The sequence below is a fragment of the Aristolochia californica genome, unplaced genomic scaffold (genome assembly GCF_029961685.1).
Source record: "Aristolochia californica isolate CCGP_79_NKW_82.1479 unplaced genomic scaffold, dmAriCali1.0.hap1 SCAF_6, whole genome shotgun sequence".
Taxonomy (NCBI): Eukaryota; Viridiplantae; Streptophyta; class Magnoliopsida; order Piperales; family Aristolochiaceae; genus Aristolochia; species Aristolochia californica.
Window position 1 is genome coordinate 37,670,475 of NW_027182257.1, and position 144,179 is coordinate 37,814,653.

General features: G+C 37.3%; 8 protein-coding genes across 12 annotated transcripts; 3 read left to right on the forward strand and 5 right to left on the reverse strand.

Moving 5' to 3' along the window:
* Positions 1-6,553: 6,553 nt before the first annotated feature.
* Positions 6,554-37,843, forward strand: LOC137934144 (uncharacterized). Of its 2 annotated transcripts, none has more exons than XM_068778389.1 (16): positions 6,554-6,656; positions 6,737-6,827; positions 6,954-7,128; positions 7,215-7,320; positions 7,444-7,520; positions 7,894-7,920; positions 8,046-8,217; positions 18,278-18,374; positions 18,558-18,638; positions 25,057-25,121; positions 27,858-27,914; positions 28,314-28,385; positions 28,538-28,786; positions 28,901-29,016; positions 37,022-37,114; positions 37,455-37,843. In XM_068778389.1, the coding sequence occupies exons 1-16, from the start codon at positions 6,606-6,608 to the stop codon at positions 37,603-37,605; spliced, it is 1,680 nt and encodes a 559-aa protein (XP_068634490.1). In that variant the 5' UTR covers positions 6,554-6,605; the 3' UTR covers positions 37,606-37,843. The 2 variants fall into 2 exon arrangements, with proteins under 2 accessions (XP_068634490.1, XP_068634491.1); XM_068778390.1 differs by having other exon boundaries at positions 8,046-8,115.
* A 5,763-nt stretch (positions 37,844-43,606) lies between these two features.
* LOC137934823 (uncharacterized) lies at positions 43,607-44,611 on the forward strand. Its single transcript, XM_068779359.1, has 2 exons — positions 43,607-44,137; positions 44,250-44,611. The coding sequence occupies exons 1-2, from the start codon at positions 43,667-43,669 to the stop codon at positions 44,520-44,522; spliced, it is 744 nt and encodes a 247-aa protein (XP_068635460.1). The 5' UTR covers positions 43,607-43,666; the 3' UTR covers positions 44,523-44,611.
* Positions 44,611-53,580, reverse strand: LOC137934822 (uncharacterized). Of its 2 annotated transcripts, none has more exons than XM_068779357.1 (9): positions 53,379-53,580; positions 53,057-53,199; positions 52,876-52,963; positions 52,126-52,357; positions 50,928-50,969; positions 50,318-50,415; positions 48,140-48,262; positions 45,320-45,409; positions 44,611-45,119 (listed from the first exon to the last, which is right to left on the reverse strand). In XM_068779357.1, exons 1-9 carry the CDS (start codon positions 53,424-53,426, stop codon positions 44,982-44,984), a joined length of 1,002 nt encoding a protein of 333 aa, XP_068635458.1. In that variant the 5' UTR covers positions 53,427-53,580; the 3' UTR covers positions 44,611-44,981. The 2 variants fall into 2 exon arrangements, with proteins under 2 accessions (XP_068635458.1, XP_068635459.1); XM_068779358.1 differs by lacking the exon at positions 44,611-45,119 and adding an exon at positions 47,834-47,874 and having other exon boundaries at positions 45,355-45,409.
* Positions 53,581-54,222: 642 nt separating this feature from the next.
* On the reverse strand, positions 54,223-59,963 carry LOC137934088 (ABC transporter B family member 28). The gene is made up of 17 exons (XM_068778308.1): positions 59,898-59,963; positions 59,253-59,755; positions 58,901-59,088; positions 58,475-58,498; positions 58,144-58,245; positions 57,822-57,912; positions 57,321-57,421; positions 57,108-57,158; positions 56,907-57,035; positions 56,758-56,820; positions 56,390-56,669; positions 56,152-56,300; positions 55,935-56,024; positions 55,627-55,761; positions 55,097-55,153; positions 54,969-55,025; positions 54,223-54,862 (listed from the first exon to the last, which is right to left on the reverse strand). Exons 2-17 carry the CDS (start codon positions 59,644-59,646, stop codon positions 54,626-54,628), a joined length of 2,148 nt encoding a protein of 715 aa, XP_068634409.1. The 5' UTR covers positions 59,647-59,755; positions 59,898-59,963; the 3' UTR covers positions 54,223-54,625.
* Positions 59,964-60,557: 594 nt separating this feature from the next.
* Positions 60,558-64,883, reverse strand: LOC137935091 (glycosylinositol phosphorylceramide mannosyl transferase 1-like). 2 transcript variants are annotated; one of them, XM_068779748.1, is made up of 5 exons: positions 64,534-64,883; positions 63,267-63,663; positions 62,074-62,234; positions 61,447-61,517; positions 60,558-61,082 (listed from the first exon to the last, which is right to left on the reverse strand). In XM_068779748.1, the coding sequence occupies exons 1-5, from the start codon at positions 64,809-64,811 to the stop codon at positions 60,922-60,924; spliced, it is 1,068 nt and encodes a 355-aa protein (XP_068635849.1). In that variant the 5' UTR covers positions 64,812-64,883; the 3' UTR covers positions 60,558-60,921. The 2 variants fall into 2 exon arrangements, with proteins under 2 accessions (XP_068635849.1, XP_068635848.1); XM_068779747.1 differs by having other exon boundaries at positions 62,074-62,237.
* Positions 64,884-77,275: 12,392 nt separating this feature from the next.
* On the forward strand, positions 77,276-80,009 carry LOC137935153 (uncharacterized). 2 transcript variants are annotated; one of them, XM_068779825.1, is made up of 5 exons: positions 77,590-77,639; positions 77,733-77,784; positions 77,885-77,976; positions 78,086-79,048; positions 79,128-80,009. In XM_068779825.1, exons 3-5 carry the CDS (start codon positions 77,950-77,952, stop codon positions 79,776-79,778), a joined length of 1,641 nt encoding a protein of 546 aa, XP_068635926.1. In that variant the 5' UTR covers positions 77,590-77,639; positions 77,733-77,784; positions 77,885-77,949; the 3' UTR covers positions 79,779-80,009. The 2 variants fall into 2 exon arrangements, with proteins under 2 accessions (XP_068635925.1, XP_068635926.1); XM_068779824.1 differs by lacking the exon at positions 77,733-77,784 and having other exon boundaries at positions 77,276-77,669.
* Positions 80,010-98,937: 18,928 nt separating this feature from the next.
* LOC137967192 (hydroxymethylglutaryl-CoA synthase-like) lies at positions 98,938-104,348 on the reverse strand. The gene is made up of 12 exons (XM_068813672.1): positions 104,057-104,348; positions 102,691-102,797; positions 102,450-102,582; positions 101,979-102,122; positions 101,553-101,711; positions 100,506-100,579; positions 100,339-100,414; positions 100,187-100,242; positions 99,851-99,938; positions 99,594-99,734; positions 99,359-99,508; positions 98,938-99,274 (listed from the first exon to the last, which is right to left on the reverse strand). Exons 1-12 carry the CDS (start codon positions 104,126-104,128, stop codon positions 99,068-99,070), a joined length of 1,407 nt encoding a protein of 468 aa, XP_068669773.1. The 5' UTR covers positions 104,129-104,348; the 3' UTR covers positions 98,938-99,067.
* A 14,601-nt stretch (positions 104,349-118,949) lies between these two features.
* On the reverse strand, positions 118,950-121,791 carry LOC137935127 (sesquiterpene synthase 2-like). The gene is made up of 7 exons (XM_068779790.1): positions 121,699-121,791; positions 121,324-121,594; positions 120,835-121,207; positions 120,532-120,750; positions 119,742-119,880; positions 119,386-119,634; positions 118,950-119,243 (listed from the first exon to the last, which is right to left on the reverse strand). The coding sequence occupies exons 2-7, from the start codon at positions 121,541-121,543 to the stop codon at positions 118,950-118,952; spliced, it is 1,494 nt and encodes a 497-aa protein (XP_068635891.1). The 5' UTR covers positions 121,544-121,594; positions 121,699-121,791.
* Between the last annotated feature and the right edge of the window lie 22,388 nt (positions 121,792-144,179).

Genomic DNA, 144,179 nt, shown 5'->3' on the forward strand with positions numbered 1-144,179 from the left:
AAGCCTAAGAATGAGCTATGAAGGTTTTGTCGGTGAGAGAGAGAGAAGAGAGTGGTTAGGGTTAGGTAAGAGCTGGATATGGTGGTAGGAAGAGAGCTGAGAGTTGAAAGAAAGAAATTGAGAAAAGCATAGGAGTATTGAAATACAAAAAGGAGAGTGCATACGATAGCTCTCTCGTACTTTATTTATAATAGAGTTTCTTAATTACACTTTGTTGGCCTGAGTGGTTTCTCAAGAGGGAGGAAGGGGAATTAAGTTTTTATAAATTAAATTTAAGTGTGTTAAAATTAAAATAAATAATGCAAATAATAAGAAATCAATCACACACCAAAATAACACCTGATTTTTTGTTATTTATGTTCCCTATTGGTATTCACTGCGCAATAACCCATGTTTGGCAAATTTCATTGATATAAACTCTATTAGCTTGGAATTACTCAAAATATATTTTTACTCTCTTTTAAGTCCCATGTATACTCAAATACACAATTATATGTAATCTCCCTTGGGATTGAGCTAGAATCCACTCTAATAAGCTCTTCAATCTAGATTCAAAAAGTTATAGATGAACTTATCAAGAAAAGAATGAAAATTTGAAAGTAAAGAAAAGCTTACGCCCTTTACAAACCTTGGAGAGATGACTTTTTCCCTTGAAATGTCCAAGTCCCCAACTTTAATGCACAATGTAAAAGATTTTGAAGTTTGACTAAGTGAATGCAAGGAGTAGGTTTTGGAAGAGTGGTAGCAATTTGCAAATAATGTTTTTTCTCTAAAAAATAAACTTAGGAGTGGATTTGAAATATTGAAAACTTTGAATGTTATATATATGTCAATAAATATTCATTAACTTTTCAAAAGAATATTTGTTGGGGTATTTATAAGTTCCCTCGGCCATTATTTGCCCGTTTGCAAAAATGTGACTCTCATTGATCGATCGATCAAGTGTAACGGCTATTTTTCTTTCAGGAAATGGCTTATTGATCAATGGTATGATAAATCAATATCCTTATGTTGGGTCTAATTGTTAAGTTGTAGAGCCTAATTAACGCCTTACGATGAGTCAGTGCGCAAATTGACTTTCGCAGTAAGGTCGTCATGGGGGTTGGAAGGGGGGCGGAGCCCCGCCAGATCCACGATATATTGACTATTATTTCATTAAGGATAGTTTGGGGATTTTACACTTGTAATTCGGTTGCCCTAATTTTCTCTTTATATTTTGGGGCATCACTATTAGGGTTTGATCACCCGAAGTAAAATCATTAGTTGCAACTGAGACAGGTTAGAGAAAAACATTTTCGAGTGTGTAATTTCTCTTGTAAACTATTTCATCTTCATAATGGATTACTGCAGCGGCGGAAGACAAGACGTAATCTCACCTTGAGGTGAACTTGTATAAATCTTATTGTTTTGTGCTTATTTTTCCTTCTCCTGCGATTATTATTATTGTTCTGGCTAGTTTTGAGTTAAGGTGTCTAATTCCTAACACTAACAAGTTAAAGTAGATCAATCAATCAGAATTCATATTGGTTGGCATTACAAGTATGATCAATCAATGGTGTTCCTATGATCGATCATGTTTTATGTCTCTAGTTGGCAAACTTCTATATGATCAATCAATGTCAAGTGGTTGTTAGATCATTCTTCATAATTTTACATTGCCACAAAAACATTGATCGATCAGTCCACAGGTAATGATCGATCATACTTTATAATTAAGTTTGGTCATGTTCTGGTTGATCAATCAATCACCTTTGACTGATCATGTTTTATAATTTTTAGCCTATGCATAATTTAGTTGATCAATCATGTTTTATAATTTTTAGCCTATGCATAATTTGGTTGATCGATCATTGACAAATGTTGGTCGATCGAATCCAGTGCCAGATCTCTTAAAGTATTTTCAAAAAGCATGATTAAATTTGATCCTAAGTGATTTTAACATATTTAAAACATATGTATGCATGGTAAAAATATGTTATGCAATTTTGTCCTAAGGTTCCAATAACTCTCATCATACCTCAAGTTTGAAGTTTTGGGGTTTTCACTTAAATAGACTGAGTTTTTATGATTTTTCAAGATTTCCTAAACTCTAGTCTTCAATTCTTTGTTTCTTCTTTTATGAGGGTACTTCTTCACAATGACTTTGACATGGTAATGAGGCTCAAGGTCTTTGAGAAACTTTTGTCAATTTTTTGTGTAAGCCTTAACTTTTGTGTCTCTTGAAAGAATTGCATCAGAAATGCTAAAATTATCAATCTTAGATTAATTAAGTTTTATTATCATCAAAATCAAGATAAGAGTCAACACTAGGTCAACAATTTTCCCCTTTTTGATGATGACAAAACCTAATTGAGAAAAACTAAAATGAAAAATGTCCCTATAAGTAGGAGCATATAAAGATTATCAAATTAAATAAATAGTTCCCCCTTAATTTATTGTCAGATTTTACAGGGATTTGAATGGAATAAGATAAAAAGGGAAGGATATTTGGTAATTACATAAAAAGTAAACGAAGAGATAAGAAGGGAAGAGGAATTTCGAGAGTGTAGAGGAAAAGAGAGTGAGACAAAGCAATGAAAAGGGAAAGCGACTAAGAGAAAGAGAAAGGCAAAAGGAAGGGATAACGAAGAAGAGAAGAGGAGAAGTTGAGATTGTAGGGAAGAAAGAAGAAGAGAAAAGGAGGTAAGTCTGAAACTTTGTCATCCCCCTTTCCCTCCTCTTCAATCCCTTCTAATTTTGTACTCCCCTTTTTTATTTTTAGAATGAGAAGCCTTAACTTTCCATTAGGTAGACGATACTTGTTATTTTGTTGGATTTCAAGTTTAAAATTTTTGTTTCTCGTAAATTCGAAACCAAGTTGCCTTTCTCATTTCTCCATCTCTCTCCTTGACTTTCCGAATTTTGGATTTGAGTTTTAGCTTGAAACAAAGTATTCTAAGTTTAGAATTTAAACTGATCGGGTTCTAAAATGGTGTTTCTTTCGGTTTGAGGGTGTTCATTGGTGTGTCAAGTTTTGGTTTAAACTTAACAAAGGCACGACGAGCAACAAAACATGCGATTGATTGAAAAATTGCACTAGGACGTAGAAGAAAACGTACTAGATTGTGACGACTTACCTGAATACTAGTGGCCTTGAGTGGAATCCAACAACGCAAAAAGTCTGCTAGTAATGTAGTGTTGCAAAAATACATCAAGGTTAGTAATGTAATATAGGAATATAAGTTTCTTGCATTACTAATTAGGATTCCAAGTATTCTGAAAGATATATTTTTTCTTGTAGGAATGCATAGATGCTAATAAATATAGGCAAGAAGGGTGCCCACTATATGTCAAGTTGACTTTTGTTGTTGGAAACTCCATAGCCATATGGACAACCAGTCAAACATATATCAAACTCGATGAACACCTCCCTCATGTAGTTGAAGGAGCTTTGATTAAGGAGATAGACGAAGATGATGTGATTAGGGTAATCCTTGAGCCAAACCCTAGCGGTATTGATTATGCAAATGAGGAACGACGAAGAGGCAAAGCACTATCAAGATCCAACTTTGGAGGATCTTTTACTTGTTGTAGAATTGATCCCAACAATCTCATGACAATACTAGGTTCATTGATGTGATTAATAATACGACATCATCCTTTGTGCTATTTTAAAACCTAAAGATGTAAACGCAAAACTTCCATGGTACGAGACTTTTCTAAAAATCTTTGACTTGTTAAGAGAAGTGTGATATCATGCAACCCCAATGGCTAGATGTCGTAAATAAGAAGAATATGTTCGTTTAGGTGATACTAGAATAGCGGTGTGATTGGCTTATGTTTAACTACAAGGCAATGTAATCAACTGACACATGATTGTTGAAAATGTTAACATTGATTTTGAGACATTATATCTTATTTTGATTGATTTTGTTTTTATTATCAATGTTATTATAACACGTATGTCTGATTGTGAATGAATGTGTCTTTGTAACTAAAACATGAATGTCGTTGCGGTAAAGACATGGATGTGTTTGTGGTCAAGACAATGATGCGTTTGTGGTTAGAATGTGGTTGTGGTAAAGACATGGATGTGTTTGTGGTTAAGACATGGATCCGTTTGTGGTTAAAATATAGATGCGTTTAGGTTTAATACATGGAGTTTGAGAGTTGTTTGATGATATATGCTATAGTTTTGTGTTTAAGACAAGGATATTGAGACTTATTTGATGATATAATTTGTGTTTTTGTGTTAAAGACATGAATGCTGAGATTTATTTGATGATACAAGTTATGTTTTTGTGGTTCAGACATGGATGCTCGTTTGTATTTGAGTATTTATTTTTATTATTGAATGTGTAATGTTGTTGATACTCATAGACAATCTTTCAGACAAATAAAAGATTGGCATTATGATTGCATTTTACACAGTTGTACTTGCTCTAGCAATATATTATTTACATCATCATAATGAGAACATACACTGTTCTTATGGTATAAGTGATCTATTATACTTGAAAAAATTATTAGAAAGATCACCTGTTAAATTTTTAATAAAACATTTTTCTCAAATTGGTTGGGATATTAAAGAGTAGAGGAGTCTTATATGATACAAGGACTATCTATGTGGAAGAATAACTTGCATATTTATGTTCTACTATTGGTCAGCAACAATCATGCAATGTTACCTCGAAGATGTTTGATAGATTAAATTGGACCATCAATAAATATTTTAATAGAGTGTTAGATACTATTGTCAAATTATATTATGATTACATTAAACGAACTTCAAGATGTACTCATTCGAAGATTTTGAACAATAACATATTTTATCCTTACTTCAAGGTAAGTATAAAGTCATTTGATGAATAATTTTGGTTAATATCAAATATACGTTTGTATTAATTAAATTTGTGTCATTAGGATTGTATTGGTGCTATTGATGGTACTCATATTAAATCACATATCTTGTTTGATCAACAAATAAAATATTTGAACAATAAGGGTTTCATATCACAAAATGTAATGGCAGCACGTACATTTGATATGTAATTCACTTATGTATTTGCTGGATGGGATGGATCAATAGGTAATTCACGTGTATTAAAGTCAACATTAACAAGACGAGATAAACTCTGGGTACCAAAAGGTAAATAATATTTTTAATTATTATACTTTATCTATTATTATTTTTAATTATTTCATGTAGAATATTTATTTATCGAAGGTAAATATTATTTAGTAAGTGATGGATATGCAAATATTTTAGGGTTGTTGGTTCCCTATAAAGGGACTCATTATCATTTGTAAGAATTTTGAGATAATGCTCCTACAAATGAGAAATAATTGTTCAATTGAAGGTTCTAAGAACTGCTATTGAGCGTAGTTTTGGGGTTCTAAAAGCTCATTAAAATATTAAAAAAATGTTCCTCTATTTGATTTTGATACTAGAGTAAAAATTATAATTACTTATTGTATATTACATAATTATATACACAAGGAGGATTATATGGATTTATTTGAAAATGATGATGATGATTCAAGTGATGTGTTTGGTTGAGAAGATTGTCAAGGTGATGCCGTAAGTGAAGATGAAGATAATGACATTGGTGATGATTTTGTAGATGACAAAGACCAACAAAAAATGCTCAAAGAGAGTGTGTAGTACAATCCGCAAGAGCATCATATTTTTGAGATTTATTAGCAACTCAGACGTGGCAAAGTTATTAATTATTGTATTATAATGAAAATAAACATTTAGGTTATATTTCACATGTACTAACTTGATTTTTAATATTAAATATTTAAATAAGTTGTACATTTGTTATTTTTTTATTATGCCATTTAGAATACATATTGGACACTGATTTTAATATAATGATAAAACTTTTTACAAGTTCTGTCCACACTCAAATAAGTGAAATTGAATTATGTTATGCTCACAAGATAAATAATCCATATATAAGTATTGGTAATAAATATATTTTGAACAAAATTTATATTATGCACTTTTACAAATAAGTTGTTTCTTATTTTTAAATTATATTTTAGAATAACTAAAATATAATATATAGTAAATATACTATATTTATTTTTATAATTTAAAATATAAGATAAATAATCATTTATTTAAGCCTTTATTTTTTAAATATTTAATTTAATTATTTATTAATTTAGACAAGTTAAAATCTATCGTATTTTATTAATATAAAATTTAAATAAAAATATCTTATTAAAATTAAATCTATCACGATAATTTTATATAATAAAATACCCTTTTTATATAAAATCATATTTTAATATATATCTAATTATTAATTTAAGAGAGAATTTAAATATTGTAAAAGTAACAATTTGATTAAGCATTTGAATACTATAAAAGCAAGCATTTGTTTAAGTACTTTATTTGTATATATTCAATCAATATATATATATTTATTATATTTTTAATTATTTATTAAATAAAACAAGTTAAAATCTATTTTATTTTATTAATAGAAAGAAATAAAAATATCTTATAAAAATTATATCTATTAGAACTAGTTTGTCACTGAACTTGCGGGACTCAGAACTAAAGAACTTTGGCACGCTTTTACTGACTATTTTCGGAAGAAAAACGATATTGCATGGAAGAAGAACAGGAAGCCAAAATCTCTCGCTTTCTTTCATGGTTGCAGGTTTCAATTCCTTTTCGCTATTATCTTAATGGGTCAGATTACGTATCGACTTCTTGGGTCTGTAAGTTGTACTTTTGCAGGTGAATGGAGTTGAACTTCGCGACTGCAGTATTCGTTACGGTGGTCCCAATAAAGGTTTTGGCATTTTTTCTGCCAACAACAGCGTTAATGGTATTTTTGAGTGGATTTCATTCTGTTTCAACTTAAATTGGGGGGGAGTCCAGTTTATATTTACTGACGGGGTTGAGTCTGTTTTTTTTTTTTTTTTTTTTTTTTTTTAAACCTAGTACATTTCAGGCATTCTTTTGGTTGTTCCGCTCGATTTGGCGATCACTCCAATGCGAGTACTTCAGGATCCTTATTTGGGTCCAAAATGTCGTGCAATGTTCGAAGAAGGAGATGTTGACGATCGGTTTTTGATGATTCTCTTTCTGACAGTGGAGCGTCTGCGTAAACAATCCACGTGGAAGCCGTAAGTGTTTGGGGAGTTTACTCTGTTAAATTGGATACACATTTTTATTAGTTGTATGATTTGACGGAGTTCGTGGAGAACGGCAGATATCTTGACATGCTTCCCAGTACGTTCGGAAGCTCGATTTGGTTCAGGGAAGATGCACTGTCAGAGCTGAAAGGGACCACATTGTACCGGGCAACCAAACTGCAAGTATGCAATCATACATTATATAATTATCGTTTTATTGTATGGGCATATATTTGGAGAAACAAAAGTAAACTATATTGCATGCTGAGTTTTGTCATTACATTTGTAAGTTTTCTGCTGTTGTAGAAGGAAAAGCTGCAGGCTCTGTTCGAGCATAAGGTGAAGGCTCTAGTTGAGGAGCTTCTTAAGGAGGAGCTGGAGAAGTATGTTATCTGTGTTTTATTGTCTTTATTCTTTTTCTCTTTCAAACTAACTGAAAGATGCAAATTTGAAAAATCTGTATATCTTAGGTTCTGCATCATCTTTTTTTCTAGAAAAAGTACCAACTGGATATGTAGAATAATTTGCCCTATTATTTTCTGAGCTTGCTGGAGATTTCTGCAATGCCTTCATTGATTAAATTACTTTTTAGGTTTAGAATTCATTCTTAACTGAAAGCAGTCACCCAAACTCATGTAATAGTCTGGTGTGACGCTGTTCAATGAATTTGGTATGTAATAATTTGTTGACTATTGCTTTATCATGGTTTTACTGGTTTTTAGTTACTAATGATTGTTATTGGGGTAATTTTTCCAGTGAGGTGCAGTTTGAAGACTTCATCTGGTATTATTCTTTCAGAATCTTGTTTGATAGAACTGTTGCATATGCTTCTTTGAGCTGGATATTGATATGTTGGTGTCTCTGAGTTGAAGTAAATTTACTCTTTTATATTTTCTGCATCATCACAGGGCAAACTCCGTCTTTTGGACCAGGGCTCTGAACCTTCCATTACCTCGCACTTTTGTGTTTCCTGAAGTTGTAAGTGAGCAAGAAGATGGTTTATCCTGTCCCTGCTATCATTTGAGAGGCTCCATGGCCCAAATTTCTGGTGAAATGTTAAGTCATGGAAAGGATAAAAATGTGAGGTTCTGTGTGTGTGTTTATCTTTCTCTCTCTCATCTCTCTGTCTCTCTTTCTCTTTGTTTCCTTTTGATAGTTGATTATTCAAACAAATTTCCATATAGGCATTGATTCTTGCAATGAATGTTTTGTTGAAATACTCGAGTAAGGGTAGTTTGGTTATTTTACCATCTTATGTGGTGTCTAATGGTTCCAGCATGTTAGGCTACTTCTTATTCTATTATGTTTCATGTTTCATACAATTCGGTAATGTATTGAGTTAGTTATAAGACTTTCTGTATATAGGGGCATCTTTGTCCTTTTAATGTAACTCATTTAGGTGCATCAATAAAGGGGAAAGGCTCGATCTTTGGAGCCTCAATTCAGACACATCACATTGCTGCCCCTTTTCAAAACTCTTCTCTCTCAATTTCCTCTCTTTCCTCTATTTAATCCTCCCAAGGTATTTTTTCATATTTTTTTCTTTAAATGATTAACTCTTTTTTTTTTTTTGAAAATGAAAAATGATTAACTCTTTAATTGCCATATTCAGTGTCCTTGGGGTTCCTTTATGTGAGTCCAGTTTCAAGTTAAATCCAGTGTTTGTTTTGAGAATCAGATTCAGTGGTTGTTGGTACCTATTAATTGAACTAAGCACAAAAGGATTGATTACACTCAACCTTCTTAGAAATTGCAAAATCACCCTTGCCTGCTTACGATTATCAATAATGACATTCACTTTTGAGGTTCATGATTTTGATATTATTAAAGAAGTAGGCCTCTCTCTCAAGATGAGTTCGGCCCTTGTGTCTGATACTCTTAAGGAGCTGTAATCCATTGTTCACTGTGATTGTATCCTTTGGATTCAAAGGGTAAGGACAAGTGGCTGAAACAAGGGGATGACCCTCTAGATTTTCCGTTGCATTACGTCAGCAAGAAGACAATCAAATTGAATTAGCAGATTTTGAACTCTCTGATTCTACCATACTAGTTGAATTCCAAAAAGGAAAAAGGTCATGTACTTCTTGTCTAGTATCTAAATATGTATTCTGAAGCGAAAGAGAAAATGATAATTATATCTTGGAATGTCCGTGGAGTTGGCTTCTGGAGAAAATGAGCCATTGTTCGATTGATTCTTGCAAGGCCTCCTTTGTCATTCTCCAAGAGACTAAGGCCCAGAACATGACTGATTAGATTGCCCATGACCTCTGGAACTGTTCCAACCTCACTTGGATTGCTTTCAACGCTATTGGGCATTTTGGAGGGATCCTCATTCTCTGGAATGTGAGCTTTCTTGACATTCTTGATGAGGAAATTGGCACCTACTCAATTGGAGTGAAGCTTCGTGACACAAGTACGAGCAACGCTTGGGGTTTGGACGGAATGTACACACCCACTGGATATCAGGAGCACAACAGTTTTTGGGATGAATTTTCCAATGTTTCCCAACTCTGGTAGATACCGTGGGTAATGGCTGGTGATTTTATGCGCTCTAGTTTGGCAATGAAAAGTCCACCCCCAATCGAATCACTTCAACAATGTGTGGATTTGTTGACTTCATTGGTAGCTGTGAGCTTGAGGAGATTAGCCTATTTGCTAAGGCATTTACTTGGTCAAACAGACAACAACAACCAATCCTATCAAAACTTGATCGTTTCTTTGCAAATGGTGATTGACTACATCTATATCAGCAAGCTACTGGGTGAGCTCTTAATTAGGTCAGCTCTGATCACTGGCCTATACTTCTGGACACCAAAATTGGACAATGGGGACCTAAACCCTTCAAATTTGAGAATTCCTAGCTGCTTAAGAGGAACTTCAACAGCTTAATCTTCAACTAGTGGCCAAATATTAGCACCACTGGTTCTGCTGGATGTTGCCTCTTGCAGAGACTAGAAAACCTAAAGACCCAATTCAAAACTTGGTCATCTGCAAACCGCAACACTGTCACAATGGAGAAAGAGTCACTTTTGGCCCAGATTGCCTCCATTGATGATAACGAGGAACAAAGGGCCCTTTCCGCTATTGAGTTTCATAGCCGAATCTCACTACAGCATAAATTCCAAACTATTTCTCAGAGTGAAAGAATTCATTGGAAGTAGCATATCCGATTCAAGTGGCTAGCAAAGGGCTACTGCAACACCAAGGATTTTCTATGCGATTGCTTTGACAAGGAGTACCAACTGGAATGCTTCATTATGTCTCAGTGACAAAGTAGTCTCAAATAGGTCTTCAATTACTAACGCCCTCATTATTTTTTTAATAGATTTATACTCGGAGTAGTGTTTTGAGCAATCCATGCTGTAGTGCCTACAACTATCTAAAATTACTTCCACTATTGCTTCCTAGCTGGAACTCTCTTTCTTTGCCAAGAAAATTGAGTTGGCTACTTTGGGTATATCAAATGATCGTGCTCCTGGACCTGATGGTTTCAACAGGGAAATTCTATCAAAGACAATGTCCTATGTTCCACTCCTATCAACATGGCATAACCTACCGAAGTATTGGTGGGTCCTTTATTGCTTTGGTTCCCAAGAAAGATATGGTGGAACATTCCCGTGACTTTCGACCTATAAGTCTTATCTCTAGTTCCTACTGCATGCTCATAGGCTTAGGACTGCCTTACCCATGATAATCCACAAAGGATAATGTGTCTTCATTAAGGGGCGAACTATCCCAGACTTTGCCATGGCTGCCCATGAGGTCCTATATCATTTAAAGAGATTGAAGAAATTGAGGATTGCATTTAAGCTAGATCTTGAGAAAGTTGTTGATCATGTCTATTGGAAACTGCTTGATAGCCTGCTCGAGAATGGGATTTGGTGACCGATGGAGATTCTGGATTTGGAGTTGCATATCTTTAGCATCTTACTCCCTCCTCTTGAATGATACATTTTGGCAGTTCTCGTGGGATCAAACAAGGAGACCCCCTCCCACCCCTACTATTTAACATTATTGAGTAACTATCCTCTCTGATCAATTTAGCAAAGGATATTGGGTGACTCAAACTTGTTGCATTTCAGTTGGAATTTGACATCCCCCTTCTCCTATTTGTAGATGACACACTCCTCTTCGGGGAAGGTACTTTTGATTAGGTCAAGAAAATTAAGGCTCTTTTTGGGTTATTTGAGTTATCTTTCGAGCAGAAAATCAATTGGTAGAAGACAACTTTGATGGTGTATCACATTGATGTTGGAGTACTCACCACTATGGCTTGTTACTTAGGTTTTACACTGGCCTCTCCACCCACCATGTACTTGGGTTTCCCTCTTTTTTACTGCAGGCCACGAATCAACTTTGGACACCAATGATAGAAAAACTTGACAGACGCCTTGCTACATGAAGGGGACATCTTCTCTCAAAGGCCAGCCAACTTGTCCTTCTCAAATCGTGCATTGCTGGAATGCCCAACTACTTCCTCTCCTTTATACCTTGCCCTGCAGCTATTTGTCATCGAATTGAAGTGTTAAGGAGAAGATTCCTTTGGAGGGGCTCGAGTGGAGATTTCAGATATCTCCTAGTCGGATGGAATGATGTCTATAAACCTAATCTCTAGGGCGGCTAGGGATCAAGCTTACAAAAAATATGAATCAAACCCCCAATGCTCAAATAGATGTGGAAATTCAATTCCTCTCCAATGACAATTTGGAGACCTATGATCGTTGCTAAACTTGGATGGATGAAACCTTGGTGGACTGTTGGGAGTCACCATTAGAATCTCTCGCATCTTTGGAGATCCTCTACCCCCTTCTCTCAACCTTTGAGAAAGGAATTCGGTTCTATGTAGGTGAAAGAACTAGACTACAATTTTGGAAGGGCTGGTGGAATGGAAATAATCCACTATGTGACAGCTATGATGCCTTGATGAGAATAAGCATATCTCCAACCACTACTGTGGTTGAAGCTTGGGGAACCAGTCTCCACATGGGTTAAATGATGCTGATACTCAGATGGCATCCAGTCTCATTTTTTTTTTTATGAAGATATATTTTTATTAAAAGAAAAAGAAAAAGAAAAATTACAAAGGCAGAGGGAGCAAATCCCTTACAACGAGAGATTGCAGGAAAGCTCCTTCCTTGGCAAGCACATCTGCTGCCGAATTTGCAGATCTTGGAATGTGAGACTAAATACATGAAAAAGAAGATACAATATCCAAAATCTTCTGGAGTACATCCCAGTGCCTCCATGGGGGAGAAGTATTGCGCTGGCACCAACCAATCACCACCTTAGAATCCCCTTCAATGTGAATAGGCCCACTACATTTGTCTTTGAACACCTGCAACCCATTAAGAAGGCCATGTAACTCAGCCGACGTTGAATCGGATATGCCTAAAGGACCAGCATAAGAAAAACATTGATTCCTAGATGAGTTTGAAATGACGCCCCCAAATCCCACGATCCCGGGATTGCCAAGAGAAGATCCATCAAAGTTCAATTTTAGGTAGCTAGTTTCCGGGGGGGGGGTCCATTCCTGCATAACTGGGATTTTGGCTCTAATGTGGATCCTCGCCAAATTGCTCCAGTTGTCTCGAATGCCGGTGCCTTTGAAAGAGGAGAGGGTTTTTTTTGTCAATAGCCAGGTTGATATTTGCCCTGTCACTCTGTCAACAACTCTAGCCTCAGATTCGCTTTTAGCATCAAACCGCCTTCTATTCCGTTTGTTCCAAAGCCCCCATGGAAAGAAACTAGCACAAGCTGAGATAATCAATTTGCCGAGGCCAGGAAGGAGATATCCCAAGATTGACTTGCAAAAGCTTATCAGGTGTTGAACAATACAAAATTGAATCTCCAATTTGCTTAAAACAGAGGTCCACACATTCCACGAGAACTGGCACTGAAGAAGAGTATGACTGGCGGATTCATCTTCATTGTGGCAAAAAGGGCATAGTGGATCTATAGATGGGTGATCTCTTCTTCTGAGTACATCAGCCATGAGAATTTTACTTTGACAAGCACTCCACATGAAATTTTTTACCTTAGGGGGGCTCATAGTTTCCAGACGAAGTTGATGTCATGCTCCCTTTGCGTCAGATCCCAACCGTTGATGTATCCATATGCAGAAGCAACTGAGAATTTTCCACTTTTGTCAGGCCACCAAATGAGCTTGTCTTCATTGGAAGGCCAAATTCTGACATGATTCAAAGCATCTAAAAGGTTGCTGGCTTCCATGGCTTCCGTGTTTGATAAACCCCTTCGGGGGTGTAGGTTCACATTCCCTCCCTCAAAAGCATCTGCAACTGTAATTTCCTTGTGAGTGGAGAGAAGGAAAAGAGTGCTGAAAGAGTTCCGTAAAGGTGCCTGTCCTGTCCACCAGTCATCCTAGAATTTAAGAGATCTGCCATTACCCACAAAGAATCTACAGGCTGATGAGAAATTCTGAAGAAGCAAAAAAATAGATCTCCATATTGAGGATAGTCCTCTCCGATTTCCTCCAGCCATCCCCCATGGCATATTCCAGCCCAACTTGACTTGAACCATATCCTTCCAAAGATTGGAGGAATTTGTGTTGTACTTCCAAATCCATTTAAGAAGTAAGGCTTTGTTCATTTCTTTTGATTTCCGAATCCCTAATCCTCCCAATCTTTTAGGTAAGCAGACTTCATTCCATTTGACCAAATGATATTTGAAAGAGTCACTTGATCCTCTCCATAGGAATCTTCTTTTCATTTTATCTATGGCTTTGCAAACTGAGGATGGGCAAGGCATAAAAGATAGAGCATAGTTAGGAATGCCAGCAATACAAGATTTAAGGAGAATTAGTCTGCCTGCCTTACTAAGTAAACGCCCCTTCCCACTAGCTAACCTGGATTCAATCTTTTCAGCCACTGGGATCCACAGACTTTGGGAAATACGCCCATGAAACAGAGGAAGACCATGATACTTTGCTGGAAGCGTAGCCGAATAGCATCCAAATAAATTTGCCATCTCTTCAAGGTCTTCTGGGCTCACATTAAAACCTAGGAGAGAGGTCTTCCTCCAATTAACTTTCTGACCTGATGCAATTTCAAAGAGCCCTAATACTGCTTTTATCCTCCTAGCAGTATCCATATCATCGGTGCCAAATATTATGGTATCATCCGCATATTGCAAAATCGGTATATTGAAAGCTTGCTGAGAGCTGGTTGGGGAGAGCCATCCAAGGTCAACCGCCGAATAGAACATAGCTGAGAGAAATTCTGCTACTACGTTAAATAAAAGTGGGGATAGAGGTCACCTTGTCTTATCCCCCTCGTACCTTTAAAATAACCGAATACCGAACCGTTGAGGATCAGGGAGTAGGTTGCTGAGCCCACACAACTTCTTATCCAAAAATGCCATTTTTCTCCAAATCCCATTTTTTCCATTGTTTCATCATGCAGGGTCCAGTTAACGCGTCAAAGGCTCGATCTTGAGGGCAATTCTCGGCTTCTGGTTACGCTTGAAGTGATCCATAAGCTCGTGCGCAGCCATTATGGAGTCTAAAATTTCTCTCCCCTTGAGGAAAGCGTCTTGCCCTTTGTGGATGACGAGAGGAAGCAAAATCTTCAAACGGTGCGCTAGGAGTCTTGCAATAATTTTGTATGCACTTGAAACCAAACTGATAGGGCGGAAATCTTCTGGTTTTTCCACAGTTGTTTTCTTTGGGACCAGAGTGATAAAAAATGCACCAATGTTGCAGAATGTTATGCCATTTCTGTAAAAACCTCCGATCATGGCATTGATATCTTCCTTAATCTTGGGCCAAAACTTTTTCAAAAAATCTCCATTAAATCCATCAGGACCCCGGGCTTTGTCGCTTTCCATGCCCAATACTGCCTGCTCAATTTCTTCAGACGAGAAAGGGGATTCAAGAAGTGAGGTGGCTGCTGTGGAGATACGGGAGAAATTGATGTGCTGAAACCTCGGCCTGTTGGTACACTCCTCCGAATATAAACCTGTAAAAAACTGAACCAACTCGTTAGTAATTGAGGTCCGACATGATGTTACCTCATTGTTGATGCATAATGAGGTAATTCGGTTGGATCTCCTTTTTGCTGAGGCAATGACATGAAAAAACTTTGTATTTGCATCTCCCTCCTTTAACCATCTAAACCTGGCGCGTTGCTTCCACCAGATCTTCTCTTGGCATCCAGTCTCATTGCTAATCTCCAATCGACCAAAATTCTAGAGCATGCCCATGACAAAATAGTTTGGAAGTCTGATGATAGTTGCAGATTTCAGTTTCGTCAACCTATAACTTCATCAGTGGCTCTGAAACCCACAGCACAGCCACGACTTGGCATCTTTCTGGACCATTAAAAGTCCGATTTTTCATCTGATATGCATTTCTCAACAAGATACTTATGGTGGACAATCTGTGGAGAAGAAGTAATACCGGCCCTTGCATACTTTGTCCTCTCTGCCATGGTGCTGATGAAACAGTCCCTCATCTTCTTCTCCACTGCCACTATACTTGAGAAGTGTGGACTCTCCTACTCGGCCAAATTGGGCTTCAATTTTGCCTTCTCAAAGACCTTGGAGCTTGTCAGATGATTCTTTTTTGAAATAATTGTCAGATGATTCTTGGTACTTGCATTCCGAAGTTAGGGAAAATCGTACTTTAGGCCTGCTTGGCTCATATTCCTTGGGGTCTAGAAGGAGAGAAACAACCGTTGTTCCAGCTGCAAATTCAGAAGTGCGGAGGAGGTATCCAGCAGCATCATTGGGTGCATTTCATCCTGGTTCCATACTGAGTTTGCCAGTTTGAGGAACTCCCTTTTCTGCGTCAATTGGTAGGCTATGGCTTACATGTCTATCTTCGCTTGAGACCCTATTGTTGAAGCATGGACATCACCAAATCCGGGCATGCTCAAGGTCAATTTTGATGGCAGTGTGCGTGTATTCCGGTTGTTGCTGGTATTGGAGGAGTTATTTGGGATTTTGATGGTACTCTGGCCCTTTGGGGATCTTTGATTCCACTTCAGCTGAGTTGTTTGCCCTCCTTCAAGGGCTCATTGTATCCTGAGATCATCTGAACAACCCTCTTGTTATTGAATGCGATTCTAAAGTAGTTATTGGATGGTGCTTGACCCTTGCTGAACCACCATGGTGACATTGGATTGTATTCCAAGTAAATTGTTGATAGTGTATCCTACTTTTCTTGTGAGTGGTCTCATATTCTGGGATCAACAAATGCTTTTAGTGACTCTCTTGCCAAGCAAGGAGTCGCCTTACAATCCCTTGTTGTTAAGGGAATGCTCCTTTAGCTAGGCTACTTGTAATTGTTGTTTGCTGAAATAAAAGTTACTTCTCTCAAAAAAGAAAAAGTTAAACTTCCCAACCAAGAGAGCGATGGTGATGAATTGTGATAATCAATCAACCATTTTCATTGCCAGGAATCCAGTATTTCATGAATAGGCAAAGTATGTTAAGGTAGATTATCTTTTATTTGTGATGATGTAACAAGTGTGCTGTGGTTACTCCATATGTCAAATCTATAGCCTATCTTGGTGATATCTTCACTAATGCCTTATGCAAGCGAGAATTTAAGAATTTTTGTAATAAGTTGGGCTCTTTAATATATATGTTCTTGTTAGAGGGAGAGTGTTGACATACATATCAAAGGGTATTTTAGTCTTTTGTTCTTGTCGTATTGTCCCTCTTAGGATAACGGTAAGCTTGTCTTCATATAAAAGTTATGTGGTTCAATTTTTATTTAATTTTGAGATGTATTTAGGAAGTAATAAGAGTTGATTTATGTAACTTCGTATCTTTTTCACTTAAGTGAATATATAGAGGAAAAGGTGGTCGATTTCTGACCCCAATGATTGCAGCATCTATCGCATCCTTTCTATATTCTCTCATACTCTTTTCTCTCTCTCTCTCTCTTCTCAATTTTCAGTTTCTACAAATTGAAGAAATGCTTCAGTTGATAGAACGTTGTACCTTTTACCAACTGATAAAAAGGGTTTCTTCAATAACTGAAGGCTTGGGAAATGGCAAATATACCTAGATTCTACTAAATGTTTCCCAAATTGCACCTTCCAACATGTACATCTCTTGTTGTGGAGGAAAGCCTTTCTAGCTAAAAAAGGTTTTTGTGTCCTCTCTCTTCTTAGTAATACATTTACACATTTTTCTCAAAAAAAAAACATGTACATCTCTTCCAATACATAAAATACTGAGGCAGTTTAGACCCTGTCAAAAGGCACTTGAAATAAAATTCCTCATGGCAGATTCACCAAAAAACTGACGACTCACAGGTCTAGAAGGATATTCTTTAGGCATGGGTCTGCTCTCGAGTTAGTAAACAACACTCTTAGGGTCACAAACACGTAGGATCATTGTCTAAGCAGCACTTAAAGCCATCAATCACTTGGTTAGGACATGGAAGAAAGGAAACATCGAATATTTAATCCTTTTCAGCCCTAAAACCCTTATTTTGTGCTTCTTGGAGTTGACATAAGCCTAGTAGAGGAGAAGAAACTAAGAAAACTTCTAGCTTATTGATTATTATTGCGTTGATGCCAAGTGAAAATTGGGAAACAATAGAGTGTGAAAAAGAGAAGAGGAAGAAGAAAGAGAACAGAGGTAGAACTGCTGTTAGAGAGTATTGGTTAGAGGCTCAAAGTCAACCTTTAACCCTATTTGATTATCACTTAAGCTTGCTTGTACATCAATAAAAAGGCTATTCTAGGTACACTGACCATAGTATAATGTAATCTACCTAACATATACCTACTTGGAAGAGGGAATACTACCATTACGTATTGAAATTGTGAGATTTCCCCTCATTTTTTCTAAAAGGTTGATTGTTCATAAAGAATTGACTCACGAAACATTTCTGCATATATTATTGTGAACCAAAGGACCTCTTCTGTCTTTTTCTAGAGTCGTTCCTAATTTTATTGTTGTGGATGTAGGTGAAAGATCAAGCTTAAAACTTTTAATCTTGTTTGCTTTGATTTTATTATAAAGTTTCTTATTTATTTTATTCTACTTATTATTTGATTTTACTTTTCCCTGAGAAACTTCTTCAGAGGGATGAAAGCTGGCTTCCTAGTTGTGCAATAAAAGTTTGATAATGTGCCAAAATGATATGATATTATATATTTTGATTTAGACAGCTATAGAAGGTGCAGAAGCAATGCCGACTGCAGAAAAATCTGAGACTATTTGGGTTGAGGGTCTTGTTCCTGGAATCGATTTCTGTAATCATGGTATTTCTCCATATTCCCCAGTAAAATATTTTCGTTTTTCTGGCATAGAATTGTGTCTAATTTCACTGAACTAGTATGGTATCATTTGCATTAGTGTATTAAGGTTTACGTTTAACTACTTTGAGCTAAAGAGGATATAGAGACCGCTGCATGACTCTAATGAATAACATTATTCATTTGCAGCTGTAAGGGCTGCTGCAACATGGGAAGTTGATGGTACTGGATCAACAACTGGCTTTCCTTGTTCAATGTATCTCCTTTCTGGTAAATAAATTTCAGGGCAGATTCGTTTCTGTTTTATTTTTTAAAACATCTTTATGCTAAGTAGTTTAAGAAATTTATGTTGCAGATTTTACATGGTCAAGTCAGATGTAAAATTCATTTGTGCACGTCTTGTTACTCATATTCTTTATTTTCATGTTTGGGATTACCCTATGTCATGTGCACATAAGATTATGGTTCGAACAAGTTGCATTGATATTTCTGAAGAAACTTATTTTTGTAATGCAGAAGTGGAATCTGAAGATCATATTTTTGTTGTTTGCCTGTTTACCAGGTCCACTTGGAGTACTTTTTGTTCAAATTTGATTACCACGTTTGTTTGCTGTCACTTTTCCGGAACTTATGTGTTAGTCTGTGAAAAGATCTTTATCATATCAAGGAGAAATTTTGTGGCTGTTATCTTTTGAAGATTGTTATTTGCCGTCCGTCATCAACCATGGACAAAGTGCATTCCTCAAGGGGCAGAACATCTTGGATTCTGCTATGGCGGCTCACGAGCTTATTGACTTCTTCATGCGCTTGGGCTGGGCCACCATCATGCTCAAAATTAACCTTGAGAAGGCCTTTGATAGGGTCAATTGGAACCTGCTGGACCACCTCCTTGGCTGTGCTGGTTTTTGCACCGGGTGGCGCTTTTGGATCCGAAGTTGCATTACTTTGGCGTCCTACTCCGTTCTCATTAGCGGCACGATTCACATATTCTTTCCCGGCTCTCATGGCACCAGACAAGGAGACCCCATGTCCCACTATCTCTTCAATTTCATTGCTGAGTATCTATCTTCAATGTTGCACTTGGCGAAGGATCTTGGCTGGCTCTTTCTAGTGGCACACTTGCCTAAATTCGACGTCCCTCGTCTTCAATATGCGGATGACACCCTCTGGTTTTGTGAGGGATTTCTAGAGCAGATTGGGTGCATCAAGGCACCGATAGGGCTCTTTGAAATCACGTTTGGCCAGAAAGTCAATTGAGCTAAATCCACCATTATTGGGTTCCACCTGTCGCCCGAGACTCACCACTCTATAGCGGACTGTTGATTTCTAGGGACAAGATATAAACACAAGAGATCTCAAGGGAAGTAGAGAAGAGAGAAATTCTAGTTGTTGGAAGAGAGGAGAAAAGAAACCAAATGAGAGAAAGAAGAGGAAAAGAGAGAGAGGTGTATGGACGAATTTGAGCCAAGAGGAAAAAACTTGAATACTCTACCCCATGCCTTGAGGCTGTATTTATAGTTGTGTAAAGGTGTTTACAACAACTACAATGCCCTTAGCGGTACATGCTTCAAAAGGAAAAAAAGACATAAGAGGACATATACCAGCTTACATAATTACAATTTTATGCTATCTCTATGAAAATTCTCCTTATTTACTATCCATGCCACCCCTACACTTGGGTGTCTTTTAACACTCCCTCTCAAGCTGGTGTTTGTAACTTCACTTTTGCAAATAATCTTGGTCAAGAAACTTGTATGTTTGAAAATAAACTTTGATATTTTATGTCTTGAAAAAGAAATTTTGATTGCCTTGTTTTGATTTTTCTTCTTCTTGTTTACATCTTGCTTGTAGTCTTCATCTTATTCTCATCTCGTTTCCCCCTTATTTGGATATTCTAGCCACATAAAACTTGATTACCACGACATGTAGAATTCTTTATTATTGGTTACCTCTGTCTTGTACTTCTCCCCCTCAAGTTGGAGATCTCTTTGTTCTTTACCAAGAGACCAGCTTGCACAACATAATGATGAGAGAAGAAAAATCACTTCTAGCCATATGACAATGCTCCATACACCAGTCAAAATGGTCATAATCTAAAATACACTCCGCTTCAATGGCGGAAAAACAACCCAATTATAAGGCACAACAAAGAGACTACTCACTTTTTAAGGGTAGCTCAAACACAAATCACCTCTTGGGTGAAAAATAAAAGACTTGCTGCCAGCCAAGTTCAAATTGGATATTGGGCACACTCCTATACTTTTAGATAGTGGGTCTATAGGCATTGCTCTGAAGTGATTTTAACAAATACAAATTGAAGGAAGTATTTTGAGGAATTAAGGGTGTGAATATAAAGATGGCAGTTCTCATACTTCAAAAGGAAGCAGGTGCACAATGCTGCTCTTCATACTTACAAGGAAGAGGGATGCACTTTTAGACCAATGGATAAAAACTGACTAGGTTTTACTCAAGAGGGAGGTAAAAAAGCAATTCTTCCATGAACATGAGGAAACTCAAAAAAAGTTCTTCAATAAGAAAATTTTGAGATGAAACATCATAATAGAAACTTTCTAAACATAGACTTCTCATATAAGGCAATTACTTTTTAACATAACTTGACCAATTTGGAAACAAAATATTCAAGAGATAAATTCTGGATTAAGGGGGATTTATGACACTAATATTTGGAGTCTAGAATTAGGAAACCAAACTTTCTAATTCCAAAATTTTAGACTTTGTCAAAAAGGAAACTAAACTCATAAAGGGAAAAACTTCTATTAAGGAAACTAGTGTGATGTGAGATCAAACAAAAGAAACTATTAAGGAAGGAAAGATACTCACGTTGATAAAATTTTGACTAGATTTTGAAAACAAATAGGAAACTCAACCAACATTAGCAACTGAAAAAGTGAAGCAAAAAATCGGCTTAAATTTGAATATTCACATGCAATTGGATACGAACATGACCTTTGATTCTTCCATTGTGGATATCTATCTCTGGAAAGATCAGATTGAGAAACGGTTTATTAGGATAGAAGTAGACTCACATAGCTTTATTTTGAAATATGATTCTCAATATAAATCCTTAGTAATGTTGGTACAAACCGTTCAGGAACTTGAGGTTTTTTGCTACTACAAGAAATTTTTTTGTTGTTTGACTTTTGCTGCTTCAGATGTCGATTTCTCTTTCTAGAAAAATCTGATTGCAACGATTCCTTTTTGATTTGGAAACTAGACTCAAATATTTTTCCAATTGTATATAATTTCCTATAGGAAACATATGGTAAGAGAGTGAAATATCCAATAAAAAATAGAAATTGGGAAAGAAGACTAAAGGAAAAACGAGAAACTCCTCTTTTTTTTTTTTTCTTCTTTTCTTCTTCTTCCTCTATTTCTTCTCCATCTTCTTCTCCTTTTCCATTTTAAATCTTTGCCTACTCTCATACCATGTTGATTTCTAAAGACATGATATAAGCACAAGAGATCTCAAGGGAAAGAGAAAAGAAACCAAGGAAGAGGAAAAAAGAGAGAGGTGTATGGATAAATTTGAGCCTGGAGGGAGAGGCTTGAATACTCTACCCCATGACTTGAGGTTGTATTTATAGTTGTGTGAAGGTGTTTACAATGACTACAATACCCTTAGCGCTACATGCTTCAAAAGGAAAAAGACATAAGCGGACATACACCAACTTATATAACTACAATTCTATGCCATCTCTATGGAAGTTCTCCTTAATACAATCCATGCTGCCTCTACACACATGGGTGTCTTTTAACATGGACCTTCTTGGTTGCTCAATTGGCTTCCTCCATGGATCCTATCTGGAACTTCCTCTATTTGAATGCCGAACTCACAAGGATCTTTAGATTCCCATGGTTGAAAGAATTGAGCGTTGCATTGCAACCTGGAAAAGACACCTCCTATCCAAGGCCGATCGCCTTACTCTGCTCAATTCCGTCATCTCTGGATTGTTGATTTACTATTTCTCATTCATCCCCTACCTGGGAGCCATTTCTCAGCACATTGAGTGTTTGAAACGTTGCTTCCTATGGCGAGGGTCCAATGAAGGCTTCAAATACCACATTGTTGGATGGAATGACATATGCAAACTGATGCTCCATGGCGGCCTTGGCATCCGACCGATTCGGGAAATGAGCGCCAACCTCCTCCTCAAGTGGATATGGAGGTTTAACTCCCCCACCCCCACTATTTGGGAAGGCATGATTGCATCCAAACTTTGGCTTTCTTCGCCTTGGTGGACCTCGGGTGGGCCCCGTCACCAGCTCTCCCCCATTTGGCGGAACCTATTCACACTCCTCCCCTCCTTCCAGTCGGTTGTTTGCTTCTCGACTGGCAATGGGTTAAGCATTGCTTTCTGGGTTGATAGGTGGGCTGGCCCTTGCCCCCTTCAGGAGGCCTTCCCATCCCTCTTCAAAATTAGCAGCCGTCCTATTGCCTCAGTTGCTAAATGTTGGAGCTTAGACCTCTGTTGGAATCTCCATGCTCGTCGTGATCTGATCGACCAGGAGTCCTTTGATGCTTGGGCTCCTTAACTCCCTCAAGAACGTCAAGCTTTGCCTCCACATCGATGACAAGATGATTTGGAGAGTCGATGACAGTGGAACCTTCTTTGTCACTTTGGCCTTCATGCATATCTATGGTTTCTCCAATTGGGATGTTCACCCTTTTACTGTGGCTTGGAAGCTATCCGGGCCTCCTAAGATCAGATTCTTTGATTGGAGTGCCATCCACAACAAGATCCTCACGATGGATAACCTTTGGAGGCGGGGCAATTTGGGTCTCTCTTCTCTGTCCTTTTTGTGGAATTGTTGACGAGAGCATCTCCCACATTCTCATCCACTACCTTTTGCCTGGGAAGTTTGGAACCGCATCCTAAGCATGATTGGCATCCGCGTCTGCTTCCCCCGTGATCTCCTCAATATGTGTTATATGCTCCTCGGAACTCATATTCTGAAGATGGGAAAGATCCTCCTCCGCGCTCTCCTTGCTTTTGTCCCCTGGGGCCTATGGATTGAGAAGAACAATCGGTGGTTCTAAAGCAGATTTTCTAATATGGCTGGCGTCCCTTCCCGCATCTTCGGATCTATCCCCACTTGGCTCCACTCGTGGAAGGAGTTCTGCTCGCTGGTGTCCCCCCTTCCGCCACTTCTAGAAGGCATTTGCCCAGATTTTTGGGCCCTCTCGTTCTCCCACCATGCGGACTTGGGAGCCTACTGCCTTTGGCATCCAGAAGCTCCATTTTGACAGTAACTCTCTTGGCAATCCCGAGCCAACTGGATTTGGGGGAGCTATTCGATCTGCATACGGTTCCACCTTGATCACCTACTCCGGTCCGTTTGGCATCTCTGACTTTACCTCTGCTGAGCTTATGGGTCTTCTTCAAGGCATCATACTATTTCGTGATCACTTCTCTAGGCCTCTGATCATTGAGGGCAATTCTTCTGTGGTCATCTCTTGATGTTCTTCTACCTATATTAATCCTCCCTGGTAGCATTGCTCTACATTTTGGGAGATTCAATACTTATTTCTTTCTTTACTTATTTTTGGACTCATGTTTCGAGATCAGTCAACTCCTTGGCTGACTCCCTTGCTAGAAATGGGGCCTCCTTACAATCCCTTACTGCATCTCGAGCTCCCATGTAATTTTGTTGTTTTTCTTGCTTTTTAATAAAGCTCATCTTCTTAAAAAAAAAATTGAGTCTAGAGAGGCATTTAAGTTATTGTACTAAGTTATTGTCTAGAGGGGCATAAAGAGAGAGGTCAAATTCTGACCTTTGAGAAGAGTGCTGCACACTGTAGCACTTCTGAAATCTGTTCTTCCTCTTCTCTTTTTCCTCTTTTTTCTCTATTCTATCTCTTTCACTCAATTTTACATCTTCTTTATTTTTTTGTAATTTTTCTGTTTCTCTATTGGTTGCTTGTAATTTTTAACTTATTCTGGCTTTTCTCTTCAACTACTTTTTTTATTGTATCCCTTTCTCCTTGAATGTAGTTTCTCACCATTCTCAAAAAACAAAACATGATATTTTTGTGCAAGACATACATCACTCCTCAAAAAGATGGTTTTAAACCATTTGCTAGTTGTATTTTGTGAAATATTTAAGAGAAGAGAGTTGAGAGTGAGAGGGGATGAGTAGAAGAGGAAGACTGACTTTTGGAGAAGATCCTACAGCTCTGGATTAGGGGAAAAGGTCGAACCCCTAATCCTCTTATTAACCTAAGTGAGTTGAGAGGAAAAGACCTCTCTACCCCTCATACAAGTACACTTTATATCTCCATATATTAAGTCAAAAAATCATGAAAGCTTGAACATAGACACTTACACACTTCCTGAAACTATCGGTATTCTCCTTGATATAACCAGACTATGTGAAATGACCAAACTACCTTTTTAAAGTATATTTAACATATTTTCTTTGTGACGAGTTGTATTTTTTTTTTTTTTTTTTGGTGCATATGTTTTGAGTTTTCCTTGTTTCCCTTGTAATATGACATGAAATGTTTTCATTGAGTCTTTTGTGTTGATAAAGTACAAATGTTCTCCTCTTAATAAAATTGTTCTCACTGTTTTCAAAAGAAAAAATATATGTATAAATATGATGTTTGTTCTTGTTTGATTTAATTTATTTATCTTTAGAATCTTACTCTTATTTATTCATTTTAAAGCTGAACAGAGTGTCTTTCAAGAGGAGAATGAGATAACCATTAGTTATGGTAACAAAGGAAATGAGGTATTGTTTCTCATTGCGAACATTCATGCTAAATGACATTGCCTTGATTACATCCTTGACTCTAATACTTTGTTGAATATAATTATTAATACTTAAATTACTTTCTAGATTACTTGGTTCTATTATGTGATGATGAATTGATCTTCAGTTGATTGTACCTTGCTATTTAAAGCGTAAAGATTGAACCCGGTTCCATCCTAAAATGATTAACTATTTAGGAAACCTATTGCTCAAATTTATAAACCAACTTTTCTGAACATTTATGTATGTGATTATTCTCTCTAATACTCCCCCTCATGTCCAGGCTGACACATAAGGATCATGGGTTTAGGATGTGAACAACACAGACGGCGTACAGACTCAATGGGTGTAAACTAGGTCTAACAGGCAGATATCCAACTTTGATACCATGTTGAGATTGAGCCCAATTCTACCCCAAAATTACTAGGCATTTAGGAGGCCTATTTCTCAACCTTATAAATCAACCATTTTTCTTAACACTTACAAATGTGGGACTATTCCCACTAACATAGAAGTATTTAACACAAACTGGGAGGACAAGTGGTTGAAGTGTTGCCAAACTGAACATTGATTCTTCAAGAAAGCTCTGCCAGAGTTTGCTGCACTCAAAGATCTGTTTCATTTGCAGTAAATGGCTGAAATATCTTAATTTTCTGTAAAATCCTCTGTACCTCACCAAAGTAATCTATCATGGATCTATCTCCCTTTTTTAAGGCAAATAGCTGAGTATATAGTTGATATACTCTCTATAGGTTTCTCTCTTGAGTGTAGAGTGACTCAAGAACAGTCTACATATGCTTGGAAGTCTCACAATTCATGATCTATCTTTGAATCTTATTTCCATATTATTGAGTGGCCAGTTATAACCTGTTTGGCCATAAGCTTCCCAATCATCTGTAAGTGGCTGTGGAGGGTCATCCATCAAATATTTTGCTTTCTTCTTGGCCTTCAAGTAGATTTCTACAGATCAGACCCAGCTCAAGTAATTTGAACCACTCAACTTTTCTATAGTTATAATAATTGCATCGTTTTCTTCTGAATGCACAATATCTTTTATAGAGGTAAAAATTTCTCCCAAATCAGACATAACTACTTCTCGAAACACGTCAAACAATCTGAGAAAACTGCAATCCGGCAACAAACTTCAACAATAATCAGACAAACACACCAAAGATCCTGCATATATGATGTGGGCCCCACACAGGATGGAGAAATTTAAGGTGTAACTCTTTAACAATTAGAACATCATAATATAGAGTATAATAGCATGAAATCACCTCAGATGACACAATTCCATGCAAATCAAGAAATAACGTAGACCCAAATACTGATCATGGAGTTTGCACAGACATAAGAACAAGGAGACATCTAATAACAACTCTCTTGGGGGACAAAAAATCATAGATAACTGCTCCATAGGCAGCACAAGTCATCAATCCTATGGTTATGATACAAAATGGGTAAGAAAGATTAACCAATCAGTAGAGAATTGGAGAAACTCCCTTCTTAGAGATGAGGGGCAGACTCAGAAGGGGAAGAGAGATCGATTAGAATGTCACCTGAGATGGGTCTTTTGCTATGATACTATGTAACAATGAAAGAAAGAGAAGTAAGAGACTTAAGATGTGCTGCAGTGTGCGGCACAATTCATAAGGTCAGAATTCGACTTCTCTCTTTATTAGATAGGCCACTCAAATGAAAAGGCTGTAGAATGTCATAAATGCCCCTCTAGCCTAAACTACTTATATCTCCTAGTTCATGAAGCATATAAACCTGAAATTTGAACAAAAAAGTAATGGGTAGCTGAAAAACAAACCTTCTGAAATCTCTCAAAAGTAAAAAAAAGTGAGAAGACGTCAATTATTCAATGAGGCTTGAATTTAGGGGAAGTTTTTGAAGCATCTTGTGCTTAGCTTTTTAAATATGTTTGTCATCATAAAAAGGGGGAGCATGTTGGGTGGAGAATGTTTCAAGATCCTCATTCCAACTAATTTTGATGATAACAAACATGATGCAACTACATTAGATGTTTCTCGGGAGTGGGATTCTTTTCCTTTTGATGTACACTGAAAATTTTGCTTTGCTCATTGTTTGTATTTTTGCTTCTGTGCTAGAGATCCCCTGCACTCTTCTTTTTCTATGTAAATTCTTTTCCATCTTTCTTTGTGAAATTCTCATTATTCTTAAAAAAACATAAAGGAACTAATGATGTGGTTTAAGTAAGTTTGAACAGGTTGAAATAGATACTTATGCCTCAACAAGTCAGAACATTCTAATGATACTAAGTCATTCGAATGACAAAAACCAAAACAGACGGCTGAAAGGAGCAGAAGAAAATCATTTGAATGAAGGAGGATCATTCGAATGATTTCCAGATAGAACTCAGACAATGCGTTCATTTAATTCTCATTAATTAGGGCAGAAATCAAACCTTCTCCTGCTCAAGTACGAGTCAAATGCTAGAAGGCATACAAGCTCCTGTACATATGAAAAAAAAATAAAAAGACTTTTAAGTTGATCTTACTAAACTATCCTTGACTAATTGCATATAAGAAAGAAACCCATAAAAAAATTACAAGTCTGCCCCTTACACTCTTGTCATTCAACACCTGCAACCCCCCCAATTCTCGTGTTCCTTGACTTAGTCTGTTTATTTATTTGCACCCTTTTTTTTTCTTTTAAGCCAATAGCTTTTTATCTTTCTATATCTTGCAGGAACTGCTCTACTTATATGGATTCGTACTGGAGAATAATCCCGATGACTATCTCATGGTAAAAGCTGTCTTTTCTTTTTTTGAAATATTGAAAAGATCATGTTATTCAAATAACAGAAGATTGTATGAGTCAGAGATAATTACACAACTAATCGAAAGATAAATGAGAAGGGTTGCTCTCCTAGGTCAAGGAGGGGTTGCCTTCCAATCCTTTGTCATAAGGCCCCGCCGCCCCCCTAAAAGAAATTGCGCTTTCTTAAAAAAAAAAAAAAAAGAATGAGATGGCTTGTCTTTTTTGATAGTCAATCTGGAATCTTCAAGTGATAGCCTTTTTTTTTTTTTTTTTTCTCTTTTTTAAATAAGAAGTGGCAGACTTCTTTCTCTATAAGTGGTAATTGCATATTTATAAGATTGTCATAATCTCTTTAAGATACTATGTTTTCTGTTGATTTTACAGGTCCATTATCCCATAGAAGCCCTTCAACATGAAGCGCTTGCTGATTTTAAAGGACAGCTTCTTGAAATACAGGTAAAAAGGCTCTTAGAATCATTCCATGGCTTTAATTTGTTTGGCTTTACTTCTGGGTTGTTGCAGCAATTAATTTTAGTTTGTTGATACTAAAAGTTGTTTAATATGTCCAATGAGGTTACCTTCTCTCTGTTTGATGGCTGCATGCGCAGGGGCTTGAGATGAGATGCTTATTACCTAGAAGGTTGCTAGAAAATGGTTTTTTCCAAGGGTCCCCTTGCAAAAATGAAAGGAATAAAAAGGATTCAGTGATTCAGAGTTGCAGTTATAGTTGGGGGGGTCAGAGAAAGGTCCCATCTTATTTGACTAAGCTAGTTGTCCCTGAAGATTTTTTGGCTGCATTACGAACTGTGGCTATGAAAGAGAAGGAACTCCTTCAGGTTTCAACTTTCCTGGAAGAGGTGCTGGTTTTCAGCTTTTACTCCTTACAGTTGTTTCAATTTAGTAGTTTGGGATGAATTGTTAGTTTTATCTTCTAAATAATTCTGTCATGTCGTTCTCTACTTTCTTATTAGCTTGTTGAATCAAGAGAGGAGAAGCAACCTTCTGGTACTGAAGTTCGGGCAGCAGTGTGGGAGGCTTGTGGTGATTCTGGAGCTTTGCAATTGCTTATTAATCTCCTTCAAGCAAAGTAGTATTTTTACTGGATTTTGTATATTTTCCTTCTAGTTAATTTCCTATTTCCTCAGTTTAAATTTATAAATATTATACAATGGACTGGGTTGTTTTTTGTTTTGAATGATACTGTCAAGTTCTTGGGTTCGATAAGTTGATAATCAAGAATAGAAAATCAGAAAAAAGAGAGAGAAATGATGGAAGAGTAGAGAGAGGGCATCTAATGAGAGGAGAAGAAAGAGAAGATGTGCATGTGAGACAAAAAGAGGGATCAAGTCTGAATGTCAGATCAGTCCCCTAATGTCTTATTTATAATAAAACCTGATTAGAGAAGACATACTTACCCTTTATACAATCACTTAAAGTGAGGGTACAAAAGTACTAGAGATAAATTACAAAAACAACAGAAAATAGTAAGTTAAGTAGCCTTCTAATACTCCCCCTCAAGCTGGCGCATACACATTACAGATGCCTAGCTTCAATCTTGCATCATTTAAGGGCCTTGCTCCCATTGTCTTGGTGAAATATCTACAACCTGGTTCTTGGAGGAGTATATTTTGTAGTGATAGCTCTGTTCAAATTCTTTTTTGATAAGGGCTCATGAAATACTGAATTTGATCTAATATATCAGCCACTTGTTTGTCACATTGTAAAAGCATAGGCATTGTCCTTGGCAAGTCAAACTCCTCTAGCAATGATTTTAGCCATAACATCTCACGCACGACATGAGCCATAGCTTGATACTTTGCCTCTGCACTAGACCTTACTACCATATTTCGTTTTTTCCTTTGCCAAGTTACTAGATTACCTCCAACAAAAGTACAATACCTTGAGTTGACTTCCATTCATTTGGGGAAACAGCCCAATCAACATCTAGGTAGCCTTCTATATGAACATGTTCATGATACTAGTAAAGCAGACCTTTTCTAGGAAAGTTCTTCAAATACCACAAAATTCTTTCCAAGGCCGGCCAATGTGACACTCGAGGACAATGCATCTATTAACTTATCACACTCTCTAGAAAAGAGATATTTAGTCTAGTCACAGTAAGGTAAATAACTTACCAATTTATCTTCTAAATCTTTTAGGATCTTCAAACTTGGTATATCTCCATTGGAACTCCTTGTTACCTTTACATTTGGGTCCAAAGGATTCTTCAGTGGTTATGCCCAAACATTCTTGTCTCTTTCAGTAAGTCTAGTCAATATTTTCTTTGTGAAAGAATGTTCCTACAATGAGATTGCAACACCTCAATCCCATGGAAATATCTCAACAACCCAAGATATTTGGTTTGAAAGTGCATATTCAAACTTTGCTTCACCTTTTGTATCTTGTTTCTAGCATTGCTATGATAATAATATCATCCACATATACTGCGATAAGCACCATGCATTCACTTGTCTTTTTCACAAACACAAAATGATCCTTGGAGAAGAGCATAAAACTCTTGCAGATGTAGAATCAGAAATCCCCAATGGGCCTGAATAGATAATAAGAGGGGTCCCATCAGAATCCCGAAATACTCAGCAAAGCCAATTTTTCAAGGATTACCAAGGGCGTTACCATCAAATTTGAGCTTTAGGGCATCTGAATGAGGTGCTTGCCATACTTCTAGTGTAGGGAACTTAGGAAGAGTGGACATTTGAGCCACAATGAGCCAATTGGTGCGGAGGAAGACATCCTTTAAGCAGTCAAATTCGCTTCTTGTATGTAGCCAAGAAGATACTTGGCCAATAATACAGCTAGAAATCTTCTCTACACTACCAAATTTGCAATTAAATCGCTGATTATTTCTTTCCTTCTAAAGGCACTAAGGGATATGTGCAAGACATGCAAGGAGGAGTATTTTTCCCAACTTAGGGATATTAGTCCCTAAAATCATTTGACTAGTGACAATGAGATCCTTTGGTAGGCAAAGCTGTAGGTCAATGTGGTTAAGTAAGGAGGACCATACCTGCCAAGCGAATGGGTAATGAAGGAGAAGGTAATTGACATTTTCCACCTTGGCATTGTAAAGAGGGTAGAGGATGCTTGGATTGGGATTGCCATGCCTCCGAAGATTGTCTACCATGAGGATCTTGTTGAGGTAGGCGCGCCAAAGAAAGAACTTGATTTATAAGGGGTTGAAAGGCTCTTTTCGTCTCAAATGTTGGGAGAAGGAGAAAAAGAGATCTCCAAAGCGGGGGTAAGCTGTGGCGCCTCCCACCATTAGTCCACCAAGCATCCTCCCAACTAAGTTTAGCAGCTACCATAGGTCTCCACATGCTTGTAAAGGAGTTAAATTTCCACAGCCATTTGGGCAAAGAGAGTTCGGTTCATATCTCTAGGTGAGATGGATTAGGCTTAAAAACTTCTTTCCAGCCCACAAGGTGATACTTAAACTCACTTTCACTATGCCGCCAAAGGAAACATTTTTTAATGCCTTAAATGTGGTGGTAGACGGAACCAGAACACAACATGAATAACAAGAAGTAATTTGGAAGTCCAGCAATGCATGAGTTAAGGAGAACAAACTGACTTGCTTTAGAAAGTAACATCTCCCCCAAAGTTGTAAGACACCTCTCAAAATTCTCAATCATTGGGGTCTGTAGATTCTTTTGATGCTCGCAGTTGAACAAAGGGAGGCCAAATAGGTGGTGGGACAGGAAGCCAAAGAGCATCCCAAGTAATCAGCCATAGAGCAAAGTTCATCCATATCAATATGATATCCCAACAATGTGGTCTTATGCCAGTTGATCTTCTGCTCGGATATAAGCTCAAATAATCCAAGGAGAGCCTTGATCTTCTTAATTTGCTTAAAAGTGCCTTCCTCAAAATAGATCATATCATCGACAAATTGAAGTAGAGGAACTTCAAATTCAGCCACCTAGCATCTTTCGCTAAGTATACCATGGAGGACATGTATTCAACTATAATGTTAATCTGATTTGTAGGTCTAATTTCTTACCTATCCAACCTATTCTCAATCTGAGTTTTCTAGAGGGAGATATTGATCTCGGAAGAGTCAATGGTCATGTTGGCCAAAGAAGAAAGAGTAATATGTTCGGCCAGATTAAAGAGTCCGAAATATATCAAATTATTTCTCTCAAAAGAAATATATTTTATGAAGAAAATTTATACTTGGATGAAAGGTATCAAAGTCTAATTTTAGAAGGAAAAAATTTCATGTTAATCTGATCTACATTTAAGGAGATATTCGCATTGGAGTCTGCAAGGGTCAAGCTATAGAAGGAAGAAATTCAAAAGGTCATAAAAGATTCAAGAACGAAGCTTTTTACGTCAAATTAGGTATCAACTTAAAGATCATTGAGTCTAGTTTCTTGAACAACAAACTGTTTGTGATTTTGAGCTATATTTTTGGAGATATCGATATCAGAAGTACCAAAGGTGTTCTACCAAAAATCTCTCATTTTTCTTATTCTCTCCTATTATCTCTCCTTGCATTGACGTGAATTGAGTTTCCTTTTCTCCTAAAATTCAAGTTTTTTAGCTAATTTTCTCTTCTAGTTAGAGAGTTTTGGTCAGACTTAATCATTCCATGAGTGCTCATGCAAGATATGCAATATCTTGCTTCATTGTTGCTTTCAAGTTTTGTGTTTTTGTTACTAGGTTGCATATCTTCCGCGTAGTTAACTCTGAAAAATTGCGGTCACCCTAAAAACGTTATACTTGATCAAATTTATTAAGTTCCACCATTAGTCTCTTGTAGTTTTCAAAATAAAAAAGGTCACTTTGAAAGTATGAGTCTTGCATAGTCACTTCCTTCAGGTTAAAGTTTATTTTCCTCTTGTATTTTTTCAGTTTATCATCTTGTGTTTTTATCACTTTAGTGCAATGCCTAGACCCACTATCTAAAAAGTATAGGAGTGTGCCCAACATCCAGTTTGAGTAAAGTCTTTTGTTCTTTACCCAAGAGGTGATTTGTGTGTGAGCTACCCTTAAAAAGTGAGTAGTCTCTTTGTTGTGCCCTAAGTTGGGCTATTTTTCTGTCTTTAAAATTGAGTGAAAAGTGTCTTATACTATGATTATTTTAACTGGTATTTAGAGCTTTGTTGTATGGCTAGGAATAATTTTCTTCTCCCACATTATGTTTTGTCCAAGGTGGGTCTCTATGTCCTTTTTATCCCCAGCTTGAGGGGGAGAAGAAGAAGAAGAAGTATAAGAATGAGGTATTTTATTCCACATGTTGTGGTAATTTTTATGTGACAAAAGTATTCAATAAAGGGTGACGACAACGAATGATGAAGATTTAACTTATATGAAAAAGTTTTAGCAATGAAGGTTGAAGACCAAGAATCCTTTTCATTGCTAGTTGAAGTAATAAACTCCAGCTTCAGAGGGAGTGTTGAAGAACAGATATGGAAGTTTTACATGACTCTCACAGTAAGAACTCTCATAGAGGTATAATTAATATGGTGGAGTCTTACAAGAGTTTCACAGGAGGAGGTCTCACAGAAGAGTCTCAATTAATGGTGTTTTTGTTATGTTAGTCTTCTATTCATGTTTAGTTGTTCAATTGTTGTAGGATTTATCTTTAGTGTTTAACTTTGGGTGTAACTGGGATAAGGGTAGTTTAATTGTAATCAGATTTTACTTGTTTCCTCTATTATAAATAGAGGCTCATTGTATTCAAATTACAACAAGTTAATGAAGTATCTCTTTTCTAGAAATTCAACAAAGTCAAAGTTGTTTGTTTCAGGAGGAAAACTTTGTGAGTCACGTGGTCTACAGGATGGACTGAGGCTAGGGGATAGTATCGTGAGTCATGCCTGGTTGGTGTCAGGTTTGTCAGATTAGCAGGCAGGGGTAGGTGAGGGTTCAGGGGATTGAAGTTTGAATTTTAAATGGATTGGATGGGGGAAGGGACGTGGATGAGTCGCTGATCTTGATGACCAAGTTAGGGAGTGGGTTGGGTTGTGGATGAGGGGTGATTCGGTTATGATTGGACAAGTTGCCGGTAGGCAGCCGAGGGTTTACAGTCAGGTTTCTCTCATCCCAGAAATCATTAAAGGTGATTTTGGTTCGGAAGAAGGTTTCATCAGCAGTGGTTTCAAGGAAAGTGTGCCCTATCCAATGTAGTGTCGGGATGATGAATATTCTTGCATAATCAAGCTTGATCCTCTGAGCAATGATATCAATTTGTTTCTCCATTCTTCTGAAGACTTTGGCACTACAATCAAGTACTTGATTGTGCCAAAACTCAGTTGGTACTCCCCAAATATATATCCATTGACCATATGAGTTCACAGTGGTAGATGGTGCTCATTCTTTGATCTTGGATAAACCAAAATCATAGTTGGGGGATACTCTGATGGTTGATGGCTAATAGTCAACTGAGCAAAAGTGGAGAAGCCAGTCTCGGGATCTCAAGTAAGAGCACTGTAGTGCATAGTCTAGGTGCAGGTGTTCAGAGAACCATGTGGTGATAGTAGAGCCATCACAAATAGGGCTATCAAAGTGGCGATTAAGGCTAGGGATAGCTTTTCTCGTCCATACCATAGGGACTGAGGTGGCAAAGTGATGGCAATGTGGTTTGTTGTGATTTTGGTATGTTGGGTGTTTTGGGTGAGGCTAACAGTTTGGAGAGATGAATGAGATGGTGGTCAGTATGACTGGATGGTATTTTTTGGTTTTTTTTTTTTTTTTTTTGTACCAGGGAGAGGGGGAAACTAAGTGGTGGCCTTGGTTTGGTGCTTCCTCAGTGAGCCCAGTGGTGAGAAACTACTTGGACTGTCTTTGAAGACTCTCCACCCGAAAGTAGAGTTGGTGCATGTTGGGATGTAGATTTGGGCTCTTATAGTACCTTCAGGACTCTGTATAATTTTACACTCCCAGGTGTCCATGTACCTGAATACCGAGAAGTAGAATACTGTGTCACTTTTGACCACACTGTGGCAACCGAACAAAGGAACTCTAGATAGGGAAACTTTTTTTTTTCTTCTAAAACAAAGAAGTTTCCCGATCTAGAGTTCCTTTGTTCGGTTGCCACAGTGATGGTCAGAAGTGACACAATCAAATTGCTTGATGAAAGATGCACATGCTACATCTTGGATGGAGATGAACGAGCATTTATCTCCATTTTTTACAATGATTTGTCCTATCTTACTAGTACGTTTACGAGCTCTGTAATGGATAAGGGTGTGTCACCATATGTGAACCAAAATCCAGTTAGGTGACAATCTTGTCAATCGACGCACTGCTTCAGGCGGGTTGCTTTACTCTGAATGAACTTCCAACCATTATCATCCTCCTCTTGTCGGATGGTCCTCGGATTGCCACTCTAAAGGTGGATTTGATGATGCCTCGTCTTTCTCTCAGCATTGCTTCATTGAATAATGCTTGCAAAACAAAGTCGCCATGTGGCCGTGGATCTTCAATTTGTTCTTCCTCATTTTGCTCGCTTAGCAAGGGAATCAACTAAAGCATTAGCTGCCTGAGGAACTTGAATCCCAGGGGAACATAAAGATTTTAACCAAAGGTATTGAAGACAAGGAAGTTTAAATACTTATTGAAGATTCAAGAACAAGGGGAAATTTTTTCTTTGCAAGCTTGAGTTACAAACTCCAGCTTGAGGGTAATGTTAAAGTAGCTGATTTTGTGGAGCCTAAAGCGAGTTTCATCGAGGAGGTCTCACATTCAAAGACAAAGTTGGATAAATAGGATATTTCTTGGTTGTGTTCTATGTCTCTTTATGTTTGATTTAGTAAGTAATGTTTGGGTGTGATTGGGACGTGTAGTTTTACTTTATAAGTGTAAGAGATTATATAAAGACATTGTGTAAGAGAGTCAGTAACTCTACTTTTTCTCAAGAAGCATACATTCTCTCTCAGCACTTTTTTCTCTATTCAATGTGGCCTATTTTTCTCTTTTCTCTCTTGTTCTCCTTTTTTTTTATTTTTTATGTGTTCATCTTCTGAAATGTAACAAGTATTATGGTCATTTTACCTTTTATCAGAATATCTTTGTACAGTAGGGAAGTCTTTGCTTCATATGGTAAATTATGTGGTTCAATTTTGCGTCTTTTATGACATTCTAGGAGAGAGTAATAGAGAGTTTAGTTTAGAGGAGAATTTCTGCTCTTGTACTCTATTTTTAACCTGAGTAATTATTTAAGAGGGTTGGAGGTCGATTTCAGACCTTCAATGAGTGCTGCAAACTAAAACAGCTCTCTCTCTCTCTTTCATGCCTTTTTCTTTTCCTCCAATCTCCCTCTTCTCATTTAATCACATGAATTATACCAGGACAGCAAGTAAACAAAACTTTAAGAACATAGAACTATGTGACGGCCAAATATGGTCTTAAAACCAGTTTCTCAACCCAATTGGGCCCACAAACATAACTAATCCTCTACAAACCACATTAAACAATCAGCTTAGAGGCTGTGGCACAAGCATAGCAAAAGAAACTAACCTGAAAGTCCTCTCCGAAGACAAAGACAGAATCTTTTGCTAACTGGGAGGTTGCCGTAGGTGAAGATTAGAATAAACAAGTATCTAGAAGTTGCTCATGATCTCTTCTGCTGCTCTATTACCATGTAAAATTTGTAAATCTAGAGAGAGAGGAACAGAGAAAGAGAAACCGGAGTACTTGCTACATTTTGCTCTCAAAATCAGAAACCGGACACAATTAGGGGTCAAAAGTTGACCCATAATTCTCTTGTTAACTCACTCAAGTTACAATTACAAAAAGACAGAATTAACCCTGAAAAATACATTTTCAATATAATTCTTTGCCTTCTTTCTCTTATTGAAATTATCTCCATTCTCAAAAAAAATATGAAGCTCTCATATCCAAGCAGTGGCTAGATCTGGTTTATTTCAACCAACTAGGCCACTAGTTCAATGCTTTTTTTACTTAGTTTACAATATGGTGCCTATCATTTCCATTTTTGAGTAGATCTTTATATGTTTCTCAATAGATTGTGGTTTATTTAGAACAAGTGTATCTTATGTATCTAAACAAACAATCCAATGTTTCTTATAATTGATTTTCTTATGCCTGTCAAATTTTTAATGTTGAAGGATGATGGAACTTGAAGAAGGTACTGGCACAGAATTTTCTGACAGTGAACTCCTAAAAAATGCTTCTTTGTTGGAGTCCGAAGACTATGTCAGGTATGCTGTTCCTAATGCTTCAGTTTGAGTCAAGTCAATGTCAGGCTGTGTAGATCTGACCTGCCACTCTGGTGCATAAAAACCACTAGGATATCTTTACCCATCTCCTCCGAAGACAACCAACCTTATTTGAACTTCATTGCATATGCTAAGGTAGCTAGAGGGATTGAACTCCAAGCTAAGGAAACGTAGCTGGACAATGATTGAACAATGACATGTTATGATTTATGATTATAATGACGACGCTTGTATTCAGATTCGTAAACATACATTCATGTGTGGTTTACATGTGACTATCTGCTTTTTATTTTTAACCAGACATTTATTTTTTGGCTTACAGGGATGGGGTAGATAATCCAAACAAAGAGAAGGTCATGAGCAGAAATAGATGGTCAGCAATAGTGTACAGACGAGGGCAGAAACAGCTTACTCACCTATTTCTAAGGGAAGCAGAGCATGCATTGGAATTGTGCCTAAATGAACTGGAATAAAAATTATTGTCTACTTCATAGGCATTTTGCAACTGGATACGAATTCTTCTGAAAGGTTAAGCCTGGTTTGATTGTTATTCTACAATTATCATCTCTTAAAAGCCATTTGGTGGTGAAGATAGTGATTTCATATGTTCTTTCCCCCCTTCTCCTTTGTTGTTCAAATAGAATTGAAAGCAGCTGCAAGTTGGTAAACTGAAATATGGATCTCTCTCATTGAAAAAACCCAGAAACTAAGAAAGTGTAATAAAAGAAATTTTCGTCGATTATATTTTGAGTTCTTTTTATTTTAGGATTAAAATGCCCTTTTTTGCTTCAACTCAAACTAACTAATATAACACAATCCAAACCTCAATTCAAATATTAAACTGGGATAGACGCTTGTCTCTAACCTTACTCAATTGACACTGGGTTAAAGATTAATACTACCATTTGATAAAAAACTAACATAACACTATATTGGTCATAGACGTGGAATGTTCATTACATACACTGAATTGAAACCTAACATGGCATTTTGTTGTTGAAGACTAATATTATTTTCAATCAAAGAAATTTATTAGGATAAAAAATTAATTTCTAATGATAAATATACTTCCCCATTAAAAACTATTTATATTGATATTTATCAATTTTTACCATGAATTTTATTTAAAAAAAATTAAATTTTAGTGTTAAAAAGGAGTGGTGCTTACTTAATCTCTATTTACTTGTTGTCTAATATTAAGGCCTAAAGGCAGGACTATTATTATTATGTAATATTAAAGCAATAAGAAGTTGTTCCTTTGCCCTAAGGTGGTCATTTCTCTCTTTCATCTTTCATTCTTACACGTCCAACTTTCTCTTTCTCTAAGCCAAACTAGACCCTTCTTTTCCTTCTTCTCTTCTCTTCCTAATCTGAGTTCATTATATGTTAAGACCCTATAATTTAACATAGTATCAAAACAAGGGTTCTAGGGCCTGGTTTTTACTGTTTGAGTTTCAATTTTTAGAGGCATGGGAAGATACTATATGAGTTGCAATGGGTGAAGAACTCGATTAGTTGAAGTTACCACAAGAGTTGAAGTCTTCCTCCTTTAAGATAAATTTTAAAATGTTTTTTTTATGCCGAGTAGTGTTTTACCTTCTTATTCCATGCATGCTCAAATCCGGTCCCATGCATGTATAGAAGCCTCCATGATGTTTCGTTTTTCTTATTTACCATAAAATCTGTCACATTGTTTGGTTGTTACATTGCCATTAAAAATTCAAAAATTCCTCTCAAATCTCAGGCCTTGCCTGTGAGTGTTTTGGTCGTTCTATTGATTTTTTTTCTTGAATTAAAACCATAATTAGAGTTTGAAGATCTTTCCTTCCAAATATTCGTGACATGGGAAGTTCAGTTTTTATGTCTAGTAAGTTGCTAGACAATAGGTTAATTTGGGTTGTTTTTCTCTTTGCCTTTAGAGATTACAATCTATTGCATGGTATTTTTTTTCCCTCCTAGTTCCTACAACCATCATAGACGTTCAAAAGCTATTTCTTATTCATTTTTTGGTTATATGTTTTTACGATTTTGAGAGTTTTCCTTCCCCTCTTAAACCCATAAGTAACATCTATTGTCCCAGATGGCTTCTCAAGAGGAGGATGAATTGAGAAAGAATAAAATAAAATTGAAGTACTAAATGTGCAAAATAAAATTGATGTTCCCCTAGTTGTAGTCACCCCCAAGAATCCTTCCCAGGATATCCCAAAGAGATTCAAATGCAACTAGATTCTAGCTCTAGTAGGCAATTCATTCTAACTTAAAGGTTTAAAAAACCTCTTAAATAAATTTTAGAGATAAAAAAAAAATACCCTTCTTGGAGAGAGTCACTCCTAAAGTGTGTCCAAACTTCCAACACTTCAGGCACGAATGAAAATTTATTTGGAGCTTTGGAGGAACTAAGAATGCTAAGAAGAATGTAAGAGGATTGAAAGATTTGTTGAAAAACTAATATTGGAAATATGCATAGGTTTTCCAGTAAATGCTCAATAATGGCTTAAGGGTCCCTATTTATGGATTTATTGATAAAATATGCAAAAAATTTCTCTAAAGCATTGTTCAATCATGTTTTCTATTTCTCAATTAATCGACCCACAACAACTATAGTTTTAGGCTTATGATAGATCATAACTGTTGAAACTTAGGGTTCCATGATGTATAATCAAAGTAGAAGAGGATTAAGGGGCAAGAAGAAGAATAAGAAGAGTTGTGGAGAGAAAGTTTTAGGTAGAGAAGAGGAAGAGTGAAGATTTTGGAGAAAAAAAGGAGGAAGAATAGGGTAATGGGCTTGTCCAAACCCTCACCCTAAGCTGTATTTGTAGATATCAAAAGTATTAATATTACACGAATACCTTCACCCTAGTAAGAGTGAATAAGAGACATAAATCATAAATTAATTACATCAGTGCTACCGTAATTATGTCATATCTTTCAACACTCCCCCTCAAGCTAGGAGGTAATGGCAATGATCTCCACTTGAACTAAATAACATAGATGTAGTAAACACCCAACTTGCTGTAAATGGCATATACGATCTTCCTGTATAAAATGGTAGTCCATCATATCCTCCAACAATAACATAGATCGAAGTTTTATCATTCCATAACATGTTAATCAATCAAGCTTTATATGGGTTAGGTTAATTGGTCAATCTCTATACATTAGCTGGGCTGGATTCTGATTGATAAATCATCCATACATGGGTTGATTGATCATGCTTTACGTTGAAAGTCATAGACAAACTTATATCTTATGTTCTTTGTCTTTTCTTCATTTTTTCTAGAATGAAGGACTTACTTGTAATTTATATACTTTTGACATCTATAAATAAATGTTAAGGAGGAAGGTTATATCTGTCAAGAGGCTCGCCAATGCAACCTAAAAGGCTAGTCGTTTAAGTGCGGAAAGCCAACCTACTCAAGGGAGGTGGACCGGAACCACCTCTGATACCCATCCCGTCCTTCCCGCTCCCTGCGGGATTCGAAAGCGGAACGTGGCGTGCCTAGCTCTAATACCATGTCAAGAGGCAGGCCAATGCAACCTAAAAGATTAGTCGTTTAAGTGCGGAAAACTAACCTACTCAAGAGAGGTGGATTGGAACCACCTCTGACAATATCATCCACAACCCTTATTCTCCCCTTTCATCTCTCCTCTATGTGTCCATCTCTCTCTCTCTCTCTCTCTCATACATATGTTCTTACCTCTTTTCATTCACCTCACTTCACTCCTTATCCTCTCCTCCTTTCCTCTTCTCTCCTACACTCTATGTTGAAAACCTTAATATTATGGAATCTTGAAATCAACTTGGTATTTGAACAATGATTTCAGGATTCTAGTTTGCTTTATTGCTGCTCAGATTATGAGACATTAAGATGATGATTTATGCTGAAGATTTCATGGGCATTCAGATTGAAGAAGACTGCCTATGTTGATTCTGAAAAGATAAGTTCTTTTCCTCTTTTCTATGAAACAATAGATTTTTCATGCTGGTCTCTTGCACCGATTTCATGCATGTCATGCTGCCTCTCATTGATCTGCATTCATGCCAAAAATGTGGACCATGAGCATGTTTGGAAACTTGGGGACCACCATTAGTTGACACAATTGTACACTGATATCCATTTTACTAAAAGGATCATCATAGGCTTATGGGCGTGTTATCTGCTTCTTTGATTGAATTTTGGTGCTTATATTGCCTTGGAGAGACCAAAATTTCTGGTTTCTGATGATACGCCTACTAAGCGGCAATGGAGCCTAAACTCTCATGTAATCTTTTTTGCTGGGTACGACAACAAGGTGGTTGAAGCAACTCCAAAGTTTGGTCTGGCATTGGCTCTCAAGCCATGATTGCACTCTATTGACCCTTACTCTTACTTTGTTGATAAACTCTCAAGCCATGATCGCACTCTATTGATCCTTACTCTGTAGGTGACCATAGTGGTCGGCCTGATGGTATTCGGCTTGAAATCCCTTACAAGCAAGGTTTGGACCGATAGATCAATCTGAAGGGATGATAGATCACTGCTTGTAAATTCTACTTGCATGGACAACTATAGTCAATCAATTGATGAAGGATGATTGATCATGCATGATAGCATGAAATGGCTTTCTCCAGGATGATCGACCATGCTTTATATCTCTGGCCTACACAATTTTGGATGATCGATTAGTCAATGACTGATCGATCATTCCAATGCCATATTAAAAAGTATATATTTATAAAGCATGAGAATTTATCTCAAAATGCTTTAACATATTTTTAAGTGATATGTATGATGATTCTAAACATGTTTATATGCAAAATTATATCCTAAAGCTCCGATCTCACAAGTACTTAAAGGAATAGGAGTTAGAATGCTCTCTCATACATAAATTGACTGAGTTTAAATGTATTTTTCTCATTGTCTTCTTACTTGTGGGTGCTTCTTCAGAGATGTTCTTCAATTGTGCTTGAGGTCTTCAATTTGACTTTAATGCTTTAGACATTGAGATGCTCTTGTAAGTTATTAGCTCAATTAAGTTTAATTATCATCAAAAGCAATGTGAGAGTCAACCTACGGTCAACAGTTTCAATGGTATTCAATGTAATTATGAGAATGGGTGGCATAAGCTATTATTAGTGGTTAGTTTAAGTATTTTTTTTACTCCTATGTATTAGGATGTCCATGCCCCAACTATATAAATAAGAAAGAGAGGGGGATGAAGTCATACTCGTGCTCTCTCTTAACCCCTAAAGTTTCTCTCCTCAACTCGTGCTCTTGCCTTCTCCCTCTCATCTTTTCTTCTCTCCTTCCTTATTTTTTTTCTTTCTTCTTCTTCTTCTCAAACTAAGTTATCCATGGATTAAACCCTAGAATTCAACAAGGGCCAACACAAAAACACAAGAGATCTCAGGGGAAGGAGAGAAGAGGGAAATTTTTGCTCTTATGACAGAGGAGAGAAGAAACCAAGGGAGAAAAAGAAGATGAATAGAGAGAGAGGTGTAAAGACGAATTTGAGCTAATAAGAAGATGTTTGAATGTTTTATCCCATGTCTTGAAGTTGTATTTATAGTTGTAGGAATGTGCTTACAATAACTACAATATTGTTAGGACTACATGCTTCAAAAGAAAATGACATAAGAGGATATGTACCAGCTTGCATAATTATAATTTTATGTCATCTCTATGAAAGTTCTCCTTATTTACTAGTCATGACACTCCTATACACATGGGCGTCTTTTAACATTTTTTATTGCTTAGCTTCTTTTGTTTTAGGTTGGATTGATTTAGTTTGCTTTGAGTTGGATCTGATTCGATTCAAGTCAAGTTTGATCAAATTGAGGTGGTGTTGAGCCGAAATGAGCATCTTGAAAGATAGCTTGAGCTTGGGATATTCCAAGCTTTACTTGGGACCATTTTGCACTTCTTTTTGCCTATTCCTTATTCAAAGTGATCAAAACACCCAGGTATCTAGACATTATACACTCAACTATGAAGCAATATTCACTTTTTAGGCTATTGGGATGGTTGGTTTACATAATTTCTTAATTTTTTTTACCAAAATTATCAAAATGCATAGGGGAAAAATTACAAAAATGTCCCTATGGTGTGCAAGTTTATGTGTTAACCTAAAAAACTTTAGATGGTTGGTCTACATAATTTCTTAAATTTTTACTAAAATTATCAAAATACCTTTAGAGAGCTAAGATTACAAAAATATCCCTTTCGATGTATAAATTTTGTAAAATTATAAAAATATCCCTTTTGATGTATACCTTTAGAGAGGTAAGGTTACAAAAATATCCCCTTCGATGTTTCAAAACTGAGTGAAGACTCTAGCGGTCACTAGCCTTTTTTGTGGAGATAAGGCCATAAATATAAAATAAAAGAGACGAGCAATTTTCCCTACCTCTGATTTATATATTGCACTTACAGAAAAACCTGACAGAATCAAACGTAGAATGGTGAAGTCGTCTTCGCGATTGGCTAATCTTCCTAAAGAACCGAGAAGCTGAATCCTCATCTCTTCCAGCAGAGAAACAGTCCCCGAAACGAAATGGACTGTGGAATGAACCTATCAAATTCCTGTGTCCTCTTCAAGCTTTTTGCAAGACCAGCCACCAACCCTTCGTTCTCATTCAATCAAAAGGATAAGAAAAGCCGGTTGATGTCTGCCCACAGCCGGAAGACTTCACAAGAACCCTCCACCGTCTGTACTCAAACCCAGATGCAGGAACCAGGTCCATATAGTGTGGAATTCCAAACGATGAGAACCTGCAAACTTGGAATTTCCAGATACCCAAACTTCGCCTATAACGCGGAAGGAGGAAGAGGAAGGGGGATTGGTACGAAGAATTACAGAGATAAACCAGACTGCATTGCAGTCTCTTTCGATTTGCAGACTCTTTACATTCCACCATTAACTAGTGCAACGACGAGGTTTTTGGGTTTACCGCTGCCGCCATTTCTTAGGATTGATATTGTCCCGGAGTTATTCCAAGGAACAATTGATGAAAAAACGGGACAGGTAGTTCACTTTGATAGCTCAGCTATTTCATCTCTTCAAGCAAAAAAAAAAAAAAAAAGTTCCAGGCTTAACATCATGATGGAGAGCTCACCGATGGGTTTTGTTGTTGTAGGTCGATTTAGAATTCAAAGCTAAATTCTTGTTTTCAATTGGGACAATTTACAGAGCTCCGCCTCTAATTGTGAAGACAGTTTTGACGTCAGAAGAATCCAAAGGGAAGATAAAAAGAGGAAAAGGGAAAAGACTAGACAAAGAAGGGAACTGCGGTCTAATTGGGGTGGCCACTCTAGACACAATAGATGATACATTCATGAATTCTTTCCTCAACCTACCAACGGAGTGCCTGGCCGCCATTAATGCAAAGATCACTGTTGTTGCAGGCTGAAATCTCTCGGTTACAGATTTTTTTCTTTTTTCTTTTTTGAAGAACGAAGAACTACAATAACTTACTGGTCTGTGTTCAGCCTCGCATGTTTTAACAGAGAAACATTCCATATCAACGAAGGTTCTTTCCTTGGTGAACCAAAAAAACAAAAAACTATTATGAAGATTTGAGTGGCTTGAAGAATGCATCAAAGCATTAACTTCAAACACTCAAAAAGTTCAATGGGGAGAGGACAGATTTTATCACAGGGTTTGTTACACTGAAGAGAGACTCTGGCACTGATCTAGTTAATGTTACACAGCTCCAGAAATGGAGATGTAACCAGCTTAAATAACACGGGATTCCCTCCCACTCTAGCAACTACTTTCGGTCACACCAGTTCCTTTCAAGAGACAAAAATTGCCAGGCATTTGTTGAGGCATGGCTGTTATCACCCTACATGTTTCTCTAACAATGTTATCAAGGAGCTGGCGCATATTCTCTAATTACCTGGGCTAGCTTATTAGTATCCTCCACTGTTTTCAACTTTAGCAAGTAGGTTCTAGCCTTAGCGACAGCATCTTGTCCTGCTTCATTTCCGTTAGAACTTCCGATGCCCTGCAACACCCAGGCAGAACCTCAAATGGATCAATTTCATGCATCAACAATGCTAATACCCAGGGGAGATTGCTTGTAAGCAAATGGCATCTTTAGAAAAATGAAAACCTATTCCGACGTCACTTGTGTATTGTAAACAGTTTATTTGAACAAAGAAAAAGAAATAACAGGTGAGCAGAATATTGATTCTGATAGATTACCAAAGTATGAAATATTGTGGTGATAGTATTTTTCTGTACATTCATTTTGATTCCAGGATATAGCAATGCATTAAGCGACACCCTTCCAACCTGCATTTCAAAAGAAAATAGCGAGGTTGAGAAGTAAAGAATCATCAAAAAGCTACAAAAAACAGACATTAATACCAAAGATTTTGTAACTAAAAAAGAAGATAATAACCAAAAACGTCAAAAGTTTCACTCATGAAAAAGAAGACCAGAATCAAGTCCAGACAACCTTGGTTGCACAGAGGTGTAGCTACCTTGGTGGCTTAGGGGCACATGGCCCCCCCAACTTACATGTAACCAATATTTTCGATGTAGAGAGGTAAACACTAAGATAGAAAAAGTCTAAAAAAAGATTTAAGAATAAGGTAACTAATGAGTTAAAGACATTAAAAAAGGATATGTAGGAGAGAAATAAGTGATATCCATTGATTAATTTTACTAAATTCCTCACAGAAGTTAGTCATTACCCATCATGAATAATTGAAGAAGCAACCGCACACAGAATGATTTTAGAAAAAATATCTTAATAAAATATCTTATAGTAATCTTGGATTTATAGTTTTGTGCCAAACTAATCTGATTTTGGATGAGGTGTAAGAGTCTGATTTCATTAAGTTTTTCTTATTGAAATTAGTAAAAATAATCTATGGTTCTAAATTTTGGTGTAGTTTTTATTTGTATACATCTGGTGAGAAGACAATTAGAATAAACTGGTATATTTTGCACCTTGATAATTTCTTTTTACTATTTGACACAATTTTTAACTAGGTTTTATAATATCACATAATAACTGAAAAATAATATGAAAGTTTTATAGTGCAAGTTAGCTTTGGCCCACTAACACTAAAATTTAAGCTACACCTTGCACCTAACTTTTTCTTTCTTAGAAAAGTCACATGATTTACAAGAGTGACATTTAGGCCAAAATGTGTTTCGTAGGAAAACTAGAAATGTTTTTTCAGATCATACGTTTCCAAGAAATCTCTTATTTACAACATTATTAGTGCCCCATAAGGTAATTACATAGAAATTTAATAAGATTTCCCTCATAGTTATAGTATAATTTTCAAGCAAATGAAATGATTTTGTGTATCACTGGATCAATTTGGATTTGGACTTCATTCAAATAATATAATATAAAAATACAAATTCAGAAATAAATATAACAAGTTACATTACAATATATATACAAGTATCTGCACATAATTTTATATTAGCACTGAAAAACCATTATTATTTAAGAGTTATACTAATGAAAATACTTATTAAGAGTTAGACATTAGATATAAGAATAATTTTTAGAATATTACACAATAAAAAAATGATAAATAGAATAAATGTCGTATAATATCTCTCGCTCTCGCTCTCTCTCTCTTCCCATCTTTCCAATGGAGGCAAGAAGGGAGGCAAGTGTGGTGTTGTCTTCTCCTCCATCTTCCTACTTCAACAAAGGAAGGTACCAACTGGCAAGAGGATTGTCATGCTTGGGGTGGGGAGTAAGTTACTCACGAATGCATGGGATAATAAATAGATGTAAAATAAGAAATGAGGTTTCAATTCATTCAATTCTAATTTGAAGATTAAATAAAAAATTTGGTGCAACTAACTTAGATCCGTTCTCCTTTTTCCCATTTTCCTCTCACATCATCCATCAACTTCTCACTTAAAAAAATCTTATTTAAACAAAAAAGTATAATAAATGAAATCTCAATCCACCCAAACAGTTGACCATTAAGAATTTTACTGAGACATAACTGTTTTCTTCAAGGTAGGTATGCAGAGTTAGACTTTTAATGATAAAAGGGGTGGGTTTCCTTCAAGGTAGGATTTGTAAATCCCATGATTTCTTAGATGAAAAAACAAAGGGAACTGAAGTTATGGAATCCCCCATTAACTAGAAATTGTCGTTTTCACTAGCAAAGCCAAGGGAATTTTTTCTTCACTTCAAATATGATTCCCAAAATTAAACATGGATCACAACACTATGGCTGGCATAACTTGCAAAATGCCTGTTTTTCCATGAGAGATTTTACATATTCTGAAGGCCCATGTAAAACTTGTCAAGATCTAAAAAGGAGTATTTCTGGTGGTCATTTCATTTTAACTGAAAATTCTAATCAAACACTATGTATCAGAAACCTTTCATTTTTGGTTTCAGCAATTCCAATAAATACTCAGTGCAGACTAAAGTATTTTAATCCTCTTTTTCTAATTTTGATTATACATGCATGCAACCACCCACCCATGTGACAATTGAGCCAAAGGCCCAAGCCACAGTGCCTTACTCCTTCAAACATAAATGCATCGCAAGTCCAAATGCAACTCAAGACTCATTGTGTGATCCAGCAAGGATTTGGGGAACTTTACAATGTCTAGGTGGAATTATAATTTTTTAAAAAAATAGTGAAGATTTTATTCAAGAGAGTGGTTGGAAATATAATTTACTAGTCATATTTCATCAGATGAGAAAAAGTTTAGAATATTTACAGAGGAATTTTCAGGCAACAATTCAGAGGAAATTTTCACTCCTGTCCACATGGAAATCCAATCAAGTTATGATCATATAACACAGAAAAATAAATTAGGATGAACTAAGTTAACATTATAAAAGGAAAACAGAAATTTGCACTCGCCAGATATGCTATACTGTTGTATGTATTATGGTTCCTATGCAATCCTATCTCATGGCACAAGAACATGGTTACCAGAATGAGTATAATATAAAAACATCAAAACACTTAGCAGTAGCAATACTTAAAGAAAATATTGGGAAAAGATAATTAAACTACTTACATCATTACGAACAACTATTGACGGTTTGGATTCATTGGTAGCTTTACTGGCACCTTCCTTACATTTAATTGAAAGCTGCCCCGCACCCATATCTTTCCAACCCTTTTCTGCAGGATTATCTGGCTGGATGTCCAAATTGAAAAGAAAGTAGCATCACATTTAACTCCCGATCTATACACTATCATTCAGAAAGACTATTGAACAAGTAAGTGAAAAATCCACAAGATATTCAACAAGAGAGATTCTCATATCAGTTCCCTATAGTCAGGAAGCATATCTGATTGAATTTTTGCCACAAATCTCATTTTTCTGCTGGTACATAAGAGATCACTAAGATGATATAGATATTGTGACTGGGATGTACAACTTGGGCAAAGATGAACATTCTAGATTTTCATACCTACAGGATGATTTGAAACATTTAATAACAGATAGATAAACATAAGCCATCAGATACTGTCTCTGTGAATGAAAAGTAGGAAAGTGTACTTGATTCTAAAAAATTTCTATTAAGCTTAGGCTAACAGCAGAAAAGTTAGTTGCAACCAGTCTCAAAATGATCCATTTTCAGAGCAAGGAATAGGTCCATGAGTGTTAAGTATTCCGTTCAAAGAAGCATCAACCAATTATATTGAACATGTGAGAATCATATATTGCAAGGTAAATGTCGGACAGATCAACAGCTTCAATTGCCAACAATTCCTTTTGACAACTCAGTTGGTTTATCCAGTGAATAATAGACCCAAAACCTGTTGATTATAAATGCAAGATTTATATGACAGTAATTTCAGTACAAAAAAATTTAATCAAAATGTGGATTAGGCTTTCTAAATGACCACATGGGAAGGTTTCTTGATGTGAACTTAAGGGTTCGTATCATTTCTACTCTAAGGTCTTGTGTTTAAGCCTCACCAACATAAAGGCTCAACATTTAAATAAAAATCAAATAAAACAACTAATCATAACTGACCCAGAGATCATTTACAATAAGATGAAAACACTGAATGAACCAAGCGTGGGCACGTATGCATATTCTGGAGAAGTAGAGGAATCTACTAATCAGATTCTACTTCATCGCTCTTACAGCTGGAAAGTTGAAGTTTCCACTTGCTTCACAAGATCAGCAGAACTGTTAATTTCCCAACACATTCATGCCCCATTTTCAAAAGAAATTAAGAAGTTCTGGCATCTTTCTGTAGCTGCTCTTTTATGGTGTCTACAAAACAGAAAAGAACCCAAGGACCCTTAGGACCATTCAGCATTTGGTGGGAGTGGTGATTGAGAAATCAATTCACTCAACTCTCTCATGAGTTCACTCTTTTTGGGGTACTCCCTTTTTACCCAAAGTCCAGTCACTTGAAGTAACTGGTTTAACTTTGTCAGATTTTGGTCATTTTCTTCTCCATTTTTAGTTAAATGGAAGCCTCCTCATGTTCAAGACACCACATTAAACTTTGATGGCAGTTCTTTAGGTAATCTTAGACCTGCTGGCATAGGTGGGGCAGTTAGGGATCATACTGGAGTAATTAAACTTGCTTCTTATGGTCCAATTGGCAGGTTTGTTGCACTTGAAGCTGAAATCAGAATTGTTAATAAAACAAAATACAAGTTCAAGTTCAATTTTTTTCCAGCGCACTCATAGTTGAAGACAGTGCTTTTGTACATTCTTGATTGGCAGTCATCTCTTGGCTTTCTGGTTCTTCAATTCCTGCTTGGCCTCTTCGGCATTATTATGATAAGATGGTGCATTTGTACTCAGATAATACTGTTTCCTAGAGTCAAATTTTAAGATCAGCAAACCATGTTGAAGATGGTTCAGCCAAACCTGATGTATCAACTTCTTGTCTTTCAGTTGGAGATTCTTACTCAACAGGGACTTCAGGGTGTCTCTCATCCCCTTTTGTTGCATCGTTGATCGTATTAATGAATCACCGTTTCAGAAATAATAATAATAAAAACTTTTGACCAAGCAATGGATTCTTAGGTTTCAACAAGCAAAATATACAGATGCCGAGTCTTCAACATACAATTTCCTGAAACCTCTGAAGTTTCTCCACTCATGCATGCCATGAATCAGCAGTCTTTTTTCCTTATCTTTTACAAAGACATCTCTTATCTGTTCATTAACCTCAGTATTATGAATTTTTAACAAACCAATAAAACATGATACTAACATACCTTAATGTAAAGCTTGCATTTGGCTTCATGTACAACAACAACACCTTTTTCTGCTGCCTTTGTTAAAGAAGGACTACTAGGCTGCTGCACATCATCCTCTAGCCATGCATAAAAATAGTTCAACAAATAAGAAAATAAAAAATAAAAAATAAAAAAGAAAGTTCATGATACAAGTAAATTCCATGTTTAATTGAAGTTTTTTCCTCAAAGATCTATATGCTCTACTATTTTCCCTAACATTTATTCAATAGTAAACCCAAATAAAAGAACAAGGGTCACTTTCTTGCAAGAAAAAGACACAGAACATTAAATAAGAATATTCATAAAAAGGTTCTCCAATATCTTACAAAGGAGCTAAATGAGCACTTAAAAATCAAAAGCATGGTGATGGAGTACATAAATCATGATGTTTTCAGGTACAAACTTCATAAAATCAAAGCAAGAAATGTAGATTGGATTTGATACAATGGCCATATCATGAGGTTTTTCTTTTTTCTTTTTTGAACAACGCATGGCATTGATTTCAGGTCTCACACATGTCAGGGTTTCTTGAACACAGTGTAACCAACTTCCAAAAAAATTAAAGAAAGAGGCACATTTTGAATCTCACCACCATCAGCATCTTGCTTCTCAAGAAAAGAACTCTGAGTACCTGGAGGAGGAAAAGGTCCCAAAGGAATGAGTATTCATTGCCTTACAAGCCTCTAAACCAAGTTAATATTATCTGCAACCATGAATCTGAATCAGACAACAACACCATCAGACACCGAGTTTCAGATAGCTCACATAGATTATCTCAGTCGTCAAGTTAAGGTCAACAAATTACAAAAGAAAAAAAAAAAGACCATGAGGTTTTTTAATAGTACCATGAGATCAATGGTAAAATGTCATTCGATAAAGAACATGACCCATTTCTTATGAGAGCTCATCAGACTCATAGATGGTTTTATAACTGTCAAAGTTGCATGGAATTACCATCAAATCACTAATAAGTGGTTCATTTATTTCATGTTAGAAGAGTATTTTAATCTTTATGTAGAAGTCCCTTAAGTAACTACCAAAAGAGATGAGAGAATGAGAGCTTTCCTTTGTAAGACATTTCTCCAAAAAGGGATTGGCCACATATTTTTCCTTCTTTCCTCTTTTTCTATGTTACTCTTTTTCCAAATTATTATTCAATGATTTCAAATCTAACATGGCATTAAAACAAATCCAAACCCTGGTTTGTTTCTGCTAAGTGACCCATGTGTATATTCTCTATGGTCAATCTGTCCACGATGGCTTGTCTGAGTCTATACCGCATGCTAGGGCCCAATTGCAGGTTTACGCTAGGACATCAAGCAGAATTGTGGTGGGTAAGAAAAAATGACACCATCATATTGCCGTATGTCTGTCCACATATCAGGCTAGATGTCAAAGAGTGTGAGAACGTATTATGAAATAAGAATCTCACCTCGGCTTGGCCTCGCAGATCTTATGTTTATTATTGAGAAGAGACTTACAAAATTTGACTAGACATGGGAGCAATGGACCAATATATATCAGTGACAATTCACCATCCAAAGACAACTAACAGGACCTAGTCTCTTCCTGAACATAAGAGATAACAGAGAAAGCCTCCTTCATAACTGTCCATATTGCAGAATTTTTTAAGATAAAACTCCATAAATATCAATTATATATTCAGCAACATTGTAGAATTTTTGCCTCAAATGTTTGTGAATAATAACAAAAACTGTCTCTAGTTACAAACAAATGTACTTATGCATAAAAAATCCAGTCCTCACATTACACAAGAAGAAACTTACAAGGTAAGATGGATGTTTGATTCTTAGGCACAAGACTGAAGCTCCATGGACTCGTGATAGAGGTGGTTGCATCGCCAAAAGTAGGAAACCCACTTTTGCCATTGTTAACTGGGAAGCTTACATCACTGGGCTTGGCTGCAGATACCAAAGTTTTCTCCAAACTTGTTGATGCCGCATTTTCTGCTTTTTCAGCATTCACTTTGAGCTGTTCGACTACATCCCTGAATTTCTCCTAAAAAGATAGTAAATCAGAAACAGAAAAAAGATAGAGAAACATTTTCTCATGAAAATTGAGGAGAAAAAGCTAGCAAGCATCGAAAGGTCACGAAGTGACCTCTATAATGATGGTTTCAAGCATTTCTAGACACTTTGAAGCAGCCTAATTAGGAGGTGACATATGCACTAATTAGATTCACCATGTAGAAAATCAGCTCGAAATATCTCACAGTACGTACACTTTAAATGAATGCCAAATAATGCAGTGACTGTAGTGAACCCAATCTAATTAAAACACATCTGTAACTGTGGTGCAGAAGCAACGAGAACTTTGCTGTACCCACAACACAATGAGACACCAGCGGTACAGTGCAAGTCCCTTCAGAAAACACCAATTTGCATATTTATCTGATCAAAGCAGAAAACATTTAACATATTTCTCCTCCAGACTAAGCTGCCATTATGCAGAAGCAAATGAAAATAAATAAATAAATAAATGGCTTTCTAAAGAGAAGAAGATGACAGAAGCACTACCATAATTTGCGAGGCATGAGATAAGTAATCATGGACTCCATCTTGCCAAAGCTCATCAGGGTGATTTTGTAGCTGTGATTGTACCCAGCTGCTCGTATGGGACCAAAAAAATTAAATTAATAGAAAGTATAGTACCGGAATAACAACTTTGCAGAAGCTTCACAATGGCAAAATAGGAAACCTTGCGAACTGGGAGTTGAGAGCTCTAACATGCTGGTGAGCGGATTCTGCCCGCCGGAAGTCAGGCAGCGGGGCCGCCATTCCAGACGACTCCGCTCTCTGTACGCCAAATGACGTTGTACCCATTATTCTTTTACTCCTAGACTGCAAATAATCAAGTAATGAAATAATTTCAGTAATGATGACAGAAAGGAACAACTTCCAAGGAAGCTATTACTGCGGAGCGAAAAATCAAGCACGCGGCAGCAAAAGAACCGAGGAAATTTGAATTTGAGAAGAAAACAAGAAAAAAGTTAGGGCTCGCAGAATGAGAAAAGGCATACGGCGAAGTCGTCGGAGTCGGAGTGTCCGAGCCGTTTGATTCCTTTCATGCGTCGGTTGCTTTGTGTACTGTTGCAATTTGTTCTAATTTCAAATCTCGCAAAGAAGAAGCCAGCAAACCAGAGGACGCAGGAGCAGCTCTACTTCGAAAACAGGTACTTTGGGGCACGATTGTTTCCGCAAAGGAGTCTAGGGGTGCGTGCGTGGGTGCCAGACTGCGAGCGATCAAATTGAACGAACTGTGTCGGTTGAAATTTGGCAGCTATAGCTTTATTTTCCTATAAAAAATAGTTTTTGATGCTTTCATAAACCGTATTCAAATGAGAGGAAAAGTTGAAGAAAACCCTAATTCGAATTATGTATCAATCCCATAAAAAATAATTAATCCAGGAAACATGTTAATAGAAACATACGATATTTAAATTTTATAAGAAACCATTGGGAATTTTTAGAGAAGTTTTTTGGCCACATTTTCAGAAACTCTTTCAAACTTTTATGGGAAATCAAGGGAAAGAGATTTTAAATTTTAAATAACATCCTTGAGGGAGAGTGTCGAAGAACAAGTATGAGAAATGTTACATGACTCTCACAATAAGAAGTATCACGGAACCAAAATTAATATGATAGAATCTTATAGGATCTCATAAGAAAGAGGTATCACAAAAGAGGTTCAGTTTAAAAGTATTTTAGTTATATTAATTTTTTTATTTATGTTCAATTATTTAATTATTATAAAGCTTATCTTATAATATTTGATTTTGAATGTTATTGGGACATAGACAAAACTTGTAATCTAATTCTACTTGTTTCCTAAAAATTCAACAAAAAAATATACAAGTAGGCAGAGGTCTGAGTTTGGTATTCCTTTTATCACAAACCCTTGTTTTCAAGTGCTCCGATTTCATCCATGCTTCAATTTTTGCAGTTTTAAAATTGTAACCACACAAATGCCACAAAATTCATAAAAATTATCAAACAAGCAGCTCGACTGCTGCATGCTCCATTCCTGTTTGGTGTCTTCTGTTCAAACTGATATGGAAATCCAAAGACAACAGAGAGAATAGAAATTCCCAGAACTTAAACAAAGCAGAAAACAGCAATATCAAGAACCAATGATTTCCACTCTTCTTAGGTGACTTCCAAAAATATAGTATGAAATTGACCTTCTAAGCAATGAAGAGATTATGCATGAAGCGCCACCTTATCTGTCCACCAATTGCATTTCAACTAAGTATTGCAATTTTTGCAGTCATTCAAATGCAAGCCTCTGCGTTCCAACCAAAGATGCATACTGGCCCTTGTAAGCTAACAACTCAGAGTGGGTACCCAACTCTGCAATTCTTCCACCCGAACACACAGCAATTTGATTTGCATTCTGCACTGTGCTTAACCTGTGAGCAATGACTAATGTGGTTCTACCCTTCATTAGGAGGTAAAGCGCCTCCTGGACCAGCTGTTCACTCACAGCATCTAAAGCACTTGTAGCCTTAATCAGAAAGAATGAGAAAATGTTAGAAAAAGATAGATGGAAGATGCAGAGACATGAGAACAACCTCTCATCATTCCTACCCAATTTAGCACTAAATGCCTACCTCATCAAGTATAAGAATTGGAGAATTCTTGAGCAGAGCTCTGGCAATAGCAATTCTCTGCAGAAAGAAGAGATAAGTAACATGGAATTTCTTGTACTAAGATTCTTCATTTCACATGTTTGTCTTACCTGCCTCTGTCCTCCACTCAGCAACCCTCCACGTTCACCAACTAGAGTGTCATAACCCTGTTTTGAAGGAAAGCAATTCTAAGCAAACGAAAAAAAAAAAAGAAAAACCTTGTTCGGAAAAAAACAATTGTCAACAAGAATAATGCCACTCTTTAACTAGTATGCAGGAAGAATATGAATGTCCTCAAGCAAATTGACTAAAATAAAAATAAAAATGTTGTTCTATATAATGTTTCTAACCCAGTAAGAAGTACCGCTAGCTACGCGATTCACCATTCCGGTATTGGGTACCCTATAGAGTGTATGTTGTAGCAGGTGCAGCCACTACTAGAATGAGCACAACAAGTACACTCAGTGACAGTACCCTCATGAGTCCAATACTTAGCACCTGATATGCAGTATGTCACAAGTATGGCAAACCGTGGTTACAAGTGACAAACAGAGCATCTAATTTTTTACATGATTAAAGCTCTTTTAATTCGTTTATACCCACATTTTTGGCATTTTGGCATTTTAGCTGAAAAGCAAACCTGGGGAAGAGAAATTATGAAGTCATGGGCATTTGCAGCTTTTGCTGCCTTCACTACATCTTCTTTGGAGACAGTATCATCTGGCAACCCATAAGCTATATTTTCTCCAACGGACACAGAGAAAAGGACAGGCTCCTGAATCACACCAGAGGGGTTAACATTGTCATGGTGTAATAGATTTTTATAAAGTGAATACAATGATCATCAAAAGGCATGCTCTCACATTATTTATATATATATATATACACATACACACATATACATATACATATATATTAATATATTATGTGATTGATTCAAGGAACTACCTGATTCACAATGGACACAAGCCGTGCCCATTCTCTCTTATTGAACATTCGTACATCTTCCCCTCCCACAGTTATGCGGCCCCTAGTAGGCTGCAATATAAGAAATATATGTGAGTCCTGGCTTTGCAGACCACCAAGAATAACAAGAGTTCTAAATGTTTCTGTCTTTGGTGGGTAAAGAGTACATGTATATTAGAAAACAACTGCAAAACTATACCTCATAAAAGCGAGCCAGAAGTTGCACAATTGTGCTTTTCCCAGAACCACTGGAGCCCACAAGAGCTGTTACTGTCCCACACTTCAATGTAAGATTGAGACCACTTAATACTTCAACATCAGGACGTAATGGATAAGAGAAGTAGACATCTGACGATCAAAACAAAGACGATGTTTAGGCAGTGGAAATTGAAAAATTAACAGGAACAACACCTGATGAAGGATCATATGGACAGTACCCTCAAGACAAATATCACCGCACCAAGCAAGATTACTCCCATTACTAAATGATTCTAGTGGAGATAAAGGATGTTCATTTGGAGTGTCAGTGTCCATAACATTCACATCCTTGTATAGCAACTCAAACTTATTATCACCCTGTTCTTTTTTATGAATTTCTCTTTCCAAACCATAAGCAAGTGACTCATCAATATCGGAACCAGATAAAACTGAATTAATTCGTTCAACAGCAGCGAGGGTCCCACGAAGATCCCCTAGTGTGTTAACAACCCCTTGAACCTGAAAAATATAAATGTAAAATTTAAAAGAAAAAGAATTAACCTCACCGGAAAGAAAAAATGGATATATATGAGAATGAAAAACTCACAGCAAAAGTTAGAGTGAAGGTGTAACCAACAAAAGAAGCCATAGTTCCAATAGTGATTTCCCCCTGAAATACTTACATTTCAGTGCTTAAGAAATTTGTGGCTCAGAAAATAAATCTATCTCAAGATGACATATCATGCAAGTGCTTACAGATTTTACTTTGCTTCCACCAAGACAATATAAAGCTAGGAGAGAAATGTAAACCATTGCTCGAGTTAGCGTTTCATTTGCTGATTTCAAAGTGCCAAGCTTGATTCCACTGGCTTGGCATGCAAAAACCTGCCAAGTTTCATTGAAGTTAGGAATGAAGAGTATTTTAGCAGGTAGGAAAGAGATGCCTGAAAGCTATACCAGATTATTGAACATTGAGAGTTGCCGCTTTTCCCCACCAAAGGATCTCACCTATGAGGACAGGGAAATAATTTCATTTTTTTATTCTTATAATAACCCCATCCAATCGATCAAAGATTGATGAGAAGTAAGACAACAAAATTTCTCTAGAAAAAGAGAACATTCAATAAGCCAAAAAAAATTAAAAAAATACAAGTAGATTCAGAGATGTACAGTGCGAATTGCTGAAAGTGTTTCATTCACGCAATCAGATAGACTTGCTTGGGCCAATCCATGAGACTTGAAAACCGGTACAGTTGACTTTCTGTATATAGCTAGTGAGCAAAATATTATATATTTAGTTTAGTACCGTAGAACTAAAAAAACAACAGAAAAATAATGTTTAAAAGCACAGAAGTGTTTAGTACATAGAGACTCAATTGAAAGACATTAACCATGTGACAGAACCCTTTGAAAAGAGTAGTGGTCACAAATATTGGAGGCTAGGATTAAAAGTTAAGTACTTATACGTATTAAAATTCCATTTTCATAGGCTCCAAATACATATAACTTACTGATCATTTAAAATAATGGCTATAGTTGCTATAGGTTCGTTCTGTGAAAAGTTGTGCTTTAAGTTTGATTTGAAAAACCTATATTATAAATGGTGTCTCTCAGATGAACGAAAATGATGTGTCATCTATTCTAACACAAGCTACAAAATGAAAATTATACCTACTAAAAGAGATATAAAAAGCATCAGTGGCCCAAGAACTGGAGCAAGTTGGGAAGACAATGTGAACAATATGCATATAGTTCCCACAATCTACAATGACAAGAATTAGTCAAATGAACAAGCACAAAACCAATGGATTCTAGATATATTAAAATGAGAAAAGAGATACAGAAAGAAACAAGCAGGACAAGCCAATGACCAGGCCAGCATGTACACCTAATTCAAACTGAAGATGAGTTGGTCCATTAAGAATACAGAAAAAGAAGTTTGCCAAAATTTTGACAACATTAACCTCACTTTTCTCTAGTGGTAGTAGCTTGCCTCAGAGAATGCCCGAAGTCCACGGTCCCTTGAAATGTTTTCGCTGACGATACCTTTTAGAGAGCCAAGATCAGATGTTACTAAGCCCGTTAGTTGACCAACCTGCACCAACTCACAAGTATTTAAAAGGATAACTATGTAACCAAGGTGGAGAATTAGGCAATGAAAATGAATTAAGCCAACTTACCATTAAGGCAAACTCCCTGAATCATGCCTAAGAAGATTACGGGAGCAGATTTCTCTAAATATACTTTTTATACTTGAGATTAAATTACATAATACAAGTGATCAAAAGGAAAGCAACGAGTAAAATGAGATCTTGGAAGCCCACCTTATATCGGTCAAAAAACTCCACCTGCAAGAGTGGAAAAGCCCCAAATCAATTTCTGGCCATATGGAATTACCGAACTTTCATGTTCCAGAATTAGACAGAATTTTGGGACATGGAAGGCTGTAAGTTACGAGGAACTATAAGTAGATATCAGAGACAAATGACAAGTAAAATGAAGACTATGAAATTTAATGGAGAAATTTAGTTTCCAATGGTATGATTGAAGTAATTCTTGCCACTATTTGCGAATCCAACTTAAGATACGATGACAAATCGATCCCTTGAACAGCCAGGGAACGAGTTTTATCATCACAATTGGCAGGACGCAAAGTTCGGACTGATTTGCGTCTATTATAACAAGGTGTCAGACAAATATTTCATAACTGACTAAGATCTGAGGATTAAAAAGGTGTAGAGAGACAATACCTTTTGAATCAAAATCCTTCTAAAAACCTGTGCTCTCATGCTTGCCATCACTTTCTCCCAAACAGTGTTCATGTTGGTAACGAAAATAATAGTGAAAATGGGCTCAAATACGTACAAGCATCCCACCTGGGTCAGCAATTGCCATAAAGGGTCTGGTCTTGCCCCTATGAGTACCTCAAAAAATCTGCCTGTGACAATTCTATTGCTTTGATTAGAGAAAGTAATATGAACTCAAAGCTCAGTTTCCAAGCCCAAGCAACAGAGACTAAAATCAAACACCAAGGAAACAAATCACAAACCAAAGTCGCAACTAGGTACTAAGAAGAGAAATTGTGGACCAAGAAAGTCGAACCGGAAAAAATAGGCATTGAGAGAGTGCATGCTGTGCATCCGAAAAGAGATAAAACCGAAGCCGCAATCCTTAATTTATGCAGCATCAAGAGACGACAAATCTTCCCCGCACTAATCAGAGTCGAAGAATCAACTGCAGGCGTGGGAGAAGCCAACTCGGACGCATGGACACCTTCCAAATTTGGGTCGGACGCGGGAGCAGTAACATATGCAGCTCGAATAGCAGTGTGTCTTCTATTCCGCAACCGACTTGACGGAATACGAGGGAAGAAAAACTTCAAGTCGAAGCGGCAAATGGTCGAATTTGGAGCCGAAAGCTGAGAATTTGAACTTTTGAGGAGGGAGCTGTTGGGAGGCCCGGCATGAGATGACATAGGGAGAACTGCAATCGCCATAGATGCCTTCAGGCTCTTCAGCAATCACGACTTCGATCTTACCAAAGAGAAAAACGAAAAAAACACAACTCCGGCGCCAAGAGCTCTTGCTTGCTCGAATCGTAAGGCACTGATAGGAGGAGTTTCAAAAAGTTGGAGATTATTTTTAAGATAAAAAAAAAAGTACTTTAAAAAATAATTTCACATAACAATTAGAAAACGGAAATCAAGAAATAGTGGGCTCATTCTTATCTTCTTTTATTGTCTTGTACCTTTTTTTCATCAGTTTCTTCACTTATTTTCCTGAACTCCTCTACTGTCCTTTTCTTTTCTTCTAGCAACCTTCCTATTAAAACGATCGATTCCTCCTCATCTCTATGTTATCTCACACGATTGAGAAAGCAACTTATTAGTGTTCAGCAGCATGACACCCCTCCTATCCATTCTGATCATTGCCGTAAGTAACACTGCTATACTTCTCCATCCAATAAGCCAAACCTTTCTATTCTTGTGAAAATTCTGTAATTTAAATTAGGATCCATTATTTGTTTTTTGTTTCTAACGTGTTGAAGTATGTCCCACCGTGATGTTTATGAATGTGGCCAAAAAATTAGGATTCTAAGAGAAAAAAAAAACTCAATTCACAATAATGTACGAAGAGAGAATAGGGAAAAAAAAAAAAAATCGGTAAAACTTACCTTTAATACTTCTGATATCAATACCTCCCATAATATAGAAAAAAGGGGATCCCCAGCCTTGGGCCAAGATGAGAGGGAGACAACAGCCCTCTCACCCTTTCTTGCCCCCTCTATCCCAACAAAGTGAGAAGAGGGGGACCAGAATCTCTCTTCCTTCTTCCTACTCAAGAAGGGGCTAACTTGAATAGAAAGAAGAGGGAGAGATGCAAGTATTTTGTTATGACCTTTTACAATAATATCATAATAATGCTGCATAGCTTTTACAAATAGCTGAATCCATATCTTCGAAATCGCAAAGAAAAAATGAGAAAACATAAGAGGATGTCAGCTCTTTTACACTCATAAACCCAAAGTATACAAGTCACAACAGTGTCAGAACAAATTGTCCTCAGATAAGAGAATGTCAATTAGCACGATTTCCACTTTATTTTTGTGACAATTCAGCACGCTATATCCCAGTAAATCATCTTCTCCTGTGTCAGCGGCTTTCACTACTCCCACTTGAAAGTAAAAAAACCTCAATCATCAGCAGGGACTAAATGGCAGCCAATGCTCAAAGACACATCAACTATCAGAGTTGAATGAACCCCAATCCAGCCTACCAGAACCATTCATGCCGTGCGTCTACAGCTTTCACATTTGTAGATATTAAGGGCACCGAGCCATAAAGGGATATGAAGTCCTTAAGGCATTTATTCCTTCGCTTGCTATGCCCTTTCAAGCTGCTTATGCCGGATTCTCCAATTTCATATATCTTTCCTGCACAAAAGTTAAATATTGCATACAGTGAGCATGTTGTCATGGCTATAGTTTATCAAGTTAGAACGAGGTTCAGCTCCTTAATAAAAACCCATAACATAGAGCAAATTGCAAACAATGCTACCTACAGAAAACGAAGTAATAGAAACCCTGCAATTATCACTAAAACAAGCTAACCATTGATTGGTCTCAGCCCTTGTTCAAAAACAAAAATATGTTTCTGAGAAATACATGGAAAATATTTTCACATCATTTTCAGAAAAAAATACATAGAAATTAACTTCTTATTTCAATACAAATACTCAAAAAAATAGCAGATGCAACTTTCTAAGGATCTCACAACCTCAATCTCCCATTCCTTTACCTTTAACCCAAATAGGAGGAGCACCAGTGGCGTTAGCAACAAGTAGTGACATTGCAATGTCTTCACAGTTTCTGTTCAACAGGAAACCGGAACATAAGAAAAGGTAGGTTTGAATATGACAATGAATAAGTTCTTAAATGCAATACAAAAGTTACTCATTGAAAATTTAGTTTATCTCCGCTCAAACAACTTCACATCTTCTTCTCCCCACCAAATTTTCCTAAGGGCACAGACTGTGTCAGTAATGGGTATTTGGGGGGGGGGGGGGGGGGGGGGGGGGGAATGGGTCATAAAATTAAGTTGGTTGAACATCACACTCTTCATCCATCATGTACAGGTGTTCAAAGTGCTCCTGCGTAACCACCAATTTACTCACCCTTATTCTTCAGCAGAAATAGTTCACTCAGCCGGGATCTCAAACAGCCCATGTTAGATAAACATGAATGTTAAGGAAGTCTGAGCAGGGAATATAGATAGTTTTTGTATAGAACAAATATAAAAGGATTACAGAGATCTAGTATACCTCTCTCTGGTTGCATACAATCATGTATAGATGAAAACCCCTTGTAGGTGACAAATTCAAGTACAAATAAAAAAATATACTAGGATAGCAGAAAACAAACGTACCTTTCTCTGGTTACATAATCATGTATAGATGAAGGCATTTTATAGGTGTACAAGTCCAAGTACTTCCGATGGAAAAATGCTGCTTTTGAGAGAACCATACTGTAAGTGCCCATCCACCAAACTGACCACCATCCTCCATAGCTGTAATATGTGACACCATCCTTCTAAATGAAACAAATAAACCAAGTAAAAATGACGATTTCCAGGCACTAACGACCAATTGCTTCCTCTTTGGAAACCATAGTTCAGTACACCACCTACGCTAGATATTACTAAAGTTGTTTTGGAAAGTATACTCATCCTTCCTACCTTTGCCTTATTCAGCCATTTGTAGTGAAATACATTAAAACTTCTAGAGTCTTTGGGCTATCTATTTGAATGTTTATGTTTTTCCTTCTCATTACCTACTAGTAAAAAGATTTAGAGAACATTTTAATTTTATGAAAAGCTGTAATAACAAAGGATGAATAAACTGACTTTGTTTCCATGGTTCATTTAACTTCAAAGGTCCCAGACCCCAAATATTCTAGTAGTAATTTGTATTAATTAAATGCTAAAAAGGGTTAAAATGAAACACCCCACGTATGTAGACAACAACATTGCATTTGACATTATTTAATGATTATCAAAAGAAAGTGCCAATCCTCTTTGATTTCAAAAAGTGACAAGGCCTGAGCATTGTGTCACACCTCACCCATGTGAATATATACTATGAAGCAGATTTCAGCAAACTGCAAAACTAAGTAAACCATAAGTGATCCTTTGCTTAATTGAGGATTAAAAATATGACAAAAATTCCATGGAAATATACTACAACTCATGCCTTTGATGACACAAACACTACACACCATGCCCTTGGTGAGACAGTGGTGAGACAAACACTACACACCATGCCCTTGGTGAGACAGTGGTGAGACAAACACTACACACCATGCCCTTGGTGAGACAGTGATGAGATAAACACTACACACCATGCCCTTGGCAAGAGACACTATACACCATGCCCTTGGTGAAACTTAAACACAAGACCTCGAACAAGAAACCTTCTCATGTAACCAATGAACAAGATGCCTAAGCCAAATTCTACACTCTTCTGAAGATAAGGTAAGTCCAATTAAAACTTAGTCATCACATCTGACAATAACAAAACATATAAATACCAACATAAGAGTAGGACCACGGAAATAACCTACCTCATCATCTAACCAGTGCATCCGAGGAACAAATCCAACCATTGTGTCAGAAGCACTTTGCCACACAGTGAATGCAAAATCTAAAGTAGGGCAAGGAACAACCACATCATCATCAACTGAGAAGATTGCATCTGTCCTCAGGTCTTCAATTGGTTTGAACCGGTTGTTGAGATTATCTTCCTCATTCAGGTCGAATCTGAAGTTGGGTTTGTGAGCACTTTGAGATTTTGAAAGCACAATCTTCCTAAGATAGGCTTTTAGACTGTCTGATGGGGGATCATTTTCACTCCAAACCACATGGATAGCATCTGTCCCACTACAAGAAGCATAGTGAGCAACAGCTTGTTTGAGAAGGGAATTGCGCTTCCAAGTATTAATAAGCACAGTGTAGCCGCCCCTGTAACAGGAAACACAAAAATCCTCAGACAAGCTTTCTTGTTATTCTAATCCCAGCAACCAATATACTCAGTAAAGATTCACATTCAAATAGCATTTTTCTCATATCACCAGAAACGATTCTCAACATTGTCGAGAACCAGTTTAGATTGTCGTGCCAAATAACATCCACCAACAATAGGAACAAGAAGAAAAGCTAGATCCAGTGCCATATCACATAGCAAGGGATTCAGACAAAAGATTTTTGCTCCTTCAAGGACTAAACGAGCCAGACACTCGAACTGCGACATCTCCATCATTTTTCTATGGAAATAAAAGGAATCCATTCAAGAACAATGGAAATATACATAATTTCAGAATAGAAGTTGTTAACTGAAAAAATAAATTTCCAATAAGTTGATCACGATACCCACTTCAACAAAATAAATAAAACGGAATTAAGATTATTGGACCCATCTCTACAAGAAAGCAGTCATTTCACTTCACCGGGAGCAATTGGTGTAGTGGAGGTGCAAGTTTTAGGAATGATTTTTTACTCAGATTTTAGAAGGTGCTAGCGCTTGCACATGAGGAAGGAATAGTTGTATAAAGATGTTCTTTGTGTGAAAGAAGCAGATGTGCGTCTTTCCCTCTTCAAATTCAAAATGCCTGTTCCCACCGTCCTGCAGGACATCTTCCTGTCTAGTTCCGTCGATGCAGTCAGTGTTTAGATCAGGCAGATTAAAACTAAATTGCATAAGGTTGAAAAGGGTATAGAGAGAAAACAAAAGCAAGTAAATGCAAATCCCAACAGAAAATCTAAGTAGATATTTTAACATTGATTCAGTTAAAAAACAAAAAAAAAAAAAAAACAAGTCAAGAGAAAATTAACCTGGAGGGAGAAAAGACAGAAGAAGGGGAGTGAGGGTTCCATCCCATGAGAGAACCGGCTCTGGCAATAATAAGCATAACAGCGATCACCACACATGCCCCTAGCAATATCCTGACCTTGGCAGCAGCACCGACGAATACCCTAACGCGGCGCAGCAGCGGCGTAGTCCTACTACAGTACACCCCCCTGTTAGCAGCCTTCTCCTTAGCCGGTGAGTACGGTGCGTTGGCGCCGCTTGGCGCTGAAGGGCCATCCCTGATTCCGATCATGGTGGCCATCCCCCACCTCCAATTCCATCAATAGCCGGACAAATCGACCGACTCACATTTCACGGACGCAACACGGAGATATCTGCCGTACTCTCGGTCTTCTTAAAGAATCCGGAACATGGAACAAAAGATGTATGGAATTCCGGTAATATCCTTGGAAAAGCTCCCAATGGCTGCTGTGGTTCGTATTTTACTGTTTTTATTTTTTTTGGTTTTTCTGTACATACTGTATATAGGGCGATAAAGCTGATATCTAGGATAGAACAAAGAGGCCCCATTGAGTTTGGGTTGTCCAATAACAATACAGGAAATCGCCTCTAAGGCTAAGTAGAATGCTTCCAACAAGAAACTTATGCCATTCGGACAAATACACCGTCCTTAAACGCTTAGTCAATATTACCCAAAAGACCAATCTATTAGATAATAGAAAACACATCACTTATCCAAAGATCAGCGATGGACAGAACCACCGCCAACTCTAAAACCCTCAAATATATTTAGATGTCAATGATCTTGCATTGCCAAAGGCATGACCAAATGAGTAAGAGTTCACTTCGTTACACTTTAATAGCAGATTTTATAATTCAAGTACAAAGCAAGATAGACACATTAATTTTAAATACTTATATAATGTAATATGTTGATTTTCAGGACTTCATGGATTAACTCATGGACAAAAGGAGAGACGACATATTGGGAGAAAACCGGAGAAAAAAAGGGTGATGGACTTGTGTCCTAACTCTCCTCCTGAAACTCAATTTATAGATGAATAAAATTATAATATTACAATAATACCCTTAAAATTTAAACTAATCACATTAATACCATATTTATGAGATGACTCTTTATTTCCATCATGCCACCATATGTTGGTTTTTTCCTTGGTATGTGGGTTTGAGCCCATCTTCCACCTCTTTTGGATGTGTGGGTTTTCCTTTATCTTATGGGCTTGAGCCCATCTTTTAATGCACTTGGATGTATGGGTCTTCCTTTGTTGTATGGGCTTGGGCCCATCTTTCAATACTCCCCTTCAAGTTGGGGATCTCTTTGTTCTTTTCCAAGAGACCTAACTAGCATAATAATGGAGTGAGAAAAATCACTCATTGCCGTAAGATAAAGCGCTATACTCCAGTCAAATGGTTATAGTAAAAAATATTCTCCACTTAATTTCAAAGGCCTATTATAGGGCAAAAAGATTTACCCACTTTCTCAAGGTAGCTAAAAAAAACACGTCATGGGTGAATAATAGACTTGACTCATGTTGGATATTGGGTACATTCATATCCTCTATAGATAATGGGTCTATAGGCATTGCTCAGAAGTATAGTAATAAACTCTTCCATCACGGTATTTGAACATCGGGTACCGACTCTCAAATGGTACGAGTTGTCAAATAAGGGGGTAAAGGGTAATAACCGAAAGATAATATTCTAAGGCTACCATGTACTTTCTTCTTAATTAAAATAACCAATACTGACAACAATTAATAATCGAGAAGTCCTTCAATAATTATATCTCAGATAGAGAGATGTAATCGCAGTAGCTGAAATGGGTCTGGGCCTAAATAATAAAAATCCTTAAAAAGGACCCATAAAATAATTTGTTACGAGTCCATCAGAAGGATGTGCACCAAATAATACACTGGATCCGAGTAATAAGCAACCAATAATCTAAGGTAATAATCCAGTCGGAGCCAAGGGACCGAGTCAGACTAAGGCAAGTGACCGAGTCGAGTCGAGTCATGTATCAAATCAATCTAGCTGAGTCACGGGATAAATCGGAATAGAAGTCGGGACCCGCACCAGTATAACAGAGTCAATAAGTAACTTGGCTGAGTCAGTAGACCCGGACCGAGTTGACCTGAGTTAACTCGACTGAACAAAACAATGCTTGGGTTGCTTGTTCGCTGGGTTGACTCGGTTGATTAAATTCTCCCTCACAGAACCCTGGTGATAACAAAGCACCTTTCTTGGCTCCCAGCGAGCAGAAACAGAAACTCGGCAATGAAACCGAACCAATGTCTGCGTCCTCTCGAAGCAGCGCAAAGCTAGTGCTCGGGAAAAACAGCAAACAGAGGAGAATGCCGACGAATCACCTCGATGAATCAGGAACTCCCAGAAATAGAATAAGCGAGAAAAAAACGATATTGCTGTCGTGACGAGCTATCGGAGTAGTTTTTGGCATATTTGGAGATATTGTCTGGCAGCAGCAACGAAGCTATCAGGAAACACGAAAAATCTACTGCTAATGATTCGGACCAGAGAAGCGGTACAATCTGAAATGAATTGGGAATCCATCCTGAAATAGCAGCGATGAGATAATATCAATGTCCCAATCCAAAGTTTGATAATTCGGAATGATTGGAGCCAAAAACTGTCAACCAGGCTGGATCAAACAGAGCATAATTCAAGCTTGCAATCAGAGCTTTAATCCGGACAGAGAGTCGTTGTCGTAGAGGGAGGATATGCAATCCTTCCGAGTTGGTTTCAGGCTTTGGATGGAAACCAAAAACATTACCAGCTGGCTCCCCAAGCCTTACTAGTGATTACCAAAGAGATTTGAGAGACTACCAGGTAATAGCTGAGAGATTACCAGTAACGTTTCAAAATTCAATCAGGGAAGTAGACGAAAATATTCTGCTGCTAAACGAGATATGGTCTAGATGGATAGTAGCTCCACAGGTCATTCACCAAATTTCAAAATATAAGCACGATAAACATGGATCGGTATTTCAAGTATAAGAGACATTTAAAGCATCTGTACCAAGCTCTACCAAGATCTTCTATCTAGAATAAAAGGTTCTAAATCAACCTATGAATTGAAAGATAAAAATACAAAAGATGAAAAACTTATACCCTAGAAATTGATGGAGAGACAACCTCTCCTTTATAATTTCTAACTGTCCAACTTTGAAGCATGAATGAAGATATATTTGGAGCTTGATGTAAAGTGATGCTAAGAGAAATTTGAGAGAAGTAGGATTTAGGAAGGTTTCTAAGTTTTTTTACTCTTAAAATGATTTTGAAGTAGATTTCATGTAAAGATTACTTTGAATGTGGCAGGTTTGAAAATAAATGCTCAATAATTTTACTAAGGCAGGTTTGGTAAGGAATTTATAACTTTCCCAAACTAAACTAGTCGTTATTGGTAGTCCGTAAAAAAACTAATAATTTATTTAGGAATTAAACGCTCTAATTCAAAACTAGAGAGAGAAATAATAATAATCGCGGAAGAAGAAAAAACAAACACGAAAAATTCAACAAGATTTATACAGGTTTGCCTCATGGTGAGACTACGTTATGTCTTCCGCCGCTGCAATAATCCACTATGAAGATGAAATATTTTACAAGAGAAATCGCACACACTCATAGGTGTTTTTTTTTAAACCTCTCTCGGCCGCAACTGATGATCCTGCTCTAGGTTATAAAACCCTAACGACGACGCTCCCAAATATAAAGAGAAAATTAGGGCAACCAAATTATAAGTGTGAAATCCCCTAATTACCTTTAATGAAATAGTAGTCCATATATCGTGGAAGCTCCCCGCTCCCCTTCCAACCCCCATGACGACCTTACCGCAAAGGTCGACCCATGTACCGACTCAACGTAAAGTGTTGATTAGGCTCCACAACATAACAAACTCAATAATTGATCAATTGTGTGTAATGATAATATGTTTATCAATTTTTAGGCTTATTAATCGATTAGTTGATCGATGAATGCATGTTTGATAGATTAAAAAGTTTAAGTTGATCGATTAATCCACCCTGACTAATCGATCATGCATTGATCTTTTGGCTATGCAAAGTTAAATATGATTGATCATGTTTTGGTCTCTCATTGGTGTACTTCTGTATGACCAATCAATATTATAGGTATGATTTATCATGCTTTATATTTTTTTAATGCCTAGACAAAGATGATCGATCAATACTATAGGTATGATCAATCATGCTTTATAATTTTTTAATACTTGGACAAGGATGATCGATTAATCCAGTGAGAAAAATCAATCATGCTTTATAGCTCATTTTGACCAAGTTTTGTCTGATCGATCAATCACCTTGATTGATTATCATACTTTATATTTATAGCCAAGTTTCACTCTGGATGATCGATCATGTCAAAGCCAGTTTTCTAATCTAGGTTTCGAAGTAAAATAAAAATTTAGCCTTTAAAGTAAGATAAAAATTATCCTTTAAAGTGATTCTATAGATTTCAGACTTCTTTAATTCGGCCGAATTGAGTACTCTTTCTTCTTTGGCTAGCATGACCATTGACTCTACAAAACTTATATTGAGAATTGGTTGAGAAAATAGATTTACATATATTTTTTATATATAATTATTCATATAAAGTCTCATTCTCGATGGCATAAAATGGCTCGAAAGTTGAAGCTCTCTACTGCTACTCAAACATCTCTTACAGTCTGACTTTTGCTTCTTCAAATATCGATTACTCTTTGTAGAAAACTCTGATTTCCAAAATTTGTTTTGCATTGGAAAGTAGACTCGAAGATCTTACCTTAAATATATAATTTTAAATATGAAAAACTTAATATGGAGGTAAGAATTCCAAGAAAACAACAGGTGTTAAGACTAGAAAGAGAAAAAAAAGATAGAATATGAACCTAAACAACTAGAGATGATACATCAGAAAAGGATCACATTATCTTAGTGGGTTGACCAAGTCAACTAACAAAACTTGCTTTGATACCATGTTGAGAAAAACTTCGCTAACTTAATGTATTCTGAGTGCATGAGGCCCAATGTATAATAGAAGAAAGTAGTATAGTCCAATTACAATTAAACTACATTTGTCCCAATTACACCCAAAGTCTAACACTTAAAGATAAGTTATAGCATAATTACACAACTCAACATAAATAGAAGACTAACATAACTATTGATTTTCAGGACTTCCTGGATTTATCTCATGGAGAAAAAAGAAAGAGAGACCCATTGGGAGAAAACTAGAGGAAGAAGAGGGTATGGACTTTATGTCCCAACCCTCCCCCTAAAGCTCTATTTATAGATTAATGAAACTACTATATTATAATAATACCCCTGAATTTAGGGTTTAGGGTTTAGGGTTTTAACCTTGAAACTTTAACCTAATTGCATCTATGTCATCTCTATGAGATGACTCTTTAGTTACCATCTGCCATAATTGTATGTGGGCCTATGGGCCTTAAGCATGTCTTCTATATCTCTTGGATGTATGGGCCTTCCTTGGTCTTATGGGCTTGAACCCATCTTCCAACACACTTGGATATGAGGGTCTTCCTTGGTTGTGTGGGCTTGGGCCCTATCTTCCAACACTCCCCCTCAAGCAAGGAGTGAGAGAACAGCATGAACTCTCATTTTGCTACAAATGATGTATAAAATCTTTGTTGTATAAAATGGCAGTCCTTCCATCTACCAACACTCCCCATCACACTGGTGCTCTCTTCCATGAGGCCCAACTAGCCAATTTAGGGGGTATAACATAGATGTAATAATAGGTGTCCCAACCATCGATATTTGATATTTTAGATGAATTCCAACCATTGACATTTGATATTTTCGACGAGGGTATTAAGTTCTTCCGCCATGGAATCCTAACCATTGACATTTGATATTTTTGACGGGGGTATTAAGTTCCTCCGTCATGCAATCCCAACCATTGACATTTTATAGTTTTTGATAGGACATTAAGTTCCTCCATCATGAAATCGCAACCGTTGACATTTTGATATTTTTGACAGGGACAAATAAATGATGGTATGAGGCCACCTCTTCTACAATAATAATGTCTCATCCAAAGACACAATAGCAGCAATTGAAATGGGCTTGGGCCCATATAATATGAACCAAAAATCCTTGTAAAATTGACCCTTGAAATAATCTAATGCAAATATTTGTTCCAAATAATATGTTGACCAAGGAATTATTTGTCAATTCTTCAAAATAATAATCCAACCAGAGAAAATTTTTACCGAGTCGCGCCAAAATATGTATAAAACTTGGGTACAAATACCAAGGTAGAAAATAAGTGGGTCGAGTCAGATTGACCCGGACTGAGTTGACTCGGTCTGAGTTGGTCAAGGTTGACTCGATAAAAGAAGAACAAGAGATCCTCGGGTCTGCAAAACTGTCGCTGGGTGAACTCAGCCTGATTCGAGTTGACTTGACTCAAGCGTTGATTAAATCAAGTTCCTAACTTAGGAAACTTTAATAAAGGAACAATACCTCCTTCTACCTCGATGCCGAAGGACTCTCGGCGGAAACAGAGCTCAGAAGGCAACTTTCCAAATAGAGCAAATATAAATCTCGGAGAAGCAGCTAACAGAAGAAAACTTTCCTCAAATTAATTGAGAAGCAAAAATGGCAGGAACGCTCGGTGACTTCCTCGTCGTGAGAAGTTGTCATCTTCGGTGCCGAACAAAGCGTTGGTGTTGTTGTCGAAGCAATGTCCAAATATGGCAGTGCAGAGGAAGGAAACTTTTCGAGAGTGTACCAAGGATATCCAACAGCTTAATCAAAATAATTTCAGCAAGATTGAAGACGATGCCAACGCAGAACTGATCTCAGATGATCTTCTGAAAAAAACTTCCGTTAGAGATGGCTGACAACAAATCAGTAGAGGAACTTTCTGAACAACAACACAATCTCGAATTATTTTCCAAACGAGATTTTTGGACGAATAACACGAACTGGATGATAGTAGGGCAATCGTGAAAGAGACTTGCCAGTGTGAGAACCCCACGCCACCTCTCGCGACGATCAACGTTTTTCGATGATCGGGAATGCCGAGGTAATTCATGAAACACCCTTGAAAGATAAAGACAAAATGAAGACTAAAGTTTAGGACTTACTGAGATATGTCAAAACTTTGTCTATGTAAAATATTGTCCAACTCCAATTTGAGGTACAATGCAAACTTATAGTTTTAGGAAATACTTTGCATTCATACATGTTTTAAAACCATCATATATACACTTCAAACATATTAGAAGCACTTAGGATCATTCATTCCCATTCTTTCAAAATCAAATTAGTTGAATTGGCACTGGAATGATCGATCAATATCTGCCAATGATCGATCATTCAAAAGTTCTCATGCCACGATTATAAAGCATGATCGATCAACCTAAGTCGATTGATTGATCATCCAGAACATGGCTAAACCGTGCCATAAAGCTTGATCAATCATCCCATTTGGACTTATTGATCAATATTGTCCAAGCAAGTGAATTTTAGGCTAGCTGATTGATCAAGCCACATGACTGATTGATCATACAAAACTTTCCCAATTAGGGACATAAAGCATGGATGATCATACTTACAATGCACTGTTAGAGGGAATTCTGATTGATAGATCATACCTTGGCTTTGATCGATCAATTTAAAATGTCAAACCCAATGGGAATATATTGATTGGTCATACCATTGATCAATAAAACACATTTTGACAGAAAAATAATCGTCACACTCGATTGATTGATCAGTCACTTTACAATCATCGATCAATGTAAACACTGACTTTTTCAAACGGGCAAAAAATGGCTAGTTTGTCTTGGGGAACTTATAAATACACGACCAAACCTCCAATTGAGAAGTTAATGAGTATTTATTGGCATATTATTAAGCTTTTATTATCAAATCCTTGAAAATCTTCTCAAAGTGCTTTTGTGAGAAAGAGTGAGCCTACTCTCTTGAAAATTCCACACTCTCTTCTCAAAATCTCTCCTTTGCATCTATATTAGACAATCAACTACATTTACATTGTGCTACAAAACTTGAGGCTTGGATTTCTCAAGGAGAAGATATTTTCCTAGTGAAAATGGGTGTAAGTTGTTTTACGCTTTCTTTGTAATTTTCTTTTATGAGTTGTTCATCTAGAATCTATTGTAATCTAGATAGAAAGGGCCTAACTAGAGCTAAAATCTAGCAAATCTCTTAAGAGATTGATTGTAATAGTATGTATTTGAGCTACATTTGGCTTAAAGAGAATCAAAATCTTTTTGATGAAAATTCCAACTATTAGAACTAAAATGGAAGAATTTCCTAAGCGTGAGTTTTTAGGCGGTGAATACCAGAATGGGAACATCGATAACAAAAAATCTTGTGTTATCTTTGTGGTGTGTGAATGTTTTACATTTCAATTGCATGCTTCCAATTTTCCAATGTGCATAACATTGTTGGTCACACTTTCTCCCATGTTATTAATTAACCAATTAATGACTAAATATCATCTTCCAACCACCTTTTATAATTTCTAAGATCCTCATCAAGTGGTGGAGGCGATGTGACAAGGTGATCGACAAGATCTTTTATAATAAGAAACCTTTTGACTGATTGACCCAAGAAAAGCAATTTGGAACCCCTTTGAGGGGAATTGTGGATATTTTAATAAAGTTGGTTTTTCAGAAATCTAAAGAAGGAAAGTGAGTATTTCCAGCCATAATTGGACTATTAATGCCTTAATCAATGATCTCTTCAGAAAGAATTTTAAGAGATCAAATTTGGAAAGTCCCATAAAGAAAAGTTTCACTTGCTATGTTTAAGCATTGGGATTTTATAAAAGGAATATGATGATAAAAATTCCTTCTTTTTTTATTTTTTTCTTTCCCCATAAAAAGAAAATGAATCTTCAAGGAGTCCATGAAGTCAGCACTTTTAGTTTTAGTAGTTTTCTTACAAGAGTATAAGGAACTCAAAAACTAAACACCTTAAATGAAGAAGGAATTTAATAAAGGAACCTTTTTAGAAACATAAAACACGAATTTAGTGACCTCTTTAGGGCAAAAAATAAAAGATTTAAATTGAGAAAAATTGGCTGAAACAAAGAAGAAAACAAGAGAGGGGTTTCCAAAGCTTAAAATCATGCTCCATCCATGAAGAGGAGTAAAAACGAATTCTTGGAAGAGGAATTAAAAAAAAAAGAATTTACTAATCATTCAAAATAAAAAACTCACATACATCAAATACATATGGAGGAAGTACTTTATCTTTAAAAGGAGATCATCAACCATGTTTAATAAGCCATGTTTTTTCCTTCAACGAGTTCATCCTTCATCAAGTAAATAATTTTTTAGCAGCCTTCAAGCAAGGTCCTAGATCAGTGCTCTGATACCATGTTGATTTGTATGACCTTTTCACATAATTGGACTAAGAGAAGAGAGAAGAGGGAAGAAGAGAGGAGAGAGAGAGAGAGAGAGAGAGAGAGAGAGAGAAGAAACCAAAGGAGAGAAAGAAGAGGAAAAAAGAGAGAGGTATAAGGATGCCAAGAGGAAGATGCTTGAATGCTCAACCCTATGCATTGATGTTGTATTTATAATTATAGGAAGGTGTTTATAATGACTACAATGCCCTTAGGGCTACATCCTTCAAAAGTAAAAAGACATAGTGTACATATACAAGTTTGTATTATTACAATTTTATGCCATCTCTATGGAAGTTATTCTTATTTACCTTTCATGCCACCTTGTGTCTTATTTACAATCCATTCCACTCTTCCACATGTGTGGCTTCTTTTAACAAGATAATAGTATATTTTTATGAAAAACCTGCCATAAGAGAGAAAAGTGGTGACTAACGAGCTACCTTGATCATTTTGGATAACCAACTGCGACACAAGTGATCAACTCAGACTACAATGATATGTTTAAGAACTAATAGTTGTTGACATCAATTGAAAATATCAAAGCATTAAGTAGTACAATTTTTTCATTGATGACGTTATTATTTCAAGGCTAGAGTGCTTGGAGAGTTCAACTTACCATGTGGTTGCAAAATTTTTGGTTTCTTAAACAATATGCTTCATCAGGACACACTTCCATTACTACAAGCATTATTACATGGGCTGGAATTAGCCTTCTTACACCCATCTTGGAGTTGCTATAGCTAATTTATATTGGTAAAGATACCAAATTGCCTTCATCTCCATCTTAGTTTACTTGTTGGTAATCACTATTCACCATTTTTCTGTCAATTTTATGTCTTTTAGATTAGATAACCAAACTTTATTAAAGTTGTTATGTCATATCCTAGGGAACAATGATTGTCATTCTTTCAGAGTCCTAATAATTCTTGAAGCTACCTTCATGTGGTGGAAATTCATGCCTTTCTGCAACTGAAGGCCAATAGTTGGTCTTCTTCTTTGGGTTATATAAGTTGTAAGTTGGGTTGTCAGTTTTGGAATTGCTACACTTGTGCTTAGTAGTTGGAGGAAATGAAAGTAAAGGGATCTAAACACACCCATAGGTAGCCATAGTGGAGGGAAATGCAAGTAAGATGGGACCTTGTGCACAATAATCAACTAAAATTTTGTTGTTTATTGTTATTTTTTAGTACAAATGTGCATCTCTATCAAAGGTTAAATGCATTTTTTCTTCTTAATGTACTCTAACATTATGAAGAAAAAAAACTCAACAAAGTATAAAGGTCATTTCCAAGAAAATGTCAAATGTATTCTAGAATGTCAATACTATAAAATCTATTGGATTAGATTTTTCATTTTAGTTTTGTCTTCAAGATTTCTCTTCAAATTTTTATTCTATTTATGTGGGTGATCTTTCCGATCAATTCCTTGGCAAAAAAAAGAAAGAGAATATTTGGAGGAATAAACGTACTTATTGAAATAACATGGTTGTGGGATTTAGGGTTTAGTGCCTGGTTTGACAAAGTTTATCTTAGGTGATTTCAATTTAAGTCATTGTACAAGAATCAAACTGAAGAAAAGCTTCATTGCCTTTGTGAGTTGAAGGCCACCTCATAGATTTGGACAACCTTCTCCGTTACCATGTTGAAATTTTAGGAGAGGAAATAATTTATTGATTGTGAGTCATCTGAATACTATGGTTCTCTATTTATAATAGAAGAAACACCTAAAATCAGATTATAATTAAACTATCCATCTCATTTACGCCCAAAGTAGAGCTCCTAAAGATATTAAAACAATTACACAATTTTAACATAAATAGAAGACTAATTAAATTAGAAAACTTCCTTATGTGAAACTCTTGTGTGAAAGATTCCCCCACATTAATTCATCATTTGTGAGATTTTTCTCACCATAAGAATCATGTAAGACTCCACCATATTTTCTCTTCAACAATCCTTACATGAATCTAAACTTGTGGAACATGATTATCTATTAAAAAATCTCTTTCTAGGTCTAGGTAAGATAACCTAGTTCGTTGTATTCTTAAATGGGGCTAGATAAGTTGGTTATCATGGTCAATTGAGTGGATTAAGTCTCGATGTGAGTAACATTGTAATCGACTTTAGAGATAAATTTCATGTGCCATTTGATAAGACAAACTTAATGAATGTGTTAACCTCGATGTGAAATATCCTTGTGTCTTATGCCCCCAGTGTAGTTAAAACCAAAATATTTGAGAATAATGCTAACACCTTCATAGTGTACTAGGAAGACATTATTTCTCAGGCAGCAAATATGGTAGGTCCAAGATGACTATTACCTGAAGGGCCAACAACAAGTACTTTCGATAAGTTCACCATCTTAAGCATGATGATCATCCAATATTCGCTCGATGTAGGGGCATTATTGATATTTTTTTCTTTACAAGCAACTTCAAGATTTTGAGGAAGAGATCTTGCACAATGACTTCAAGAAGACAATTTGGTGGCAAATAAATTATCAAATAAATTATCGGTCTTGTCCTTTGGCCTTTCGGTTCTAAACAGAGCCAAAACCTAGTTTAACCACTTAGGCCTGGTATTTTAGTTTTTTTTTTTGGGTTTTTTCTTTTCGCAGGAAAAAACTGGCAAGTACAATTTGTATTTATAAAGGAATTGGCCGACCAAAGAAGCAAGTGTCAGGGCCATGGTCGAGATTTGAACTATTAGTCTATTATTCATCCCGTGGTCCCAACCATGCAAAGCTTAGGTGGCATGCACATGCTACTCTAATAAAATACCAAAAAATAATCCTAACAAATTTGTACGGGAAAAAGCCCTAGAGAATCAAATCTATCGAACGCCTAGATTCTTCTGAAACCTTGCTCTGGTAATGAAGCGCCAGGATTTAATAATAAAATCAGTGGGGCCAAAGGTGGACCAAGAAGCACGTGCAGGTCGGAAGGCTTCCACGTATCAATTGTAATAAAAACTGGTACTTGCGGAATTTTCGGGTCTCATCTTATGATTTGAAATTAGCTGACGACACTTGTCAGTTATATTTCTTTCAGTTAAGAGAAGGCGAAGGCTTCCCGGTTCCCAGCCTGACTGATTAAAATTTCAAATTTTCAGGATAGGATGCAGCGCCACCCCAAACGAGGGTCCGTCCATCCTTGCGACAAAATAGAACAGGAATAATCAGACATGCACGTGATGACGTGAGAGAGAGAGGATCACGGTTTTAAGAGGCCCCCGCCCCACGAGGTGCCTTCACGGGTCTGCGAGCCACCAGAAGCAAAATACAGCGGGAGCGTGTGGTGATATCGTCATCGCCTGTATTATGTTCGGATTTCAATTCCCAATGAGGAGGTAAAGAGATGAACTCCCTACCATTTGGTCGTCTCTCCCTCTCTTCTCTTCTCAGAGTGAGTGGGAAGTCTTTTTCGTCGGTCTTATGATCTTCGCCTGATCTGTATTTTCCTGCTTTACATAAATGGGTAGAGAGTGGTACTGGAGCAGCAGCGGCAGCGGCGGCGGCGGCGTTGGCGGAGGATCAATGAGGAGAAGCAGTGGTGAGAAAGAAAGTCAGCTTGGATGCATGAGCACTGTTCTTCACTTCTTCGATTTCCATCAATTTCAGTGCGCTTCAACCCACCAGCATGAGCAGCAACCACATCAGCCACTACAGCAGAAGAGAGATCCCTGCAAAGATGGTTCTCTCTTAGACCACACGCCGCCAGTAGGTAACTAGCTATAACATTCTCAGATCGATTGCTTATTGTGTATGCAATTTTGGTCTCATTCAGGTTGAATCATGTGGATGAGGAGAAGAATGCGGATACACGCAATGCTGATTTGGTTCGATTTCGGAATTAGTTGATCTTGTTTAAGCTGCAGTGCTCCTGCTTTCAAATGTTTCTTGAATTTTCTACTATATATGAATACTTTGGTTGCATAGGTGTGGATGCACCAAGAAATAGCTTGGAGTTGTCGGAGGGTCCATCATCATCATCCTCGTCGGCAATGAAAAAAGAGGAAGACGATATTCCTGTATGTTACAGAGCAAGCATTAATTTCGTTTCTTTTTATTTGGTTATTTCTTTCGTTTGCTCGGACGACCAAACGAATTAATTTTCATTTTCTTCCTTAATGTTTGCAGTTCAGTGTTCAACTTCTACCACGGCAATCGTCGTCTTCATCCGAAAGAGAAGCAAAAGATATTCAAAGTTCCCCTTTCTCAGATGACGTCAATTCACAGGGGTCGAAAACTCCTAATCTCGTCGCCCGATTGATGGGTCTGGATCTGCTACCGGATGAGACGTCTTCGGCCACCTCTTCTCCTATTTATCGTAGATCTTCAAGGAAACATGGTCAATCTCATCAGTCCTTCAAGCACAGAGAGAACATCTTTACTTGCAGCAAGTATGAAAGCGGAAGTCGCTCTCTTCCCGACACCCCAAGAATATCGTCGGCAAGAAGGTCCGATGTAGATCCAAGGCTTTCCCTTCAACTCAACAAGGAAAACATGGATGTGTCTGAATTCAACTACAGGGGAGTATCCAGAGAAGCTCCCTCGTCCTCTTCTCCGTTTTCCTCGAGAAGATCAGGAAGAAGGAGAGACGTCAAACTCAAGCCCTACGAAGAAAGCAACAGTCCCAGCAAGTACGCCAGGGAGATCGTGAAACAAGTGAAGGAAAGTGTTAGCAGAAGGGTTGGAGCTGATATAACAAATGTTGCTGCAGGGAGCGGTCGCCAAGACAAAGAGGAGAACTTTCCCACCATCAGGAAGTGCAGAGGAAACGTGAAACCGTCAGAAACATCTAACCAAGGCAAGCACGGTATTCCCTCTCGCTCTCCTCGACTCAGAGTTTCGAAGCAAAAGACTGGGTCTATCATACCAGTAAATCACATCCATACGGCCTCTGGATCTCTCAAACCCCAAACACCACAACAGCCAAAATCATTCAATGATACCAGCAAGCCACAGACATTTCCACCACTACCAAAACCAACGACCAAATGCAAGAAAGCCAGTTGTGAAAGATTTACTAGAAAACCCAAGAAGTCTCCACCGTCGAAGACGATTGAAAGCTTACGAGCAGAGGTTCTTCCGAAGAACAAGGTTAGTCTTCCAGTGGAAAACTTTGCCTCTGCAAGTACCGTCAATAACTTGTAACTTCCGTTATTTGCTGTCTCATCAGGTACAAGGAGCTGTTCTATCTAATCAGGAATTACCTTCCTCGGGTTCGGGCAGGGCCCCGCCGTACAAACAACCGGAGCCGCTCGATGTCCGAGACGACAACACCATGGAGGCAGAATTCCGGTACGTAAGGCTCATCCTCGAAAGTACGGGTATCGAGACTCGTAAGCCCGTTTCTATTTCCGTCACAAAGTGGAAATCTCCTTCGCAGCCTCTAGACCCCTCGCTCTTCCATGATCTCGAGTATCACGAGAATCGGTACACCCCAACCAAGGGCCCAATCCGTCTTAAATCCTACCGCAAGCTACTCTTTCGCCTCGCGGATGAGATCTTGTCCCAGCTCCTTAAGCCACATCTCCGCATCAAGCCGTGGCTTCGATCTAACGTGGCCGCAGTCGCAGTAGCGGGTCTCACTGGGGCCAACTTACTTGAAATGCTATGGGCTCGGATGAATAACTTCCCTGGAGCCAACTGCAAGACGCTTCAGGACATCGACGCCCTGGTAGGGCAGGACATGCCGGAGATGGCCTTGTGCGGCGGCACGTCGGAGGTGGAGTGGGAGCTGGTGGTGTTCGAAATCGAAAGAGAGATCGTGGAGTCCCTTGTGGAGGAAGCCGCCGTCGGGCTGCGTAGGGAAACGGCACAACGATGAGGATAGATTCCGGCAGAAATCCTTGTTGCCCAGTTCAAGAACCAAGAGTTGTTTCAATTTTCAAGGCTCTGACTGCCGAGGATTCTTTTTGCACCTTTTTTTTTTTTGTAATTAATTTGTAAATGCCAGCTACAAGTTTGAATACTTGGTAAAATTCAGTCAGGGATTTGGCTTTCTTCCTTGAGAATTTCACCAAAACGCAGAGGAAATAAAATGGAGGCTGTTGTCGTATCCCGAGAATAGAATCGTCAGAGAGTGCGTACTGTGGTAGATGTCACAATATGCTTGGCCCACCTTTCAGCGTCTTTGGAAGGAGGCAGAGATGGCGACGGTTACTGACGCGCCTGACCTTAGCCTTCTTGTTTCCTGCGACTGTTCAGTTATCTGTATAGTTTTTGTCTATTATACTAATCATGAAAAATATACGAACCTAAATACCTACTAAATATAATAAGTTAATTCAGGCGAATTTCAAGTTTTGTGTAAAACACCTTCACATGAATATGAATAATTCTTCAAAATCATCAATTTTCCTCTCACAAAAGGAAATATCAACTCTTGTTGGCTCAAAAATAATTTTGGAAGCAAAAGTAGATAAATACCTTCCCCATTGTTGTCTTGTGCGAAAGTATTCCTTCCAATTTGATATTTTATCATAATTGTCGCTCTCCTTCATTGGAGTCTTCTTTTTGGCGATGACCTTGGTCCTTACCATTGTTGCTTGGTTCGGTTTTGAGAGAAAAAAGTGTGAAAATAAAGTTTTAGCCTCAAATTTGATGAGAGATTTCTCAAAAAGGCAAAAAAGAGTAGAGTAACTGGAGCTCTAGATATTCATTGAAAAGGGTTATGAAATGAAGAGATAGGTTAAAAAAAATCGATTTTGGCTCTTTATCTTCTCTATTTGCTCCATGAATGATCAATCAACCGCTTAAGTTGATCAATCAAAACCAATAGGCATTGATCAATCAATGACCTGTGCATAGTAAAAAAAAATGTAATCTTTTGATTTCCATTTCACTCTTTTGGCACTACAATGATGAGATGTATTCATTAAGCTCAAAATTTTGAACCTAAATGAATCAAGGTGAGTGGAAACGATCAAATCCTATTGGCATTGTACAAATATCCATTAATTGATTTTTGACGACCTTGGTTTGAACCACCTTTCTAACAAAATTATGTCCAATTTTATGTGTTTTGATTGAGAGTGGTGAACCGGTTCTTACTTTAGACTTATGGCCCTCATGTTGTCACAATTGACTAAAATTTCTCTTCGTTTTAAGCTATAGTCATCTAGTTATTGTTTCATCCAAAGAAGTTGAGCACACCAACTTCCACATGCTATGCATTCAAATTTGGTAGTGGATAGTGCAACTGGATGTTGTTTCTTATAAAACCAAGAGAAATGAATATTTCCAAGTAATTGGCAACTACCACTAGTAATCTTTCAGTCAATTTTGCAATGGGAAAAATTAGCATCCGAGTAACCGATAAGATCAATAGTTCAAGAGTTTTGAGCACCAAAAACTGTAGTTGGGTGTCCCAAGTAGATAACAGAAAATTATTTTCACTGCCACTAAGTGAGATTCTCTAAGATTGGATTTATATCGAGCACAAAAGTATACTGAGAACATTATATTTGATCTACTGGCTGAAAGGTATAGTAGGGATCCTATCACACATCCATAAAGTTTTTTATCTATGGCCCCACTAGAGTTGTCCAAGTCAACTTTCAAGGACGAACTCATGGGTATGCTAATTAACTTAAAGATTTTCGATGTTGAATCTCTTAAACAATTCTTTAGTGTATTCAGACTAATTATGAATGTGCCATTTTTAGTTTGAGTTACTTGAAGTCCAAGGAAGAATGTGACTTCACCCATTAAACTCATTTCAAACTCATTCTTCATTACAATAGAAATTCTTGACATTAAGAGGGATTTGTAGAACCAAATATGATATCATCTACATAAATTTGAACAATAATCAAATCTTAATCATGGTTCTTAGTAAATAATGTCTAATCTACACTTCGTCTCTTATATCTAGTCTTTTCTAAGAATTCATTTAATCTTTCATACCACGCTCTAGAAGTTTATTTTAACCCATATAAAGCTTTATGTAATTTTTATACAGGGTCAAGTTTGCTCATATCTGTAAAACCTTCAAGTTGTTCAACATATACTTCTCCTTGCCCATTTAAAAATAAATTTTTTCTATCATTTTGGTACAATTTGAATTTCAAGTGACAAACATAGGCTAGGAGGATTCAAATTGCCTCTAGTCTTGACACGGGTGCATAGGTTTCTTCGAAATCAATACCGTCTTCATTCGCTTTGTTTCTAAAGACCTACTTTGTTCCTATGACTTGTTGATTTTTGAGTCTAGGTCTAAGAGTCCAAACTTTGTTTATTTCAAGTTGATTCAATTCTTTTTGCATTGCCATAATCCAAAAATAATTTTTTTCTACCTCGGAAAAGTTTTTGGACTCTATTTGACAAACAAATACACTATTTTCTATTGTCTCATGAGTTGCTCTTCTAGTTGCAATTTTTCCTTGAGGGTCACCAATAATTTGTGCTTGACGAAGACTAGCCATGAACTTTTAGTTCTTTCGCTCCATAGGTGATTCTTCTTGGTTACTCGGGTCATTTGGGTTCTCTTCAAGCTTGTGGTCTTGAGGTTCAGATCCCGAGGATGAATCAAATGGGTTTCCCTCTTCGCCATTGGAAATTGGAGTTGGAGTTGGATTTGGGGAATTGGATTCGTCAAACTCAACATGAACCGACTCCCCTACGCTCATAGATGTTTTGTTATAAACTCTATATGCTTTTCTATGAGTAGAATAACCCAAGAGAATTCCTATATCAGTTCTAGAGTCAAATTTTCCTAGTTTTTTCTTTGGTTCTATTGGAAGATGGGCCCAAGCCCACAAGACCAAAGAAGTTCCACATGTCCAAGTGTATAGAAGATGGGCTCAAACCCATAAGACCAAGGAAGACCCACACATCCAAGAGAGGTGGAAGATGGCGCAAGCCCGCATACCAAGGAGAAGGCCCACAGGCTCACAAGTGATGACATTATAGTAAATAAAGAGTCATCTCATAAATATAATATTGATGTAATTAGTTTAAAATTTAAGGCTATTATTATACTATTGTAATCTTATTTATCTATAAATTAACCCTCAAGGGGAGCTTTAGGACACAAGTCCATAACCTCTTTCTTCTTCATGTTTTCTCCCAATGAGTCCCTCTCCCTCTCTTTTTATCTCTATGAGCTGAATCCATGGAGTCCTAAAAATCAACATGGTATCAGAGCATTAATTTTCAGGACTCGTAGTATGGTTATTTAGAATTTTTATCTTGTTGTCTTGACTGAGCATTTTGAGTTGCCTTCCCCATATTGTTTTTTTACTTCTTCCAATTACCAGTATTTTTATATTGAATTCTCAATGGAGACCTTCTTGAGAGAATGCATGTCTTTACAACATCTTTAATGTCCACAATATCTTCCAAGGTCTATCATATCTCTTAGAGTATTAGACCTAACCTTTCGTCCCAACAGATTCCAATAGTTCTCAACCATGCGCTGCCATAGTTCGTTGTCTTTCTAGAACATATTGTTAGAATAGCCAAAAACAGCAAGACGAGGAGTAGCAGTTAAACAAGCTGGCCATGGAACCAATCCACTTTTGCGAGCCCTCAAGTTCTATTCAAAACGTTCAAAAAAACAAAAAACATTCAAGGTGAAGTGCTCATCGGAATTCTAAACTTCTATACTTTTGCTGGGTTTTTGGTTGCGGGGAGAACCTCCGACTGGATCAGGAGAAGATACACCATCTATGTTGCCTTCGTCATCTTCCTCTCTAGCTCAATCCTCATGGATGAGTTTATTCTGGAAGTCGTATTGATCTGCTCCGTAAATTACTCTATCTGCTCAGTTGAGCTTGATTAGCAGATCGTGATTGGCTTTGTTAATTATCTCACATATAAACAGAGCCTCTATTGCATTGCTACATGATTTATTTCTGGAAGCCATATCTAGAAGCAAGCTTAATTTGGCGAAATCCCAAGTTGAAGTTCCCGTAATCTTCCCTCACAAAATAAGCTCTAGTTGGTCATTGACAACACTTTGAAATCTGCAAACAGAAATTTGTTGACGTTGTTGATTTCTTGGCTTATTCATTTATGGATTGAATTATTTCTAGAATTATTCCCCATAATGTGAAGATCTATGTCGCAGTTTTGGACGTCTTCATAGCTAGATTTATCTATGTTATTCGAGCTTCATCATGTTGTTGATTTCCCGAGAGTTTTTTAGTTTTTTTGAAAACTCCTCTGCCATTCCGAAGACTACGGACTTCGCACTTGTCTTCATTGACAACATTGTTTCCGTTTCTGGAGGCCGAAGACGACGTCCATTGATCCCATCAAATTACCGCCAAGCTATTTGTAGTTGCTACCATGACTTTCTCAGTTGCTATTTTCACTGGACTAGCCACCTCCGGGAAATCCACCTTCATTGTTAGGAAAGTGGACTTCAACAAAGCTGGAAGGCGAAGAAGATGGAATCGCCGCCGACGAGGGCTAGTCTGAAATTAAATCTCTGTCATCTTTCAAAAGCTAGAAGTTGGGTTAACAAAGTCAGCTGCCCCAATGGTAATACGAGTTCCCGCTCCTAGTCGAGATTATAGAGGCGTGGTGACTCAAATGCCATAGACATCGATGAAGGCAAAAGAAGTTCATTTAATCTGCCGGGTTAACCCAATGAGCAGGAGACCAGGTTGACTCTGTTTTGGTCGGGTTAGCCCAGCGAGTCGAGTCAACTTGGGCTGGTTTCAGCTAAGCTCAGATAGAGTCAACTTGGTCCAAGTTAATTTGACTCGGCCCACTTGCTTATTGCCTCTGTTATACGGGTCCATGTCCTGAGTTCTCTACTGATTCCTTCCGCGATTTGGCTATATTGGTCTGATACTTGACTCAGCTCGACTTGGTCCTTGTCTCTGACTAGATTATTATTTTGAAGTATTGGCAGCTTATTACTTTGTTCCAGCATATTATTTGGTGCATCTTCCTTATTTAGTGATGGATTATCTACGGATTATTTTATGGGTCATTTTTTAAGGATTTTTATTTTGGTATGTGTTGTTTTTGCCTAGGCCTATTTCTGTTGTTGCTATTGTGTCCCTATAATTGAAACATTATTATTAAAGAAAGACTTCTAATTGAAACATTATTATTAAAGAAAGGCTTCTAAGTTGCTAATTGTTGTCAGCATTGGTTGTTTTGATGAAGAAAAAATAGTGGCCTAGAATATTATCTTTTGGTGATTATACTATGTTGATTTTCAGGACTCCATGAATTTAGGTTATGGAGAAAAATGAGAGAGACACCATTAGGAGAAAATTGGAGGAGAAGAGGTTATGGACTTGATTATCCTAACCCTTCCCCTAACGCTTATTTTATAGATTAATCAAACTATTGTATTATAATTATACCCCTGAACTTAGTGTTTAGGGTTTAGGGGTTTAACCCTGAAACTTTAATCTAATTACATCAATGTCATCTCTAAGAGATGACTCTTTATTTACCATTTTACCATCATTGTATGTGGGCCTATAAGCCTTCTCCTTGATATATAGGCCTTGAGCCCATGTTCTATATCTCTTGGATGCATGGGTCTTCCTTGGTCTTATGGGCTTTGACCCATCTTCCAACACACTTGGATAAATGGGCCTTCCTTGGTCGTGTGGGCTTAGGGCCTATCTTCCAACACTCCCCTTCAAGCAGGGGGTGAGAGAACAACATGAACTCCTAGCTTGCTGCAAATAATGTATAAAATCTTTTTTTGTATAATGTGGTAGATCTTCCAACACTCCCCCTCACGCTGGTGCTCTCGTTCATGAGGCCCAACTGAGATAAGAAAAGTGAGAGTAAAATCACTTCAAGTCGTATGATATTGCTCTTTAATCCAGTCAATTAACTCATGTTGCATGTTTGGCACACTCCTATCTTCTATAGGTAGTGCCACTCCTATTAATGTAGGTAGTGGGTCTATACGCTGTTCGGAAGTATAATAATAAAAAAACTCCTCCATCACCGTGTCCCTCCACATGACAACGACTCTCAAGTGGTAGGAGTAATAAAAGCCAATTCATGGGAGTATAACATAGAGTTAGTAATAAACTTTTCCATCACGGTGAAATAATATAGATGTCCTTACGAGTAGTAGATGTAATAATAAGCTCCTCCATCATGGTGATGTAACATATACTGAGGCCACCTCTTCTTCAATAATAATGTCTCATCCAATGAAACATAATAGCAGTAGCTTTAATGGGCTTGGGCCCACATAACACAAACCAAAATAATCCTTGTAAATTTGACCCATAAAATTGTCAAATGCCTAGCCAATACAACCCAAAAGACCGGTTTGTTAAGTGCGGATAGCCAAGTACCTAACCCAGGTAGACCAGGGGTGGACGGAACCTAACCCAGGTGGACCGGAACCACCTAGCTCTGACACCCACCATTCCCGTTTCCTACATCATCCGTCGGGATTCGAATGCAGAACGTGGTGCCCACCTCTGATACCATGTCAAACGCCTAACCAATACAACCCAAAAGACCGGTCTTTTAAGTGCGGAAAGCCAAGTACCTAACCCAGGTGGACCAAGGGTGGATGGAACCTAACCCAGGTGGACTGGAACCACCTAGCTCTAACAAAAATAATCTAATGCACATATATGTACCAAATAATATGCTGACCAAGAAATAATCTATCAATTCTTCAAAAATAATAATCTAACTAGAGAAAAATTTTATTGAGTTGCGCCGAGTCAAATAGTAGATTAATATATCCGAGTACTGGCAAAAATATGTATAAGCTTTGGACTAGACATGTATACCGAGGTAGAAAACATAAGTGGCCCGAGTCAGGTTGACCCAGGTCGAGTTGACCCAATGAGCTGACTCGGTCCGATTTGGCTCATTAGAACAGGAGCATCCTCGGGTCAGTAGACATTCGCTGGGTGAACTTTGGTCCGGGTACGGGTTAGAACAGGCGGGCGACCCGGATTTAATAAGTTTCATAAGTTAAGAAACGTAAATTTTTCAACTGTGTTTCTTCCTCCTCTCGGCACCAAACAGATCGGCTCTTCAAAAAAAAATATTCCCAGATTCTAGACTCTTTCCCAATATCATCGGCAATAATAAGAATCGGGAAAATGTTTCCTTCTTCCCCATAGCGCCGCAGGACTCGGGATAGCAGAGTAAGCTTCTCCGGTTCCGAACAGATCGAAAAACCAGAGAGAGCTGAGACGTATCGTCGCAGCCACGACGATGAACCAGTGATAATTTTTCCGAAGATAATGCGGCAGAGGAAATAATCTAGCGAACCAGAGAGCAATACCAGTATTCCGAACTAACTCGGACTAGGATGATGCGGCTCGCTCAAAAGACTAAAATCTCGTCGGGTTCGGTGGCTGACTTCTTCTTCTTCTTCGGCAACGGCACCAAACAGAGTCTTTCAGTGAGACGCTGGCATAACCGAAAATCAGCATAATGGCAAGGCAGCATCTAAGTTGGCTAAAAAATCATCGCCTTCCTCCCCGACGATGAACAGAGTGGGACAACGTCTCAGCTGGTTCAAAATATTTTTTTTCCGGATTTTGGAGAAGACGACGATACATTCAGCAGCTTTCCGGACGGTCAGAATTTGAATCATCTGGTGTAAGGTCTGTTGTCGTAGATTATCACCCTGGCAGACGAATCCTTCAAGGTTGAAGAGTTGTCCAAGGGCAAGAACCATCTGACTCATGTAATCTCGAACCTGGTTGCCGTCACTCAGAGACCCATTGGTGACTGTATCAGTAAGAGACTGTTGGAGTAAACGCTATGGTGATTATTTCTTGAGGCGGATTTAATGTTTGAAGAGATGATCCATAGGATGGTCAGAGTAAAACTGGAGGGAATTTTGTATCTACGATCGGCGCATTTTTGAGAAAAGAAAATCTGACGAGCAACAAAATCTAAAAACTGAATTCTAACAACTATAAAAAACCATCGAGAAAAGAAAAATAACGGGTTTCAGGAATCCTGAAAAAAACATACCTACGAGTCCTGAAAATCAATGCTCTGATACTATGTTGATTTTCATGACTCCATGAATTTAGGTAATGGAGAAAAATGAGAGAGACACCATTAGGAGAAAACTGGAAGAGAAGAGGTTATGGACTTGATTATCCTAACCCTTCCCCTAATACTCAATTTATAGATTAATCAAACTACTATATTGCAATAATACCCCTGAACTTAGGGTTTAGGGGTTTAACCCTGAACCATCTAATTACATCAATGCCATCTCTATGAGATGAATCTTTATTTACCATCCGGCCATCATTATATGTGGGCCTATGGGCCTTGAGCCCATCTTCTATATATCTTGGATGCATGGGTCTTCCTTGGTCTTATGGGCTTTGGCCCATCTTCCAACACACTTGGATAAGTGGGCCTTCCTTGGTCATGTGGGCTTGGAGCCTATCTTCCAACATACTGTACACCCTTATTTGGCATTTTTACTCCTACCATTTGAGACTTGGTGCCCTGTGGAGGGACATCATGATGAAAGACTTTATTACTACACTTCTGAGCAATGCCTATAGACCCATTACATACAAAGCATATGGGTATCCCCAACATCCAACGTGAGTCAAGTCTATTATTCACACAAGAGGTGTTTTTTTAGCTACCCTGAGAAAGTGGGTAGACTTTGTGCCCATAATAGGGCTACTTTTTTGCCTGTGAAATTGAGCGGAAAGTATTTTTTATAATAACCATTTAACTGGAGTATGAAGCGATGTTTTATGGCTAGGAGTGATTTTACTCTCTCTTGTTAGGAATTAGATGACTTAATTCCAAACTAACTAGAGCAATAATAATAATTACAGAAGGAAGGAAAAACAACCACGAAATCAAACTCAAGATTTATACAAGGTCGCCTCAAGGTGAGACTACGTTTTGTCTTTCGCCACTGTAGTAATACACTATAAAGTTGAAATAGTTTATAAGAAAAATCGTACATAGTTACAAGTGTTTTTTTGTAACCTCTCTTGGGCTACAACTCCAACTCCTTCTCTATGATGATAATCATAAAACCCTAATAGTGGCACCCCCTCAATATAAAGAGAAAACTATGGCAAGCGCTTTACAAAAGTGAAATTCCAAACCGCTTTTTATGATTATTATTACAAGTGAGAAATCCCTAAACTACTCTTAATGAAACAACAGTCGATCCGTGTACCGACTCAGTGTAGGGCGTTGATTAGGCTCCACAACTTAATAATCTCCCACTTGGAGACTAATCCATCATCAATATCTCCTTTGTAACGACAACAACTTCTCAATCCTCAGAGAGAAATCCAATTGAAGTTGTATACAACTTCAATTGCACAATAGTAATAGTCGTTGTCAACATATCAGTTGAATTCTAACTTCCTTGAATCTTCTCAAGTGCTAAGACTCCATCCTCTAGTGTCAATCTTTTTGAATTTATGGAGAAGAGAAAAACTTCATTGACTTGATGTAATCAGAGTGCATGAACCCTTATTTATAATAGAAGAAAATAGTAGAGTCCAATTACTATTAAAATAAACCTTGTCCTAATTATACTCAAACTATAACACTTAAAGATAAGTCCTAGAATAATTAAATAACTCAACATAAATAGAAGAATAGCATAACTAAAATACCTTTAAACTGAAAATATTTTGTGAGAACGACTTCCATATAAATTTTGGCTCTGTTAGACTTCTTATTGTGTAGAACTCATCATGCCATCATTGTATGGGCTTGGGGCCTTCTCCTTGGTCTATGAGCCTTGAGCCCATCTTCCGCATCTCTTGGATGTGTGGGTCTTCCTTGTCAAGCTGGGGGTGAGAGAACATCATGAACTCCCAGTTTGTTGTAAATGGTGTATAGGATCTTCTCGTATAAAATGGGAGTCCTACATATCTTTCAACACTCTCCCTCACACTGGTGGTATCTTCCATGGGGCCCAACTAACATAAGATACTTGTAAAATCACTTCAAGTAGTATGACATCACTCCATACTCCAGTCATAACTCATGCTGGATGTAGGGCACATTCCTATCTTTTGTAGGTAGTGGGTTTATACGCAGTGCTCAGAAGTGTAGTAAAACTTCTCCATCACCGTGTCCCAACCTGGGACATTGACTCTCAAGTGGTAGGAGTAATAAATGCCAATTAAGGGAGGTAACGGGTAATTACCCGAAAGATAATATCATGGGGCCACCTAGGCTTTCGTCATCCATCAAAATAACCAATGTTGATAAAAATTAGACTCTGAGAAGTCCTTCAACAATAATATCTCAAAAAGTGACGCAAAAAATGGGATTAAATTCGGATTTTATATAGATAAGATTGATATAAAATTTTCTCCTTATGAAAATAGACTTAAATAAATTTCATCCAAGTATAACTTCTCTTCATACAATATACTTCTTTTGAGATATATAATTTGATAGATTTTGGTATCTGTAATCTTGCCGAACTAAGTACTCTTTTTCTTTTTGCTAGCATAACCATTGACTCTTCCAAGATCAATATCTCCGTATAAAAAACTCAGCTCGAGAATTGGTTGAATAGGTAAGAAAATAAACTTATAGATCTTTCTTTTGATTTATAATTCTTCATGTAAAATCTTGTTCTTGATAGCATTATATAGCTCGAACGTTGAAGCTTTCTGCTGCTGCTCGAACCTCTTTTGCAATTTGACCTTTATTGCTTCAAATATAGATTTCTCTTCGTAGAAAACTCCGATTGAAAAAAAAATCATTTCCTTGGAAAGTAGGCTCGAATATCTTTTCTCCAATATATAATATGCAATATGAAAAGCTCAGTATTGAGGTGAAAAAGCAAAGCAAAAATTGGTATAGGGATTGAAAAGAAAAACAAAATTAGATACGAACTGCTAGAGATAATAGTTCAGAAAAGGATCACATTATCTTTGTGGGTTGACCGAGTCAACTCACAAAACCTGCTCTGATACCATGTTAAATTTATGGAAAAGAGAAAAACTGCATTGACTTGATGAAATCAGAGTACATGAACCCCTATTTATAATAAAGGAAAGTAGTAGAGTCCATATACAATTAAACTACCCTTGTCCCAATTTCACCCAAACTCTAACACTTAAAGATAAGTCCTAGAATAATTAAATAACTTAGCATAAATAAAAGACTAGCATAACTAAAATACCATTAAATTGAAACTCTTCTGTGACACCTACTTCCATAATAATTTTGGCTCTGTAAGACTTCTTATTGTGTAGGATTCATCATGCCATCATTATATGGGCCTGGGGCCTTCTCTTTGGTCTATGAGCATTGAGCCCATCTTCCACATCTCTTGGATGTGTGGGTCTTCATTGGTCTTATGGGCTTAGGCCCATCTTCCAACACACTTGGATATGTAGGCCTTCCTTGGTCATGTAGACTTGGGCCCATCTTCCAAAAGATCTGATGAAGTGATAATGCACCTGTGTGCTTTGTTCTGGCATGATAAACAAGATTCTTTGCTAAATGAATAACACTCTGACTATCACAATACAACACATTTTTCCTATGCTTGAGTCCTAATTCTTCCCTGAAAGACTACAACCAAACCATCTCTTTGTTGGCTTCGGTCACAACAACATATTCTGCCTCAGTAGTGGAAAGAATAACTATCTTCAGTAACTTAGAGACCTAACTAACTGTTGTACCACCCAATGTGTATATATATCCAGTGGTACTATTCCTGCAATCAATATCTCCAACCATGTCAGCATCTACATAACCCTGTAATTCTAAGTCTGACTTTTTGAAACATAAGGCTAAGTATGCAGTGCCTCTCAAATACCTAAGAATCCACTTCACTGCTTCCCAGTGTTGTTTACCAGGATTACTCATATATCTGCTCACAACTCCCACTGCATGATCAGTGTCTGGTCTAGTGTACACCATGACATACATGAGATTGCCAATAGCATAAGCATAAGGCACATTAGCCATTTGCGCTCGCTCCTGCTCTGTAGAAGGTGACTGATCCTTAGATAGCCTAAAGTGACTAGCCAAAGGAGTACTCACTGGTTTTACATCATTCATGTTGAATTCGATCAGTACCTTCTTCACATATTCTTCTTGTGACAGTTTTAAGACATCAATGTCTCTAGTAATAGAGGAAAACCCACATATCTAAGAGTATTGTAAGATGGGTCACATGACCAAGGAAGGTCCATATATCTAAGAGTCTTGTAAAATGGGCCCCATGACCGCCCCATGACCCAGGAAGGCCTACATATCTAAGAGTATTGTAAGATGGGCCCAAACCCATAAGAAGTAGGACCCACCATGATTACCACAAGTTGGCATCCTTATCACATAATTTAGAAGATCAAGTGGGACTCACAAAGATAACCACAGGCTAGTTAGAAGATCAAGAAAGACTCACAAAGATAACCACAAGTTGGTTAGAAGATCAAGTGGGACCCACAAAGATACGAGCTAACATCTTTATCTTATGGTCACGTCCTCATAGAAGAGTTCTAGTTTGAGTTATGTTTTCTTCTATTTATATTAAGTTATTTAATTATGCTGGGACATATCTTTAAGTGTTAGAGTTTGAGTGTAATTGGATAAAGGTAGTTTTATTGTAATTGGACTCTACTACCTTCCTCTATTATAAATAAAGGTACATGTACTTTGATTATAAAAAAAGTTAATAAAGTATTTATCTTTACCATAAATTCAACTTGGTATAAGAGCAAGTTCTGTGGGTTAACTCGGTCAACCCACAAAGATAATATGATCATTTTCTGAACTATTATTTGTCCCTACACCCATTAGTTGTTTTATATTTTTCACCTCTAAACTGAGCTTTTCATATTTCAAATTATATATTGAAGGAAAGATATTCGAGTCTAATTTCCAAGGAAAAATGATTTTTTCCAATAGAAGTTATCTACGAAGAGAAATAGATATTTGAAACAACAAAGGTCAGATTACAAAAGAGGTTCGAGCAGTAGCAGAAAGCTTCAACTTTCGAGGTACTTTATGCTATCAAGAACGAGACTTTATACGGAGAATTATATATCAAAAGAAATATCTATAAGTCTATCTTCTTACTTATTTAAGAAATTCTCGATCTGTGTTTTTTATAACGATATATTGATCTTGGAAGAGTCAATGGTCATGCTGGCAAAAGGAGAAAAAAATACATAGTTTGACCGAAATCTATCAGATTATTTATCTCAAAAGAAGAATAATTTATGAAGAAAAGTTATACTTGGATGAAATGTATTTAAGTCTAGTTTCATAAGGAGAAAATTTCATGCCAATCTTATCTTTATTTAAAGATATATTCAAATTGGAAGAATCAAAAGGTCATGCTGATATCCGGTTGCATTGAAAAATCAGAATTTAAGCTGATTGTTTTGCATCACTTTTTGAATTGCTATATCAGGAAAATATCTCACTTCTCCTTGGTTTGAGAGCTTATTACTATATCTATGTTATTTTGGCTTTTTACTACATCTATGATATTTGGTTCAATCTGGGATCATTGTCATTACCTCCTAGCTTGAGGAAGAGAAGTAGAAGAAGTATAAGAAAGTGGTATTTTATTCCATATGCTGTGGATAAGTTTTATGTGATCAAAATATTCAAGAAAGGGAGAGAAAAAAAGACGAAGCTTTTGCATCTAAGAAGAAATTTTTGCATAAGATAATTTCATGGGTCCTTTTAAAAAGTTTATTATTTTGGTTCGTGTTATATGGGCCCAAGCCCATTTCAGCTGCAACTATTGTGTCTTTTTAGATGAAATATTATTATTGAAGAAGTGGTAGCCTCAGTATCCTTTCTCATACCATCCTTTATTTGACTTTCACAAATATCTTTGGGCCAACCCTTATTGTAACCTTATAAGTGTTGCTACGGTTGGGACACCGTGATGGAGGAGCTTATTACTACATCTATGTTACCTGTTAATTTCTACATGTGAGAGTAAGTGCCAATGTTGGGATACCGTGATGAACAAGCTTATTACTACATCTATGGTACATCACCATGATGGAAGAGTTTATTACTACATCTAAGTTATATTACCGTGGTAGAAGAGCTTATTACTACATCTATGTTATACCCCCTTAATTGGTCTTTATTACTCCTACTACTTGAGAGTCGTTGTCCTTTGGAGGGACACGGTGATGGAAGAATTTTATTACACTTCTAAGCAGTACATATAGACCCACTACCTATAGAAGATAGGAGGGTGCTTAAAACTACTGAAGTATGGAATGATGCCATATGACTTGGAGTGATTTTACTCTCACTTATCTTATGCCAGCTGGGCCTCATGGAAGAGCCACCAGCGTGAGGGGGAGTGTTGGAAGATATGGAGGACTGCCATTTTATACAAAAAGATCATATACATCATTTGCAGCAAGCTGGAAGTTCATGATGTTCTCTCAACCCCAGTTTGTGGGAGAGTGTTGGAAGATGGGCCCAAGTCCACACAACCAAGGAAGACCCATATATGTAAGACTATTGTAAGATGGGCCACAAGACCAAGGAAGACCCACATATCTAAGAGTATTATAAGATGGGCCCAAGCCCATAAGAAGTAGGACCCACCATGATTACCACGAGTTGGCATCCTTATCACATAAGTTGGAAGATCAAGTGGGACTCACAAAGATACCCACAAGCTGGTTAGAAGATCAAGAAGGACTCACAAAGATAACCACAAGCTGGTTAGAAGATCAAGCGGGACCCTCAAAGATAGCCACGAGCTGACATCTTTATCTTATCGTCACATCCTCATAGAAGAGTTCTAGTTTGAGTTATGTTGTCTTCTATTTATATTGAGTTAATTAATTATGCTAGGACTTATCTTTAAGTATTAGAGTTTGGGTGTAATTGGGACAAATGTAGTTTTATTGTAATTGGACTCTACTAACTTTCTCTATTATAAATAGAAGTACATGTACTCTGATTATAAAAAAATCAATGAAGTATTTCTCTTTTCCATAAATTCAATATGCTATAAGAGCAGGTTCTGTGAGTTGTCTCGGTCAACCCATAGAGATAATATGATCCTTTTCTGATCTATTATTTCAAGCAGTTTAGGTTTTGTATTTATCTTTTTTCAGTCCCTCCACCTGTTAGTTGTTTTACATTTTCACCTCTATAATGAGATTTTTATATTGTAAATTATATATTTACGGAAAGATATTCGAGTTTACTTTCCAAGGAAAAATAATTTTTTTCCAATCGGAGTTATCTACAAAGAGAAATCGATATTTGAAGGAGCAAAGGTCAGATTACAAAAGCGGGTTGAGCAGCGGCAAAAAGCTTCAACTTCTGAGGTAATTTATGCTATCAAGAACAAGACTTTAAAGGGAGGATTATATATCAAAAGAAAGATCTATAAGTCTATTTTCTTACCTATTCAACCAATTCTCTATCTGAGTTTTTTATAAGGATATATTGATCTTGGAAGAGTCAATGTTCATACTGGCAAAAGGAGAAAGAGTACATAGTTCAACCAGGTTACAGTGACCAAAATCTATCAGATTATTTATCTCAAAAGAAGTATAATTTATGAAGAGAAGTTTATTTGGATTAAATGTATTTAAGTCTAGTTTCAGAAGGAGAAAATTTTATGTCAATATAATCTATATTTAAAGATATATTCGGATTGGAAGAATCAAAGGTCATGCCGGTATCCTATTGCATTGAAAAATCCTAATTTAAGCCGATTGTTTTGCATCACTTTTTGAGTTGCTATATCAGGAAAATATCTCACTTCTCCCTGGTTTGAGGGTTTCTTACTATATCTATATTATTTGGGCTTATCACTACATGTATGATATTTGGTTAAAGCTAGGATCACTGCCATTACCTCTCAGCTTGAAGGGGAGAAGTACAAGAAGTACAAGAAAGTGATATTTTATTCTATATGTTGTGGATAAGTTTCTGTGACAAAAATATTCAAGAAAGGGAGAGCACAAAACATGTAGCTTTGGCATCTAAGAAGAAATTTTTGCATTGGATTATTTCATGGGCCCTTTTACAAGGTTAATTATTTTGGTTTGTGTTATATGGGCCCAAACCCATTTCAGATGCAAGTATTGTGTCTCTTTGGATGAGACATTATTATTGAAGAAGTGGTGGCATCAATATCCTTTGTCATATAATCCTTTATTTGACTCTCACAAATATCTTTGGGCCAACCCCTATTGTAACCTTATGAGTGTTGCTATGGTTGGGACACTGTGATGGATGAACTTATTATTACATCTATGTTACCCATTAATTTCTACCTGTGAGAGTCGGTGCCCAAGTTGGGACACCGTGATGAACGAGCTTATTACTACATCTACGTTACATCACCGTGATGGAAGAACTTATTACTACATCTATGTTACATCATCGTGATGGAAGAGCTTATTACTACATCTATGTTATACCCCCCCTAATTGGTATTTATTACTTCTAACACTTGAGAGTTGTTGTCCTGTGGAAGGACACGGTGATGGAGGAGTTTTATTACACTTTTGAGCATTGCGTATAGACCCACTACCTACAGAAGATAGGAGTGTGCTCCAACCTACTGGAGTATGGAGCAATGTCATACGGCTTAGAGTGATTTTACTCTCACTTATATTGGGCCAACTGGGCCTCATGGAAGAGCCACCAGTGTGAGGGAGAGTGTTGGAAGATATGGAGGATTGCCATTTATCATATACATCATTTGCAACAAGATAGGAATTCATGATGTTCTCTCACCCCCAGCTTGAGGGGGAGTGTTGGAAGATGGGCCCAAGCCCATAAGAAGTAGGACTTACCATGATTACCACGAGCTGGCATCCTTATCACATAAGTTGAAATATCAAGTGGAACTCACAAAGATAACCACAAACTGGTTGGAAGAACAAGAATGACTCACAAAGATAACCACGAGCAGGTTAGAAGATCATGTGGGACCCACAAAGATAGGCACGAGCTGACATCTTTATCTTGTGCTCACATCCTCATAGAAGAGTTTTAGTTTGAGTTATGTTGTCTTCTATTTATATTGAGTTATTTAATTATGCTAGGACTTATCTTTAGGTGTTAGAGTTTGGGTGTAATTGGAACAAATGTAGTTTTATTGTAATTGGACTCTACTACCTTCTTCTATTATAAATAGAGGTTCATATACTTTGATTATAAAAAAGTCAATAAAGTATTTCTCTTTTCCATAAATTCGACAGTAAACGGCTTACCAATTCTCCCTCAACCACATAGCCAGGTGGTTGCTACATATAAATATTTTCCTTAATATCTCAATTGAGAAAGACACTTTTCACATCGAGCTGAAACACCGACCAACGATAGTTAGCAACAAGAGATAATAAGAGGAGTAGCGAGTTGAGTTTGGTGGAGAAGGTTTCCTCATAGTCAACTCCATTGCACTGAGTGTAGCCTTTTGCTACGAGGCGAGAGGCCACGGAACCATCCGGATTGTGCTTAACAGTGAAAACCCATTTACAAACCACCAGTTATTTCCTTGATGGGAGGGGAACTATTGTCTAAGTTTGATTTTCACATAGGGCTGTGTTTCTCCATCGATCGCCGTTTTTCATCCTTGATGTTGAAGGGACTCCTATAAGACTGAAGAATAGAGGTAGATGATATGGAGGCAAGAAAGTGATGACAAAATGGTGATAAGTAGAATTTAGGTTTCCATGGTGTAAAACCTTGATCAAGGTGGTGGAGAAAGAGAAGAAGAAGAGAAGAAGGAAAGAAGAGAGAAGAAGAGAAGAGGAAGAGAGGGACGATTGGTTGAGAAAGAGAGAGAGATAACACTTGGGATAAGAGATAATAGGCTAGAGTCGAATTTGAGAAGAGGAGAGACTTTATGCTCTACCTCATGCCTTGAGGCTCAATTTTTATAATTGTGGGAGAAGGTTTACAATGACTACAATGCCCATAGGGCTACAAGTTTTATAAAAAAAAAGACATAACTAGACATATATTATCTTACATAATTACCCGTTTATGCCATCCTTATGAAGATCACTTTATTTACCTTCTTTGCCACCTCTAAACGTGGGTGTCTTCTAACATGTTTTTTCCGAGAAACGTTGAAAAGACATTTCTAGTGCTTCTTATTTCATGGAAACACTTTTCTAGGTAAAAATTATTACTTTGAAAATCATATAATTTTTCAAGTAAGATTTTCATACCAAGATGGATTGAAAAACAACATAAAATTTTTTTGAATAAGCATTTGACAATTGATGTTGTAATACATTCAACACGAAGAAATTTTTCCAACACAATCTTGTATTTGATATTTTAGTTTACTAAAAAATTGTCAAACAAATATGGTAATGTATGAGATTGATTATTAATTTTTATTTATTTTCCTATAAAAAAGCACTAACATGTCCGTTTAATTTTCCTTGGAAATTTCTAAAAAATTTCATTTAATTTCCTAGTAAAGCATTAATATGATTTTTTTTTCTAAAGGTTTCTTGGAAATATGGATCCTAGGAAAATCATTTTTAACTTTTCCTAGCAAGGATTCTAACACATGGCCTAAAGCTATTTCCGTTTTAGTAAAGAAGACTGAAGCAACCAACTTAGCAGGCACATTAAAATTCTTAAGCCACGTGTTCATCGTATACAGTGGACAAAACAGTGACCCAGGTCCATTTGCACTGCCTTAGGAAAAATAAATAAAAAGATTAAAAATAATTGTTCTTTCACTGATTTTCAATAAAAATTAACTTTGAGTTGACTGATTTTCTTAAGCCACCAAAAACTACCAGAGAATTAAAAACTAGTTTGTATCTATACAGAAACAATAGGAAAGTTGCTATAAAGTAAGTGGTAAAAAATTACTTATAATGCTTCTCAATTTATTTTTTCATGGTTTCTATAGAAACAGTAAGAAACTTTTTTTCCACCATATCTTGTCCTGGTTTCTATTGAGCCTTATCTTTCATTGATGGAGACTACTTCAAATACATTTTCGTCAATGCAGAGCTCTCATGTCCCAGAATTTTCCTGAAAAGCATGTAAGAAGACAGGAGAGGAAGAGAAGCCAATAACAATAACAACAAAGACTTATTACCTAATCCATATCCAAACAACAGCTTGCTTATCTGACAATTGCTTCTGTGAATACAACTTGGGAAACCTAACCCTTCAAGAAACTAGCCACCAGCCTAATACATTTTAGTGGCCGTTAGACATCAAACCATTACCAGAATTGTCTTTGTTGCTGGCTATCTTTGCATAGAATCGACGGTACATGGAGTCCACCTCGGTAAGATAATATGTTCCAGGCAACAGTAAGCTTCTGTCTGGGCTGGTAACAAAACCCTTTCCCCCGTATCTGTGCTCCATCAGCTTCATATTTTCAACAAAGTCTGCTGGTGCTAACTACTCAAGAAGCAGAAATTATTCTCATCAGTTTTTGGGGTTACTTTTATAGCTTCTAAAAGATGAAAGAAACAAGAAACTCACCACGTGTCTGGATTCCAGCTTGCTAGAGACATCTAACACTTCAGCAATTTTTGAAAGACTGAAAGGATGTTCACCTTCTTGTAGTTGAAGTGAGAACATAGTGGATGACAGCCCACTACCGTATGAGAACAACACTATTCGTTTACCTCCCTAGAAAATAAAGATTTGGGAATTCTCTGATAAGGAATTTGAGATATAACAAAATAGATGAGAAAATGCTCATGACAAGGTTTACCAGTGTACTATTCTTGTTATACAGGACTGATGCAAATGCAGCATAAAGAGATGCAGTGTACATGTTCCCGACTTGTTTTGGCAGCAATGTTGATGGTTGAACTTTTTCGTCATATAAATGCTTTGCAGCTTGCTGGGATGCCTATAGACAAAAATAAGATACAAGTATCACAGTCAGATTTCACAAAAATTAGATAAATTAGTAAAAATTTAATTAATGCCAAACTATAATAATTCCTCAAGCAATATGATGAGGACCTTTTCGAGATCACGACTTTGGTAGCTCTCATCACCAGTCAGAGTTCTAAACATTTCCAACTTTTCCGCTGCATCTTTTTCAACAGGACTAGAGCAACAAAGCAAAAGGAATTGCAAAACAATCAGAAAATGACAAAAGTACATTGTGAAAGCATTGTCAAAAAGGTCTGATAAATAAGAAATAAACAATTTCTCAAAAACTAAGAATAAGGAAAAAGATATATCGCCATGATGTTTGACTTCAACATGAAATTACCCCGTAAGGCACCAGATTGTCAATGAAGAATTGCCAGTTGAAACAGACAATAGATATCTACTCACATAAGAAGTAACTACCTTGCATTCCTCAAGAAGTCATTGAAGTATAACCGCGCAAAGCTCTTCTGCACCAGCTGTCAACGCAGTCCAAGAAATGTTATAAAATAAGTTTTATTTAGTAATATTTAGAACAACTAAGAGTTAGACAAAGACTGCAGTCAATAAAATACCTTGTTGTAGGGAGAATGAAACACAAAGTAATCAGCATCAGCAAGTGAAAACTTTCTCCCCTCAAATTTCTCAAATCTAAAGAAAGAAAGGTAACATTTATTTCAAGTTACGAATAATGCAAACAAAAAACTCAATGAAGACAAAAAGTTTCCATTTATGCACTTACTTACTACAAAAACGATTATAGCAAGAGTCAAGAGCCATTAGGTAGCAAGTCTGTGAGAGCTTTCCATCAACAACCTAGGGCAAAAGTTTCACATATAAGCAAAGAAAGCTGATTTTGAAAAAAAAAAAGAAAAAAACGAACATGATACACTACACATAAAAAAGAAGCCTACATACCACAGAGGCATAGGTTTCCAAGCTAGACTTTCACTGCTTGCATATACAAAAAGCAAATGTGAAAAGCTAAGAAACTCAAATATTACAAGAACACTGCAAATCATTCAAGATGCAGCCACCTATAGCTTTTAAATTACTACAAAGGTTCTCTGGAGGAGGAAAAGAGAGTGCCTCTACATCGAGCCCCCACAAACTTGAGAAGGCCAATTTAATATCCTAAAAGAGCTTTGACACTTGAATATGCCAGTCTCCATATTCATATTTGCCAGTCTTCAGAGATCATGGAAGAAATGGCCAAAATATACACCTAGACATGGAGGGCCAGGAAATTAAAAAATTCTTTAAGGTTCCCTACATAGATACGTTATGGGTAAGAAGAACATTTATTCTTGGTTCAAACTTGTATAACTTGCAGTTGAGACTCGAAGCAATATCCTAAGAATTCAGTAGTCTCATAAAGTATAAGAGAGAAACCTTAAATGCCAAAGAATCCAGCATTAGAAATGACGATAACATCAGCTGTTTAAGACAGCATTGTGTTCAGCTATTACATACAGTGCCCACCATCTGCATGCTAACAAATATGTGAACTCATCTATGTAGCAGCAAGGGACCACCAGAAGGGAAAGAAGATAGAAATGAGGAAAGAGAAAAGAGAAAAATGCTGCCATGGTCAGTGAGTGATAAGTATAGCAGTTTGCAATTTCCTACTATCTTTCTCGATCAGCTAGTGGCGCACATTTTACAGTGAAGATAGGACAATTACATTGGCAAGAGAGGAACAAGTTCAGTCATTCACAAACATACAGGAAAAAAGTTCAATCAATGAGGAAGCAAAAATCCAGACATGTTAAAACATATGGGAACTCACAGGATATTCACTCGCAAGATTGGGCTTGTAAAAGTCATAGACATGTGTCATGTGAGTCCCTCTAAGTTTGCTTTCAAAAGCAATTGGAGCATTGGGCCCGATCAGCAGGGCAATAGCAGCTGCTCCTCCTGTAGGGCGGGCTGGTCCTTCTGCATAGACCTGGAAGAGAAGAAGTAATTGCTTAAAAGAAACTTTTCATCCTTAAAATAGAATCCTACTTTTAGATTTCAAATTTTCTCTGATAAACAGTTTTCTTCAAGACAGCCATATTCCCCACTCAATCTCCCCTTCTTTATTACTAATTTGAACTTTATTCACCACCTTCAGATCAGCTAAAAAGATATATATCAAGATAAAGGAGAAATACAAGTAATGTGACTTACATAGCCTGTATCTATGTAAAATTAGCATCAAGAAGAACCATACCGCACTGTCTGTGCATACGACAAGACCATAGCGTCCATCCCAAGAGCTACTTTCCACCCAATTCACACAGTTAAATAAAGCTGCAGTCCCCCCGTAGCATGCGTTTGTTGAGTCAACTCCTTCTATATCAGTGTTCCCACCCTCCTGCTTGCCATTCATGTGCATTGTAAGTATAAAAGACCAAAAGTAAAACACAAACTCAGAAATGACACTAATAATGATAAGAAGTAGAAACCCAAAACCATCTTCCTTTTATAACTCTTTCGTATATGGGTCGCAAACACTATATAGAAGCCAATCTAGGAGGCTTAAACCCAAGACCAAATTAAGAAACTTCTCAAAGTGATCATTGGGCCAAGAGTACAATCAACGTTTTATTTTCTGAAAGATACACAAGAACACTAGAGATACAAGAATTTCTGCTCTCGTTTTGTTCTTAGTTTCATGGATAGTGGAAAGAGTGGATCGAACCTCAAAAATTTGCATCAACCAAGTCTTTATGGATTTGCTCTTGTCAATCACAGTCTCACTACCTACTTCAAGGCGTCCGATTTGCTTTGGATCAATCCCATATTTTTCAAGAAGTGAAGTAACAACAGTCAAGCTACAAATCAGGAGTAAGCTAAGTTATAATACAAGTCTCACAACCATAAGCTATAGAAGCATATATAATTAGCTGCCAAAGGGGATTGTGAGTAAGAATGATTCATACCTCATTGAGATAACATCTTCCTGCTCTGTACAGAAAGCCATACAATCTTGACCAAGTCCAATAGTGTACTTGCCTTTGCTGGCACCATCAAAAGCCTCCATGGCATCCTACAATTTGCATAAAAACAGGAAAGGACCATAAAAAAAAAATCGCATTAAATAGTGTTAAATAACCAAAACATTACTTTCAAGCAATTTTTCCTTTGGTTGTAAGTACATGTACAAAGTTGGCTAGAAAAACCTATTAATTAGCAGAACAAAAATATGGAAGAAGAGAACAGCAAAAACAGAATCCGTAAAAAGACTATACCAGAAATGACAACAACAATAACGACAAACCTTTCCTTAAAATAAAATAGCAACAATGATTAGAAAACGAAGACGGACCTAATGCCTGCCAGCAACAATTATGTACCAATCAGATGAGGACAGAAAATTGGAAAAAACAACTATCAATATGAAATAACACGAAATTATAATAGATGATTTAAGATTGGACGATAGAAAAAGGTCCACCGCTTTACCATTCACCTTATAAAGCACTTCAGAAACCATGATGTTACTGACAAGAGAAGTTTTTAATAGTCAAAGTCATGTGGAACTATTACATGATACACCACAAACATGGATTCAGGATATTTCCGTGCAAGTTGTCTATATTATAAAAACGGGTACAAAACAAGTAACAAATTGTTCCAAGATACCACCATATCTTCCTGAACCACTAAATTAAGATTATCAACCATCAATAGGGTTTTGCCTTTGATTCAAAGTACATTCCTAAGCATACTTCGAAGTAAAGAAGGTGGCATAAAAACATTCCTTTCTGTGATGTCATACATCTCAGTCCAGAGGAAGCAATTTCAAATTTCAATCAAAAGAGAAACAGAAAACGAAGAGAAGTATCAAAAAAGTAAAATACCGCAAAAAGTATTCTAGATGAAGAAAATGCAAATATTGTGTACCCAAAGACCAGCGAAACGTCATTTCAAGAGCGAAATAAAAATTTTAAAAATAAAATGAAACGCGCCAATGAACAATTGAACGAGAGCATTCAAATTGACCAATCCGTCAAGAGTTTCATCACAACAACGTTTCTCATTAGCCTTCATGAATACACATATACAGTGCTGAATAAAGCCAGTAACCGCATAGAACCTCGAAATCAATTTCAATCAACCAAAAGACATGGATCCAGCATAGCTTCCATCGCTTTACAGAAAATTCCTCAAAATGCATTGCATAAATGATCTCCAAAGTCCGGAAACCAGAGATCCAACCTCAAAAGGAACAAAAACTCATCACCTGCAAACACAAGCTTCAAAAGAAAAACTTCTAAACATTTACAAAGAAAGAGAAGCAATCACCTGGTTCACACATGTAGGAGGGAAATATATATCCATGGCAAGGATCCCAACGCCTTTCTGCTGCGACGCCATGTCTCCCTCCGGTAGTATGCAAATCCTAGATCAGATAAAAAGAGAATTTGAGCCGTGCGTCGAGGAGGGAATGGAGGACGGAGGGGCGCGAATCCAAGAAACTCGCAGATATGCAGAGGAGAGGTCACATGAGCAGTCGGAAAAAAACGTCGAGGAGAGAACGAGTACAAATAGCACCACACCTGGCGAGTGACAGGGAGTTAGAAGGCAGGGCCTAGTTGGTCGGGAGTTTTTACAGGTTTTGCTATCCAGGCGTCATTTGGATGAGATTTACCCTTTTCGATTCCCAAGAATTAACTTCTCTGATGCGAAATGGCTGCGCTGTCTTTCTTTTCGCTGACGCCCCTCAATTCTAATACTAGAAAAGGAATTTATTATTTTTGTTAGATTTAAAATTTAATAATAATTTATGTGAAATAATTACATAAACATTTTAAATTAAATAATATTTATTAATTTATATAAAAACAAATAGATACTACAATAGTAATATATTATTCTTATTATATAGTTATTATAATAATATTTTTCAATTACTAAAGTATAAATATTAAAAAATTATTACAATAATTAACCAAACGGGTTTCGGCTTCGATCGTCGCCCAAAAGACCAGAGTTCCGTCTGCTTTCGTTTTTGCGGTAAATGGGGAAGAAGAAAAGTGGGTTTTGTCTACTCTCACCTAAATTCGGAGAAGAGTTCGGTGAATAGGGTTGATGTGTGATGGAAGATAGGGAGGGTCGGTCGGATGTGAGTTAAAAGGGCGGCTACAATGCTGGTTGGAAGGAAGCAATGTGTGGGCGAGAGGAAGAGAAAGGGTGCTTAAGCATTGGAATTAGGGTTTGGGCGTCTAGAAGGGGAAATTAGCTTGCCCATTTGAGCTAATCCTATTCTCATCACGGCTAAAAAGTTCCTTAGTCTCCATTGTCAACTTAGAAATTTACATCCATCAGGTTTGAGTCACCTCCATTCTTAATTAGAAAAGGTCCCCAACTTATAACTAGTATATTTTTCTCTTCCAGTAGGACATTTGATTTCTCTCCATAAACAAATCAGATTGAGATTTTTTTTTTTTTTTTGTTGTGTGTTAGAAAATAGACTCACTAACCATTCTTTGAAGATATAATTTGATAAACAATATCAGTTTCTTGATGGTTCAAATTTGACTTCTACAACTTGACATTTTGTACTTAAGATGTGAATTTCTCTTTGTCGATGTTGAAGAGTAGATATAGAAGAGTTTTACATGACTTTCATGGTAAGGAATCTCACAAGAAAGAATTAGCACGAATGAGTCTTGCAAGAGTCTTATATGAGAAAGTCCCGCAAAAGTATTTTGCTTTAAAGGTATTTTAGTTCTTTTAATTCTCTATAATAGTTTGTCACTTTAATTTTACTTAAGAGTTTCACTCTAGGTGTATCTTGAACACGGGTGGTTTAAGATTCTAGGTTTTTTATTTATTATAAATAAGACTATTTACTCATATTACACACGGTAAATGAATTATTTTCCTCTCCTAAAATTTTAACGTGGTATCGATGGGTTAGAAGATACGAGTAAACTTAGGTGATATTGATGTAATAAATCTATGATCTTTTGTCTTTTATTCATACCTAATAGGGTGAAGGGTATTGATGTAATTCTTACAAAGTAATATATATAAATAAAGCTTAAGGTGGAGGATTAGGCATTCATGTTCACAACCCTAATCCTCCCCTTTCTTCTCAATGTTTTCTCTTTCTCTCTTTTTCTAACATAACATCCACTTCTCTTCTCTCTTTCTCTTCTTCTATTCTCTTCTTCTATTCTCTTCTCCTTTCACTACCTTACGTTGTCAGGATTCCATGATCATGGTATCTTCCTCCTCTTGATCGATTGTCATGGCAAGCCTTGATGCGCTTGGAGAAGTTGATCGGTTCATAGTGAGATAAGTTTCTTTTCCTTGAAGTTAGTTACTAAATATTATGTGCATAATTGAAGGCCGGAAGGTGCTTGTTTTATATCAAATTCGTGCATGAAATTTATGTGCTATAACCCATCACAAAACAATGTACTTAGCATACTGATGGTATGGAAAAAACACTCGGTTTCCTTTCATTACTACTAGCACCAATTTACAGCATGGTTTATGCTTCTTGTTGCTGGATTCTCTTGAAAGATTGAGCTTTAAGAAGTTAAGTTGCAGTCTCCTTGAGTATTTGAAGATTTAAAAAAAAGAATTGCACGAGCCACGTAAAATATGGGTTGTTTCATGCTACATACCAGAAGTTCAGCGATAAATATCGGATTGAAAGGCTACTTTATTTTATTTTTGCTAACTTGATCAAGCTCATTTATGATTCACCTTGATACTACAACAAAATCTAATTATATCTTGAAATTCTGAAACTCAGAACAAGTTGAACAAGAAATAAAATCTATGAGCAAACCTAGTACTCATGGAGAAGAAAACCAGGTTCTCATGATTGGTTTTTTTTTTTACCTAAAAAAATCAAGGAAAAAAAGGTAAGGTCAAGCTATGATTTAATCAAGAAGTTGGTGCACTTTGTATAGAAGGAAAGTTTCGTTCTTCTAGAACTTACCAAAAGGAAAGAAAGTGTTGTGATTTATCTATTTAAAGGCTTCCTATATTAGATTATTCTCAGGAATTATTTCCTAAATTATTTAAGGAAAACAAGAACTCAAAGATTGTGATCTTGCATTGATAATTGGCAAAAGTGACATAGAAGAAAAGTTTTCTCCTTTAGAAGATCCTTCAAGTTGTCCAAAATCCCTAGAGATTTCACTTGCCTTTATAATTCTTTTTTAAATGAGAAAGATTTGGAATCAATATTATATGATTTAGATCAGCACGTGGAGTAAAAATCTCCTTCATTATGTGCATGATTAACGCCTTGGTTTGGTTAGCTTGGTCTGAATTATTGATTGCCTTAGTTTGGCTTGTTTGGTTTCCTCTCTTCCATTATTGGTTGGTTGATATAGTGCATTGAATATTCATCAGTGATGGGTGAATAATATATAAATATGAGTGGTAAAATTGACTTAAGATTACCACTACACCCTTGAGAGGATTATCAAATTACTTAAGTTGGGCCCAGTTGGTTAAAAGATTCCTTATCACTAGAGATCTTTTAGGATATTTGACTAAACAATCTCCACCCATAAATGAAGATGATAGTTCCTATATCAAATGACTCAAGAATGACACACTTGACACTAGTTGGCTAATTAACAGTATGGAGGAACATGTGGCAAATAATGTTGTCCACCTTGAAATCGCAAAGCAGATATGGGACACTTGTTCTAAGTTGTATTCTAGCACTAAGAATGTACATAAATTATATGATGTGTTTTAGAACATGTTTAATACAAAAAAAGGAGAGAACTTGCAAGAGTACTTGGCTAGGTTTAGATGGTTGATTCAGGAGTAGAAGATTTCTCAGCCCTATGTTAGGAATTAGATGACCTAATTCCAAACTAATGAGAACAATAATAATAATCGTGGAAGAAGGAAAAAGTAAACACGAGAAAAAACAACAAGATTTATACAAGTTCGCCTCAAGGTGAGACTGCATCCTGTCTTTTGCACCGCTGTAGTAATCCACTATGAAGATGAAATAATTTACAAGAGAAATCACACACTTACAGGTGTTTTCTCTGACCTCTCTTGACCACCAATTTATGATCCTCCTTGGATGATGATCATAAAACCCTAATAGCAGTGCCTCAAATATAAACAGAAAACTAGGGCAACCACGATACAATAGTAAAATTCCCAAATTACCCTTAATGAAATAAAAGTTAATATATCATGGACAAGGTAGGGGCTTCGCTCCCATAGCCCTGGGAGGGCCTTCCAACCCTCACGACAACCTTACCGCGAAGGTCGATCCGTGTACCTACTCAGCGTAAGGCGTTGATTAGCCCCCACAATTTAACACCCTATTCCACTGATATATCAATTTAAGAAAATCAATGGGAGGCCTTAGCAACTGCTATTTACTTGTCAAATATCAAATCAATTCTTGAAGTAGCCAAAAACAAACTCCTAAGCTCCTCCACACTTCCATGATTTGATGATATAAGTGCAATAATACTTTGGATACTAGATCCTTCCTCTACCTCTCATACTAAATTATCATATGCTATGTACTCAGGAAATATGGGTACATCTTCTACCACCTGAGGGCGTGGTAGAAATTATAAAAGAGGTCGAGCAAGAGGTGGTAGAACTAGCTCTAGTTCTTCAAGGTCAGAAAATTGGGTTTGCACTCATTGTGGTGGACTGAACCATCTAGTAGATACCTCTTGGAGGCTTCATGGCAAACCAAATTGGGTCACTACCAATCAAGGCTCGATTGAAAATGATAATAATGAAGATCGATCTGAGTCACAAAGAGGAAAGAAGACTATCACTAATGATGATTGTGATCTCTTGAAGTGGATGGATGAAAACTCTGATGGTAGCCCCTCCATCTTCTCTTGCATCTTCAACTACTGTTGTTGCCATCACTGTTTTAGGTATGATTTTTGTCACTTCCTCCTCTTCATCCTGGATCATCGACTCTGGGGTCTCCGAGCTTCTCATAGGTAATAAGATTTTGTTACATTCCATGTCTCCATGTCTACCAGACAAGTTTATTACCATAAACGACGGATCCCAAACCAAAGTTCTTGGGAAGGGATCCTCCCTTGTTACACCATCACTTCTGCTTACTGAAGTCCTATTTGTCCCTCAATTTCCCTTAATTTTTTTATCTGCTAGCCATTTAACGAAACAATTTAATTGCTCCATCACATTCTCACATTTTTCTTGTGTTTTCCAGAATCTCACAACGAAGTAGGTGATTGATGGCAGCCTTGAACACCAGGGCCTTTTATTACTTAAACTTGCCTCCACTCACTATAGTTGCCGCTTCTCAGACAGAGGCAAAGTTATGGCACAACTGGTTTGGTCATTCATCAGCAGCATTGCTTCAGCATTTATTTCTATTTTTAAAAACTTTATTAAATTTCAATTGTGAAGTCTATTAGTTGAGCAAACACCAGAGGACAACATACTCTCCTCGAACTGAACTTAAAAGTATTTCTCCCTTTTTATTAATTCATTTAGATTCATGGAGAACCTTAAGTGTCTCGAACATATTTCAAGTTAAGTATTTTGTCACCTTTGTAGATGACTTCACTCGAGGCATGCGACTTTTTCTGGTTAAAGAATGGTTTGAATTTTTTCAATATTTAAGTCCTTTCATGCCATGGTGTCCACTCAGTTTGGAAAAAAATACAAGTATTTCGGTAAGATAATACCAAAGAGTACATATATAGTGAATTTCAATATTTTTTGTCAGGATAATAGCATTATCCATCAAACTTCATGTGCCTACACCCCTCAACAAAATGGTGTAGTTGAAATAAAAAATTGGCATCTCCTTGTGGTAGCTCATGGCCTACTCTACTCTATGAAGGTGCCCTACTTTTACTAGCCTCATGCCATTCTTACTGTCTGCTTCCTTATTAATAGGTTACCATTTTGAGTACTTGACAATAAATCCCCATACTCATTATTATTTTCGAATGAAGATCCCTTCTCCCTTCTTTTAAAGGTCTTTGGTTGTGCACAATTTGTTCATGTCACATTTCCTCCGAAGAGTATGGTTCACATATCCTCCGAAGAGTAAGGTTGAACCTAAGTCTCTTAAGTATATTTTTTTGGGTTACTCTCGTATCCAAAAAGGTTATGTTTGCTATAGTCCTTCTCTTCAGAAGCTAATTGTTTCTAGGGATGTCACATTTTTTGAGGACACATCCTTTTATTCCTCAAAAGGTTCACCCCCGTCAATTCAGGAAGCTTCAAATCCCACTGTGCCACTTGATGCAAATCTACTTCAACCCCCTGAAGCCTCGGTAGATACCCCACCTATGGATTTTACGAATCCCTTTGAGGTAAGACCGTCTCCACATGTTGTATTTGGCCCACAATTTGATACTCGGCTTATAGCTCTACGGAAGGTGCCTCGGACTTTCACTAGGCCCTCCACTTCTCATTCTATATCCAATTTTGTTTCTCATCATCGATTGTCTTTTTCATACTGTCAATTGCATCTATTTCTTCCATCTCTGTTCCACAGTCATATCAAGAGGCTCTGAGACATCCAGGATGGAAGTCAGCCATGGAAGAAGAAATGCATACATTATATAAGAATCAGACTTGTGCCCTATGGAAGGTGGCATGCAGACACTCCTATGGATGCCAATACAAAAATATGTATAATCTTTGGATAAGATGTTGACATAGGTAAGGATGATAGGATTGTGGGACAACTTATTTACCTCATAGGGACCAAACCAGATATATCATATGAAGTAAGTGTGGTAAGTTAGTATATACACAAACCACAACTTACCCATTGACAAGCCTTGAACATGATATTGAGATATTTAAAAGGAGCTCTAGGGAAAGGGCATCTCTATAAGAATCATGGCTACTTCAACATAGAAGCTTTCTCAGATGTAGATTGGGATGGATCACCTGATGACAAAAAGTCCACTTCAGGGTATTGTACCTTGGTTGGAGGTAACCTGGTTACATGGAGAAGCAAAAAGTAGAATGTTGTTGCAAGGTCCAGTGCAGAAGCAGAATACAGAGCTATGACCCACACAGTCAGTGAACTTCTATGGAATAGATCATTCCTTACTAAACTGGGATTCTATAATGGAACTTCTATGAAATTATTTTGTGATAACCATGCGACCATTTATATCACTTCGAATCCTATTCTGCCTTCCACGAGAGGACTAAACACATTGAGGTAGAGTGCCACTTTATACAGGATAAATTTCAGGCTGGTATCTTATATCTTAAACATGTTTCATCACAAGGGTAGGTAGCATACATTCTTACAAAACTAGTCATATTCAAGGTTTTAACCACTGTATGCGACAAGTAAGGTATCTACAATGTTTTCTCTCCCCTAGCTTGAGGGGGAGTGTTGGAAGATACCTCGAAGTGGCATTAAGGTAAATACCTTCCCCACGTCGAGGTGGTAAAGGATGTAAATTAAAGGTCTTCTCATAAGGATGACATAAGGGTGTAATTAAAGAAGATAAAATATGTCTACTTATGTCTCTCGAGAGCTTGTAGAAATAAGGGCATTGTAGTCACTGTAAACTTCCTTCTTCAACTATAAATAGAGGCTCAAGGCATGAGGTAGATCATTAAGTCTCCCCTCTTGTCTCTCAAATTCATCCTTAAATTTTTCTCCAAAATCTCTCTCTCCATCTCTTTAGTCATCCCTCTCTCTCCTTTGTCCTCTCTTCCTTCTTCCTCTCTTTTCTTCTCCTCTTCTTCTTTCTCTTCTCTCTCACCATCTTGGTCGAGGACCCTATCATGGGATCCTACAATCCAACAGTCTTCACCAAAGCATGCACATAATTTTACGTTTGTATCTATTGGAGTGTCAGCATAGCGACATCCCATCATTCATGTGCCTTTGAGCAAGTCAAGAATATACTTTCTTTGTCATAGGATAATTCATGCCTAGACTGAAGAACTTCAATACCTAGGAAGTACTTGAGGAGTCCCAAGTTTTTTGTCTTGAATTCACTATATATCTTTCATTAATTTGATTTATGCTCTCAATAACACTTCCCCTCAGAATAATGTCATCTACATATAAAACAAGTAGTAGACCCTTCTTAGTGTGCTTGACAAACACCAAAGGGTCCACAAAACACTTGGTGAATCCAAATCGAAGCATGGCTTGACTGAACTTGTCAAACCAAGCTTGCGGGACTATGTTTACCCATATAGGGATTTCTGTAAACGACATACCAACTCCCCCTCAACCACATAGCCAGATGGTTACTGCATATAAATATCTTCTTTAATATCTCCATAAAGAGAGGTATTTTTCACATCAAATTGAAACATTGACTAACGAGAGTTAGCAACAAGAGTTAATAAGAGGTGTACCGAGTTGAGTTTGGCAAAAAGGGAGAAAATTTCTTCATAGTCAACACCATAGCATTGAGTGTAGACTTTTGCTATGAGGTGAGCTTTAAGGCGGGCTATGGAGCCATTTGGGTTGTGCTTAATAGGGAAGACCCATTTACAACCCATTGGTTGTTTCCTAGATTAGAGGAGAACAAGTGTCCAAGTCATATTTTCATGTAGGGTTACTATTTCTTCATCCATCGTCACTTTCCATCCTGAATGCTGAAGGACCTCCGCATAAGACTGAGGAATAGAGGTAGAAAAAAACAAGAAAATATAGAGTCATAACAAGCTGAGGCAAAGGACGCAAACTTAGAGAAAGAGGGAGAAAAAGTAGTGGAGAAAGGACAAGGGATTGAATCTAGAAAAGACTCTAATATGAAAGAAGAAAGTTCTCAAACAGCAAAGAACATTTTCTCTCATAGAAAATTTGCAGTGGAAGAAAGCCAAGTGTGGGCTCAATCCAAACCGATGTCTTAATCCATTCCATACCAAGCCTTAGACCCTAGGCTTTATAGTTCATATGCAAGTACTGAGACATCTGTCTTAAGTACTGAGGCAATCATTGAAATACAAAGTTCTTTATTGCTATTTTTTTTGTGTGTTTGTTTGATTAATATTTGACATTATATTATGGCTAATAATGTTGATAGGGGTAGAAGTCCAAAGATGAAGAAGAGACAACAAGAAGAGGTGAAAAGCTCATTGTTAGAGAGGCAATCACCCTAGCTAAAAAATGTCTGAAATGTCTAAGAACTGAGACACAATGTTTGGTCTCCAGATCCCTCATGTGCAGGGCTATATACTAGCTGATTGTGTAGTTTACTTGTGTTTATGGTTTCTTGTATGATTTTGATATGGTGGTGTAAACAAAGAAGGGGAAGAGCACTAGTACATTTTCAAACCCATGAAAAGGGAAATCAAATGCAATATCCCATAAAGAGCATGTGCATGATGATAAGGATATCACACTTAAACTCCCCATTAAAATTTTCATGATGTCAAAAGGGGGATAAAAAAGCTAAGTGAACATATAAAAATAGAAACTCAAAAAAAGAGGGAGAAAAGAAAATCTGAGTTGGCATATAAGAATTATTAGATGAAATAAATTAAAGTGAAAATAAAATAGAATTTAGGAGTTATGATACAAGAAAAGTATATAAAACTCGGGGAGAGTTTTTCAAAAAGCACAAACTCATTCCACTTATACTTGAATGCTTACGAGTGTTTGTCATCTTCAAAAGGGGGATAATTTTTGTCTCAAGATACCCATTGGGATAATTTTGATGATCACAAAAACATTGCTCACTAATAATATGCATTAAGTATGACTTATAGCTAAAAAAACTCCATATGAAATTTCTAGTAACATATCCATTTGACTCGTAAAAGACCATCACCATGTCCTACTTTTTTTTTCTCTTTTTTCACTACTTCTACATTTGTCTTTTTGCACAAAACCACACACTTAATTCTTCCTCGTTTCCATTCAAGAAATTGGGCCATAACAGATGGAACATGAGAGACATTGAAAAAATATATGAAAATGCATACCATGCACATTAGGGAAAAAGTAATATTTTATAAAGGAATATGAGGTATTAAAGCTTAAGTGTGCTTCTCTAAATCAGAATGGATCAAAATATTTAAGAAATTGAAACATAAACAGCTGATCTGAGACGAAGGACATCTTCCACTGACAAAACTAAAAATAAAATTTGTGAAATTCTTTATTAATCTCGGATCATAAGACCCGTTATGTTCAGATCTTCAACACTCCCCCTCAAGTTGGAATATATGTTAATGATACCCAACTTGCCGAGTAATACTTCAAATTGGGACGAACTCAACGCCTTACTAAATAAGTCTGCAGTTTGGTTGTTGGTTCGTATGTGGACTGTCTTAATCATTCTGGCTTGAATCTTTTCACGAACTAAGTGACAATCAATTTTGATGTGCTTGGTTCGCTCATGGAAGATCGGATTTGAAGCAATGTGTAGAGTAGCTTGGTTGTCACAATACTACATGGTTGGTTATGTATGATTTTCAAGTCTTTCAAAATATTTTTCAACCAGGTAATTTCGCAACATGTAGTAGCCATGGAACGATACTCTGCCTCAGAAGTTGATAGAGTCACCATTGTTTGCTTCTTTGTTTTCCACGAATGCGTGATTGTCCAAGAAATATACAATACCATGTTACTGACCTTCTTGTGTCCCTGCAACGAGCCCAATCTATGTCGCAAAATGCATTTAATTGGAGTGTACTTGTAGAGGATAATAGAATACCCTATCTTGGAGTTTGTTTTAGGTATCGAAGAATTCTATGTGCTGCCTCAAGGTGTGGTGTACGTGGTTTTTTCCATAAATTGTCTTAGAACATGGACGACGTAGACCATATCAGGTCTAGTGATGGTCAAGTAGATCAATCTTCCCACAAGACGCCTGTATGATGAAGGATCATTTAGGAGTTCACCATCGGATTGTGTAAGAGTCAGTTAATTGTCTCCATTGGGAACATCGTAGGTTTTGCTCCTAGAAATCCAGTGTCTTCTAATATCTCCAAGGCATATTTCCTTTGGGAGAGGGAAATCCCCTTTGAAGACCTTGCTACTTCTATACCCACGAAGTATTTGAGCTGACCAAGATCCTTAAGTTTGAATTGTGTAGATAATAACGATTTCACATTTCAATATATTGTAGATTGTTACCTGCCAACATCAGGTCATCAACGTATACAAGTATTGTTGTAAAACTGCCTTTGTGGGATTGGACGAATAAAGAATAATCTGCCTTTGACTGATGAAACCCAGGAATCTTGAGGGCAGTGGAAAACATAAAAAACCATTGTCTAGAAGCTTGTTTCAATCCGTATAGGGACTTGTTTAGTTTACACACTCAAGTCTCCCCCTTTCGTCCAAAACCAGGGGGTAGTGACATGTAGACATCTTCATTAAGATCACCATGTAAGAACGCATTGTTGACATCGAGTTGGTGAAGATGCCATCCTTGAATAGCAGAAACACTAAGTAGGACACATACACTAACCAACTTGGCAACTGGGGCGAACGTCTCTTGAGAGTCAAGTCCTTCAATCTAGTTGTATCCTTTGGCGACTAGTCGAGCTTTGTAATGCTCAACGGTGTCATTAGATTTGAGCTTGATTTTGTATACCCATTTACATCCAATGGGTTTTTTTGCCAGGTGGAAGAGATATGAGCGTCCATGTGTAGTTAGCTTGGAGGGCTTGAATTTCATCATGCATTGCTTGACACCATTTAGGATCCTTCATGGCCTGTAAGAAACTAGTGGGTTCTTTTGTAATGGTTAATGAAGTGGTAAAAACATTATGAAATGGGGATAACTGGGCATAAGAAAGAACGTGAGAGAGGTCATAAGGTGTACCTAATGTGGTGACCACGTTGGAGGCAAAAGATTGTTCAGGTCGTGACGATAGGGTTGCTTCCACATGAAAATTCTGAAGGAAACTGGGTTGCTTAATGGGCCTGGTAAAAGGGCGATGAGTAGGAGGTGGTATGGTAGTAGGAAAAGGTATTTGGGGGGAAAAAGTATGATCAACATTGGGAATGTCAAGGCTTGGTGACTGAGGAGGTGTGTCTGATAAAGGTATGTCTGGTAGAGGGTCATCATAAATAACAGACATTATAGGAGGAAAAAACACGAGACTCTTATTTGCAGCGGAAAACTGTTTAAAAGGGAATTCATTTTCAAAGAAAGTAACATCTCGGGAGATAAATACTTTATTGAGTTAGAGATCATAAACCATATATCCCTTTTGTCCATAAGGGTACCCAAGAAAAATGCAACGGATGGCACGTGCATCAAATTTGAATGGTTTGTGGGCATGAGAAGAGGCAAAACATAAACATCCAAAAACTTGTAAATGAGAGTAATGGGGATAATATGAAATAATTGTTCATAAGGTGTTTTACCTATCAAGACTGGGGTAGGTGTCTGATTTATGAGATAAACAGCTGTTAAAATGGCATCCCCCCAAAATCTTTTAGGAAGATGGGCTTGAAAAAGTAAGGTTCGGGCCATGTTTAGAAGGTGTCGATGTTTGCGTTCGGCTACCCCGTTTTGTTGGGGGGGGGGGGTGTGAACACAACTGATTTGGTGGATAATGCATTTGGACAAGTAGTAAGTGGCAAGAGTGAATTCAGGGCCATATCACTACCCACAACTTTCACCTTGGAAGCAAATTGGGTTTCTACCTTACTAGTAAAATTAGTTAGGTGAGTTTGAGTTTCAGATTTGTGACACATCAAATAAATCCATGTGAATCTAGGAAAGTTATCAACTATAGTAAGGAAATATCGAGCCTCAGAAATCGATACAATATGGTAACACCCCCAGATATCAACATGTAATTTTTCAAAAGATGATGTGCTAGAAATTGTGCTCAAAAGAAATGGTAATCTAGTTTGTGTAGCCAAGGGGCAAACTAGACAATTGTTTGAACTACAAGAATTTTTATTCAAAAACAGAAATGATACATATACTTGATGTGATGGATGCCCCTGACGTTGATGCCAAATACCAAATGGAGAATGTACAAAATAACATGATGATGGTTTTGGATGATCAAGGTAGTAGAGACCATTCCGTTCAGTTCCCGTCCCAATCATCTTCCCCGAACGTAGGTCCTGTATGGCACAAAAATGGGCAAGGAACACGGTGATGCAAAGAAAATGATGAAGAAGCTTGCTGATAGAAATGAGGTTTAATTGGAAAATTGGGACACAAAACATTGTGAAGAACCAAACTAGAAGAGAAAATGACTTGATCAACATGTGTAACATTAGCATGAGAACCATCTGGTAATTCCACTGTTTTGTTCGTAACAGCTCGCCAAGACGTAAGCAATGTATGACAATAAACAATATGGTCAGTGGCTCCACTATCTAGGATCCACGTGGCTTGCTTATTTGGAGAGGAGAAGTAAAGTGCTTTACCTAAAAGTTCGTCGTGAGCAGAGGAGTTACCCACATGATTTGCCATTGATGACTTGTTATGACTGAGCATTTATAATATTTGTTGGCATTGTTCCTGAGTAAAAGGAGAGTTGGATATGTTCTTCTTTACTGTGGGCTTAGTGGATTATGCAAACTTGAGTGTTCGACAGAAATCAACGGTGTGACCCTTCAAACCGCAATAAGTGCATTTCAAATGTGCCCGACAATTTCCAGCATGGTGATCGTCTTCGTGACATTTTGTACTGGTGGAGGAACTACCTTTCTTGCATGAATTTCTGACAGCGAAAGGTGCTATCTCAGGGTGAATGAATCTCCGTTTATCTGATACATCTTTCTGTGGTGCATGTCTGAGTACTAGAGAATAAACTTTCCAATCTTAGGCAAAGGGTTCATTGTCAATATTTGTCCACGTATAGTAGTAAAATATTCACTTAACCCCATGAAAAACTTGATGATTTTCTGTGTTTTTCAATAGGATAGTTCCTCTTTCATAGAGTCACAACGATAGTGTGAGATAGGACAAAAAAAAATCTCTCTCATCCCACAGTCCTTTGAGTTTTGTGAAATATGAGCTAACAAATATATTATTATGTATGCAATCATGTATTTCATTCTCAATGTGAAATAATTGGACGTTGTTTACCTGAGAAAAATGGTCCCACAGCTCATTCCAAACCTCCATCACAATAGAATACGCTTGTTGCAATATCTCTAGAGATTGAACTCAATAACCAAATTTTGACAAGGTTATCACAACAAATCCACTGTTGTAATTTATTGTCGGTATTTCTGTATGGTCATTGGAGAGATCCATCAGCAAAACCAAATTCTTTTTTACTGTGAGGGCCATAGTCATGGAATTATGCCATGTGCTGTAATTATCCTCAGTGAGAAGTTGTGGTACAAGAACCAACCCAGGCTGATCTGAATGGTGAAGATACAGTGGGTGATTCGGATTAGCATAGTTGGATGTTATACTAGCGATATCCTTGTTAGAAGCTGGTGTGCGTAGACTGCGACTCTGGCTTCTGCTCGGGACTTTGAGCTAGACTCCCTAGGTCCGAGTTGACTTGGCAGAAAATTGGTTCGGCTCGGCTTAGTATATCTGTTTAAATGATTTTGGCTCGGCTCAATGTTTCGGCACGGCTCAATGTTTCGGCTCAATTATTTTGGCTCGGCTCGGCTCAATATTTTGACTGATTTGGGCTTTGGCTCGGACCTTAGAAAAAAACGTTGATTGAATTCAGTACATCAGCACCTAGGGTAGTGCTGTAAATATTTCTTCTTCTCGCTTTGTCTCTTCAAACAGAGAGCGAAAGAAAATAAAGCGGGCCGTAGGAAGGAGCAGTCACGGCACAGTGCCAAATGTCGGATAGCGGTTTGTGAGCGTCGTCTGTGGCAGAGGAAGGACGGAAGGCGGTGGCCAGGACGACGCAGTGGCCGGATCTGGGAGAGACCTTTGGTGGAGACTAAAAGAGCTCCGGTTGCGTCTCTTTATGATCGGCACTGGTTTATCTCCGTCTATCGAACGAGGATTTGGACCTCGATGAAAACGTCGCCGGAATCGGAAGCGGCAACGAGACAGACAGGAAAATAAAATAAAATAGAAAGAGTGATCTCAAGATCGTTGCTCTGATACCATGTGAAATTCTTTATTTCTAATACTGAAATACATTCATGAAATCAGAATACATTTACATATAAGGGAACGAATCCCATTTGAAATTAAAATTACAGATCCATTATTGTCGGATCATATGACCAGTTAATTTCGGATCGTAAGACCCGTTATGTTCCTAACTTCAACAAAATCCAGTACATGGATCAAGTACATTAAACAGGGATGGGATTCAGAAACAGTGAGATGATGTTCTGCTTCGTCTCACCGCTCGCATCGGTGTAGTCATCACGCTTTCTGTAGAAAAGTTCGCCTGTCCGAGCGAGATTGAGGGTACCCATGAGGATGGGGAAAGGGAACGGAGTTGGTCGGAGTAAACCCTGGTTGATTTTCTTCCATGCGTCGGCGACCATTTTCCTCAGCTCTATGCAAGCTTCATCCTCAGAGACCCGATACTCCTTCATATAACACTCGACTGTTGAAGCGACGTGTTCTCTCTCTTGTTCCAACTAGAAATTTATATACCACCATTAAAGAGTAGAGAGTGAGTCATTCCATCTCTTCAACCAATTATTTACAGGTCCAACATGGTAAAGAATAGAAGGAAATACTGAAATCACGTTCATGTTTCTTATATGAGAGAGCTTACACCTTGTGAGAAGCAATATCATCAAGTACTCGAGCAATTACTGCTGACGCCTTCATGAAATCAGGTCTACTGATAATCCAGTCAAGAGCCTCCCTGGTTGTAATATCCCTCGTCCCAAGAAGACAAGCAACAGGGAGAATTGGATAACCCGCCGTAATCAAAGAAGCGTTGAAGTGCTCTTCTACGCTCGGTATATAACCACTTTTACACCATTTTGCTTCCTGAAGATAAGCCCTTGTGAATCCCTTCATCTGCTCAGAAATTATTACCTCTATCAATCAGCTTCAAAAAGTCTTTCATAAAAAAGAAAAATCCCACAGTTAGGAAAGAGTAGGAAAAAGGGAGCTTGATGTCATACTGCTTCTTTTAAGTAATCTATGTGGTAAGAGTGGCCCAGGGGGGCGATTTCATCTTCTATCTCTTTCACTGTGTCTAAAAGTGCTCGATAGTAAGCTTTCATGCACTCTGGCAGTCGTTCCATGGCCCCAAGCTCCCACCTGGAAATCAATCACCTGCACGGTTAGTTTTAAATTCTTTTCGTATCGAAACGAGTATGGTAGTTGGATAAAAGAAATAGCATCTAACAAGAAAACTAGAATAGTAGTAGTTAGTATCTAAGGCGTTAATCAACAAAGATACGGTAATAAAACTATTATAAACTTATAGTAAAGAATATCGATTTGGGTAGTTTCATCGGTATTAGACTGGTATGGAGTAGTTCTATTGGTCGCCATTTAACCACAGGATCTCTCCCATTTTCAATGAATTTTAAATCCGATGAGAATGATCTGCTTCTTTTCTTATTCTCTACCTTTTGTTTTTGTAGAAAGAACACAATAGTCTGGAGGGGATCTCCAATTTACGTTAGATTTGGAAGATGGTTCTGTTTGTTTCTTGGTGGCGTGTCGACAGCGATGGAACCATTCTCTAAAAGCTCAAATAGGGTTCAAGAAGATTGACTACTGGTTGTTCAGGAGGTCCTACCATCTAAAAATATGGATTAATAAATAGCAATCCTGGTTCATTCTGCTTGTTCAGTTGACAATAATTGAAGTAGCTCCAATATTCTTCTTCATAAGAAGCACTTCAGAGAGAGAGAGAGAGAGAGAGAGAGCAAGTCAATGAAGAAACACGGGGACATATCAAACCTTTGTATCGCATCTGTGAGTAGTTCGAGCTCCTCAACAGTACCATAGACGTCGTAAATATCATCCGTCACAGTCGCCAAGTTAATCAGTTTAGTCGTTATAATTCTTGGTCGAGAATACTTGGGTTCATAATACAATGTCAAAATCCAATAGTACAACTCCACTGCTCGGTCCCTTGCGAAAGGAAGCTCCCGTGCAAGACCCAACTCCTTCCACCACCTGCAATGTAAAAGCAAACGTGTATGAAAATCATTTAGTCCTACAGAGAAGCAACAAAAAGGTCTTGAAGTTAACAAAGCTTACGATGTGATTTCGCTCAGCTCCTTCAGGTGCAATGACTGCAGCAGATTGAAATCCAACTTGGCAAGCTCCAAGAGGAGGTTGTTCCGGCTCTTCTCTTGTTGGTAGAAGGGGATGTAGTTCCTGGATTCGAGTCTGGGCATCCCCTTGTAGAAGGGCAAGTCCAAGGCCTGGCGCACCCTCTTTGCTAGATGTGAGTCCAGATTGGGGAGACAAGACCTCAGGTGCTTTGAAGTAAAAGTGATGGCTTCGTCCAATATGTCTTCTCCTGGTATGCTCAGAAAAGCTACTTCATAAAGATTAAGCAGGCCTCTCACATCAGTGCCTAAGCTCGTCCTAAACTTGTTCTTCCCGTCTTTGAACTTGGTAAACACATCTGCGGGTTTTTGTTTGTTGTCGACGGCAAAGCAAAAAAAGTATAAGAAGGCAGAGAGAGAACATTCAATATAAAAGCATTAATTTAAGGCTGAAATGGGTGATGAGGAATTTTACCAGTAGCAGAAACGTAATACCCAGCTTGTCTTACAAGCCGGAAACGGAGAGCTACAGTTCTCAGATCGTCGTCGGTGGCAACGTCCAAATAGAATGATTCCTTCATCCGAGAGAGTACCTCTTCAATTTCCTCCTCGAAGTGGTAACCTATTCCAAGGCGTAGAAGATCATCAACAAGATGCATTTCTCCTTGCTTCGAACCGCGGACATCCCACAGCATCCTCTTCCCTTGTTTCTGCAGCTTCTCGACCCGTCTGCTCCATTCATCAACCTTTTGCAAGCACGCATTGCATCAAAGTCATTAGCTGAAAACCTTCTTTCAGTCAGAAAAAGTAACGATCAGTGATAGTTTTAGCTAATCATGTCGAGGCTTACTGTTTGGTTGGAGGAGAAGCGGAGGAAATGATCGCCCCAGATGGTGGGATGGTATTTTACTGTCTTGCGAGCAACATCGACATTTCCTCTTTCCTTCAAGCAGGCAATCGGATAAAGAGGGGAGAGAGCTACAATTTTAAAAGCCATAGGGTATGAAAATGAAGGGAATCGGTTAAACTTGCACTGGATGGCCGTTTCCATCGATATGCTTAATGGGGGTATTTAAAGGCCAAACCAAGTCTCTATCTCCTACTTTTTATTATTATCTTTTTCTCTTAAAAATACTTTTGGGGGTCGTCTTGAATGACCAAATACAATTTGAATGCAACCATGGAAGGGGTCATGTCTGAACTATTGGAAGATGCTTGGTTCAAAATTAGGGGATCTTTGACTCCTTGTTCTTACATGATGACATATCAATTTACTTCCCTAATCCTTCCTCATCCCTTTCATAACCTCTGAATAAATAATAATAAAAAAAAGAAAAATACTATTTGTGTTGAGAAGCAATAAGAAGCAACCTTGTTTTATATATAAGGTCTCATACATCGGTCATAACCTTTTGTCGAAAACAAAAAATTGATATGGATAATGGCCGTTAAAGAACAACATTACACTGATCGATGAATGTAAAGTTAAGTGCAAGCTCGTATATTTTACCAAATTGTCCATGTACAAGAAAGAACTAGAAGGAGGATTTGGACATGTGATGCAGCCTCTTAAAAAAAATGCTACCATGTAAATAAATCAATAAAAATATCTCGTGTTTATCAAATGAGAAAGAGACCTTCTAACTTTGCCTAATTAAAATAATCTCATAAATAAAATAAAATTATTTTTGGGAAAATTATGTCGGATTGATTTTCACCAGAAAAGAGCACTTTGTTAGCGAGTTATTGATGTATTTTACTGGCGATAAAGAATGCTAATTCTTGGCAAAATTAGAGATTTTTTAGTTTTTTTTCATTGATGATATCCTCATCTCTTGTAGTACATGGAGGCAAAGGAACCCTCACCCTTGCAATTTGTAGAAAACAGGCATGATGGAAGAGAAGGCAGGGACCATTTTCTCTCTAGGAGAAGAGGCAGACTCTAGGGGTCAGTTTGGAACCCCTAGAAAAGAGAAAAAAGAGAAAGAAAGTGATTTTCTGCTGTTTGGCAATACAGAATCACGGAGAGAACAGAAAATGAGAGAGAAATAAAGTTTCTCTCTTACTTATAATATTTTCCATCTTAAAATGATGGAATTCCAAGAGAAAAGAAAAGATACAGAAAGAGGTAAAGAAAATTCTAATCATCAAAATTTTAAAACATTTCTAATTTTCTTTTCTTTTTCCTTTTTCAAGTGTATCCGAACACAAAAATATATATTTTTCTTCAATTTCTCTCTCAATTTCCTCGGGGCAAAACACAACTTTCCATACTAAACTGTTTTATTCTTGATAATAAAATCAAACTCTTAATGTTGTTTAGTTATTAACGAAAAATAAGTAGAAAGGGTCATGAGAAATAGAAAGCATATGATAAATTAATCAAATCTCTTAATCTGATAAGTTTCCAAATGCATCAATTGCTACTTTAGTATAATAAATTATGAAATTTTATTTATTATTATACACTATGACCCACAGATGGTATTAGGGGTTATGTCCTAAAAGAAGCCTTTATCTCTACTCTTGGAGGGCTAGGTATACCCTTCTTCCCATGCCCTAATTAAATGAACAAAGAGATTGGTGGGTAGGGGTGGGCACAGATCGGGTAAGGATTGGGTTTACCCGAGCTGAACCTGAACCTGATCTTCCACCCTGAAACCCAAACCCGAACACGATCTCCGACCCCAAAACCCAAACACAAAAAAACTAAATCATCAAACACAACCCCAACCCGATCACCATCCTCTTAACCCCATCCCCACCCCATCCTCATAAACCCAACTTAAACCTGACCTGTCCCTACTCCATCCCTGTAAACTTGACCCGTCTCAACCCTATTTTATATCTCTATCTCATATGTGGCTCAGGTTTTGGTCAGGTTTGGGAAAACTTGTCCACGACTCGAAACTCAAAAGGGTTTTTTCTCCACCCTATCTTCGACCCACAAAGTGAAATTAGAAATCCTAACCCGAGATTTTTTGGATCAGGTCGGGTTCTCCGTAAAACCGGACCCAATGCCCATCCCTATTGGTGAGGAGGACCCACATTCAATAAAAAACGCACATAGAAGAACAAGCTTTACCCATGTAAGAGTTTACCTATTTACTTGCATTTTTTTTACTACATAGAGAAATTTGTATAAGAATTATTCCATATCTAATCCCTCAAATTAAGAGAAGGGTAATTTTATTTTAATGCTCAATTACTATATATTTTTGCACTGTTTATGGTGTTTAGTGTCATTTTATATTTTTTTAAATTGTTATTATTACTTTCTATATTATGTTTTAATGATTTACTCACCAATTGATTCAACTAACTCCTTAGAGGTGATCAAAACAACAAATGGAATAAATTTTACCGATTTCGGTTCTTACTCATTTGCATAATTATCCATACTCCCTAGTTAGGGTAGGGTTCTCTCCCTCTTCTCGTCCCTACATGCAAAGACAAACAAAAACACCAGGCTTCTTTCTTCTCTTTCAACACCTCTTTGTGTACAATGATGATAAGAAAGAGAGAAATTCACATCTCTATGTTAAGCACCTAGCCAATACTATCCAAAAGACCAGCCTATTAGGAGCGGAAGACATAGGTACTTAACCCAGGACCATAATACTCTACACATGGAGATAGGTGTTGAGAAAATCATGGTAGAAATACATGATAAACTCAACCGTTGTAAATGGATTGTATAAAATCGTGAGAATTGAGATTATAGATTGTAAAACTCTTGTATAAATTACTTCTTCATTCAATAAAAATTAATACACAGAAAAATACACTTCCTTGTTTTACATGGTATCAGAGCAGACGCTCTGCCTTGTCTCTGTCGCTCTCGCTCACTCGTCTGGTGAAAGAGGTTGAGTGATTTTAGCTTTTTTTCTCTCAAAATTTTTTTCGAGTTATTTGTTGTCGTTCACCGAGTTTTTTCTCGCCGTTCGTCAAGCTTCATTGTTGTTCATTGCTCACTATTTTCCGCTGCCACGTCGCCGTTTGTCACCCCACCATTCGTTGTCGTTCACCGTCGCCAAGCTTCTTCATTTTTTTTTCTTTTGCACTACTCAGAAGCGAGAGGCGAGAAGATGTAAATTTACAACACCAACCTAGGTGCTGCTACGCTGAATTAAATCAGCGCCTTTTCCCAAGAGTTGAGAGCCAAGATCTGCACCAAGCTGATACTGATCCGAGTCGAGCTGAAACCAACACTAGTTTTTCTACTGAATCCACTCGGACCTGGATTTCTACTAGCAAGATCCGCTCGGGATAAATTATTCTTCGCCCTCCCTTTATCACTATTTTCCATCATCATGGTGAATGATCAAGTTTTGTATGGAGGTAAGCTTGATGTTGTCAATCCATATTTTATTCACCATTCCAATCATCTAGGAATGGTGCTTGTTTCCAAACCTCTGAATGGGGATAATTATTCACATGGTGTAGAGCCATGGCGATTTATTTGAATGCGAAATCCAAGCTAGGGTTCATAGATTGAACCACCATAATGCCGTTTGGCACAGACAAAGCAGACGAGTATGTTTCATAGAGAAAATGTAATGATATGATCATCTCTTGGATTCTCAATTCACTCACACCGGATATTGCACAGGACGTTATTTTTTCGATCACAGTCCAGGAGGTATGGGAAGACCTTCAAGATCATTTTTCTAAAGGCATTGCCCCTCGTATTTCAAATTGAGAGGGACATTACTTGTCTTGCTCAAGATCAGATGACTGTTGCGGCTTATTACACAAAAATTAAAAGATTATGGGATGAACTAGGATCATATAATAACACTATTTGCTCTTATGTGACAGACCATAAGAGACGTAGACTGAAGCAATTTCTCATGGGCCTCAATGAGTCCTTCAATGCAATCTGAGGGCAAATTCTATTGATGAGTCCACTTCCTGATGTTGCCAAAGCTTACTCTTCCATTGTACAATACATGAGACTACAATACGTGAGACGACGGAGAACTAAACAATGGTTGTTCAATGGACAGAACCTGTAGCTTTGGCTGTTCGACGTGGACAAGGTTAATCTTCTACTCCTAATCGAAAACCTTTGCACTACTCTTATTGTGACCATGATCATCATGTCCAAGAAATATGTTGGAAGCTAAATGGGTACCACCAAACCACCCTATTCAAGGAAGTACTCCTTTCAAACACAACAATAGTCATCAATCTTCCGTCAACAATCTCAAGGAGGCTCCAGTATTGCAAGAAGTGCCATAAGTGAAGAACGGTCTCTATGTTTTGCAAATTCAGTAAATGTTATCTATTATGCAAGGAAAAGGGATAACACAATCCACCAATTCTAAAAAATGTTTTGCTACTTCCTCAGGTTTGTTACAAACATTATTGCGACTCCATCGATTAATTATCGACGGTGGTGCAACATACCACATTTCTTCATCTCCAACTTTGCTCGTCAACAACACACTCTTTTGCCACCAGTTGTTATGCCAAGTGGAGAACAAGCTCCAATTAATTCCATTGGGAATTTACCTTTGACTTCCGCTATTACTTTAAAAAATGTTCTTGGTGTGTCATTCTTTTAAGGTGGATTTAATGTCGGTGAGTCGAGTTACCAGAGATCTCAATTGTTTAGTAAACTTTTGCCCTCATTGGTGTATTTGGCAGAATTTGATGACGAGAATGACAATTGGTTTGGGTGAACAATGAGATAGACTTTATCATTTGGTTGAGTTAGCATCAGAGAAGCCAAAACCTCCACCTCCATCTGTAGCAACCACTTCTTGTCGTTCACCCGATCATCAGGTCACCTCCTCCATCGCCTTGTGGCATCGCTGATTGGGACATTTATCTTCCTCTAGATTAGATTTTATGGCAAAATATTTGTTAGATTTCTCTTTCCAGTCTAATAATGCTTGTGATGTTTGTGCTTTTGCAAAACAAAGTAGACTTCTTTTTTTCTGTTAGTTCAATTTTGACTGTTAGACCTTTTGAATTAATTCATTGAGAAATTTGTGGTCCCTATAAAACTGCCTCTTTTTCTGGTGCGAAATATTTTTTTGACTATTGTGGACGATTATTCTAGATTCACATTCACAAAAGTAAAACACAACATTTACTTGTCATTTTTTTTTTCTTTTGTCCAAACACAATTTTATGTTTCTATAGCCAACATTCGGGTTGATAATGGAGGAGAATTGTTTTCCATTCGAGAATTTTTTAAACAAAAAAGGACCACTTATCAGCATTCTTGTGTCTATACTCCCCAACAAAATGGGCTTGTAGAGCGCAAACACTGCCATATTCTTGAGTAAACTCGGGCTTTTCGTTTTTAAACCCACTTTCCTTTACATTTTTGGGCAAAATGTGTTTCTATTGTTGTTCATATAATTAATCATTTGCCCACACCACTCCTTTCTTGCCAAATTCTTGTTGAACGACTCTATGGCAAACTCCCTTCTTATTCCCATCTTTGAATTTTTGGGGGTCTTGCATATGCTACTGATGTGCACGTTCCCCATAACTTCGTTCCTCGAGCCAAACGCTATATTTTTCTTGGTTATCTAGTTGGTCAGAAAGCTGACAAGCTATATGATCTTACCACTCATCAAATGTTCACTAGTCGTGATGTTGTTTTTCATGAAACTATTCTTCCTTATGAGTCCATTCCATCAACTCCCTCAAATTCAGCCCCAAGGATTCCTCTTTTTGTACCCGATCTTTACCAACAACCGTTACCACCGATTCCAGTTCCTCCTCAACCATCATCTGCTACTCCTCCTTTCGAAATTATTTTACACCGTTCCCAATGTCCTCATAACCCTCCCTCGGCTTTACATGACTATGTGTGGAACCAAGTGACGTCTCCAGATCATTTGACGCCTTTGTCACCAGGTCCATAAAAAGGTACGTGTCATCCTCTTAGATATTTTGTCTCTTATCAACATTACTCACCACAACATTACTCTTATACTGCTACTGGCAATCAAGATAATGAGCCTACATCTTATTTGGAAGCAACTTCTCATTCCCATTGGCAAGAAGCAATGCAATCCGAATTGGCCGCTTTAGAAGCCAACCACACTTGGTCCATCACTTCTCTTCCTCCTGGTAAGAAACCCATTGGTTGTCATTGGGTTTATAAAATCAAACGGCACTCGGATGTTACTATTGAGTGTTTCAAAACTCATTTTGTTGCGTAAGTTTACACACAACTGGAAGGTATAGATTACCATGACTCCTTTTCTCCCACTGCTAAAATGGTTATTGTTCGTTGTTTATTGGCTTTAGTAGCCGTTCAGAATTGGTCTTTTCACCAACTTGATGTCAACAATACTTTTCTTCATGGTGATCTCCATGAAGAAATTTATATGTTTCCACCTCCTGGTCTTCGGCGATAGGGAGAGAATCTTGTGTATCGCCTTCACAAGTCGTTATATGGCTTAAAACAAACTTCTCAACAATGGTTTGCCAAATTCTCTACAACTATCCAAGTTGGATTTTTTCAATCCAAAGCAGATTACTCATTATTCACATATCGGAAAGGAAAATCTTTTAAAACTCTGTTGATATATGTTGATGACATTCTTATTATGGGTAATGATGTCAATGCCATATTAGCTCTCAAGAAATGTCTGCATAGCTATTTCGAATTAGAGGTTTGGGTGATTTGAAGTATTTTCTGGGCATCGAAGTTTCTCGTTCAAAGAAAAATATTTCCATCTGGCAACAAAAATATACTTTGGAAATTTTAAAAGATGGTGGATTTTTGGGTGCTAAACCTGTGAACTTTCCAATAGAGCAAAACATAAAGTTTTCAGATTAAGGAGAATTGCTTAACAATCCATCTCAGTATAGGTGACTTGTTGGTCGCCTAATTTATTTGACTATCACCCGGCTAGATATTACCTATTCGGTCCATGTGTTAAGCAGATTCATGCACCACCACACAAACCACAGATGGAAGCTATCTTGCGTGTGTTGTGTTATTTAAAAAGTAGTCCAAGACAGTTTGTTTTTCCCTTCTCAAAATGATTTATCCTTGTGAGCATTTTCTGATTCGGATTGGGCTATTGTCCAATATCTCGTAGATTCACTACGGGTTATTGTATTTTTTTGGGATCTTCTTTTATTTCCTGGCAGACAAAGAGGCAGAAAACCGTATCTCTCTCCCCAGCAGAAGCCGAATATACAATCATGACATGTATATGTTGGGAATTATCCTGGCTACAGTTATTGTTGACAAATTTGAGAATATTACATCCAAAGCCAACACTGTTATATTGTGATTACACAATTGCTTTACACATAACAGCCAATCCCATTTTTCATGAAAAAACTAGACATATAAAGATAGATTATCATTTTATTCGTAACAAAATACAAGATGGTTTGGTTATAACCAAATATGTTGCTTCAACAAATCAACTTGCGAATGTGTTCACCAAGCCATTTGGAATGGAAACCTTTTCAACTATGATGCGCAAATTGGGAGTTCTGGACGTTCATTCTCCAACTTGGGGAGTGTTGAGAAAATCATGGTAGAAATCAACGATAAACTAACAATTGTAAATGGATTGTATGTAATTGCGAGAATCATGATTATAGATTGTAAAACGGAAAAATACAATTCCCCGTTTTACAATAGAGAGAGGGAGGGGAGGTCCTGAGTTCATTGATGCAGGGACTTGCCGTGCCGGTTTTCTCAACAGCCGGGCATAAGAGAAAACAAATTCAACTCCAACATCGATTTTCGGCAGCATAAGAACAAGTACCGAGAAAAATCTATGCGATGCAGTTGACCAGGGGCGGCGAGTTTTCTGCAAAAGAACAAGTACTGAGAACAATCCGCTGTAGGGTAAAATCTTTGCATATAATACTAACTAAAAAGCCATTTGGCTTTTCAAAAAAAAAAACTTGAATGGTGTAAGGTTTATGACGAAGACGAAGGTGGCAACTACTGAAAGATATCTAGAAGGCCTTACGTAGAGAGACGGAAAGAAGGCAATTCTAATATATCCATGATACAGTTTTTAAACTTCCATTTTGTCCTTTCAACATTTTAAAGGAGGCTGAGATATCAGCCAGGATATGCTCACCTCCGTTTGGCTGACACCAAGCATTTGGATTCATGTTTCTGGGAATCTGCTATTCTTTTTTCTCAAGCCAAAACCTTCTCATCATCTTGCGTCAAGGTTTCCAGGACCACTTCGGGCAGAGAAAACGAACAAGCAACCTCGCTGATATGGGGGCTCACCCGGATAACCACGACGACCTTCATCATCTTCTTCTCTGCACGCCCGTAAACGCAATCCCCGACAGAGACTTGCAGTCGAAGATTCCCATTCCATCTTTAGATTTAAATCAAATTTAATGGGTCTTAGCTAACGGTCGTCTGATTTGAATTTCTACGTGAATTATGAACCCAGTTATTGTTTTTTTCTTCCGATTTAATATGCACGGTTTCTTTGTCTCTCTCTGGTGCATGGTTCTGATCAGTAGAGGACCACAATCCCAGAGCCAAATGGGTCTCTTTCATTGCCACCAAGGTCGCCGGATCGGATGTGATCTCCTATTTCCTATTACATCAAACATCTCATTTTATATCTGATTTCGTACACACGAATATTTTTCTAAACCTCCAAATTCAATTCTATAATGCGGCACCAAATTCTCATATATCATTCGAATTTTTATCAAAGATAGCTTTGTACCATTATTTGTCAAATTGTCGTGTTCCTGGCACATTATGTCTGCATCTCTCTGTTTTTTATCTCAACCGATTAGAAACCCAAATGTCAGACTTTGCTGCCCAAGTTAGCACAAGAATCATTTTAAAAAACGAAGAAGAGAAACTAACCCTTTTTTCAGTGCAATTTGAAGAAAGTTGGCAGCGTACTTTCAAAAAAAGTTCTGATGATCCACATCGTTAGTGAAAGTTCATATCATCAAATACCCAATCAGTGTTTAAAGTGAAAGTGAAAGTGAGTATTGACAATACTAAGTTTTGAGTTGAATTAAAAGTCAGTATCACCATTACAAAGTTCAGAACTCATATGGCTTGTTAAGATCAAACACTAACCAAAGATATCTCTCCTTTTACCAGTGCTAGAGAAGGGGTATTTGAGAGGCCCTCCATTGCTGCCTTTTTGACAGTCGGGAGGATTAGAAAATGTCATAGCAAAGGGAGGGAGTTGATAGGCCTAGTGAGGAATAAATCTAGACGGGAGTGAATAGAATTGTTGACTTTGATACTAATTTTTTTATTCTTTTTTCTCTTAATCCTATGTGTGATGCAAACTTTAGAATACGACAAAAAATCAAAGTATATACGTAAACAAACACAAGATTATAGTGGTTCACAGTCCTACTACTGATTGCTAATTCACTCCCAATGTGTTTTATTATTTTGATGCGTGGATTTGAATTATTTCTCCAACTTGGAAGAAGCTATTCTCCATAGCTGAGAATTAAAAGATGAATTGACTTTGTAGAGAAAGGAAACCCATTGTAGTTTAAATGTTAAGAATATAGACTAAAACCCAAATAAAGCCTTAAATTTTGAAACCAAAAGGTTCTCTACCTCTTAGCATCTTAGTAGTGCAATGAAGAAAACTAGTGTTTGCAAGCCAGTAATGAGCTGGTTGTAAATTGATTAACGTGATTGTAGGAAACGGATTGTTTCCTTGATCTTGTAATTTATTCCTTGATTTTAGGATCTAAATTGATCCTAAAATCAGTATGTAATGTATTATAAATTGCCTCCTAAATGGAGAAGAATACATCATCGAAAAATCATTCTTTGAATCTCTGTAATTTTTTTCGGTTCGCTCTGTTTCACATGGTATCAGAGCAGGAGAACTATCCTCTCTTTTTCGTTGTCAAAAGTCGAAGCTAAGTGCTCCCGTAATCGCCGAAGGAGGAAGCCGGAAAAAAAAATCGTCGTGGAGTTGCAGAACTCTATTTTTTCTGCAACTCCGTCTTCCGACTGTCCCGTAGCCAAAAGAACGTCGTCGATGACCGACGATGATCACCGAAGATCGAAGACGACTGCCGACGACCGTTTCACCTGCCCGTTATTGCTGCCGATCACCACTGTCGTCGAGGGAAGCCGACTTGCCGAAAGAGAACAGAGTTCTGCGACGATGGTCCTGTAGCCGAAATCACGTTGCTGACGATCGCTGACGAGCGCCGACGAAGGCACCACCACCCCGTTGTCACTACCAACCACCGTCGTTGCCGAAGGAAGCCGAAGCTCCGTTGCCGCTGCCGAAGAAAAAAGTTTTTTTTTTTTTTTTGAAACTTAGGAACTACTGTTCCTTTATTTTTCTGCCGACCGAACCGGACTAAAACGGAATCGGACTGGACTAGCACTGGACCGGACCAGAATTGAACCAGACCAGATCGAACTGAACCGAACCAGACCGGATTAGACAAGACTGGACCAAAATTCCAGATCGATGGCCACCACTACAGGCGCATCCACCGAACTTATCCCATCACCATAGATTATAGTCCACAAGACAATTTTGCATTTTCAACTGGAATTATCCTCGATGAGACCAATTATTCATTATGGTCCCAACTCATGGAGATAGGAATTGGTGCACGCAACAAAGCTGGATACCTCACCGGCGAAACAAAAAAACCAGCATCTGGCGATGCCAATCTTGGAGTATGGATTACTGAAAATCAAAGAGTCAAAAGTTGGCTTATTAACTCCATGAGTCCATTGCTCATGCAACAATTTATTCGCTTCTCCACTGCCAAGGAGATATGGGAAGCAGTATAAAAAACGTTCTATGATGGATCAGATGAAACTTGTATATTTGTGTTGAACCAGAGATCTTTTTCTACCAAACAAAATGGTAGACTGTTATCCATGTACTACAATGAACTGGTTGCTATTTTCCAGGAGATTAATCATAGAACTATATCTCAGGAAGGAACAGTTGAAGGGCTAATCCAGTTGCACTCTGTAATGGCTAGGCTTCGGGTTCATATTTTTCTCAGTGGGCTTGACTCCGAGTTTGATCAAGTTCATGGAATTTTTTTTTGAAAAGACGACCCCAAACTTGATTTGGAGAGTACATATGCATATGTCAGACGCGAATATCCACAGAGACAGACAATGGGGAGCTATCGTCGAGTCTCAGAGAACTCAGCGATGTTGGTCAACCAAAACCGACAAGGATCATCAAGCAGTCGGAACCCTCAATCCTCTGGCAAAGATAACAGTCGTGTATGTACTCACTGCGGAGAAGAAAAACATTCACAACAACGGTGTTATGAGATTATTAGCTATCCGGAGTGGTGGGATTTCTCAAAAAAACCCCGTAAAAAGATTGCTGGGAAAGCTATGGTGACATCCATGGAAGATAATCAGGAGTTACCCATGATAAATGTTGCCCATCCAGGTATTCTTGATAATGCATTAGTATTTTTTGTCCATTCTAAGAATAGACCTGAGATTATTGATACAGGTGCATCTGATCACATGACAAGGGATTCCAATCAGTTACAATTTATCCTACCTTCTCCACAATCTGTTATTTCAACAACCAATGGTAGTACCTCTCCTATTACTGGGGAAGGATCTGTTATATTAACCAATAATCTTACATTAGACACTGTCCTTGTGGTTCCCTCTCTTGAATATAACATTTTGTCTGTTAGCCAAATTACTTCCACTCTTGCTTGTACGGTAACTTTTTGGCCCTCATTTTGTGTCTTTCAGGACATTCTAACCCGGAAGATTCTTGGTTTGGAATGTTTTTTCCAGGTGGTGAGGAGATTCAGGTATTATACATATCCACCACATGGTATTTTTTTTTATGGTTTGTGTTTCCGTGACAAGTAAGCTGATAAAATTTTTTCCTTGAGGACCGTCTCAGATTTAGATTATACATGGCTGCAAGAAGACAACCAAGTGGTCGAACATATGATATTTGGACATTCGATGATGATAGCAAAATGCTTGATCTCTTGGTCGAGCAGGTCAATCTAGGGAACAAGTTGCCTAAGGGGGTGTGGAAGCATGAGGTATACATGGACTGTGTAAATAAGTTCAATGAAGACGCAGTCATGAAAAAAAACTGTTGAGTAGGTGAAGAATCAAATAAGAGCATGGAAGAAAGCATACCAAACAGTAACGAGCTGTATCAACACTAGTGGGTTTGGTTGGGATGCAACCACACAACGAGTTACTGCATGTAATTCTGTATGGCTTGACTACATAAAGGTCAGTAAATCTGTATGGCTTGACTACATGATGTACTATAAAAATATTTTTTATGTTTTCCGCGTTAGTATAACTCTATTCCAAGACGTCTAAATGATGTTTTATTCTTGTAGGAGCATAAAGATGCTGAGAAGTACAGACGTGAAGGCTACCCCCTGTATGACAAATTAGCTATGGTGATGGGAAACACAATAGAGGTAGGGTCAGGAGGTGCAACCTTTGTAGATCAGGGCGATGAGGTGATCCGTGAATCGGAACATGTCCCGATGGATGAGCCAGAGGATGTTGATATAGTTAGGGATACTCCATCACCATTATTAAGCATGGATGAGTCTCTAGGTAATCAATCTGAAAGAAGTAAATGATCATCTTCAAGTCGTAGTAGAAAGAGAACCGAAATGCCCGATGATGACACTAGTAGAAGATTCTTTAATGCAATAGATCGAATTGCTAAGACATTTGAGAATTTTATGATGAAAGACTCTATTGAAAGAGATTGGGTCAAAGCCCTCAGGGAAATCCCGGACTTGCCTACAGAATTGAAGTTTTGCGCTCCTTCATTGTTGGATACGCCAAGTAAGAAGGTCATGTTTACGGAGATGACAGTGGAAGAGCGGGTTGAGTGGCTTAAATTTTGTTTTGAAAACTAATTGTAATGCGTTATAAATACACTATTCTTTTGGAATATTGTTATGTATTAGGTATGATATTTGAATTATGACGTTGCAAGACTTATTAGTATGGTTTGTATTTAAATTTGATATGTTGTTGGGTTTATATATTGCATGGATGAATATGGTGCTTTGAGTATGGATGGGGACAATTAAATGAATATGGTTGCATAGGGATGTGATTGAATGTAGGATGTGGGAATGTGGATGAATATGGTTGTTTTTAGGTGTGATTGCAAATAGGTTATGATTGAAGATTGATGTTTACTTGTGTTTATGAATTTTAGGCAGTTGAATTTGTGGATTTCCATGGATACTATGACAGACAATGAAAAGGTTGCAACTATGGTTGCATTCACAACTTTGTTGATCGCCATGGAAAGATACTATCGGTACCATTGCAACAGACGTGTACCACGTTCTTGTGGAATGAATGGTCCATTGTATTTGTAAAAGGCACTAGACAAATCACCAGTTAAATTTTGGAAAGTTTACAGGATGAACCAACTAGTATTTCAAAAATTGGCAGATATACTTACTAGTAAAGGGTTTTTATCAGCCACAAAGACCATCTCAGTTGAAGAACAACTTGCATATTTCCTCCTAATTGTTGGTCAAGGACAAACGTATAGTGTCATAGCAAAGATGTTTGATAGATCAAACTGGACCATAAGTAAGTATCGAGTGAACTTTTGGTGCTTTGAAAGCTCGATTTCAAATGTTAAAAGGCACTCCTCCATTTTCTTTTAAGATCCAGGTGAAAATTGTACATGCTTGTTGCATATTGCACAATTATATACATGCCGAAGATTATGATGATATATTTGAAGATGAAGATGATGATTCGGGTGGCGAGCTCGGTGGAGGAGGTGATGCGGTCCAATTAGGTGCAATGGATGATACAGACAGCGACAATTGCGATGATCTTGAGGATGTGGGTAGCCAAGTAACAAACATTCAGAGGTAGAGTGCATTAGAATCCACAAGAGCCGCAGAATTTCGAGATGCCATATCGACTTCCATGTGGAACGATAAAGATGGTTTACTCTTATTACTTTTGAACATGCGTCATTTATATGTACTAAACTTGTAACTTGTTGATTTTAATATTAAAGGCACGAACTCGTTATTTGAATTATTTTATTTTATTTTATTTTCAAAGTTGTATATGTATTTATTTATTATTTTTTTCAATTTTATTACTATCTTAAACTTCATATTTAAGTTTCTAGTAAATAAAATATAATTAAAGTATGCATTTTATTAATTAATTACTTTTAATTTTTGTCAAAATATATTATTAATTAATACCATGCAAATCTATCTTATGTTATTAATATAATACTTTTTATTCATTAATCATTTTTTTTATTTACTCTATTGTATTAGTGATTTAATAGTGGTAATTAAAATATTGTTAACTGAAACACTTGGTTTAATTAACTTATTTTTATAATTAATAAAATCAATGGTTTTAAATTTCGAAGATGAAGATGAAGATGAAGATGAAATTGTCCACACTAACACCCTATTTTGAAGATTTCGAAGATGAAGTTGTCCACACTAACACCCATTTCGAAGATGAAGATCATGTAGATGCATAAGATCAAGATCAAGATCAAGATCAAATTTCTAGTTTGTTGACTATCCCATCCCCCCCCCAAAGTGTTGTTTGATTCTTCAATCCTTTGAGTATTAAAAGGTAGTCCCTTTTGGCTAATTAAGAGAGGATAAATTTTCAAGAAAATCATCAATTTCCTCATCATATACTGATTTCATAAAACATGATTTTTGAGAATCACAACTATTTTACTTATGGGTTGCAACAATTATTCATCTTGGTCACAATCTATTAATACTTCTTGATTACAAGAGACTTGTTGGACATTTAACTCAGAAATCTATTCATGAAGATGACCCTCCTATCATAAGTGGTTGAAGGAAGACAATTTACTTATAAGTTGGTTGATAAATAGTACGGAAGAGTCATTTGCACGTAACTTTGTTCACTTGGATACAACTAAGAATATTTTGGAGACCTATTTTAAACTGTATTCCACTTCTGATAGCCATCAGAAGATATATGTTAATTTTTAGAAGATGCATATGACAAAGCAAGGTGACAATCTCTATGATTACTTCGCAAGATTCCAAGGTCTTCTACTAGAGCGAAAAGTTGCTCAACCAAATTCAACTGATATAGAAACTCAAGAGAAACAAAGAAAGGCCCTTGTTTTTTACATCTACCTTGCCAATTTAAAGCTATATTTGGATATTGAAAAATCTTAGGTACTTAGCTCTTTAGCTAGACCCTCCTTTGACAATTTTGTGTTGCCAAGCTTAGGATTCTAGACAAGGATCTATATCACAGTGAGAACAAGTAAAAAATTCATCTATGTTCTCCCAAGGAAGGGGGAGCAACAACTATGGCAGAGGACAAGGAAGAGGTGGCAAGTCAAGTGGTAGAGGTAGAAGAAAAAGTGTTCATGATTACACTAACAACTTTTCCAATACTAGTTAGAATAGTAAGTGTACTTTTATGGCCTAAACAACCATGTGGTAGAAAATTGTTGTAATCTACAAAGAAAACCAATGTTTTCAAGGCTAATCAAGCCTCCATCTCTACCACATAAATCAGCAAAGAAGTCCCTTCAAACCTCTCCATATTGAAGATGGTTCTTAGAGAAGAGGATTACGATCTATTGTAGAAAATTAAAACACTAATAGATGTTCCTAAAAGTGCTTCTACAACTACAGTTGCCACTACTGTTAGATTCTGACTTGTTTCATGTTAAAGTTCTTCACCTTGGATCATTGACTTTGGAGCCTCTAAATATCTTACTGGTAAAATTGGAAACTTACCTTTCTTGTCTCCTTGTTCTACAAACCGATTTGTGTCTAATGAAGATTGGTCCCAAACCAAAGTTTGGAGTACTTATAATCTCATTATATCCTCCTCCTTATCTCTTTTTAATGTTTTATTTGTTCTATAGTTTCCATTGAGTCTCATGTCTATTAGCTAATTAACCAAGAAAATAAATTATTTGTAACATTTTTTCCCTTTACATTGTGTTTGTCAAGACATCACGACGAAATAAGTAATTGGTGGTGGGCATGAGAGAGGAGGCCTCTAGTTCTTGGACTCTTCAATTTTGACAGTTGTAGCAACAACAAATCAAGATGTAATTAAGTGGCATAATCGGCTTGGCCATCTGTCCCATCATCTTTAAAAACATTAGTTCATTCTATTAAATACCTTATTAAGTTACCTTGTGAGTTTTATGATTTTGAGAAGCGTCACAGGTCAGTTTTCTTACCTAGGCAAGATATAGTGTGTTCCAATTCTTTTTCTTCAGTAAACTCCGATGTTTGAGGATCGGTCAATGTACCAAATATTTCTTATTCCATGTATTTTGTGATATTTGTGGATGACCGTACTAGAGTTACATGGTTATATTTAATTAAATGTAGACTGGAAGTTTTTGCTATCTTTGATTCTTTTTGCTCCATAGGTAAAACACAATTTTATAAGAAAAAACATTTTTCTAATAGGATAAGGCCAAAGAAGCGCATTATTCATCAATCATCTTGTGTTTATATACCACAATAGAATGGTGTCATAGAAAGAAAAAAAGTACTTTGTAGAAGTTGCAAGTACTCTTATGTTGTCCATAAATGTTTCCCAATATGATTGGCCACATGTTGTTCTCATTGCATGCTTTTTATTAGATTTTAGGGTTTCATGCCTAGAACGTCTAGGGTTTGAGATAAGAAGGTAGGAGAAGTAGAAGAGAAAAGAGAGTGAGAAAAATGAGAACACGTTAGACAAAAAAAGTGACGGGGAAAGAGGAGAAACTTGATCATGTGTGGTGCCCTCCCCCTTGATTCTTATTGATAGTTTGTGAGGGTTAAAACCCAAATAAATGACTTAAAGAAAGAACTTAAGTTATTACATAGTTACATCTTATGCTACTTAATTACATATACTACTACTATCTCTTTTAACACTGTTGATTTTCTGGATTCAATGGATTTAGCTCACGAAGAAAACGAGAGACGACATATTTGAAGAAAACAGGAAGAAGAAAGAGGTTATGGACTTGTGTCCTAACCCTCCCCTTGAGGCTCAATTTATATATGAATAAGATTACAATATTATAATAATACCCTTGAAACTTAAACTAATTACATCAATGTCATCTTTATGAGATGATTCTTTATTTACCATAATACCATCACTGTGTGGGTGTGTGGTCCTTTGAGCCTTGAGCCCATCTTCCACCTCTCTTGGATGTGTGGACCTTCTTTTGTTTTGTGGGCTTGAGCGCATCTTTCATATAATTGGACATGTGGGCCTTCCTTGGTAGAGTGGGCTTGGGCCCATCTTCCAACATTCCCTCTCAAGTTAGAGGTGAGAGAACATCATAAATGCACAACTCGTTGCAAATCATATATAGGATCTTCCCATATAAAATGGCAGTCCACCATATCTTCCAACACTCTCCCTCAAACCAGTGTTAAGTTGTGGAGCCTAATTAGCACCTTACCCTCTAGCGCAGATCAAGGGCGGGGAGCCCCCCTCCTAGGGGTTCAGGGGTGGAGCCCCAACGAATCTACGATATATATTAACTGTTGTGTCATTAAGGGTAGTGTGGGGATTTCACATTCCTAATCTGGTTACCTTAATTTTCTCTTTATATATGGGGGCGCCATTGTTAGGGTTTTATCACCTTGATGAGAATCATTACCCAAAGAGCATCTGGAGTTGTAACCCGAGAGGTTAGAGAAAAACACTTGTAAGTGTGTGTGATTTCTCTTGTAAACTATTTCATCTTTGTAGTGGATAATTGCAGTGATAGAAGACAGGATGTTGTCTCACCTTGATGCGAACCTGTATAAATTTTGTTTTTTTTTTGTTTTCTTTTCCTTTATTTCACGATTATTATTATTTCTCTCGTTAGTTTGGAATTAGGGCGTCTAATTCCTAACAGCTTGTGGTCTCTTTGTTCTTTTCCAATAGACCCACCTAGCATAATATAAAAGAGAGTAAAATCACTTCTAGTCGTAACACATTGTTCCATACTCCAGTCAAAAGGTCAATAATCAAAAATACTTTTCGCACAATTTTGCAGGCAAAAAAGTAGCCCTATTGTGGGGCACAGAGTCTACCCACTTTCTCAAGGTAGCTCAAAAAAACACTTCTTGGATGAATAATAAACTTGACTCACGTTGGATGTTAGGCACACTCATGTCCTCTATAAGTAGTGGGTCTATAGGCATTGCTAAAAAATGTAGTAATAAACTCCTCCATCGTGGTGCCCCTCCACAGGGCACCAACTCTCAAATGGTAGGAGTAAAAATGTCAAATAAGAGGGATAAAGAGTAATCACTTGAAGATAATATTTTGCAGCCACCATGTGCTTTCATCTTCATCAGAATAAACAATCTTGACCACAATCAACAACTCAGAGTCTTTCTTCAATAATAATATCTCAATTAGAGAGACATAATAGCAGCAGTAAAAATGGGCCTGGGCCCAAATAACACATACCAAATAATGAAAATCCTTAAAACGCTGACCGAGTAATAATAATCTAAGTCAATAAATGAGTCACACTGAGTCAGGAAACCAAGATGAGATGGTCGAGTCAAACTAACTCGGACCGAGTTGACCTAGACCGAGTTGAGTCGGTCTGAGTTGAGATAAAATCAACCCGAGTTGACCCACCCATTGGGTTAAACCAAGCGGAAAAGTATCAGTTTGGCGCCTGCCCGCTGGGTTAACCTGGCTGATCAAAATCGTGACTCGCTAAATTAAAACCAGTTGAATAGTGGTGTCTTCCTCGTGCTTCCAAACAATACGGGACAACAGTGAGAGCATAGAAGGATTGTCGCAGCCACCAACAATGAATCAGCGAGAATCAGAAATAGCCAGGTCTTCGACATCCAAAACATGGCAACACTATGATTGCCAAGCAGAGCGGAATGAGCAGTAGAGACAACTTTGTGACTTCCAAAAAAAACAACAACAACGATAGAACCTTTCTGAACTTGACTGCAGCATTTGGATGGTATAGCAAAGATACGAGGTAGGTAAACTAGTTTCTGACTTCAATTGGAAACCGAGGTTGGAGTCTGCCACTAGTTGGATGATTTTCGACTTTTGAACCAATTAGATGATAAGATACCAAAGATAAACTTTCGAAAATCATCACGAATGAAAGAACACTGACCAAGGTCCAACAGGAATGAGATTTGGAGATAAATCAGGTAGCCGAGCAGTCATGTATGAAATCTTATCCACCAGCAATTTCCAGAAATAAGATGGATGTTGACTGGAAATCGGATTGTTGTGCTAGAAATCAAATTGTAGAGGATTGACGAGTGTTGTCTCAGACCAACATGAATCGGTGATGAGTTTCGAAGAGTCCTCCAACCGGCCAAGACATTTCATTCCTCAGATATTTAGAATAGCAATGAATGTAGAGGTGCAGACGTGTAGACGTGCCAAAGAGACTAGATGAGAACATCAAGGTCTCTCTGATTGCTTTCCTCTAACTCTTACAAGACAAAACAGAGGGGATGTTACAACCCTCCATATCTTTTAATGGCCACTTTCAAATTCTAACCTTAGTAAAATAGTCAAAACATGCAATGAACAAATTACAAAATTGACCAGAACAGATTTATAATGGTTCACAACTTAAAATCAGGTTGCTACATCCATTCCCAAGGTGTTTGCACCTCAGAATTGAATTAACTAATTATCATCTTAACAACATCTACAACAACTCACCCAAAGGGTTCAAATTGCAGCAATTTCCAAACACTTAGGACTTGTGAACAGTAGAAACTAGGCACATGTAACTAGATTGATAAAGGGATTTTCAATAATAACTACAAATCAATTTATCTAAGTCTTGATTGGTTTACAACACAACAAGGATTACTTGTATTTTAATAAAGCTCAAATCATTTTTATCACACACATATTACAATAGTACACCCAATCATAGGTATTTTACGACAATAATTAGCAGCTCAATTTAATCTCAAGTGAATCATTTCATAGTATATACTCAAAGAGATCTATAAAATTGTTGGAAGATGGATCCAAGCTCACACGACCAAGGAAGACCTACACATCCAAGAGATGTGGAAGATGGGCTCAAGCCCACATATCAAAGAGAAGGCCCACATGCCCATACAATGATGTCAGGAAGGTAAATAAGGAGTAATCTGATAGAGATGGCACAAATGTAATTATTTTAAGTTTTAGGGTTATTATTGTAATAATATTGTTTGATTAATCTATAAATTGTGTTTTAGGAAAAGGGTTAGGATCATCAAGTCCATAACTAATTCGTCCTCTGGTCTTTCTCTTTTTCTCCACGAGCTAAATCCATGTAGTCTTAAAAATCAACATGGTACTAGAGCGTTGATTTTCTTTTAGGACTCGTAGTATGGTTTTAAGGATTCCAGAAACCCATTTTTATTTCTTTTGCTCATATTACTTATAGTTTGTTTATAACCTTCACGTCCAAAAAATTTCTAATTTATATTTTTTTCGGTTCATCTTTTTCTCCCCGGAAAGGTAATTGCATGATCTCATTGCAATTATTGAAAAAGAAGGATTGGAAATTTCATCGGCGACTATTGAGACCGTGGGTCAGGCCCCAGCCTAGTTCGAGCCTTCCACTGGTAGGGGTGGCTTTGAACCGAGCCGGTTCACGAGCCGCTAGAGTTTGGCTCAGTTTCGGCTCGGTTCGATTAGTTTTATATCGAGCTCGAGCGAGGGAGAACGAGGGATTTGAAGACCAAAATCCCCCGTTTCCCATGAACACCCACCGACGGACAGTGATTTTTGCGATAAAATCATGCTGAAACGGCATCGAAATGGCAGGAAATGGCAGAGAAGTATGGGTTTCAGACGGTGAGGACGGAAGGGAAGAGACAGGACTCTCTGTCCCGAAATTATTTTTAGAACTCCCCAATTCCCGAATCGCCGGTCGTTAAAATGAGCCAGTTCGCGAGCTCGAGCCGAACCCGAGCAGAGCCAGGTTCGGCTCGTCGGCTCGCGAACTGGCTCATTTTAACGACCGGCGATTCGGGAATTGGGGAGTTCTAAAAATAATTTCGGGACAGAGAGTCCTGTCTCTTCCCTTCCGTCCTCACCGTCTGAAACCCATACTTCTCTGCCATTTCCTGCCATTTCGATGCCGTTTCAGCATGATTTTATCGCAAAAATCACTGTCCGTCGGTGGGTGTTCATGGGAAACGGGGGATTTTGGTCTTCAAATCCCTCGTTCTCCCTCTCCCTCTCCAATTCCTCAATCTCTGCCAAAGACTTATATTTTTTCATCTTCCTCTGCGATTTCTTCCTCTTCTATCTTCTTCCTCTTCGATTTCTCCATCCGAAGTTCTTCCTCGCCGATGAACGAAAGCCATGGTCCGACGGAAGGTAAGATTTTTATTTTTATTTTTTTTTTTTTTTTGCGTCGCCGACCTAACCCTACAAAATCTCTAAATCTTGCTTTGTTTCAGCAGTGATCCTTCATTCTTTGAATGGTTTTGGAGATATCCCCGAACGGCGAACACTCTCTATTTCAGTAAGTGTTGATTATTTTTTTTCATTTTTATCTTCTGTCTGTTTTCTTCCTCTATGATTTCGGAGTTGATTTTTCTTTTTCATTTTTATCTTCTATACGTTTTCTTCCTCTGCAATTTCGATGTTGATTTTTTATTTTTTTTCATTTTTATCTTTTGTACGTTTTTTTCCTCTGTGATTTTAGTGTTGATTTTTTTTTTTTCATTTTTATCTTCTATAAGTCTAGTTAGCCTTTGGTTGACGGGACTCTGGGGTTTGTTGTATATGTTCCAGATAAAGTTAAATACATCATTTTAATCATTTTTTACCTTTTTTCCTCAATCAATAAGTTTATCTCGTATCGTTTTCTATCATGTGGTTTTTTTTAAGCACGAAGAGAATTTAGCAGACCATGTAGTTGATTATTATCTTATTACTCAAAGGCCTAAACTTTGACCTTCAATTTTCCATCTATATTGCTATCAGCGGTATTGGTTGTAAATGCATAAAACTTATGTTTTCTCTTAAGAATCTATTTAAGCTGAAAAAGATCATTCATCCTTTGCTCGGCATTGCATTCTGTACAGTCGTCATTCATATGTTGTCCAACATTTGGTATCCTATACGATTTTCCTGTGGACAAAGTCTCAAAGCCCTTCTTCTAGTCACAATATGTGGATTATCAACATTCTTAATGTACAATGCACATCTACTTTTCCTAGTTCACTACTTATATTGATCTTTGTTCATATAGATTGTGTCCATATTAATTATATTTTATCTGGTCGTGGACTTTTTCTATCCAAAATGCAATGATTAGTCTTTACCTTTTTTCTACAGCTTCTATC

Coding starts and splice junctions, on each gene's coding strand:
- LOC137934144 (XM_068778389.1), top strand. CDS start 6,606: ATGGAAGAAGAACAGGAAGCCAAAATCTCTCGCTTTCTTTCATGGTTG. Junction 6,657..6,736: donor GCTTTCTTTCATGGTTGCAG/GTTTCAATTCCT, acceptor GTACTTTTGCAG/GTGAATGGAGTTGAACTTCG. Junction 7,921..8,045: donor CAGTTTGAAGACTTCATCTG/GTATTATTCTTT, acceptor GCATCATCACAG/GGCAAACTCCGTCTTTTGGA.
- LOC137934823 (XM_068779359.1), top strand. CDS start 43,667: ATGGACTGTGGAATGAACCTATCAAATTCCTGTGTCCTCTTCAAGCTT. Junction 44,138..44,249: donor TTGATGAAAAAACGGGACAG/GTAGTTCACTTT, acceptor TTGTTGTTGTAG/GTCGATTTAGAATTCAAAGC.
- LOC137934822 (XM_068779357.1), bottom strand. CDS start 53,426: ATGAAAGGAATCAAACGGCTCGGACACTCCGACTCCGACGACTTCGCC. Junction 53,200..53,378: donor CCGACTCCGACGACTTCGCC/GTATGCCTTTTC, acceptor GATTATTTGCAG/TCTAGGAGTAAAAGAATAAT. Junction 52,964..53,056: donor CTCAACTCCCAGTTCGCAAG/GTTTCCTATTTT, acceptor CCATACGAGCAG/CTGGGTACAATCACAGCTAC.
- LOC137934088 (XM_068778308.1), bottom strand. CDS start 59,646: ATGGCGATTGCAGTTCTCCCTATGTCATCTCATGCCGGGCCTCCCAAC. Junction 59,089..59,252: donor CTCAATGCCTATTTTTTCCG/GTTCGACTTTCT, acceptor GAATTGTCACAG/GCAGATTTTTTGAGGTACTC. Junction 57,422..57,821: donor TTTTATATCTCTTTTAGTAG/GTATAATTTTCA, acceptor TTTGCTCACTAG/CTATATACAGAAAGTCAACT.
- LOC137935091 (XM_068779747.1), bottom strand. CDS start 64,811: ATGGCCACCATGATCGGAATCAGGGATGGCCCTTCAGCGCCAAGCGGC. Junction 62,238..63,266: donor TGCACTGGTTAGATGATGAG/GTAGGTTATTTC, acceptor TGTTTCATTTAG/AAGGATGGTGTCACATATTA. Junction 61,083..61,446: donor TCCTCCTATTTGGGTTAAAG/GTAAAGGAATGG, acceptor ACTTTTGTGCAG/GAAAGATATATGAAATTGGA.
- LOC137935153 (XM_068779824.1), top strand. CDS start 77,420: ATGGGTAGAGAGTGGTACTGGAGCAGCAGCGGCAGCGGCGGCGGCGGC. Junction 77,977..78,085: donor AAGAGGAAGACGATATTCCT/GTATGTTACAGA, acceptor TAATGTTTGCAG/TTCAGTGTTCAACTTCTACC. Junction 79,049..79,127: donor AGGTTCTTCCGAAGAACAAG/GTTAGTCTTCCA, acceptor CTGTCTCATCAG/GTACAAGGAGCTGTTCTATC.
- LOC137967192 (XM_068813672.1), bottom strand. CDS start 104,128: ATGGCGTCGCAGCAGAAAGGCGTTGGGATCCTTGCCATGGATATATAT. Junction 100,580..101,552: donor ATCTTGCGAGTGAATATCCT/GTGAGTTCCCAT, acceptor CTTTTGCCCTAG/GTTGTTGATGGAAAGCTCTC. Junction 100,415..100,505: donor TATAATCGTTTTTGTAGTAA/GTAAGTGCATAA, acceptor TTCTTTCTTTAG/ATTTGAGAAATTTGAGGGGA.
- LOC137935127 (XM_068779790.1), bottom strand. CDS start 121,543: ATGCTGTGGGATGTCCGCGGTTCGAAGCAAGGAGAAATGCATCTTGTT. Junction 121,208..121,323: donor GTATTACGTTTCTGCTACTG/GTAAAATTCCTC, acceptor AAAAACCCGCAG/ATGTGTTTACCAAGTTCAAA. Junction 119,244..119,385: donor ATGATATTGCTTCTCACAAG/GTGTAAGCTCTC, acceptor ATAAATTTCTAG/TTGGAACAAGAGAGAGAACA.